The following is a 144179-nucleotide window of genomic DNA, read 5'->3' on the forward strand; positions in this document are numbered from 1 at the left end:
CTAATTTCACAAGTGTCATCCTTTCATATTAAACCAGAGAATCCCATTGTCTTCTATTCCCTCAAAGAATAAAAAAAAATAGATCAATTAATAAATCTGAAATTGATATATCTTTCCCCCCAACATGAGCTTATTACTTTTTGGTCCATCTCAAAACAAACTACATTTCCATACTCCACACGGAAAGTTATTTTGAGTTGGGATAGATACTAAGTGACTCTAGATAACTCTCATCTAATTCTGCTGAATTCATTAGATGTTGTCTAAATGGAGATGAGCCTTTAAATGGAACGGTCTACTTCTCTATATTCAAGGACAAGGAAATTAGTAAGTTATTAATATTGGTACCACTGTGATGTGCTTCAAATGCAAAGGTAAGTTTGTGTACCCATATGAATAATAACATGGTATTTAATTCTGTCCTTTTAAAAGGGTATGAAAACAAGGATGTATAAATGTAGCAGGCAACATCTGACAAAAGACATTTACATGTTTTACATTTCACTTTTATTTATTCTTTGAAACTGCCCATATTGTGGGTTTTTTTTTTTGGGGGGGGGGGGAGAAAAATGGAACTGAGCAGATTCATATTTTTCTACAAAATTATGGTAAAAACTTGCTCAATTTTCTACCTTATTGCTAATAAACCTTACAGGTGCACAGTTTGTAGATTATAACCCCTTAAGGACCAAATGCATATAGCATGCTGCAAGGTATAAGAAATAAGCTAAAAATGAGCATGTAATCTACATCTGGACCACGACAGTACTAAATGCTGGCAAATGTTTATTACAACATTGAAATGAATGAAGAGAGAAATAGTTCAGTCCTGAAAGGGTTAAATATAAACCCTAATATATTACTGTTTTCTAACAAAGCTGCCACTCAATCCCACATTACAGTGCTTGAAAACAAAGTAAAGAGTCTGGCACAGAAAATTACACACATTTGTTCAGTACTCATCAGAAACAGCTGCTTTTGAAAGAAAAAGTAAATACCTCAGTTAATAATTGGATGTTTTGTTTCATGAAAGACCACCTCTCTCCTCCCTGCCCCCAGCTCCTCCTGCTATTATTTGGTTTTAAATGGTTAGCTGGTTTCCTCTGTCAAGACTTACATGTTAGGAATTTTCTATGGGAGAACAGACGATACCAGGTTTATTTTTAAAAAACTAACAAGTTGGTTCTCAGATAGGTCTGTGCAATGAAAGTGAAATAAATAATCACTCATTTAACTAGACAGACTTCAGATGCCAAGGATTAAGAAGTCAGCAGTAGCATGTTAACATAGTATGTTCAGTTTTGAAACTGTTTAGAAAAGATCGTTATGAGCATTGTTCTTGCTTTCTTGATTTATGTGGTAAGTTCAATGTTAACTACTGAAACTATTGAAAAACTTTTTGGAACATGGACTCAAATTTCTACGTATATTTTGGGAAATTGCATAAAAGTATATGAGACATACTGCTGAAAAAATACATACTTGAACACACCATTTATGTTTGTTAAAGGTATTTAACATTCTAGTGACAGAGCCTTTACTATGAAAAGGACCAACTCTCCAGAACACCAACATCAGGAGGAAGCAAAAATTAACATCTATGTTCTATTAATAACTGAAAATATGTTTTTAAAAAGTACTGATATGGAATACATGTTTCACAAGAATAGAAAAATGAGAGCTGGGCTACAAGTCCACGCGATAGTTTTGTGGGTTTTAAAAAAAATAAATGAAGTATTAAAGAAGTCCTGACAAAAGATAGGCTATGACACAATCCCCATACCTTCCCTATCTGTCTCTCCACTCATTCTCCACCCACCCCCACACTCCCGTACACAGGCTGGAAAAGACAGGTGGGGAAAAAAAGACATTTTTGTTCCAAGAAGTTTCTTGGAACTTTTAAAAGTCCAGGAAAATTGTATATAATATGCTAATGAACAAAGCTGCTGGTGGGGAAGCATTTAAAACCCCCCAAATGGGAAGTAAACACAAGGCAAAAGATGAAAAGTTTTGTATCGTCTATGGGGCAAAACAATGCAAAATATTCTAAAGTATTATTTTAAAGGAGAAAAACTGTGGTTTGATATATGGGTATGATGCCGTTTGTTCTTAACATTTATCTGTTGGTACTGGCATCAGAGTCAATCCAATATAATTTCATAATTGAACAAACCTATTAAGTGAAGGAAACTCGTGGACAATTCTAAGTAAAATAGTACTGAAAATACTCACATGCTTCAAACAAAAACATCGTGTACATTGTGTAATGACTGTAGCCATTAAGAGAAAAAAAATTTAAGTAGGGTAAAGACAAGCAAACAGTTTGCAAGTGAATGCCAGTAAACAGTTTAAAACAAAGAAAGATAAGGCCACAATGAGTTCCGCCCTTGGTCACTGAAACAAATAGCCGGTGAGTGAGGCAGTATTTGCTAGTGCGAGGAGCTCGCATTTATAATAAGATTGTAGGAGAAAAGGATACATGTAGTATAAAAAAGCCTATGAATAATTAGACAGGCATATAGTAAGAAAAACACAGTGGTATTGATTTAACAACCAAATGAATTTTTTTCTCTGAAAATGGAAGACAAATCCATGAACATAAAAACAACATTTACAGAGGCACAGCCCAAGTAAAACAGGGAATAAGGAAGACAGAGAGACTAAGAAAAATGTCCTAAAATGGGCTTGCTCTTCCCCTTTTAAAAAAAAATGATGAATAGATACCTACTGAAAGAGCCCAGGGACCCTGATGGTAATGGTTTCTCTGGTCAACACTGCAGGGGAATCATGAGTTTGCACTCTGAAAGTCCTATGGCTCTTGTTTTATGGGACAGTTAAAAGCTCAGCACAACGCAGAGGTAGTTTTTACTCTAAGAAAGGATGACAGCATTGCTAAACAATATTCTGCAACACTGCACATGCAGTTCTAGTACTCATAAACTCAATGGTTCTGCTGTCATCTCTAATGTACAGTCAGAGGATAGGAATGGAGACAATGTAAAAATGGTAAGCTTAGAGTGCAACGCCTACAAAAACCCACTGAATGGAACCAAATCCTCATTGAAGGGAAAGGAAATGAGAACCTTTGGGGATGAATAACATCTGGAGGGAGAATAGAGGATAAAGCTGGAGATGACTGGTCTTTAAGAGAGGGGTAAAGCAGAAGGAGGTGGGAAAATGGGAGAAGAGATAGGTTATAAGAGTACTTTACAACTATCCATTTCTAAGTAATGTATTCCTGCTATTTCGGTTGATCATCTAACAAAAGCATCTTATTATTTTTAGGATTACACCAATGTTTGGCCTATGCTACTATAAAAAAAAAAAAAAGAAAAGATGTAAAGGGAATAAAAACATGCTTTTGTAGAGATTTTTCTCATTATACAGTAAGGGTCACCACCCACCAGTCCTACTGGTAGCAAATACTTTGCATGATACTTTTGTCACCAGCCAAGAAGGCAAAAGACACGCTGCCAAATGAAGCTATTGAGAACATTACACATTCAAAATAAAATGTTTAACTTACACAAAATACAAGTTATGTACAAGATTAGAAGTGAATAAGAACCTGAAAAGATCCTGGAACAGATGGTTGCATTTGTGATTTGAAAGAAAAATACAAAACCCTTCAAAAACCAACATTTTCTGTCACATGAACAATCATTAACATGACGAGGGTCAAATATAAGTTCATGTAAATGTTAGAACTTCTTGAGTTGTCACTATAAATACATTTTTTTCTTTTTTAAAAAAAGGAAAACACAAATAACTATTGACAATGACAGGAAAATAGAGCACTAAGTTAACATATATTGCATGTATTGCAGGCAAGGCAGAGGCATTTTTTTTAAAGCTTTTGCACAGACTTCATATAATCTTAAAAAAAATATGCTGGCCTTTACAAGGTTCTACTTGCTGAAATCAAAACAATTTCAGTTCATAAAAAGTCACAAGACTTCAGTTTAAAAAAGGAACAGTTCCAGCCACAGACCAAAAATATATATATTTTTTTAAACTGGAAGAGTATGGTAATTAGATTATACAAGTATGGTCAGGTATGGAACCTGATTATACTTCAGAGCAAAAGCTCGGAGAAAAAAAAATATAAACTATTTGGTAACAAAAGTGTACTATATGCTGTGATACAAAAAAGGTATGGTGAAAATGTACCTTTTACTAAAGCTTATACAAGTTCCTTGGTCCATAAAAACTATGTGATGTTCATTGTTTTCTAAACTTCGTCCCAGCCACATTTCTATTTCTTGCCCATTAAAAAAACAAAAACAAAAACAAAACAAAAAAACCAAAAAAACCCAGCTGAAAAATAGATTCCCAATAAAGTTTTTATATTGACTTTTTTTTATTGTGGCTTCTGCTTTTCCAAATCAGTACTTGTAAGTAACAGGGCTCAAAGAGGATTGCTCAGAATGGACAGTTTTCCCAAGCAGCCACAAAAGCTTGTTCAGTTTTCTTGTTTGCAGCACTGGAGAGTCACGGTAAGTCCTAGGTCACAACAGTAGTTAGGATACAACTGTTGCTGTAGATGATGTGACGTTGGTTGGATTTGTGCTGACATTTGTGTAACTTCCCTCGCTGTTTGTGTTTGATTCGTTAGTGGCCATTAGGCTTGAATTGGCTCGAAGGATTGCGCCTGCTGCACTGCAGTGTGGCCGTGGCCCTGGTTCCGGTGTGTATGTAAAGGTCAGGCTGGTAGAATAGATTATTCCATCATTACGAACCAAAGTTACTGGGACTTGGACTGGCTGACGAACCCACCTCCAGCCTTCTCGGAATGCAGAAATGTCTGGGACAACACAAAGCATACTCTCTGCACATCTGCAGAAGGGAAAAATGGTAAACATTTTTAGAAACCCTGCAAAATTGACAAAAGCAACCAAATACATTTGATGAAAATACCACTTTTCATTACCAAGAATGGGCCCAATGAAGTGTAAAGAATTAATTGTTATTTGAGGTTTTTATGACCCCATCTTTTGGCTAGAATTTTTTTTAAAAGAAGCTCGGCGCGTGCACTGGCTTCTGGGGCTCCGAAAACGGCACGGTGCTCCACCCACTGGTTGTAGCTGTCGCCATGGCGCTGGCACCTCACAACATCACCATTTGCTGACACCTACACGGGCCTGGCAAAATTATGATTGGAAGCCTAGTGAGGGCAGTCATGTGACTGTCAGATCGGCCAGCCAATTGGCTTGGGGGTGGTCAGCCTGGGGTCTGCTGGGAAGAAGGGATTTTTCCGCCATTCTAGCTTGAAGCTGGAAGGTGACAGGATGCTGCTGTGTTCTCAGCTGATTCCTGGGCGGTTGTGTTGTTCAGGTTGTATAATTTCCTTTCCCTTGATCCTACTGATCCTGTTTGTGGTTTTTTAAAGTTTGTTCTTATTAAATAAATCCTGCTCTGTTTTGAGGGAGGCTGCTGGTCTCCTTCCTTGTCCCAATATTGTGACGAGCTGCTTAGCTAACACTCCCCAATTAAAAATTGGTCCCCACAGAAGCAAAGGAATCAAGAATGATAAAGAGCTACTGCACCTGTACATAGTTTCAGCTTCTACATCCCCAAACCAGACACGTAAATTTGGAGTGAAATTCTGTCCTGTAAGTTCTAACATTGCTACGTCTCCACCACCATTCAACTGTAACACAATCAGAAAACCATTATGGAAAAGGAATATTCTGAAATCACAAACATGAGCATTATATAGATATACCTAACATTTCAGTTCCCCTACCAACCCTACAACAAATTAATAACAAACACCCAAACTGGGTTTAGTAAATGACACAAGTGGTGCACGAAAATGGAAGAGTTTCAGTAATTAAACACTTGCTCACCTGAAGACTTTCTACAACAGGCACAGGTGTTACTGGAGCATGGACAGGTCCCATACCCTCATAGAATGTATATTCTGCCTTATCTGTACTAATGATTGTCCAAGAAGCTCCATCATTTATCATCTCTTTATTTGGTTCTTTGGGGCATGGAGTGGCCTAATGAAAAAAGAATGGTAAGCAGTTGAGCTGATAGAATAAGAATAGGAAAGTCACACGGATAAGATTAGGTGGAATTCAGGAAAAACCCCACAACAACTCTTTCTCTCCCACCCTCCAAGTTTGGCCATTCTTAGGCAGACAATGGTTGACATTGCCCACTGCAGTAGAGCCACCTGCCTCAGCCTCTCCGGTGTCTATGACTATAAGTGTGAACTATCACAGCCTGTCAACTGATACTTTTCAAAGAATATCAATGAATGACACCCTATTTAACAAATAAAAAGATAATACTTTAATATGTCTCTTTGCATTAGCAGCCCAATAAGCACTCATGTTTGGCTAATTTTATTTCACAACAAAGTAGAAGTGAATGGGGTTATTTTGGAATACCAAGGTTAGTGACTAATATCATTAGCAATATTATGATCAGCAAGAATAACAGATACTTTACTTTATATAGCACTTAACAACTCCAAAATAATTTAACACATAGCTCATTTGATCCTTATAATAATATGAGGTAGGCAATATAGATTTCATCCCCACTTTACAGATGAGCAAACTGAGATGGTAATGTTAAGTGACTTGCCCAAAGTTATATTGTAGTAGACCTAGACCCCAGAATGCAAAATTTCTGCATTCTAGTCCATTGTTCTTTTCAGTACAATACATAATCACCCCAATTTCCTCAGTCCCCAGGCTAGGTAGTGTTAAAGGATGGGCACACAGGCAACAACATGTAGAGATTTGTAAGAATCTCTCAACTGATGAAAAGTCTACCATATTAAAAGGATTCAGTATCCTCATGATAGGCTCCAAGGAACTGTAATTTTACAATAGTTCTGGAAATTGCATTAAAAAAAAAATCAAATATGATCAAAGTGGAAAATCATTTGAATTCGACTTAATTATTAGATGCAAATGCATAAAGACTTTTAAAAGAAGCTTATATAACTTCTTATGGCAAGAATTCTATCACAGTTCAAAATTCTAATGATTTTCATGTTTTACATTTTTCCCATAAATAACTCACTTGAAACTGGATTATTCTCTCTTGGGAAAGGCACAAATACATTCTTTCTGTATCCTTAAGATAAAATGCACATTTATGTAGCTGTGACACTGGATCATCTGCATCTAGTAATGCAGTCTGTTTATCAACTTTTCGAATTATCTATTTCAACAAAAACAAAAGAAAACTCATACATACACAGAAAAAAATTACATTTTAAAACTTCTATTATTAGTTAATAGAAAAGAAAGTATATACTGTATACATTGTAAATTCGGTTTATACCCACATTGCTGAAAATATTTTCAAATAATGGTAACTGAGAGCAGAAAAACTGTAACACTTGCTTTTATAGATATTAAGCGCTAATACCTATCACCTCCTCCCTAGAGATCTTATAAAGTAGGGTCTGTCAACTATCTCTTCCTCTACATGACCTTTTGAAAATGACTCAATTGTTCCTTTTAACATTATTTATGACAGATACAGTTTAACTAATAAAATTTAAGTGCAATAGCATGAAACCTTAAGCCATGCTACTTTTAATAAATAAAAAAATTGGTAATTACACCACCATTTTTTTTTCATTAATTCACTAATTGGCAAAGAATAGTTGGTCTATACTTCAGCTTACCATTAAAGCAAATTATTAGAATACAATTTCTTGGGGCAGCTAGGTGGCACAGTGGATAGAGCACTGGCCCTGGAGTCAGGAGTACCTGAGTTCAAATCCGGCCTCAGACACTTAACACTCAACTAGCTATGTGACCCTGGGCAAGTCACTTAACCCCAAATGCCTCACTTGAAAAAAAAAATGAATACAATTTCTTGGGTCTCATTGCCATCTATTTAAGTGAAAACAGAGTAAAATATGTAGTTGGTGAAAAAAAATTTTGTAATTTAAACTTGTAATTTAAAAATAAAAGAAACTTCATCCGACAACCCCATTTATATTCAAATGCCCTCTACACAATTTGAGGAGTCTTAAGATTTCCCCTCAGTTAGACTTTAATCAGTGAATTTTCTCCAGTATTGTAAAATATATATTATTTGCATTTCCAAATTTTTAATCTAGTCACTTAGCAGGAAAATACAGGAAAATACTTGCCACTATGGACAGGCATAATATATAATGTTTCAGGATACTTGGTGGAGTGGGATAACACACGTTGTTTAACTATAGCTTCCAGGTTGTGCTACAAAGCTAAGTTACCTCAGGTTGTTTAGTTTTCAAGCCTTAATGATATAAACTAATATAACATGATCTAGGGATGGAGGAGGAGGAGGAGGAGGTGGTGACATCTTTGTTTCATCAGCCAAATCACAGCTATGACCCAAATTCAGTGAGACACTGAAGAAAGGTAATTTGTAAGTGTTAAGGTCAAAGATAAAGAAAATATAGACAGTATTTGAAGGTACTGGACTTATTTTTAAGCCATCGCCATAGGTATTCCAACTTATAAAAAGTTCCAACTTGTGTTTGGTTAACCATATTTCAGAAGGGCATCAACATTATCCTGGAACTCTGGGAGACCCAAGGATGTGAGGGGTGGTGAAGTCTGAAAAAAGTCACAGGCCCTGTGAAGTCTTAACAGGTGGTTTATTGGGTTGTAAGTTGGTTGCAAGTGTGCTATAAAAGCACTCCAAAAAAGCAATGAATTCCAATCTGGTACCCGTATTCCAAAAATAAAACTCACCACTGGGAAGTGTGCTAACAACTCATACATATTTAGATACTCTAAGATATGAAGCTCTTTAAAGCTAAAATGTTTGGCTAAAAAGCCACATGTTGCTATGTCTTTAGATGTCAGATTACAAAGTGAAGATAATATCCTAGAGTTCAGCAAACATTAGCTAGAATCTTTACTTGATATGGGCAAGTAGTCATGCATATAATGTCTTACAGACAATTCATTAATTCATCCTCTTAAGATCAGGTAATCATGGTACATTGGCAGCATAATTACAGTAAACTGACAGCACTATGATTGCAAAGAGCTCACTCTTCAATACATTCTCTAAGATTACTTTTTCCCCAACATTTAAATACCACAGCCAGTAAAGATTTAGCTGTTAATAAAATAAAAAAATAATAATAATGATAAATTTCAAGATACCTTTCAAATGAGTCAGAGACAATTGTTATTTCAAACATATCTGGCAGACGATAATATTTCAAGAACTGCATCAACTAGTAGTCCAAACTATTAATGTTTCCTTCTCTTATTATTCTTGCTTGCTTAGTTTAGGTTCTGCAGAATCTAATATGTAACCTAACTGTCTGAAATTCCAGATCTCATAGTTATCAGTTATGTCCCTGTGGACAAGTCTGGTAACCTTTTTGGACCTCGGTTTCTTTATTTGTAAAATGATGAGGTTGGAGTAGATTATCTCTAAGATCTTTTCTAATTCTTTCATCTCAAGATTTATGGTGTTTCAGTAGCCACTTTTTATGTCAAAACAACAAAATCTTACTGGAAGAATGATTCAGATAGGGAGAAAAAGAACAGGAAATTATCCAGGTAATTGCTATATTGGTTTTTTTGTTAGTTTGTTTTTTCATTTTGCTATTAGCTCCAGTTTTGCAAAGTTTTATAAAATAATTTATTTATGCTTTTTGTTCATCAGGATACTGTAATGAAATCACAAATAAAAACACCTTGCAAAACCATGAAACATAGTAAAAGAAACAACAACCAAATAAAAAACCAAACCCTGCTTACCTAACCTGTGTCAAGCTGGCTTTTTTTCCCCAGCAGTGTTCTAGGGCAGTGATAAACTAACATAATGTCTGCTGAGGTATCTCAGAGAATGAGAAACAATGGATTGTTTCAGGAAACACAAAACTGTAGTTCAAAAAGACAAAATATATTTTAATTCATAATTACTTTAATGCCCTTTTCATTATTTTTTAAATTGTTACTTTTAAATCACTTAAATTATATATATATATATGTATGTATATATATATATATATATATATATATATATATATATATATATATATATATATATATATATATATATATATATATAGCTGCTGAAAAAGAAAAAAATATGTACAAATGTTTTTTCACCCCTCTGACTTGAAAATCTCTGGAAAGCTTTTTTAAAAACTTTGCCTGAGAAATGTAATTTTTATAAATTAAAGTTTTCATTCCTAATGAATAGACAGGCTCACAAATGACAATTTGCTTTCTCAACTGGAGTTATGATTTATCTAGGACTACTAGTAGTAATAATACCTATTTCAATATTTCAAGGACCTACGATTTCATTCTTCCATGATTACACATGGCAACTACCTATGCCTTTACAGAATAGTACCAATGAAATATATACTGTTGCCCCACTAAATCACTTGGTATCCAGCCTATCCAAATGAATCCTTATATAGGTGATAGACCATCTCCAGATAGGCCTTAAAGTCAAGTTTTTCTAGCCTAGCCTGGTAAGATTTGCCAGACCTTATGTTCCACTTCTGGCTTCAAGGACTCCATAACATGATGAGGCACTGGAATAGCAAGGGGACAAAGAAGTAGGAGCAAGGGGGCAGCTAGGTGGCACAGTGGATAGAGCACTGGCCCTGGAGTCAGGAGGACCTGAGTTCAAATCCGGCCTCAGACACTTGACACTTACTAGCTGTGTGACCCTGGGCAAGTCACTTAGCCCCCATTGCCCCTCAAAAAAAAAAAAAAAAAAAGAAGTAGGAGCAAAATGTTTTAATCTCAATAATCAATAAATTGTTAAGATTTGAAAGTGAAATTAACCTCATGTTCATTTCTTCAATAAGCATTTATTAAATACATGTAACATGCTAGGTTCTGGGAATAGATGCTACTTACAAAAGGTTAAACAGTACTGACTTTGGGAACTGTTAGAGTATTGGGTCTACCATAGTATCCTCTGGACCTAACAGTGTTTTTCCTAAAAACCCTGGCAAATGTTCCCTGAGATGAATTTGTGAGCATTGTTAGTAGTAAAGAATGCCGAGTTAATTTTATTTTAAAACGATATGTTTCCTGGGGGTGGTCTACCAAAATTTGTTTTAAGATCTAAGTAGAATTTCTGTATTTTTGGACACCTGAAATCCCAAAAGAAAATATATGCAGTGAACAGGCTCTAAATAAAGAGCAAAATGAAGTATTCATGGTTAAGCTGGGGATTTATAAATGCAATTTCTAGTGCCCTCTACTGAATATTTTTAGTTATTCACTCACAATAAAATAAAACACATTGGGAAAAAGTTATCTATGAAAAGACACAATGTGTCCACTACAAATGTCCATAAAAATTAGTTCTCTGATTATTTCACTACTGTATTCTTATCAAAGCATGAAACTAAAACATATCCATGTGGCAACACAACTGTAATTCTGTCACTTGTTTGCTGCAGAAATGAGAGTTTATAGATGACTAAAGTAAAAGTGGAATTCTACCAATCGTGGGAGCGCCATGCCTGTAACTGAACACACAAGTTTGACAGTCTGTCCATAATGGATATAGCCATCTCTCACTGTGAATTCTTCTCCTTCTGATTCATCGTCATCCACTGTAGAAAACAAATCAAATCCTGTCATGTTAGAATGCACTGAATGCGCATGAAGATTATGCTCATTAGTTTTTAATATTTTTAAAAAGAAATCACAATGTTCAAATGAAAAATACAGAAAACATGTTTCTACTCACAGAGATGAATATAAAATGCTCCCCACTGTTGTGAACTGGCATGGAAATTCCCTCCTTCTACATGTAAGTATCTGGTGCTGACTGTTTGGGATCGAAGTCGATTAAATAACGCCACCTTTGTTCCTGAAGCTATGCATACTGTGAGTGAAAACATTCTCTATTATTATGTTGTCTTAGCATTCATGTTTTCTATTTAGGTCTTTTTAATAAGTAAAGAGATTTTGCATAAATGTTCAGAAAGTGTCATCATTTTTAGTTTTTATGGTTCACAAAATAGATTTTATGGAAATTTATCAATCCAAACATGATAAATTTATCGATCATTTACAGAACAGGTAAACAAATATGTTAACATCAAAAAAGAAGCTAGATGTAGCAACTGTTATCCTCTAAAATTTCACTTAAAAATTGGAATCAATTCAACAATTACTTGAGTTATATACAAAGCAATTTTTTCTCATTCAATGGAAAATAAGAGTGAGAAAATGAGAATAGGTTCCCTTCTTTCCTCTTCAATGTTAATGTTATGCCTAATTATTAGTAAACTCAATGATCAAACTCAATACTTACAGTCAGCATTTTTCAATGACTGCTTCTTTTTAGAAGGTTTGGAGATAACTTTGATCCGTTTACTGAGGAACACACCAATGTCGTCACTGTTGCCATAGAACATTTTTACAGATAACATGAAATGTTTTCGCTTGTCTGAATCAGATATATACAGTGTTTTGGCTGTGCAATAATTCTGTGGAAAGAAATATTTAATTGCACCAAAACCATAACAATACACTATCAACAATTTAGAATGTCCATGGCTAGGCTGAATAAGGCTTTAAGATTTGTGATATTTCACTGAGTATCTTATAAACATTAGTGTCAAAAAAAGTTATGCTTCAAACTGAAATTGACTCCTAGAAAGTTGGCAAACATTATTCACTATAAGTCTTAAATAATACTGTATCAATTTTTCCTTTCAACTTTAATATTTTAAAGTTATCTTTGCCTTGCTGCCAATACCACTAAATCTTTTTAAATAGCTTTAAAAAATGATTATAGTAGTTCATTCAAAAGACATACATTTAAAATTAAAAGTCTAAGACTGTCTTTTTGCAAAAGAAAAAAGGGAAAAACAAGGGTATCTGAATCTGTTTTCATAAAAATGATTTTAGCAGTAGTCATTCTAAAAATACTATATAAAATGTTATATTGATGTACATTTGCTTTACTTTTTAAAATAACTGAATACCAAATAATAAAAACCCAAAAGTTTGTAGGAAAGGACACTTCACTAATTGTGCCACTAAATTATATAGTAAAAGACTTAAAAAAACACAGAAATATGTAGACTATAACCATTGAAAACAATGGATAGTCATGACTAGTAGGACAATAAACTTGTTTAAATGAGATAATAAATGTCAAATGTTTTGCAAACCTTCAAGTGCCATATAAAGTTTAGCTATCTTATCACCAAAAGAAGGGAGGTTTGATGAACCAGGACCACAACTAGGCACTTATATGCTGATATGCTGGGCCAAAATTAAAAAAAAAAAAATCATCCAATTTACTATATTGCTATTGCAAATAATTGTCTATTAAATTACTAGGAAGCTATCAACTAAAAAGGAGCTATGAATGGGCATAACATCTGGCATTTTTTAAAAAGGCAAAAAAAAAACCCCACTGCCATAGATTTTAATTGGTGCTATTTTAAGACCTCACTGAACTTTCATTTTTACAATTTTAGGTTTGCAACTTTAGGAACTAAGGAGAAACACAAATCATTCGTTACCTTGAACTTTTAAATGGGGAAACAGAAACATAAAAGGGTTATATGATAGTAGAAGGAAATACAGTTATATCTTAATTTTTTCTTGGTAAAATCCTCAAATGTGAAAAAAAGTTTTATGTAACAATGTCATATTTCTTAAATAGGCATATTTCAATTTGGTTTGCTTCCATTTAATAACATATATTTTTTAAATCTAAGATTAAGTTGATGTGATTTTACCCAATTTCTGTTTGTTTTTGGTAACAATAATTTAGGAAGTGGATGGTAAACCTCAAAATTTTTGTTTGTTTTAATTCACTTTTCTAACTAGATGTACTGCCTTAGTAGCAGAACAAAAATATTGCAGGTTTATCTTAAGATTTTCAGTAGCAGAGATATTTAAAAATGGAGGTTTGGTTGCCATCTTTAATTTCTTTTTATGTTTGATGAGGTTTTTATAATTCAAAAGAGCCTTAAAAACTTGGGGAGGATTTGCTCTGCAGACAGCAAATTTAAGATGAAGCTAATAGTAATAATAAAAACAAACAAACAAAAAAAATAGTACTTTGCACTCACATAGCGCCTTTCATCCAAGGAACTCCAAGCGCTCAAAGATGGCATCTGTAAGCTGTTGTGGCAGGAGCCATGGGTCCGCCATACTTTTAAAGTGACAGCATAGTAGGTCAAATTAGCCTAAACTATGGAATTGTTCTGCAACATAAGACGAGGTCTATGAAAATGAAAATTAATGTACTAAAGTGTACATACACTAATGCAGGGAGCAAACACTAAGTGTCTCTAAATTAAGGCAGTTACATTCTAATAGGAATAGCTTAATTTGGGGGGAAGGGGGGGATAGTTGTATACAATCTAAACAGGAAAGGAGGAAGTAGTGAAGTTCAGCATAATATATTAAGAATCAGTTAAGATGTCATGGTAAAACATTGGTTAGCAAACACAAAAGGGGAAAAAAGTACAAGGGATATCTGATCATTAGAACTAGAGGCAACCAAGAGATTTTGTCTTATAAAATCAAACCATCCAAAGATCACTCTCATGGAAGATTTGAAATTTAGTTGTTTCGATCCATAAAGTCAGATCTTAAGAAATATTACTAGAACTACTACTTACTGGTAAGGAAAGGGTCAGTTAAAAGCAATAAAGAACTGGGATATAATGAATATAAACTTCTCAAATTCCCATACAGGAAAAAAAAAAGGAAAAATGTTACTATAACCATAAAAATATATTGTCTTTGTAAAAGCTGTGAACTAAGAGGTATATTTACTTCAGCATGTGATATTGCTAAATGAGCTGAAGGAGCTCTAAAACAAAAATACTGCAGGTGACAATTTCCCTAAAAGAGAAGTGTAAAAAGGTTTAGTTCATTTTCAAAAAGGGCAATATATGACACTGAAGTAAAGAAAAAGTTGCCAAGGAAAAAAGCAGGAGAAATAACTGATGTGAATAAGAATATAAATATAAAAATTCATTTTTTTTCTGGGTAAAGAACTTACTACTAGCAAAAAAGGAATGTAGAAAAGAAAGTACAAAACAGATGAAAATAATGACTAATTACTAAATAATTCCTAGAAAACATGAAAAAACACTGATAATTTAGATATGAAATTCATGAATAAGCTTATTTCTAAAATTATCTATATAAGAAAACAATTAGGAAAAAGAACTTTCACAACACATAAATGTAAGACTGAATAAGGAAAACAAAGTATTGCCCTTAATGGTTACTAATATTAGGAACAAATAAAAATGCAGTTACAAAAGAACTTCTTTTACTGTTGAACAATTTATTATTAGTATCTTGTTTGTCTCATCTTGTTTGATGCAAACAGTCCTTGGACAAGTCACTATACTGCTATTAATCTTTTTACATTAAGTTCTCAAAGTAAGTGCCTTTGTCAAATATTATCCACATAAATAAAGAAATTGTGTAAGTGGTAGTGATTCTAAGGAGGTACTAGAATTAAAGATTTTGCTACATAAAGATGAATTCAATGATGGCCAACCATTTATTTTACATCATGAGACACAACAAAATGCACAATATCACATTCTTTGGAAAAATGCTTTCTCTTCAAAGTGATGTACAAAAAGTCTCATTTGGCTTTCCTGTGAAGTGTAGGTTTCTATAAACCTTGCATCCAGAGAATTATTTTCCAATTGTAACATTTTATCAGTACTAACCCTCCCAAAAGAAATTACATAATGAATTCCTCAGAATAGCCCTCTAAGAATTTTATTGATGCCAGTATTATTACCCACATTTTACAGAATAGCTAAGTCAGGATTAGCAAGGTCATATTTCTAGTGAATGCTGAAGTCAAAATTTGAAACTAGGCCATCTAAGCAATGCTCCTTCCACCTTCCCACAATGTCTTATGTTGAATACCTTTCAATGTAAATTAGAAACATACTTACTAAAGTGTGAATATATATTAAAAATATGGATATGGATAGAGCAATGTTAAATATATTTTCTCCGTCTTTTTTTTCCTGCCAGAATCAAATGTTTGCTTTACTTTTATTTTTTCCTCTAAATAAAACACATTTCCTTTGTTAGCCACACTCTCTTCATTAACCTACTGTTGCCTCATTTATCACCTATGTTGACGGACCAACAGTGGTGAATATGGTTACCCATATAACTGTTGAACAACAAACTGCTTGACCAACACTTTCCAATGCTATATCATCATTTAATCAATCATTAAATAGTGTTATAATGATTTTTATTCAGATTGTAAAGAAGTTATCTGGACAATTATTTCACAAATAACATTTCTTGTGAGTCTGAATTAAGTAGGAGTAAGGTAAAAACCTTGAACAAGACTAACTTTGGCATCTACCCCTCACTTCTCTTCCACTATGAAAGATTCTTAAAGCTTTTGGAGGAAGTTCTGTGGGACTACATGTACCAGTGATTAACTCACACTTAAGTCTGATGGAAGATAGCATAATAAGCCCCCTGGTAAAGCAACCACCAGCTCTGGAAGGTGATGGTCACCAAAAGAAATAATGGGACTAAATATAAACCTAGCCCTTGAGTCCCTGCGAGTGTCATTTGTGTCACTTGGCTATTTCACTGTCTATCTCTAAAGGTGGCATATAAGTCTACCCCTCAAATATATCTTAAGGGGCTACAGGCAAATTAAACAGTGTAAAAAATTAATCTACTACAACATGACTATCCAAAAAGGTATTTATTGTGTTAAATTAGTAAAAACTTTTCAAAGTTAATTAAAATTATGTTTCTCTAAACAAAAGAAATATGGGGCTTAGAAATATATTGGAGACACTAAATTGGTTGGGAAGGCAAAGGAGAGTGTGCACAGTGCCAAGAGAACTCATTGTAGTTGGATTTAACCTGGACTTGAAATTGAAAATATAGAGTCCAAGTCAGGGAGATACACATTTTAGGAGAGAAAACCAAAAGAGTGATAGTAACTTGCAATGTGTTCAGTTTTCATTCCTTTAAGGTTTCTTAATATTTTTTTTTCTTTAGCATCAGTATGATATGTTTAAGTTGCATTTGGTTGCATACAAATAATTTTACTTTAAATGTTCTATTTTAAAAGTGCATATATTCAAACAGTTCACAGAGTAGTTAAAATGAAAAATAAAAGCTTAAATGCCTATACAACTAAAACTTCCATGATATTTAAAGCCAAATGGGAGAAATTAACACTTGAATAGCTAATAAAAATGAGTAAAAAAATCGTTTAAGATTGTTAAAAGTAGAGAAAAGAGTCAGAGTTATTTGCTGAATATAATATAAAAGGAGAAAGAATTAAGTTAGACATTAACACAATGTTTGACAGTAAGGTCAACTAGCTGATGGAATAATTTGCTAAGGCAAAGAAATTTAATTATTACCATAAAAAAAGGTCTAAAGTAAAGCTTTTTGAAAAAAGTTATTGAATACAGCTTCTCTTCACCTATGCCTAGCAATGTTTTGTTCCTTGTATAAAACAAACTAACCAATTTTTTCCTAATATGTTTAGATCAGAAACAAATGAAATTTTCAGAGAATTTAGCCAGATTTTTTTTTCTGCCACTACAAAGAGATTAGCATTCTGTTTCCCATAATTTCTAATGATTGTGCCTCAAAAAAGCAGATGGAAAATGAACAATTAAACATTCTCTATCGACAACCACTCAAGTTGTGGCTCTTTAATTTGTTGATGGCTTTAATTAGAAATCTCAGATTCTTTGACCCAGTGAATCAGTCAGCAAGCTGAGAACCTCAATGTATGTCACAGTAAGCCAACATAGGTACCAACACTTAGCCAGTTGTAGACTAGTTGCTTAATATGTATCTTTCAAATCCTCACTTAATTATTTCATTAATTTCTCTAGGATAGGAATAACTTTGATACCTATAAAAATTATTCACCCCCTTCCATTTAAAAATTAATACTGGTGCCATAATATCCCTCATATGAAAATATGTACAGGTCTTACTGTACCTTTCCTTCCAAGTTCAATTGCTGCATTTCTTGGTCACTATTTCCTATTCCAATAAATGCACATGGCTGAGATTCTTGTTCAGAAGAACCATCACGTTCCATTTGTTCTTTTTTTTTCTTCCATCCACTGCCCATAAGATATACACAAGGAGGGGGACAAAAAAACCTGAAGATAAAAAACAAGAATGAGCTACAGGAAAACATTTACATTTAAAATTGCCAGTAGATAAAGATTCTTACAATTGAAATGCATTAAGATATACTGGGTGAATCCTCACACACTCAAATTCATATACTTTCATATATTCTCCTGCATTTGTTAGAAGTAAAGCACACATTTATGTTAAAATTAGGCATCATTCAGCCTCTTCTTTAGGACAAGAAAACTTCATCTCACACACACACACACACACACACACAGAGTATACTGGTAAAGTTTAGCAAGTATCATTAACTTTACTTATTGGAATATAATACACCAGTTAATATATTTTAGTGCTCACCTAAGAGGGCTTTTTTGCAAGAAGGATTTTATTATAACAGATTACACAAATAAAACTTCTATGGCATGAATTCAGAAGATAGCATTAGAAAAAGACTCTGGTATACATGTATTTTTGAGGCTTATAGATAAGCTTTCACTACATGCCCCTACAGTAACCCATCCCAGTATGGAGGTGATCCTGGGTCTTTGAGAGTTATGCTTGAAGAGAAGCTTAGTTAACAATGGAACACAACAAATGAAGTAGGATAGGGCAGCTAGGTGGCACAGTGGATAGAGCGCTAGCCCTGGATTCAGGAGGACCTGAGTTCAAATCTGGCCTCAGACATTTAACACTTACTAGTTGTGTGACATTGGGCAAGTCACTTAACCCTCATTGCCTCGTAAAAAAAATTTTTTTTAAAAATTAAAAAAAATGAAGTAGGATAGGGATGGGAGTTGGCAAGCATGAGGGCAGAGCCAAATTCACAATGCATGATGCTGGGAAGGTCAGGATTTTTGTTCCGAAGTGTGTACTGTGCTGCACAGTAGAAAAAGGAGGCAAACATAAGGCTGGTTCTACTGTGAGTAGACTCTTTAGAAGAAAGATAGGTCAGGCTCAAGCATTCTGGCACAGATGCTAACAAAAAAGGGGAACATCTAGGCAGGTATGCGCTTATAAAACACAGCGAGTACAGTCTTGAAATAAAAGGGATCTTTGATAGCATTAAGAAGGGAAAAAAAAGTAAACTTGACAGAAGTTCAAAAAAGCTTCCAAAGAGTAACAGCTGCCTTTTGTCTTATTTATTACAAAAAAGAGATGAGATTTTTTTCTTTTAAAAAATCAGTCGGGGCAGCTAGGTGGCACAGTGGATAGAGTGCTGGCCCTGGATTCAGGAGTACCTGAGTTCAAATCCAGCCTCAGATCCTTGACACTTATACTAGCTGTGTGACCCTGGGCAAGTCACTTAATCCCAATTACCTCACGAAAGAAAGAAAGAAAGAAAGAAAGAAAGAAAGAAAGAAAGAAAGAAAGAAAGAAAGAAAGAAAGAAAGAAAGAAAGAAAGAAAGAAAGAAAGAAAGAAGAAAGAAAGAAAGAAAGAAAGGAAAGAAAAGAAAAGAAAAGAAAAGAAAAGAAAAGAAAAGAAAAGAAAAGAAAAGAAAAGAAAAGAAAAGAAAAGAAAAGAAAAGAAAAGAAAAGAAAAGTGGTAGAGGGGGCAGGCTAGGTGGCACAGTGGTCAGAGCACCAGCCCTGGAGTCAGGAGGACATGAGTTTAAATCCAGCCTCAGACAGTTGACACTTACTAGCTGTGTGACCCTAGGCAAGTCATTTAACCCCAATTGCCTCACCCCCCCCCCAAAAAAAGGAAATGAAGAGAGGTCTAGAGGGAAAAGGACAACAAATATATGTAAAGATTTGTTTCTGTAATGAACTATTTATAATGAGCAGAAACAGAGGAACTACCACATTGGATGCTCTGACTTCAGTTCCTAACCTGTTTATCTGAAGAAGTAGAAATGACATTTAAGAAGATAAAATTTAAAAACAGGTTGGACCAGATCAAGTACACAGAGGAATTTCATGACAGAAGTGACAGTCATAAAAGCACTGAAAGACTCTTTTAAAAGATATCTTAGGAAACTGCACATAAAACAATATGAGGGGGTGGGAGGGTAGGGCAGAGTCATGGATCCTATTAATACTCCAATAGAGACTAAGATAACATCAATTACCAGCATATGATTACTATGAAAAACATGTTTATAAAATGTCTAAAAGATTGATCATTGTGCATATCAAGGGTATATACTCCATGAAAATATGGAAAGGAAATAGGCTTTCACAAATGATTCTCCACAATGATCTCAGTTTTAGTTAGATAACCAAGTGAGATATGCAGAAATGCTATACCTATTGCCTGTTAAAAAAACACCACCTAACCATTTGACTTGGTACAGCCTAAAGCATGGGTACTTCCCTCCCCCCACACACCTTGGCAGTATTTTATTTTATTTTCCAATTACATGTAAAAATTGTTTTCAACATTCATTTTTGAGTTTTTTTTGTGTTTTGGTTTTTTTATTTTGTTTTTATTTTTTGCAGGGCAATGAGGGTTATGTGACTTGCCCAGGGTCTGTGTTAAGTGTCTGAGGCCAGGGGCAGCTAGGTGGTACTGTAATGATTGGAATGACGCCATCTGCTGGAGACTTACTGTAGAAAAGTTCCACCCATGAAGCAAAGGTCTTTGAGGGCAAGACCAGGAGTCTTTTCTTTGGCGTCAGGAAGTGACGCGGGCTAGTGGGAGGAGGAAGGAAGAGACTGGCGCTCGCTCTCGCTCTCTTTCCTGAGGACGCTGGCGGAGAAGGGAGCTAAAAATGTGCTCTCCCTTTAATAGATAGAAATCTAGGCCTTTCTCTCTCTCTTTACCAAATTCTTATTCTCCTTAATAAATGCTTAAAAGTCTAACTCTTGCTAAAGCTTATAATTTATTGGCGACCACTCATTAGATATTTTAGACAGTTTAGCTAGAATTTTAAGCCTTAACAGTACAGTGGATAGAGCCCTGGCCCTGGAGTCAGGAGTACCCGAGTTCAAATCTGTCCTCAGATACTTGACACTTACTAGCTGTGTGACCCTGGGCAAGTCGCTTAATCCCAATTGCCTCAAGAAAGAAAGAAAGAAAAGGAAAGAAAGAAAGAAAAAGAAAAAGAAAAAATCTGGGGCCAGATTTGAACTCAGGTGCACTTGAATCCAGGGCTGGTGCTTTATTCACTGTGCCACCTAGCTGCCCCCTTAACATTCAGTTTTATAGGATTTTGAGTTCCAAATTTTTCTTCCTCCCTCCCCAAGACAGCAAGCAATCAGAAATAGGTCATCAGGCAATTTTCAGACAAAGAAACCAAAGCTATCTATAGTCATACGAAAAAAATCTCTAAATTGTAAGAACCGATTTGGGGGCCCCATTTTTGGCTGAAGTTGGAAAGCCTCGGGCGCTTGCCCCAAACAGCTCCCTGCTTCCCCCCAAAGAAAGCCTCGGGCGTCACACCCTGCCCAGTGGGGATGTGCAAGGAGGACCGGAGCTCCAGGCATGGGGGATAGAAAAAGTTAAAGGCGGAAGCAGCAGAGTTCCTGGGCCAAGCTTTCTTTATCCTTATGTCTAAGTTTATTCTTATCAATCAACCCTGTTTTTGTTGTTAAATTGAAAGAGGCTTTTTCTTATCAGTCTGGGAGAAGCAGTTGGGGAGGGGCAAGCCCTCATAGACTGGCAAGGCAGATAGGGAGGCAGATAATAGCCTTCATATAGCTAGCCAGTCAGGAGTTTTCAGATATAGTTTTTCAAAATCATTATTGATCAGACAAATGTAAATTAAAACAACTCTGGGGTATCACCTCACACCTATCAGAGTGGTAAATATAACAAAAAAGGAAAACACTGGATTTTGGAGGAGATGTGGGAAAAGTGGGATACTAATCCATTGTTGGTGGAGTTGTGAACAAATCCAACTATTCTGGAGAATAATTTGGAATTATGCCCAAAGGGCTATAAAACTGGGCATATCCTTTGATCTAGCAATACCACTGCCAGGTTTATATCCCAAAGACATCCCCTAAAAGACAAAAAGGTCTATTTGTACAAAAATATTTATAGCAGCTCTTTTTGTGGGCAGAGACAGCAATATTGCTTGATAAAGAACTGTGAATAACTTAACTATTCTCAACAATACAATGATTAGATAATCCCAAAGGACTATTAATCCCTAACCTAAATTTTGAGATCCACTGTTTTCATTTCAGATTTTTTTGGGTAAGCTTTCCAATATAACTTCTATATAAGAAAGAAAATGTAGTCTACAACAACCCAGTGAGGTAAGTAATGCAAATATTACTACTCCATTGAGGAAACTGTGTTTTGAAAGGATCACAGCTGGAATTCGAATCCAAGTCTATTAACACCAAAATCAATGCGCCTTTTTCACAACTATGTCACACTGTCCCTCAAAATTTTGGTCAAAGATTTGTATGACAAAGTGCTAATACTAGTGATATTCTATATTTAACATATTTACTAAAAGACATCTAGTTTATGAGTTTGCAATACATGGTTTAAAAGACATGGTGAGAAGCAATTTGCCTTTATTTTCCCTTAGTTTCCATTTAGTTGTCAGGCAACTGTTAAAAACCAAGTGTCTTCTTCCACTAGGTGGCAATAAACAAACACAATCTAGATTTAATTTACAGCAGACAATTTTAAAAAGCAATCCTTTTATTTCTAATAAATTTTAAAAAAACACTTACCTAAACAATTGAAATGTATTACAATTCAGAGTCTAAAAATGTTATATAGAGTCAAGAAATCCTCTTTGACCAAATAGCACTACCAAAATTATGCTATTTAGGATCAAAGATTTAAAGCCAGCAAAAACCTTTGGAACTCATTCAATCTAATGACTTTATTTTATAGATAAAGAGCCAAGGCCTTAAATCAAGATGAAACAGGTATTAAAGGCCAGATTTTAAACCCACTACTTCTGAATAATTGCTAATGTTTATATAAATGTTTTAAGTTTTGCAAAGCACCTTATATTATCTAACTACAAATCTAGTATTTTTTGCAAGTAGATACTAAGTGACAAATAAAAATTTGTAATCTTAGGGAGGACTTATGATATATGTCTATGAAATCATGAAAAGCATTCTAGATTGAGGATAATTGTTAAAAACTTAATAACAAAGACTTTAACTATTACCCTTTATCACCACAGTCCTATAAGGTAGGCAGTACCAAGTTCACCTCCATTGAAAAGAGGAAGAAACTAAGACCAGAAAGGTTAAACAACTTGCCCATGATGGAGGGGAGGGGAGGGGAGGGGAGGGGAGGGGAGGGGAGGGGAGGGGAGGGGAGGGGAGGGGAGGGGAGGGGAGGGGAGGGAAGGGAAGGGGAGGGAAGGGGAGGGGAGGGGAGGGGAGGGGAGGGAAGGGAAGGAAGAAAAACTTCTGTCAGAGGTTGGACTGAGCCCAAGCCTTTCTGAAACCAAGTTTAGCACTTTAACTACTAAGGCCACTTAGTGAAGAGCTATGAAACAAAGAAAATAAAAAGATTTTTTAAAAACCCAACAACACTAGTCCTAAAAAAGTTAATTTTGGATCAGATAAATATTGTTACAGAATGTAAGCTCCTTAGGAGTGGGAATTGTTTCATTTATTGTACACAGAGAAGGTGCTTAATAAATTGTTGGTTGATTTGATTATTCTTAATGACAGAGCTGCACTTCTATTATGTAACCTAGACATTTTTAGAGCCATCAGTATGGTGGCAGTATGGGGTATGGTTTAAAGACGTTGGTTTAGCCAGGAAGAGTTGTTAAGTTCTGTCTGACAAATATGGCTGAGTTAGCCTGGATGAATCCTTAGGGCCTCTCAGGGTCCTAAGTAACTCAGACAAAAAAACTACACAAAAGATTGGTTGAGAGTTTCCACACCAGGAATCCCTAGACTGATTAAATCAAAGTTCTGGAACTATAACAAAAATATACTAATGTTAACGTGAAATTCTTAAAAAACCTTTTTGTTGTTGTTGTTGTTGTTAAAACATTTCTATTTGGGGAGGATAAATTGTTATTGATAATTTTTTTCACAATTCTAGAATTTCTCCTACTCTGACTCCATTCTCCAAGAGTCATCCCATATGTTACCTTTAAAGGAAAAAAAAAAAAAGATAAAACCAAGAAAAATGGATTGATACATTTAAAAAGTCTAAAAATATATGCAATATAATACATATGTATAGCTCCCAATTTTGCAAAGCCATAGGGTGGAAGTGGCTTTTCATAGCCTTTCTTTAGAGTCACACGTGTTCTTAGTAATTCTGAAACAATCATTTTCTATTGAGTTATATTATTATTTGTATCGTAGTCGTTTCTGTATATCTTGTTACTTGGCTCTACCTGCTTTATTCTGCGTCAGACTACATAAATATATCCCTGATTTTCTGTATTCATTATATCTATCATTTGTTATAGAACAGTAATATTCCATTACCACTATTTGTTTAACCATTCCCAATCAGTGGGCATCTACTTTGCTTTCAATTCTTTGCTACCACAAAAAGTGTTGCTATTATTTTAAATTTTATGGAGATATTCTTACGGCGATATTTATAAAATGATAGCTTTGGAGAAGGAGTGGAGCAGTAAAATCTCTGGGTCAAAGAATAGGCATATTTTAGCAATTATATCTGCACAATTCTGAACTGCTTTCCAAAAAGGTACTGATTCACAGGTCCACTAACAATCAAATAGTGTGCTTATCTTCTCATAACTCCTCCAACAAGGACTACTGTCATCTTTGCCAATTTGCTGGGTGTGAGACAAAACCTCAGAGATGTTTTGATTTGCATTTCTATTTATTATTAGTAATCTGGCATATTCTTTCATTTGGTTATTAATAATGTATAATTCATTTTAAAGAACTCTATAAACCCTTTTACACTTGTCTATGGGGTTATAGTGTTGGGGATGTTTGTGTGTGTGTATGTGTGTATGTATACACACAAAGACATGGTTGGTTTTTTTGGTAATTTGTTATTTTGAACACAAGGTTATGGAATTCCATTGTTTCTAATTCTCTCTTATCTACCATATTTGATTACTCTACTTTTTTATCAATACCAAATGGATTTGATGGTTCCTGCATATACACATATACATGTATAAATATGTATATATCTATTGGTGAATGGCTTTTGGTATGTGTATGTCTTTTATTTCTATAAGTAACGTTTTGTAATAAAATCGATTAAAGCATTTTGTGTGCTTTGGCGGATTATACATTTTATAGTTATTTGGAATGAGATTTCCTTTTCTATCAATCAATAAACATTTATTAGGTGCCTGCTTTATGTTGGGCACTGTTACAAGCTTTGGAGATAGAAAAACAAAAAAAAGTAATCTCTGCCTTCAAGGAATCTATAATCTAATGGAAGAAGACAAAACACAAAAGGAAGCTGGGGAGTGGAGGGGTACTGGACTGAAGGCATGGTGGAGAAGTCAGTCAGAGCAGTCCTAGGGTAGTGTGTAGCCAGCAGGGAAATGAGATTTCTGAGCTAAGCTCTCTCTATAAATAGAGGTTTGGAGTTCATGGCCCCATCCTCCAGAGAGGCAGAGGGTAATGACGAAGTGGAGTACCAAGGCTGAAGAGATCTTAAAGAATGATGAAGTTATCTCAATAATGAGTTTCCTGGGGCATGGTGAGAAATTTCTATAGCTACCTGTTGTGTTTTGATATTACTATACGGAAATGCTGTTAAGTTTTGTGGGTTTGTTTTGTAGTCTATAAATTTTTTGTAGTCTGAATTTTGCTAAAACTATTAAATGTCTCAATTGGTTACCTTTGCAGATTATGTAGGATTTTTAAATTAAACCATCATGTCAAGAGCAAATAAGGATTTAATTTCTTTTTCTTGTTTATGATGTTTGCTTTTCACTTTAGATATTTTTATACTATTAAAAAAAGGTCACTCTTTACACTTTGTATGTTTTTAACATAAATGAGTATTATACTTTGTCAAAGGCTTTTTTCTGAATCTATAAGAGATGATTATGTAGTTCTGGATGTTTTAGTTTTAATATGATGAATTATGTTGATTGTTCCCCTGATGGTGAACCATCCTTGCATCCATGGTATACATTCAACTTGGTCATAATGAATGATTTATTGAATAACTGTTATAGCCCACCTAACTGGATCAATTCAAAACTGATATTCATTAATGGTACCATTTTATAGTCTTTATTTGCTTTATCTTTCCGTGGTTGAGGTATGAAGATTATACAGAGTTCTCTGCTTTACTCAATTTGATTCAGTTTCCTTTGTCTTACAATACTTATCCAGAGATGTCTGGATTCCATTAGATATCCTGGAGGTCACCCTCCCTTCTATCATTAATATGTTCCTTACTACTGCCTATACTCAAGGATTTTAACTGAATTTTTTCCTCCTGAGATCTTTAGTAGTTTTCTCTAGTGATTTACTTTTACTTTCCCCTTTAATGGTAGATTAACCAAGGATAGGACTTCAATCTATTTTGACCATTATTAACTTTTATTAGCATTAACTTTTTGTCAGGCTCAATCCCTAGTCCAATATGGGGGGGGACACTGAAATGAATACCAGTCCTCTTTCCTTCAGGCTTGGTGGAGCCCTCTACACATGTTGACACACCGCCACAGTTCCCTTTGTTGAACTCCTTGTGGGAGCACTTGCAGCACTCAGCACATACTGCCACCTAGGGGGAGGGCATTTGGTCAGTGGAGGTATGCTGAGAGACACTGCAAGAGAACTGTTAAGTGAAACCCAGAAGACAAGCTTAAGAGTTGATTTGTAAAGCTATGACAAAACATGGGCAGTGGTGTAGTGGGTGCTGAGTAAGCTTGTTAGGGATTAAGTTTTATGTGCTGTTAATTCTTCAAGTTAAGGGGTTAGGGTTCTCAGTTAAGAGGCTGGGAGAAAGAAAAACTGTGGGAGGTTTTAAAAAGAGATGGAAAGCACCTGTGGTAAGTGGGACAGTGCATTGATAAGGGAGGTATAAAGGGATTGCCTTGTCACCATGCGGGCCCATTTGGAAGGAACCTTAGAGACCATATCTCTGAAATACCTTGCTTCTCTTCCAAAAGTTCATGTGGTTCAGTAGTCACACATAACAATTGTTTTAATGTGATTCTTCTAAGTCTGATGACTTGAATTCAAAGGAACTTAAGTGTTCTCTTACTGTGTTCCTAATTTTCCTGGATGTCAACTCCCTATTATTCATTTTTGTTTTACATTTTCTAGTCCAAATATAATCCTCCTTGGCAAATAAAAGTAAAATAAAGAGCTGAACTAATGAAACAACATATTAAAACCCATGGGATGCAGCTAAAGCCATAATCAGAGGAAAAAATTATATCTCTAAATGCTTACATCAATAAAATAGAGAAAGAACAAACCAATGAATTAAAAAATTAAACAATTAAAAAAAACTAAAAGAACAAATAAAAGATCCTCAATTAAACACTAGGTTGGAAATCCTAAAAATAAAGGTGAGATTAGCACAATTGAATGTAAGAAAATCATTGAATTAATAAAACTAGAAATTGGTTTTATGAAAAAAACCAATAAAACAGATAAACTATTGGTTATTATGATCAAAACAAGAGAGAAGAAAACCAAATTACCATTATCGCAAATGAAAAGCGTGAATATATCACTAATGAAGATGAAGTCAAAATAATTATTGGGAGTTATTTTGCCCAATTATATGCCAATAAATTACAATTTAAGTGAAAAAAACTGCTTAAATTAACAGAAGGGTAAATAAATAGATTAACAAAAATGGAAATAGAATATCTAAATAAGCCTATTTTAGAAAAAAGCTGAACAGGCTATAAAAGAGCTTCCTAAGAAAAAAGCATCAGGATCAGATGGATTTACAAATCAATTCTACCAAACATTTAAAAATCAACTAATACCAATAGTAAATAAATTATTTGGAATAGGTAGGAGTCCTACCAAACTCCTTTTATGAAACAAATATGGTACTAATACCTAAGCCAGGAAAAGCAAAAACCAAGAAAGAAAATTATAGGCCAATTTCATTATGGATGTAAAAATCCTAAGTAAAATACTAGCCAGGAAACTACAAAAATATATCACAAAGATTATACATGGGGACCAAGTGGGATTTATTTCAAGAACACAGGGATGGTTTAACATGAGGAAAACTATTAACATAATTGATTATATCAATAACACAATCAACAAAAATCATGATTATATCAATAGATGCAGAAAAAACTTCTGACAAAAAAACAACTCATTTCCATGAAAAACACTATTAGGTATTAATGGACTTTTTCTTAACCTATAACCATTAGCAAGCATTATTTGTAATGGGGATAAAGAAGACTTCCCAATAAGATCAAGAATTAAACAAGGATGACCATTGTCACCAATATTACTTAATGTTTTATTAAAAGTGCAAGAAACAGCAATAAAAGAAAAAAAGAAATTAAAGGAATCAGAATGCTCAATGAACTAATAAAACTCTCTCCTTTTGCACACAATATGATTTTTTCTACTAAGAAAATCTTAGAAATTCAACTAAAATCACAAAAATCATTAGCATTTCTATATATCACCAACAAAACCCTGCAAGAAGATAGTAAAAGAAACACCATTTAAAATGCTGTAGACTATATAAAATACCTGGAAGCATATCTGCCAATACAAACCCAGGAACTACATGAACATAAATATAAAACACCTTTTATGCAAATAGTAAGAGTTAATAATCAAATATTAGTTGCTCATGGCACAGAGCCAATATAATAAAAATGACAATTCTACCTAATCTACTTATTCGATGCCATCCCAATTAAATTACTTATATATTACTTATAAATTACTTAGAGAAAGAGAGAGAGAGCTAGAAAAAAATTAAAATTTATTTGGAAGAACAAAAGGTCAAGAATATCAAGAATTAATTTTAAAAAATGTAAAAGGAGGTTTAGTAGTACCAGATCTTAAACTGTACCATAAGGTACTAATTTCCAAACTAATCTGGGACTGGCAAAGAAACAGAAAGGTGGATCAGTGCAACAGAGTTTGCTACACACTATTTACTACAGTATGTTATATGTAACACACAGTAGTAAATGATTATAGTAACCTTGTGTTTGACAAAGTTAAAGATTTAAGCTTTCAGGATATGAATATACTATTCAGTAAAAATTATTGGAAAACTGGAAAGAAGTTTGGCAGAAATTGGGTATAGACCAATATCTTATACCATTTACCAAAATAAGGTCAAAATAGATGACATAGATATAAAGGGAGATCTTATAAGAAAATAAGAACATGTTCAGGAGAAGAATTTATGAATAAATAAGAGATATCATTGTGAGATGAAAAATGAATTAATCTTGACTACGTTAAATTTAAAAATTTTTGGTAGAGCCAAGATGGTGGAGGAAAGACATTAAACGCACAGAGCTCCTGACACAATTCCCCCCAAACAGCAATAAAACAACCCGTGGAGCAGCAAAACCCACAAAAAGACGGGCTGAGATTATTTTCCAGCCAAAAAGAGCTTAGAGGGGGCCATGCTGGGCTGTTAGCAGAGTTCAACCCCGCAATTGCACTTACACAGCAGCAACTAAGCTTACGGTCCAGTGAGAGGGCTGAATGGCTGGCCAGGGGAGGGGGGAATACAGGAGTGTCTGTGGGACCTAAGGAGGAATTCGGCTATCCCACCCCAGTGGAAAACCAGAAAGAAATCGTGAGTAGCAGGAGGCCCAAGTCGGGGAGGGGCAAAGGCTGTCAGAATAAGCAAGTTTGGACCAGAGAACAGGCCAGGCAAGAGAAAAACCTGCCCTCCCTCAAACCAAAACACTTGGCACCCTCTGAAGCTTGGGACAGTGTAGCTTGGAAGTAGAGCCCCACTGTAAAGTTAAAAGTCAAGTTAAAGACAGCAAGATGAGCAAGCAAAGAAAGTTGAGAACTTTAGAAAGTTTCTTTAACTACAAGTAAGATAGAGGTGCACCCTCAGAAGAGGATAACAGTCTCAGGGTTCCTACATCCAAAGCTTTCAAGAAAAATACGAATTGGTCTCAGGCCATGGAAGCACTCAAAAAGGACTTTGAAGAGAAAGTAGGAGAGATAGAAGGAAGACTTAGAGAGGTGGAGGAAAGAATGGAAAGAGAAATAAGAGGGCAATATGAAATATCTCCTTGAAAAATTTAAAAATTTTGTACAAATAAAACCAATGCAGCCAAAATTAGAAAGAAAGTAGAAAACTGGAGGGAAAATTTTTATAGACAGTTTCTCAGATAAAGGTTTTTCAAGTATATAGAAAAATTTGTCAAATTTACAAAAATGAGTCATTCCCCAATTGATAAATGGTCAAAGGCTATGAACAGTTTTTCAATGAAGAAACCAAAACTATATGCAACCATATGAAAAAAAATGTTCCAAATCATGACTGATTATTAGAGAAATGCAAATTAAAATAACTTTGACATATTATCGCACACCTATCAGATTGCCTAAAATGATAGAAGGGGAAAATGACAAATGTTTGAAGGGAGGTGGAAAAATTGGTATTTGTGGAACTGAGAACTCAGTTAACCATTTTGGAGAGCAATGCGGAATTATGCCCAGAGTTATAAAACTGTGTATGCCCCTTGACCCAGAAATATACTATTAAGTCTGATGTCAAGGTGATCAGGAAAAAAGGAAAAGAACCTGTATGTTCTAAAAACATAAATTTATAGAAGCTTTCTTTGTAGTGGCAAAGAACTGAAAATTGAGGGCATACCCATCAATTGGGTAGGCCACATAATTTGTGGTATGACTGTGATGGAATACTACTGTGCTGTAAGAAATTATGAGCTGGGGGCAGCTAGGTGGCGCAGTGGATAAAGCACCAGCCCTGGATTCAGGAGTACCTGAGTTCAAATCCAGCCTCAGACACTTGACACTTACTAGCTGTGTGACCCTGGGCAAGTCACTTAACCCCCATTGCCCTGCCAAAAACCAACCAAACAAACAAACAAACAAACAAAAAAAGAAATTATGAGCTAGCTGATTTTTAGAAAAACGTGGAAAGATTTGCATGAAATAATCAAAAGTGAAATAAGCAGAACCAAAAGAACATTGCATATAGTAATAGCAATACTTTTAGAAGAATAATTGTGAACAATCAAATTATTCTGAGTATTATAAATACTCAAATAAACTACAAAGGTGCTATGATGGAAAATGCTGTCCACCTCCAGGGAAAGAACTGATAAATTGAAGTATATATAGTATGGCATAACATATATTTATATATATATTTTTAATTTATTTAAGTTTTCAACATTTGTTTAGATAAGATTTCAAATTTCAAATTTTTCTCCCCCCTTGACAGCAGATAATCTGATTATATGTATATATAATAAAAAATAACATTAAACATATTTCTGCATTAGGCATGTTATACAAGAAGAATCAGAGCAAGAAGGAAAAAAAAACCTCAAAAGAAAAACAACAGCACCAAAAACAAAAGAAATAGTATTGTCCAATCACCATCATCACATATGTTTATAAATTTGTATCTAATCATGTCTGCCTTGTTGGTGAGAACCCCTAAGTAAGACTGGGCATGTCACTTAACATTCTTGATCATCATTTTTCTCATCTGTAAAATGAGGGGAATGGTCTAGATGGATCAGGAGGTCCTTTCCAACTCCAAATCTATGATCTCCAAGGTTTACTAACAGCCAGAATACCTGAAAAGTGGTTGTGTCAAATACTCAGCCTGGGAGCCAGTGCCTGCCACCAAACCAGATTAAAATATAAATGAGAAATATTTAACAAAATACATACAAATACAATGGATCAGTGTTACAATTAATATGTTAATATGTAGTTTTCTGAGTCAATATGTCACCCACAGGGATCCATATGTATGGTTAAGTAGTCCTTATTTCTATTTGAGTTTGATACCACTGCTGTAGAGAATCCTCTCAGAATGTGGTAAAGAATGGAATCATTTAGATAAATGAGATAATTATGAGCTGCCCTGGCATTAGCAAGAAGAGCAAGATACATATTATTGAAATAAATGGCAGAAAAAAAAATTATTTTCCACTTAAAGAAACAAAAATTATTATCCTACCTTTTTTCATTTCCATAAGACTTTTGTGCAACTTTTGCATGGAGAATTAGTACGGTTTGATCACCTCGCTCCTTTAGATAGTTTCGCATTGCTTCCCTAGAGATCAAATTTGAAAATGATTAGAGGAAAAAAGTTTCAAAAGGATCTTTCTCTGTTATAGATATTAGTAAAATTAATAATACCAAGAAGCTCAAACACTAAATCACTTTCTAAAAAACAAATAAAATTTCATTAAATGAATATGGAAAATTTGCATATTTAAACAAAAAGTTTTTGGAAAACTATAGAATAGTATGTTGGCTTACTTGATCTATTTTTTATCTGAATACACATAAACAGAAAGATTAGAAAGGCATGCAAAAAACTAGGTAAATTATAATTTCTAAGTACTTATTGTAAGTAGTTCTGATTATGTGCTCACATTTTTTCATTAAGTTCATATCAAAATTATTTTAAAATGCTTTTTAACTTGATACTTATTTATTCTCTAATCTCAAGAATTCACTGTGGCTTAGTTGATTTTTAGTCCAATTCAATATTACAACTCCCAGTTCAAGAATATCTATTATCATATGTATACGGTTAAAGTTACTGCAACTTTTATAAATCAAAGAAAACTGTTTTTGAAACTTCATGCTTCTAGTTATGCCTTCAACCCCACCCCAACACCCCAAACTCCCTGAACTGGGGAGTATCTTTTTCCCTACATATAAACCACATATACTCACAGTATGAAACAGAATTTTTATCAATTAAAAAAAAGGAAGATCCAATGTAGGATTATGAAGTATGGACATAGATCTATGATTTTATCAGTGAGTACTCCATCCTCTGACATAACCCCTGACATATAACTCTCTATATATTTAATCACATTTTTCTATAAATTCACCAAAAAGGTGTTCTACAGATATCTTAAAAGGCAACATATCCAAAACTGAACACACACACACACACCCCACACACACCCCCCCCTCCCCCGTCCCTTAATGTCTTTCCCTTTCCTATTACTCTCAATGCTAGCATCCTCCTGGTAATCCTCTAGGCTTCTTCCCTTTCCTCATCATCTTCAATCTCCTTTCCCCTTTGCCACTGCCACTATCCTGGTGCTGGTCCTCGTTACCTGGTGCCTGGATGTAACATTCCACTTAGTCTTCCTACATAGCAGTTCTTCCCTCACTCAGCTGTCAAATTGATCTTCTTAAAGTATAGGTCTGATCACACCATCTCCCTATTCAATAAACTCCAGGGACTATTTATCACTTGCAGGATCAAATACAAGATCCTTTTGGACTTTTAAAGCCTGTCATAACTTGGCACCCTCCTACCCTGAAATTTCAGTCTCATGTCTGACTTGTGCCGTCTCCCAAGCCCCGGCAATACTCTGTGATATACTGACAATGGCTGTTACTTGAACAAGACATCCATCCCATCTCCGGCCTCTGGGCATTTTCACTGGCTTGTCCACAGGTTTAGATTTCTCTCCCTCCTCCTCACCTCCAGCTAAAATCTCACCTTCTTTGAGAGGTCAGTACTCATCCCTTTTAATTCTTCTCCCTTTTGGGCACCGATGATTTCCCATTGATTACACATATTAGACTATAAATGCCTTGAAGGCGGAGATTGCCTTTTGTTTCTCACTGAATGATTTACCTCAGGCACTAAGAGGCCATCTTTCAGAATCTTAGGAGCTGCAATGTATCTCTAGGGTTGTTGCTGCTTTTCACAACTCAGCCTCTCTCCTTTTCCATTCATTCACTCACACTCACTCACACACACACACACACACACACACACACACACACACACACACACCCTTCCTTTTATAACAATTAATGCACATTAATCATCTGAAGACATATTATAGATGCTTATTTCTACCATGTTTCTTACTACTGCCCTTTAGGTCATTTCAATTTTTCTAAGACTATACAGTTTAATGATTTATGATCACATAGCATGACAAAGAGAATATTGGTTTCAAGACCAGTATTCCTAACTGTGCAATTTCAAATACACGAAAGCATAGTACAATTTCCCAAATGCAATATAGCCAGATTTCTAAATTCTAAGCCCAGTCCAACTCAATCATTTGCAGCACGAGTATGAGGTATTGTGTGCACACACACAAGTTGGAAAAGACCTCATGTCATCTAGTCCAACTTGTAATTGATCCAAAATTCCTCCTCCTACAACATCCCCCAAACACAGGTTATTCAAGTTATCCACCTTAAAGTATGGATTTTAAGATAGAATCTAATGAAGAGGAACCCACTACTTCATCAGGAAGCACATTTCATTTTCTGCCAGCTATCATCATCATAAAGTTTTTACTTATACTAAACTGAATTCCGACTCTCTGTGACTTCGGCTTCTGGGCCAAGCGGAACTTGAATTCAACTTAAAGACCAGTGAAAACACTACACAAAAGGCCCTTCCTCCATGGGAGAGCTCCACATGATATAGAACTAAGATTATGGTAGCAAAAGTGTCAAACAAAGGATGAACTATGGGATTTGTTTATGGAAACAAGCCATAGCAATAAGACAGAGATAATGCTATAAGAAATATAGCATTATAAAGAACTCCCCATAATATACAGACTTTAAAATTTTCTTTAGTTTTCAATCAATTAACTAAAAATATAACACTATCACAGAAAAACTGTTGTCCACAATTTCCTGGAAATAAGTGATTTATGAAAATGTAAAAACAATGTTTAGAGTAGATGTTGCCATACTGAAGATTTAATCCCCAAGTTATATGGAATGTAAAGACGCCAAAATACAGAAACCTGGTGGGAAAAAATAAAATCCTGTTGGAAGAGGATGCAATACCTATCAGCCCCATCATACTGTATTTTAATGGATGCTAGCAGTAAGTTTATAGGCCATCTTATAGCCCAATATGATTATAAAAATTATTTAAAAGCTTATATCTTAATACAATTATAAAAAATTGAAAAGCAGTATTAAAAAGTAGTAATTTTATCCATCTCTTTAATAGTTCACAGAATATTAAATATAAAATAAGATCAAGAGTACCCAGTTTCTGTATGAACTTTATTAAATATAAGATGAAAGGAATGAGATCCCTAATAACAGCTCACAATTATATAGTGCTTTAATGTTTGCAGAGTACTTCACATGGATTATCTCATTTGATTCTCATTTCAGCTTAATGAGTTAGGCGCTACTATCTTCATCTTACAAATGAGAAACTGAAGCTAAGAAATGTTAAGTGACTTGTACAGGGTCATAAAGATAGCATGTTGGAAGAAAGATTCAAACTCTGATATTTTTGATTACAACTCTAACATTAAACATTGATATATCACCTTTAAAATAACTTGATCAAGGCTGTGCATTAGGAAGATTAATCTAGTGGTAAGATGGATGGGAGAGAAGAGAGATTAGAGGTAGGAAGACTTTTTAGGAATAAATTACAATAATGCAGTGCAGATGATGGATATTATGAATCCTTATTGTGCACAGACCTTCATATGCTCCTAAAACAATATTCTGTACTGCTGAAGATTCAATTAATCCAATTATTAATAACTCACTTCTACTCCCAACCCACCCCCCTCCATGGGTAAATACAAGAGAAGTATAAAACAACATTTTTGCCTTCCAGAACACTATAGTCTGAATGGAGAGACAAAATATAAAACCATGACAGTATTTTTTTAAGACAGTTTGTTGAATGTTAAATTAGCAAAAAAAAAAACCCAAAAAACAAAACAAAACAAAAACAGCAAAAATTTTAATGATGTGCAGGCTGACAAGATTCCAATTTTCTTTTTCTTTCTCCTTCATATGAAATATCAAGCTTCTTGGGGGTGTGGGTGGGGGAGGGGAACAAACCAATTTCCTAAAATTTGGGTGTTCCGTTGGTACTACTAGGATAAATTTTAAGTGCTTAGGTCAGCTAAAAAATGCAAAAAATGTGGAAAGTGGGGCTTTGAAATCCAGACTAGACATAGGAAAAAAAATCTTGATTTTTAAAAAATCTAATTTCTCTACACCTATTACAATTACAATTTACCTGGATATCCTCCTAGAGAATGGCTTTGCCATTATTTAGTAGATTTTAAAACAATGGATTTCTATTCTCTGATTAGTAAAGCTTAGCGGTATGATCAGTTTCAACCTTCTGTCCCCTTAAAAAGCTGTAAGAAAGAAAAGGTATGCTACAAGCAACATGAGTATTAAGAAAGTCGATTATCTATTATCATAATCTCTTGGTATGAAGGAAGGCTGCTCAAATACCTATGTGGGCATATATGAGAAGCATTTTTTCTAAATCTAACAGACAGTAATAAAATAGCTCAAATTTTCAGAGAAAAAAAAGCCATTATGTCTAAGAGGAAAAGCATTAAAATAAAATAAATGAAAGTAAGAGTATGGTAACTAGATGTCTCGTTATTCCTTAGAGCTGTCAAGACTCTGGTTTAGCTATTGTGTTACATGGACAAGTTGCTTTTAGAATTGTAACCTAACTTTAAGTCAGGTTGAAATACAGTAGAAATACTTTTCACAGGGGCAGCTAGATGGCGCAGTGGATAAAGCACTGGCCTCGGATTCAGGAGGACCTGAGTTCAAATGCAGTCTCAGACACTTGACACTAGCTGTGTGACCCTGGGCAAGTCACTTAACCCTCATTGCCTGGCAAACAAAAACAAAAACAAAAACAAAACCCTTTAAATAAAAATGTTTATTTAAAAAAAAACTTTTCACAGAAAATCAGATTTATAAGACATATAAGAATAATAAAACCTCTATATTCCAAATTCGCTGACTTTTCCAAGAGAATATATCTTTTTTTTTTTTGGTGGGGCAACAGGGGTTAAGTGACTTGCCCAGGGTCACATAGCTAGTAAGTGTCAAGTATCTGAGACCAGATTTGAACTCGGGTCCTCCTGAATCCAGGGCCGGTGCTTTATCCACTGCACCACCTAGCTGCTCCAACAATATATCTTTAATAGGATTTGGACAGTGACTAAGTTCAATTGTTGAGAGAATGGTAAATGTTGAAGATTTTAGATAGGATTGTGACTAATATATAGTTATGTAATATCCTTTAGAGCTAATGGCATTGGGGACAGCTAGGTGATAGCAGTGGATAAAGCACCGGCCCTGGATTCAAGAGAACCTGAGTTCAAATCTGGCCTCAGACACTTGACACTTACTAGCTGTGTGACCCTGGGCAAGTCACTTAACCCCAACTGCCCTGAAAAAAAAAAAAATAGAGCTAATGGCATCATGTAAGATCACTAGTAGAATTAAGAAAGTTGACTGGGCTCAGTTTAATTCTATTTAATGGACTTATACTTGACATATAACACAATGCTTCATAACTATTTCTCTTTAGTCATTCTAGGTTGACAGGGAATGTACACAACTATTTATTCTCTCTGCTCTCTCACCGAATTACATATTTGTCATTGCCTTCCAAGTCTATGTGCCTTGGAGACCTGTATGTGATATAAATCACATACATATATAAATATCCATTTATACACTGCATACTGATTGTATATACATGGCCTGAACATGAATCCGCATACGTTTATGTAAGGAAAACTACAGAAAACAGTCTTAGTAATTTTCCTTCCCTTTTTATAGACATACTAGACTTCTTGTTCTCTAGGAAAACTCAGCTGAAAAGTCTATAAGCTTCATCAAAATTCCTGAAACCATTCAATCAGGAACTGCTTTATGCTGACCATGCTACTCTGGCAGCATATACACAAGGAGCCATGTGTATGGCTTATAGTCCTGCCCAAGCATTACTGGCAACTCCCTTACATGCCATCCTGTACCAGAAATTTTCAAAGATTTTCTCTACTGATTCAAAGCTTAAAAATGCCTGTTGTGTGAATGCTGCATCTCCAGCAGGTATGCTGTGTTAGCAGGGAAAAATAGGAAGAAAAAAATAATAAGAAAACCAAGAAAACTAAATCAAGATCTTGGGGACATATGAATTTTAGAGAAGCCAAGCAAGATCCAGATGTTCTGCAAAATGGAAGTAACCTCTGACTCACATAAAAACTAATCTTAGACAAATGACAACATATTCAAATTCTTGAGCAGTTTCATCTATGTCTTCATTTTCAAGCTACTGATTTTTTTTTCTAATGAAAATCAAATGGTAAGAAAGGTCCACAAACAAGGCCTAGGAGTACTATCAACCCAACATTACTGAAGTTATTCTACATATAACATGACAGGGAGATGAAATAAATGAGAATACAAATATAGGTGCTAAAAATAGCAGATAGCTGCACAGGTATAAGACAGCCACAATCACAATAAAGTCTTTCAAAAGAGCCATTTTAAAACAAAAATATAAATGATAAACTAGCATAGTGACATTTTAAGGTAGAAGAAAATTTATCATTCCAGCTAAAAACGGGCAAGAAGTCTGGTAGGCAACCAACTTAATTAAGCATTGAGGACACCAAGAAAGGACAAACACAGGCATCAAGGAGCTTGTGTTGAAATTAGAATGGGGGGTGGGGGGGGGGGAGAGGGGAGAACAACAATATGCAAAACAAATTAGGAACACAGATGACAGAGAGAGAGAAGGGAAGGTAGCAGCCCTCCTAAAGGTGGGATTTGAGTGGTGTCTTAAAGGAAGCCTCACAAACCAAGAGGCAGCGAGAGAAGGAGAGAGAGCCTGTGTAAAGGTATTGTGAGACGGGACGTAGGAAGTGTCCTGTTGGAGGTTAACTACAAGTAAGTCAGCATTACTTTCACAGACAGCACTAACATAACAGACTGTGGTGATGTTTAGCTTTTTGTGTTACCAAGAGAGGGGTTATTTATTGTTCTTTATGTAAGTGAGGAGAAAGAAAGTTTTCTTTTGACATTCAAAGATGCTAGGAAGTATTGTTCACATGAAATCAGTGACACTGGGATGCTGAATTCATTGAAGCAAGCAGTTTCACAGGCTTTTTTTCTCAAACCAAACTGTTTGGCTGATGTTGCCAGGTTACCACACCAAGATTTTTTATTGCTAGAATTTGCTGGCATATATTTGAATACATAAAAACGTTATTTTATTGATGAGAGAAATGAGAATAACCTCCTACCAAAGGGTCTAGTGTAAATGCACATAAATCTCAGTTCACAGTCTGTCACATTTTCGTGGACCCACAACTATGGTTCCCAGCTACTTTCAACTTAGGCCCTTGTTTCATTTCTCCCTATCTGGAAGCAGATTCCCAGGCAGTCCTAGTTTTATCTTTAACAGTCAATAAATATAGAGATACTATCCTGAGTCCAATCAAGTTCATCCCAGTCTTGGCTCCCAGAACACTGGTTCCCCAAACACCATGACTTTAGGGTCCTGAGGAGCTACTTTTTAAAAGCTTCCTAAGTCACCTTCCCTCTTCCAAGCTATTTCTAAAAACGCCTGGTTTGACAACTACTTGACAAAACAGTTATGCCTAATTAACATGGCCCATATAAATGTTCGGCAAACATTTGTTAAGCAGCTACTCTGTGCAAGGCATTCTATTAGTTCTGGGGAAACAAAAATTAAAAACAAAATACACTCCTTGCCTTTAAGGAGCTTGTGGTCTGATAGGGAACTCATAGGATGAGTAAAACATATAAATATGATACAGGGTAAGATATGATAATAGTAAAAGGAAAAATAAAGATGAAATAACAAGAAAAATTGAGGAGAGATGACTTTTAGGTGGGAGTTGGCAGGGGGATATGAAGTCTTCATGAAGCAACACCTGAGAGAAGATAAGGATTTCAATGTGTAAAGATCAGAATATATCTGAGGCATGAGGTTATAGTTTACACCAGTGGTTTCCAGAAGGCATGTGTGATTAATACAAATCAAGGTAGGAAGGTAGGTTGTGAGCCACCCTTTTCTGAGACAACTAACCAGGGGGGACATTTTCCAACAAAACCATAGCTACCCTTATTTCTTAAACAAACACAGACTCCACCCTTTCTCTTCATCGTGAGTCCTCCTAATCTCTCCCTTTCTAATTCAGGCATCACAACTCAGGAGAGTTACAATCTGACTCTACAGCGGGCTGGGATCTACTTTCTTTTTGAGTGAATAAAGGGTAAGCAGGCCTGAGTGGATTGGGACCTGCATGGAAGAACAATTTCTCTCTCTCTCCCCAAACCTACCTTCTTTCAAATGCGAGGGGAATGACTCCAGCTACCTGCTGGAGACTTACTGTAGAAGAGCTCCACCCATGAGGTGAAGGTCTCTGAGGGCGTCAGGAAGTGACGTCTGCTTGTGGGAGGAAGAAGGGGGAGCCTGGTGCTCTGACTCTGGCTGAGAGCGGAGCTAGAAATGCGCTCTCCCTTTAATAGATAGATGAATGTAAGCCTCTCTCTCTTCACCAAATTCTTATTCTCCTTAATAAATGCTTAAAAGCCTAACTCTTGCTAAAGCTTATAATTTATTGGCAGCCACTCATTAGATATTTTAGACAGTTTAGCTAGAATTTTAGCCTTTAACACAAACTTTCTAGGGCACTGCCATTCTGGCAACTCACATTCATGACCTTAGTGTCATTCCTAAATCTACTTTCTCTCATTTCACAAATCCAATCAGTTGCCAAATCTCATTATTTATATATACCTCCACATTTCTCTAATCTTTCTCTTTCTCTCTACCTAGCCAACGCCTTTGTTCAAGCCCTTATCACTTCTTACCTGGATTACGCAATAATCAGCTAATCAGTCTCCCGGCTCTAAGTCTCGGTCTCTAATGCATCCTCCACACAGGTGCCAAAGCAGTTTTCCTAAAGTGCAGTTCTGATCATGTCACTCCTACTCAGAGTTCAGTGGGACCTTATTTTAACCTTGGTTACTTATTTAACCTCAAGAAATGTGTTATCTACAGCTTCCATATTAAATTGTCCTGTTACACAGGTCCTTATCTCAACCTTTTTGATCTCTATTTTTGTGTAATATAGATGATGTACAGTAGAACATTTGTGATTTATAAATACTTAAGTATACACTTATGGGGAAAGAGTGCTCATTTTTTTTTAAATTGATGGAGTGTGCTATCAAAAAGGTCTATCTATAGATAATTATTCTACATAAATGCACACATGGAAGGAAATACTGTGTAAGAGCAGAGAACAACAGACAGCAATCCAGTTTAGCTCAAATTGAGAATGCATGAAGGGAAGTATTGTGAGATAATACACTAATGGTAGCCTATAGCTAGGTTCAGAGCCTTCACTGTCAAACTAAGGAGTTGGTCATTTTTTCCTACATGGAATATACCAGACTTTTCAATAGAGCAGTGACATAGTCTGACCTGTTTAAAAGGAAAATTTAATACGGAAGCTGTAGACAGAAAATTTCTTGAGGTTAAATTTCTTGAACCTCACTTTTGTATTTCCATCTTAAATATCACTTTTGTATTTCCATCCTCAATAATTAGAACAATTCTTACAATTCTTGGTATATTCGTGGATGATAATAAATGCTTCTTGATTGAAAGATACTATTATAAGTCAAAGCAAAAAAAGTAATGACAGTCTAAGTTAGGGTGAAAGAAGTATGACTGAAGAGGAAGAGGTGAGATAGAATGAGAGATACTGGGGAGGAATCAACAGGATTTAGTAACTGAATAATGTAGCGGGGAGTGAGAAGGAAGATGACTTTGAGGTTTTGAGCCTGGATGAGTCAGGTGTTCTATTTCTGCTCTGTTTTTAGCAGAAAAAAGGAAGTTGGAAAGAGGGGTAGGTTTTTCTGGGCAAAGATGATGAATTTTACATATGCTAATTTAGGTGTATCAATGAGACAACCAGGTGGAGATATCCAACAGAAATATGGAAATGGAAATAAGGGAAGCTATTGAGGTTAGCTATTTTCATAGAAGTGATAACTGAGGCAACAGGAATAGTAGATCCCAAAGGGGATGGAGGGAGGACAGGGAAAAGGGAGAGGTCAGGGTCTTATGAGGTACTCACACTGAGAGCTTGAGAGAAGATGAACCAGTGAGAGAGATATAGGAGCCAGAACTTAGGGAAGAATGAGAGGAGGGCATTGTCAAATAAGCCAAAGGAAGATCAAGTGAGGGGAGGGGGAGTTGCTATTCAGTTGTTTTTCAGTTGTGTCCAACTCTTTGTGACCTCATTTGGGGTTTTCTTGGCAAAGATACTGGAATGGTTTGCCATTGAGGCAAACAGGGTAAAGTGATTTGCCCAGGGTCACACAGCTAGTTAAGTGTCTGGGACCAGATATGAACTTGTGAAGATAAATCTTCTTGATTCTATACCCAGTGATCTATTCACTACACCACCTAGCTGCCCCACTAGGAGCAGTGAAAAATATCAGATGATGTCAGAAATTAAGGAGGTTGAGGACTGAGAAAAGACCAATAGATTTAGCAATCTGGCAATTAAATGGTCTTTTGTTAACCTTGTAGAAAGCAATTTCATTAGCATGAAAACTGAATGAATGCTGAGGAAGGGGATGCACTAGAAGAGACTCTAATTCTGTCTAGAACTATAGTAATGAAGCTATAAGACAGCAGCTAGAGAGTGCTAAAGGAAAGGCTTAAGAAAAGGAAGATTAATTTTGCTGTGATGTAAAAGCAGTATCTTCCTAGATTGCTTCTCACATACAACAGCGACTGACATCATTTTTTAAAAGTGCTGTTGGTTGGAGCAGCTAGGTGGCACAGTGGATAAAAGCACTGGCCTTGGATTCAGGAGGACTTGAGTTCAAATCCAGCCTCAGACTCTTGACACTAGCTGTGTGACCCTGGAAAAGTCACTTAACCCTCATTGCCCTACTCCCCCTGTCAAAAAGTGCTATTGGTCAAGACCTGAAATTTAAAAAAAATTGTTGTTGATCTTTATGCTCAATCAACTTGTAACCTATAATACATCCCAGCTACTGACAATTAAAAAACCGCTAGGAAACCTGAACAACAGAAATAAGTAGTCTATGAAGGAAGGAGGTGAGACAATAGACACAACAGCATTTAATTAGGATATATTATCAATATAACTAAGAATTGCTGATTAAACAATAGGCCCAGAATTAAAATTTTGAGGAAACTACGCTTGATAATTGGAAATGGCCAATATACACAGGAGCCTCTCTAGCCTATGCACAATGTTCTTCTACCATTACATATTCTTATTACTACCCTGGTTTACCACTTGTTACATTTACACTTTGGCAATCTCTACAATTTCTAATACCAACACTGTAATTGTAAGGCAACAGAGTTTATATATCTAGACCATAGTGAAAATATGAATGGATAATTTACTGACTGTCTTTCTCTTCTACCTCAAACCAGCAGCGGTAATGAAGAATGCTGGATTTAGGATTGGAAGACATGGATTCAAATCTTCTTTCTGTTGTGTAGGGTCTTTATGACCCTGGTCAAATCATTTAACCTTTATGAACCTCAGTTTCCTGATATGTAAAGTGAGGCAGCTGTAATAGATTAGGTGATCTCTAAGGTCTCTTTCAGTTCCAAATCCTAGCAACAAAAGGAGGGGTTGTTAACCTGATGTTTAAGAAATTTAAAAAAATTAATAACTATTTCAATATGATTGGTTTCCTTTGTAATTGTTATGTACATTGTTTTATGCAGCTGAAAAGAGATCCATGTGTTTCCCCAGACTGCCCATGGTGTCTGTGACAAAATAACCAAATAAATAAATTTTAAAGCAAAATTGAGAACACTTGCTGTAACAGCACAAAGACAAGTCAATTGGGCACTGTTGTTTTTATTTTTAATCATAAAAAAAAAATTGTCAACAAGAAGGAAAAAGGATTTGACTAAAGTCAGAATATCATCAGGTCAAAGTTTTCACTCAGTTTAAAACCCAGTAATACAAATTATTTTTTAACAACAACAAAAATTTACATAGCAAATATTTTTAAGCCTCCATTAATATCCTTATTTCATGTAATATTAAATACCGGGGCAGCTAGGTGGCGCAGTGGATAGAGCACCGGCCCTGGAGTCAGGAGTTCAAATTCGGCCTTAGACACTTAACACTTACTAGCTGTGTGACCCTGGGCAAGTCACTTAACCCCAATTGCCTCACTAAAAAAAAAAAAATTAAATACCACAAAACTTCAGTATAACATAAAAAGTAAGGGTCTTTCCTACAGAGAGTTAAAAGAGAATTTGCCTTTAGTACTGTTAATCATAGAATTTTACCTTCTTTATCCAACAGTAATCAGTGGAATCACATTACGTGCAAATCCTGCTGCAATAACTAACATATTTTGGACTAAAGCAGCTGAAGTAGTGGTCAAAGAATTTAACTGTGGTTAACACTCTTTAAGCATTCTTCCTTTTACTGTCAGTAAAGAAGCTACTGCTGCAAACCAAAAAACGAAGCATCCAGAAGCAGAGAAATTAGTGAGCGGGAGAAAAAAATAACAGCCTCTTGCAAAAATAGGAGAAAAGACAAATAAAATAGGGAGTGGAGGAAAAATATCTGGATAAAGATTAAACTCATTCTGGATGAATGCTAATCATATGATTTCTGTGGGGAGCTTTGTGGGGTTTTTTGGTTTTAGCTTTGGGGAAATAAAACACTGAATTTCTGTCTAATGATATACTGTAATGCCAACACTATTGGAATACATTCTACAATATAGTCAATATAACAAAAGGTTAGCTCCCAATTAAACTGCATTACACTCAGTGATTTCATTGAGAACACCGGAGCCTGAATAGCAAAATGAAAAAGGTCCCAAAAGTGGTGGGACACATGATTAGATTACTCTTAAGTTGGTGGATCAAAAGTACAAAGGCCTATGTACTACACAATATAAAATTACAGCTTAAAAGGAAATTTGTTATCTCTAATTTAACTGAAAGAAGGAAAATTTACTCAATAGTCAAAATGGCACAGGTGCTGAAGTCAAAGAATAACCGTTTTGATTTTTGTTTAAGTAAAATACTCTGAGTGTGTCATTAATATGGGAAACATCAAATAGCATGGCATTTGTACAGAGGCAAATAATGGAAAAAACACTGTACTTTGGAGTCCCAAGAACTGATTCTAAGTTGAAGACTGGACATTTACTGGCCCTGTGACTTGAGGGAGGTCACATCATCCTGCTGTGCCATCAGTTTCCTTCTGTTAAGGATATATTTTTATTTAAAGAGTAAATCATGGAATTCTTACCTAGTGAGTCGTTTAGGTTGAGGCCGTTCACCAAATTTCCTACAGGGAAAAAAAAAGTAAAATAATGTAAAACAACTTGGAGAATACATTTCATAGTAAAACCATTATCCCTTTCCCTGTTTTACTATTTACTTCCTATAACATACACTATTTTCAAAGTCTGTTAAAAATATTCTGGAACATAATGAAAAAAACTGCATAGTAATAAGTAAATGCTTAGTAAATTCAGAGTCAAAATGACATACAATTCTAAATACATTTTAACAAAATATCCTTACGTATATTCTTTTCCTAGGCACATAGAATCACAGTTTTAGAGTTAACAAGGAACCTCAGAGGTCATCTAGTCAAAACCATTCATTTTACAGATAAGGAAATTGAAGGAGTATGGCATAATTGAACCCAGGTCCTTTGACTCCAAATTCAAACCACTTTATCGATGTGCCATACTATCATTTTGCATTAATGTTAAGGTAAGTATTCAATAAAGCCCTAAATACAATAAAAACTCCTAATAAAACTCCTGGAGACCAATTTAATTCTGCTATAAGCCCAAGGATTTTATTAATGGAGACAGGGATCTTCAATAACCTAAAGAGTTCAAATAGGTTGGAAGATATGGAGCAAGGACTGCCCTAGACACATTTCAAATTCTTGAATCATTCCATGAACCCATTTAATCAAGATCATTTACCCATAGCATCTAGCCCCAATGTCATACTTCAGGTGAATCTAATATAATTTTGATTTCTAGTTTCTCAATCAGGTACAGAGATGAAAACAAAAACCCAGTCTAAAGTTTATGGGCAATGTATCATCAGTCTAAAAGAAGTTACCCAAAAAAAGTTACAAAAGGATTTTTACACATAAGTAATAATATAAATCTTAGAAATATTGTTATGGGGTTGGGGTTATTATAGACAGAGGGTATAGCATCAGGAAAAGAGCGTTCTTTTCTACAAGTCTTTTCTAAGACGTGGAATCTTCTCCTACTTGATTTTCAAAGTTCAAGTTAATCACTCCCTCCTTCACGGATCCCCCATTGGTTAGTGCTCTGTCCTACTTCAATCTCCATCATGTTTATGTAAGTACATGTTAGCGTCTCCAGGATACCATTTACCTCTAGGAGAATGTAAGGCCCCAGAGGTCAGGGTCTGTTTTGTTTTGTGTCTGGAACACAATTCTTCACACAGGAATTCTGTTCAATTACATTTCAAGAAATCCCGTCTGACTAAAACATAAGGTCAAATGATGGTGAATAGTAGGAAATAATGTTGGAAACGTTAGTTAGGATTTATCGTAAGGCAGTGAGTGGGAAGGCAGCCAAGGTTTTGAATAGGGACCTGATGTTATAAAACTGATAGAGGACTAATGTGAAGTGATAAGCAAAGACAGATGAAGAGCGTGAAGGCAGGACTGGAGAAGAATTTGATAGTTCAGGAATATGGGCCAAAATGATGATGTTTCTAAGGAATATATGAAAAACAATTTATAAAGTATCAATGACAGAATCTGATGAACGACTGGATATGGGGAAAAGAATAAAAGAGAGAGGCAGTTTATGGCCTGTGTGACTGGGATAATTACATGTTTGAGAAGTTTCCTCCACCTGGGCAAGAATATGATCAGGTCAAGTTTCATGGTAAAACTAACATCTGACTAAGTCTGGAAGGATAAGATGTTAAAGGCAGAAGCTGGAAGGGTGGGCCCAAAAGTATTCCAGGTATGGGGAGGAAATCATAAAAACAAAGCTTCAAGAGGATGTAACTGGTCCAGCCTGGCTGAAATAGGTAAGAGTCAAGTTAAGTTAACAAGCATTTATTAAGTACCTATTAGATGTCAGGCACTCTGCTAAGTGCTACAGTTACAAAGAAAGGTAAAAATAACTCCTATTCTCAAAGAGCTAACATTTAATGGGGTAGATAACATGCAGACAATTATGTACCAATAAGATATAGAAGATACATTGGACATAATCTTAGTGGGAAGGCACTGTAATGATTGGAATGACGCCACCTACTGGAGACTTGCTGTGGAGAGCTCCACCATGAGGAAAATGCCTCAGAGGCATTGTGGCTTTTCCTTGGCGTCAGGAAATGACGCTTGCTCATGTGTGCTGTCTATCAAGTCTACCAGCCAATCAACTGGAGGAGCCTCCTATGGTCTGGGAGGAGACAGGAAGGAGGAAAGGGAGCCTGCGCAGAGGGCGCTGGCCCTTTTGGCTTCCGGACTTGATGGTGGTGGCGGCAGAGGACTTCACAGGAGATTTGAGGAAAGATAGGAATGCCAGACTGTTAGAATTCTGTTCTCAATCTTTTTCTTTCTATTTTCCAATAAACCCTTAAAAACCTAAACTCGTTTTATCAGTGATTTTTAGTCAGTTTCCCCCAAACTGGGGGAACACATTAGAATCCACATTTAGAATCTTAAATTACACAGCACTAACATTAAGGAGGACAGGGAAAGGCTTCTTGCAGAAGGTAAGATGGTAGCTGAAACTTAAAAGACACCAGGAGGGAGAGGTGAGAAAAGAGGGAATTCCAAGTATTGAGGACAGCTTGTTTGAGAACAATAAGGAGGCCATTAACATAGAATTGAAGTAGGGAGTACAGTTCAAGAAAAACTAGAAAAATAGAAAGGGGCAGCTAGGTGGTGCAGTAGATAAAGCACTGGCCCTAGATTCAGGAGGACCTGAGTTCAAATCCAGCCTGAGACACTTGACAGTTTCTAGCTGTGTGACCCTAGTCAAGTCACTTAAGCCTCATTCCCACCACCACCACCACCACCACCACCACCACCACCCCCGCCCCAATCACTGACAGATGAGTGAAGGATGGGCTGGCTTAAAGGAAGACAAGGTAAGGAGACCAATCAGAGAGCTACTGCAATAATGCTGGTATAAGGTGACATGAGGACCACACCAAGGTGAAGGCAGTGTCAGAGGAGAAAAGGCACTATATATACTAGGAATCTTGTAGATATAGAATTGATGTAACTTGGCAATAGACTGGACAGGGGTGGGTGCAGGAGAGTCAAAGTGAGGAGTGATGTCTCCTAGGTTGCCAGCAGGGTGGCTGAGAGGATGAATTCAATTTTGGACATGTTGAGTTTAAGATGCCCAATAGGCAGTTATAAATGAGAGACTGGAGGGCAAGAGAGAGGTAAGGGTTGACAAACAGATCTGAGAATCATCTGCATAGAAATGATCATTGAATCCACAGGAGAAGATGAAATCACCAAGCAAAATAGCATAGAGGGAAAAAAGATACAGGACAGAGACTTAGGGAACATCTACAGTTAGGGGTTTTAGCCTCAATGAAAATCCAGCAAAAAGATCCTAAGGAGTAGTTAGTTAGACAGGGAGTAGAAAGACCAGGTACCAACAAGTTAAGGCTGGAAAGATATATAGGTTCAAGATTGTGAAAGGCCTCAAATATGCCCATGAGTTTGGGGTTTTATTTTGTAGGCAATGGTAGGTCACTAAAGATTTCTGAGTAGTGGAATGCCTTGATCAGAGCTATCCATTAGAAAGATTAATGATGAAGTTTTGTGTTAAGTAAAATAGAAAAAGGCAGAGATGAGAGGCTAGAAAATCTATTGAAGTCAGGAAGGCCTAAGAAACAAAGCACTTTCTTCACAATACCTCTGGGCCTAACTTGGGTCCAGGAACCTGCTAGGCTCAAATGGAATAAAAAACTCATAGGTCATTCAACAGTTAACAAAAAGAAGGTAATATAAATTATTATACCAAATTTAAAGATGAGGAAATTGAAACTCAAAGAGGATAAACAGCTTACTCTTAGACAAATGGTCAGAAGTGACAGAATCGAAAAGGCTGGCTCTAGGAATCTTTTCACTAGACCATGACACATCCTGTAACAGTTAAGGAAAGAGATGGAAGAATTATTATGGGTTTGGAATCCACAGGATTTAGGGACACTATTTAAGGGACAGAATCAAAGATGATTTCAAAGTTACAAAATGTAAATGACTGAGGAGATGGTGGCTCAATGACAGTTATAGGCAAGAAGAAAGAACAAGTTTGAGGGGTAAGAAAATGAGCTCGGTTTGGCATTTCAAACAAGTCTGAATCTTGATCAACAGTGAAGATTTAGACTTAAGAGAGGAGACTATGTAGAGAGGAGAAATGAAACCATGGTAGTACATGAGATCACCAAGAGAGATGGGATAAAGAGCACTTTGGGAAATGTCTATATTAAGAGAGTGGGATAAAGAAGAATTATAATGACAGAGAAAGAATGATCATAGGCATAGAATATTCAGGATGATGTGATGTTACAGAAGCCAAGAGAAAAGAGCTTGTGAGAGAGGTTAATGTCAAATGCTACAGACAGGTGAAAGAAGATGAGAATACTATCCTACTTTTTGCTGTTCTCAACCTACGTCTTTGGGTACTTCTCCATCTGATTAATCTTGTTCATGTGCTACTGGAAATAGGTGAAGAAGTTATGTCAAATAGATTGATTTACTCCAGTACATATTTATGGACTATACCAGCTGGGAACCTTGCTGCTATTTTTTTTTTTCTATTCTGATAGAAAGAATATCATTATCATTTTCAAAATATTTCTTTTCTTTTATCATTTCAAACTTATCATTTTCTGTTTCTTTTCTTTTACAGTGGAAGAACTGACCTCTTAATACACTGAGAAGATTGAGATTAACTAATATTTGTTTCCTCAGCTTTCTTCCATTGTACAAAACATCTCCTTATCTTTAGCCCCTCTCTCCTCCTTCCCTCTAGTCATTCTCTTTCCTTCATCCTTGAATTCTATTCCCTTCCATCACTTTACTTCAGCAGTGGTCTGCTCTCTCATGAACTTACCTTCAACTTTTCTCCCAGTTGCATCTCATCTGCTTACAAATATATTCAGCCTTCCCTTCACCCATCTAGCCAATTCAGCTACCAATCTAGTTCTTTTCTCTGCTAAACTTTTTGAAAAAGTCACTTCCTCAACCTCTTGCAAAAAGGGTCTCCATCGCCAACACTAAACTACTTCACAAAAGCCACAGTCACCTGACAATCCTCAGTGCTCATCCCTCTTCATCCTTCTCTAACTGCTGAGACATTGCAGAACAACTCCTTTTACAAGTTAGTCTCTCTTCCCTGGACAAAAGCTTCTACACTTTCTCTCTGGTAATCTCTTCAGTTCCCATGGCTTCAGCTATTATCCCTGAAAAAACTTCAGATTCCCACCTTCAGGGCTGCAATTTCATCTAACCCATACAATTCAAAGGGGGCATTTCTGCCCAGATATGCTAACAACACCTCAAACTCAACACTTCTCAATGGAACAGCTTCTCTTTCTCCCCAAACCTATCCCAACCGTTACTTCTCTTCTACAGGACTACCGTCTATCCTGTCTCCAATGTCCAAAACTTCTGAATCACCTTTGATGCGCTTCCTTCCCTTATCTCTGATATCTAGTTTGTTACCAACTTCTTATTGATGCCACCTCCCAAGTGTCTCCTAAATACCATCCTTGCTCCCTGTTCGGATGGCAACCATCCTAGCGGAGTTTCTTCTTTCCAGTTGACAAGACTATCCCAATAACTTAACAAGTCCCTTGCTCCATCTTTAATCAGTCAACAAGAATTTATTAAACTTTTACAATGTGCCAGGTGCTGTGCTAAGTCCTGGGGATACAAAGAAAAGCAAAAACATAGTCCCCATTTTAATGGGGAAGACAACATGCAAAAAACTATGTATGTAGCAAATAAGTAGAGTAAATGAAAGACAACCTCAGATAGGAGGGGGAAAGAGAAAGATGAGCAGGGAAGTCCTCCTGCAGGTGATACTTGGTTGTTGTTTTTGCGTTTTGTTTTTGGTGAGGCAATTGGGGTTAAGTGACTTGCCATGGGTCACACAGCTATTAAGTGTCTGAACTCAGGTCCTCCTGACTTCAGGGCCAGTGCTCTATCCACCACCTATCTGCCCCCAGAAGGTGATATCTGAACTGAGTCATAAACAGGAAGAGGAGAACATATGGGAGGAAAAATCATGAATTTTGTTTCGAATATATTCAAAGTGAGATGTCTAGGGAACACTTGGTTTGAGATGTTCCAGAAGCAGTTGGTCCAATAAAAATCCAGGGAAAAGGTTAAGGCTACTTAAATAGTCTGGAATCATCAGAATAGAAATGATTGTTGAACCTATTACCTAGCTCCTTTCCTCCAGAGCCCTGGGGGAAATCTGAAGTTGATAAGTTTGACCTGGAAGAAGAGCCAGGAAAGCAGAATAAAAAGCAGTAAGAGCGGGAGGAAGAGAACCAAGGAGCATGGTCACAGAAAACCAGAGGAGAGGAGGAGGGGTGACCAACAGTGTCAAAGGCTATAAAGGCAATTAAAAGATCACTGGTAACTTTGGAAACTTCAGTCTCAGTTTAATGTTGAGTTGAAAACCAAATTGTAGAGGATTTAGAATGTCAGAATAATCTTTTAGTGTATGTGCATAAATCTGATGATGTCATTCCTTTGTTAATGAATCCTAAATGACTACTGGGTACAAGTAAAATTCAAATTCCTTTGGCTGGTGTAGTCAAAGCCCCCTACAACACTGCATCAGTCCTACCTTATGCAAAAACAGTATAGCCAAATTCATCTATTTTTTTGTCCTGTGCCTTTGTTCACACTATACCCAATTGTTGGGATATATTCCCTTCTTATCCCATCAAGATCAACTCAAATGTAGCTTCTTCCAATAAAATATTTTTTAACCCACTTCCCCTGACTCTACCTTACCTGTTAATGACTTTCCACAGGAAGTCAAAGTACTACTCGGTTTTGCAATTTTCAATAGCACTTGTTACCCCTTTCTTTACTAGACTATAAGCTCCATGAAGGCAAGGAACTATGTATTAACTAATAATGCCTAGTATAAAAGCTCTGCACAGCAAGCACTTCATAAGTACTTGTTAGCTGAATAAATTAATTTGTTAAATGAACAAAGGCTGAGAAAAGGCCACTGGATTTGGCAATTTTGATATTCCATCTTAGTCATTAACTATCTGTAGGCAAGTGTTTTTCTTTTCTCTGGCCTCAATTTCTGTATCAATAAAATGAAGGTGTTTGTTAAGATCAGTATTTTTAAAAAACTAATTTGGTTATACTTCAGCCAAATTAACTATGTTTACACTTTGTAGTATAACAGAATGATAGCAAGGAACGGAGAGATTGTTACTATTGTCAAAGGCAGAAAGGCACAAAATACCTACATGGTATATTGTTGAATGCCAGCATAACAAGGCAACAATCATTTCCTAAGAAACCAACTAATTTTCATTTTTTTGAAAATGTAAGGTCTTTGTTTAAAAAAAAATAGCAAAATGAACAAAGGAACAGGAAGATTTTCAGAACTCTGATTACTTATGTATGTACTTAATCAATGCAACATATTTTAAAATTTGTACCTTAAATTGATTTATATGAAGCTTGTCAGAAATATTTTTCATATAATTGAATGGGAACTCTGAGTCATACTATCTAATCTTACAGACATCAAAAAAAAAAATCAATCAACTGACCTTTTATTAAAATATGAATTTATTTAAAGTTTTCTGGTTAGTGTACTAAATGATTCATAAAATGTTATCCCAAATTAAATGTTATCTAGAAAAAGTAACTTATCGACTGTCAGAATTATTGAAGAATTGATAAAACTTTACACATTATTCATGCTCTTTGCTTTTATTTACCTAGGGAAGAGCTGTTACAGCACACATTTTTATCCTTATTTGCAAATCTGCTTTAAAATAACATCATTTCTATTGATAGGTCTGGATTCAACCAACTTTAAACTATACTGTGAAATGTGTTTCAGAAGCAGATATATTTTTAAAATATATGTATATTTTAAAATGCAATAAGAGAGCTTATTAAATGAAGTATTAGTCTTTTTTGTAAAGCCTAACTTAAACAGTCCTTACCAAAAATGTTGCTTAAAACATAACAAAAATAACAACTTGATAGAATAATACAGTTGCGAAATGGTCTTCTCCATACATATATTTAGTCCAAATATTTTAAAATTTAAAACTGTTTTCTTATTTTTAAAAAAGTTAAAATTTTATATTTTAACATAATTTAAAAAATAATTTCCAGCTGGAAATATTCCAATACATTTTCCATCTTTAATAGATGTTAGTTGACCAATAACTCCATTAGTTCATCCAATGAACATCTGGTAAGTGCCTAAAAATTCCCTTCATTTTTCTATAGTCTAGGAGAGAAAAATAAGACATTTAACTATCTCTATAACCTAAAAATAACAATGTGAAGCTATGATTCTATAGAAAGCTATATACTCAGAATACAAATGCCATCATATAATTTTGAACTAGCCTATATATTTCACTATAATTTAGTTCATGTTCCTAAGAAACAAGGACTTCAATTTTATCTTACAGTTAAAGGTACTATAATTTACATTAACTCAATCTCACTATGGCTAAGGAAAGGTGCAATTATTATAGTCTAATTTACAAAATCATGAATAAAGTTATTCAAAAACATGATAGTATTCTAGCTATATTAGTTCTTCTTACCTGTAAATGGCATTGAGATAGTAATATATCCTGCAATCCATAAGGATCTGGAGTAACCTACTAAGTAGCTTTTATATGCAATGGAGAGCACAATGGATTTATGTATTATCCTATACTCAGAATACTATATATTTTAATCCCCTTGAAGAAGCTGTATACACATAGAATAAGTACTTCCTCTTAACTTCTGGTGAAGGTGTAATATTGTTTCCCTCACACTATATGCATTTACTCCTATGTTCACCAACCTGTTAAGGAAGTATAACCACAAATGTATCAAGGTCAAACAAGAATAAAGTTATCAAAACAACACCATCTAAACAGCTTTCTGGCTAAAAATACTCTAGGTGAAAAAAAAAAAGAAGAAATCAAACAAGGGGAAAAAAACCCATTACTAGAAAAAGGTTAAAATGAGTATTAAACATTTAAGCAAAGTAATTTTGATTTAATTGGTAACAAAACTCATCTTTCTACATTGTTTGCTAATACAAAAATGCTAATTAAAAGTTTTGGAATAGGCTGAATTCTTAAGTCATATTTATTAGAAATTAAAATCTTGCTCAACCTTTGGGGGAGAAGAAAAGCATATTAAAAATTGTGAGTTCAAACTGTTGTTTTTTTTTTAAATGAAACATCAAATTGGAGACTATCTAGTCATTTGTAGGCATGTTTATAAAGTGAAAGGGTTGGCTGTGGTTTTTTTTCTTAAGTTTATGAAACTTTGTTTTTGTTTTCTTTTTAAAACTAAGTAATTTTCTTCTAAATTTAAAGAGATCTACTACCAAGATGGATAAAATAGACTTTGCCAGACAGTAAAGAAGTCTTATATATCTTATAGATGTGCATTTGCTATGTAGTATAATTTTTCTTAGTAAATTAATTCTAATTCTGTAAACATATTTCTTCCCTAGCTACCTATTACTATATTATGAGAAAAAAATGTTCAATAAAGAATGAAGAAGTGATTTAACTGCTTTTTGGACAATTTGCTCCATCAACCATAACATACTTAAAACCTGGATACAAATTCAGTAACTGTGACATTTCGTGAAACAGACACATTCCTGGAAAACTATGTGCAAATTATTTTTTTAACTGAATCATTTAAAATTATATCACCACATAAAACTATAAAAATGCTCTATAAATATAAAGGAATGTTACACTCTCTTGACCCTTAAGATAAGTCTGTGAGGTTGCCACATCAAGGATGATTATCATGTCCTTTTTACAGACATGGAAAGTCATGGTTGTCATAGTTACATAATTTGCTAAAAGTCACAAAACTGCTAAGTGGCAGTTCGAACCCGGGTCTTTTGACTCTGAATCTTATTGCCTATCATTTTAAATGCACCAAAGTATTAAAGTAATACCATGGAGAACTTAATAAAGTGAATCAATAATCATTTTAAATGGAAGCCTTTTAGTGGCTTTTTTCTGTACCCATGAATTTCGCTGTTAACATATGGAAATTTGAAACTTAATTCTTTCACTGCCTACATATTTCCATCTGGATGTTTGTAAAAAGGCATGGACACATATCTTTTCCCCAACTGTCAGTTCCTTGGTAACACCATTGGTCAGACTCAATTTTTAACTTTAGGTTGTCCTTGGGCCCAATGTTAGCTTGCCCACTAAATTTTATCACTGCTCTCTTACTGTCAAGTCTGCTGTTCTTTCCATGTCCTTACTGTCAAAACTCATCTAAAACTTAGTCAGCTACATTTATCTGGCTTATCCATCTCCTGCCTTCTCAATACATGAGTATAACCAAAAATGTAAGAAGGGCCCTCTACTCTTTAAAATCATTTAATAGTTTATCTCACTCCATAGTTATCTAAACTTTCTAATCCTAGCCTCTCACATTCCCACCCTCCTCACCACATATACACAAAAGAACCTGAAGCTAATGAAGAATTTCTTAATTATCAACTAACTTATGGGAGGGGGGAAAAATGTTGGCCAAGCATCAAAGTCATTTAAGAAGCAAAACCAGTTTTGATAGATGATGCTCCTTCTTAATTGTAAAGGCTAAAAACATTAAAAGAACTACCAGACCACAAACTACCACTAAAATCACCTCAACTCACTATGGGAACTAGGGCTTAGGATGAGATTCAGTACCTTGGGCAATTTTATTAGTCACTTTCTTTCTTTCTTTTTTTTTTTTTTTTTTAGTGAGGCAATTGGGGTTAAGTGACTTGCCCAGGGTTTCACAGCTAGTAAGTGTTAAGTGTCTGAGGCCGGATTCGAACTCAGGTACTCCTGACTCCAGGGCCGGTGCTTTATCCACTGTGCTACCTAGCCGCCCCAAGTCACTTTCAATCCATAGTCAATATTAATATGAAAGTTGAATCAAGTGACAAGAATTTACTAAAGAGGAAGCACTGTGGTACAGTGGGAAAAGCTTTGGATTGGGAATCAGTAAACCTAGACTCTAAGTATCAGTGTTGCCATTAATTCACTGTAAGATTTGGGGGGTGGGAGTGGGAGTAAATCTCATCACCATTTAGACTTCAGTTTCCTCACCTGTAAACTTGGTGGTGGGAGTTTCAACCCCCAGATTTTACACATTAAAAAACTGAAGCCCAAGAAGTTAAGTGCTTTGGGCAAGGTAACACAGTTAAATGTCAGTCAAAAGCAGGATTTGAACCTAAGTCCTCTGACTCCAAATGCAATGTTCTTGTCACTTCACTACGCTGATCTCAAGATTCCTTTCTGTTCTAAAATTATATGGCCTTGTTAAGTCCTGAAATATTCCAACCTATTAGCACTAAGGTGATGCTTAAGACTACACAATTTTGCTGGTTGGGACCCGAGTGGAAAACAGTAACAGCAATCATGAATGAGTTTCTAAATACTGAATGCAAACTGGAGACAGTAAAAATCTCAAATCTGCAGCACAACTGGAAACTTTTGCAAAACAACAAAAGACAAACTAAATTAAAGTAAAGCAACCAGAAACAGGTGGTACTTCATCACCAAGACTGAAGTAGGCCAGAAAAGCTTAAGCAATAAAATTAAAAAAAAAAAAAAAGGCCTGCAATTTATAAGTTGTGGTTGCTATTATGAACCAAATAGCACTATTTTCCTCTCCCTGTACAGAGGTTGTTTGATGATCTTTTTGCTACCTCAAGGCAGTTGTATGAGAACGAAGAATCAGCTGCAGATAATGATCAATTTGTGGTAAAAGAAGCAAAAAATAATCCTTGTGTGACTTTGGAATATCTTATGCTTTGTGGAGCTAAGTATTAAAATATCCATTGCCTTCCATGCACTGTTTGATAATCTATTATTTTTTTCCATTTGTTTTTATATTTGGAAGAGGCAAACAGAACAAATGGATGAGTTGAGCCTAGCACAGAACAGAAAGAGATGAGGCTGGACTACCTTCAGGAAATTGTTGTTATTCTTCAGTTGTTTTAGGGGTTTTCTTGGCAGAGATACTGGAGTGATTTACCATTTCCTTCTCCAGCTCATTTGACAGATGAAGAAACTGAGGCAAATAGGGTCAAGTGACTTGCACAGAGTCACAAGGCGAGCAAGCATCTGAGGTCAAATTTGAACTCATGATGATGACTCCTGACTCCAGGGTCAGCACTGTAATGATTGGAATGATGCCACCTGCTGGAGACTGTAGGAAAGCTCAGCCATGAGGAGAAGGCTCCTGAAGACAAGACATGTGGCTTTTCTTTGGTGTCAGGAAGTCGTTTGCTTGTGGGAGGAGGAGGGGTCGAGGCTGGCGCTCTCTTTCACCAGGACTCTCATGGAGAGCGGAGCAGGAGAACTGTAGCTCCCGGAGATAGATAGATTTCTCTTCACCAAATTCTTATTCTCCTTAACAAATGCTTAAAAGTCTAACTCTCGCTAAAGCTTATGGTTTATTGGCGACCACTCATTAGATATTTTAGACAGACGAGCTAGAATTTTAGCCCCTTACAGCACTCTATCCTCTGTACCACCTAGATACCTCAGGAAATTGTAAAGCTCCTTTATTGGCCAGGCTTCCTCCAGAAACAAAGTTTAATCTTGATAATGCCAATATTCTACTAGTTTTGCTGTATGGCAGCAAAAATTAGAATACAACATTCTCCACAGACTTAAAAATGAGTATCACACAGAAGCCAATCAAAAGAGGCACGATAGGTGTTGGGTAGGTACAACCCACAGCCAAGAAGAGGAAGAGAAAATGTCATGGGGGAAGCACAAAGAGAAGGAAGATGGGTCAGTCACATCACTAGGGCCAAAGATGAAAAATGGAAAGCAGGAGCCTTCCACTTTTGCAGTTAAGAGCAAGCAAGTAAAGTCTCCAGAGACATTGTGGGGAAAGTTTATATGTCCATTTAAATATTATTTACCTCAGCACATACCTATTGAGTTATGAATAATGTATGGCCCAGCATACTGGATGCGGCAGACCAGTGCTAATGGGCTCTGTGCAACTGAAAAGACTAGATAGCTATCTAGACCTTCAAAGAGAATAAAAGAATCACAAAATCGGAGAATTGAGGCATTGGGGGCCATTTATCCCAATCCACAGTCCAAAGGAATCCCCAGCAAGACATATTATAAAACAAGTGGCCATCTAGCCTCTGCTTGAAAACTTCCAAGGAAAAGGCGCCCACCACCTCTACAGGCAGCTCGTTTCACTTGTGGACAGCTCTAATTGTTAGAAAAGTTTTTCCTGAAATCAAAACTAAATTTGTCTCTGCAACTTCTGTCCACTGTTGCGCGTTCTACCCTCTGGGGCTCTAATGAATCCTTCTACCACAGGTCAGCTCTTCAAATACTTGAAACAGAGCGATTGTCTTCTAACTTCTTCCACGTTAAACATGCCTAATTCTTAAATAAATCCTCCCATTTCAGGAATTCAAGACCCTTCATCATCCAAATTACTATTCCCATGAAACTTGCCAACTGATCGATGCTGTTTTTAAACCTTGGTGCCCAGAACACGTTATTTTAGAGGAAGTCTAAAGAGCAGAGAGTACAATGGGACGATCACAACTCTCTTCCTGGAACCAAATGTTTCCTGATGCAACTCAAGACTGCATTAGATTTTTTGGCTATCAAATGATACTACTAACATTCAGTTTTCAGTTCATTAACACTTCGCCCCGGCCCCCCACCCCCATACTGCTGGCTGTCCATGTTTTCTCCATATTATATTTGTGGAATTGATTTTTCTGTACCCGACTGCAAGACTTTTATTTATCCCTACTGAATTTTATCCTATTATATTCGGTCCAAAACCACAATCTGTGAAGATCCTTTTGAATCTCCATTTTGTCAAGCACTATATCAGCTATCAATCTCAGTTTGATCAATCTCATCTCTGATGAGCACATATTCTCTGCCTTTATCCAAGTTATTGATAAAATCAGTAAACAACTTAGAGACAACTCAAGCCTTTGTAGTACTCTATTAGACTTCCATCCACATGGACACTGAACCATTATCAATTACTTTTTTAAGTTTTACCATGTGAGTTCAGAATTAATCTGACCGTAATCATGTAATTCATATTTTATGTCTCCCACAATAGTATGAAGTACTCAAAAGCTTTGCTAAAATCTAGATAAAAGGCCAAACATGGTGACATATACATTATCCTAATTACCAGAGAAACTGGTGCTGATGGATGGGAATTGCTTGAGCTTGGGAGTTCTGCGATGCAGTAGGGCTAAAGCCGATTTGGTGTCCATACTAAATTTATTACCAATATAATAAGCCTCTGGGAGTGGGGCTGCCCAAGGAGGACAAACTATCCCATGTCAGAAAAAAATGGGAGATCAACTTAGTTCTTCATTCTGAGATCATGCCTGTGAGCAGTCACTGTACATCCAACTGGACAAGAGAGGGAGACCCAGTCTCAAAAAAACCCCAAACAAACAAAAAAAGAAAAACACAACCCGAAACAAAACCAAAATCATAGATAAAACATACCTATAACTATCCCTTCTTCTACTCATTTAGCAATCCTAACGAAATAGGAAATTGTGTCACTCTGGAAGGACCTGTTCTGGATGAAGAGATGCTGGCTCTTTGAAATCATCATTTCCCTTTCTAGCTGTTGACCAACCACCTCTTTAATGACCCATTTTAGACTTTTCCTAGGAAATTAAGTTAAGCTCACTGACTTGTAGCTTACAGACTCTGTTCTAATCCATTTATTGAAAATTGAAACATTTGCCCTTCTTCAGTCCTATGGCACAGTTCCCGTTTTCAATGACCTTTCAAATATCACTGAAGATAAGAGTAGCTCAGCCATCACATCTGCTGTTTTTTTTTCAGGACTTGAGAACAGTTCTTTTGGATTAAGGGATGTTTTCATAAAGCTTGGATAAGTGCACTTATTTATTTTGTAGATCACTTTCTGGGTTTTTCCTCCGGTCAATTCCAATGTACCATAATAATAATAATAATAATAATAGGGGCAGCTAAGTGGCGCGGTAAATAGAGCACCGGCCCTGGATTCAAGAGTACCTGAGTTCAAATCCAGCCTCAGACACTTAACACTTACTAGCTATGTGACCCTGGGCAAGTCACTTAACCCCAATTGCCTCACCAAATAGATAGATTAGATAGATAGATAGATAGATAGATAGATAGATAGATAGATAGATAGATAGATAGATAGATAGATGAATAAATGCAATAATAATAATAACAATTCCAATGTAAAACTCACTCCTTTATAGAAAACAGTCAGTCAAGAAGCATTTATTAAGCACTTATATATCCAGCACTGTGCTAAGTTCTGGTGATACAAAGAAAGGCAAAAGCAATCCCTGCCCTCAAGAAGCTTACATTCTAATAATGGAAACACACACACATATACATACGTATATATATGTATATTTATATATGTGATAAGGTTCTGAATTAGTTATGGGTGTACAAGTGAAGAGATGGGGACAACATGAGAGATGTTTAGAAGATAGAAATACCAAGATGTGGCAACAGTATTCTACTCACTACCTTACCTCTGCTATGATCTTGAGCTATGACATAAAATTCACATATGAACCTTTTCTCTTTCTATATTCTCTTTCTTTCCTTACAAAGTGAAGAAACAAAGACATTTAAGAAGGAAAATTGTAAAACAAACCTTCCCTTGCTATTCAATTATTCTAGAACTTAGCATTGTTTTACAGAACAGACAAAAGGTATAAAGGTAAAATGCACCATCGACATAAATGGAACATTTTTTTTCTTCCACGTTTCAGAACACTATATTGCAATGTTTCCATTAATCTTTTAATGAAGTTAATACTCTATCTTGTACGTGAAACATTCTAAGTTCCAAGAAGGGGAAAAGAGGATAAGCCAGTACCACAGTATATGATAGTGAGAAAATGGGGAATGGGTTGACTCCTCTACTATCCACAGGTGACCTTTAGCCTGGGAATACACTCACAGGTGATTACTGTGTACTCAGATTGAGAGATTTCCTTCAGGAAAAGTGGATATTCAGCTTGAGAATAGAAGCAGATAGTTAAATGCTAATGTCCACAAATGGGGGTTAATTCAAATAGAAAAGAACTTCTCACAGGAAGTTTTAGGAGAAACAACTTCCCAAGAGAAAAATCGATGCCATTCGGGATAGGAAGAGATAAAAATAGGCCTGCAAGCCTGCATCCTGGTTCACTCCACTAGGGATGAACCATTCTCGGGAGAATGATAATATATGAGCCTTTGACACATCACCAACAATGAGTTCCAGAAGTTATTGGGAGTGATATTTCTCACAATGATGATCATCAGTAACAAGCTAGGTGTGCTAGGCCAAAGGGCCATCCATAAATCAGTCCAATACGCAGACCAATACGTAATGTGCAATTACTTTACATACAGAATGGGCTATAGAAGATAGGAAGCCTACTGTCTCTGTCCCTGGTCTTTTCCTTCAGGCTCTGTCTCAAACCCTCCTAAAAATCCCCTGAATAGGAAATTATTATATACATTAAACAAACAAACAAAAAAGAAATGTCTAAAAACAATAAATTACACTTAACTAAATTTTCTCCAAAGGTATCAATAAATATATTCCCAAAGTATGGATTAAGTTCTATTATGACAAAATATTTATGGGACTACCCAGAACAAACCTCTTAAAAATTATTTAATAAGGACTGCCCAATAATGGAATGGATTCCCTTTTGAAACAATAAGGGGCTTTTTACTGTAACATTATATAAAAAGATTTTTCCATTGGGTAAGAAAACTTGAATTTGATAACCTTTGCAAAACCTTGAAATGATAGGATTCTCAAATTATATCTTAAATATTTCCATGTACTTTTAAATGGTATCTTAAAACTGTAAAATGTTAAAAATCTATTTAAGCCTAATAGAATATAACTGACCTTATCACAATACATCTTTTAGAGATTATGTTCAATTTATTTCTAGGGTTCCCTCTTCTATCCCATTTCTGTTATTTGTAGACAATACTCCATCCTTCTTATTTTCTGCTATGCCTCATTTTCACTTTTTTTTTTTTTTTTGGTGATGCAGTTGGGGTTAAGTGACTTGCCCAGGGTCACACAGCTAGTAAGTGTCAAGTGTCTGAGGCCAGATCTGAACTCAGGTCTTCCTGAATCCAAGGCCAGTGCTTTATCCATTTTTCATTTAAGTGCTGTTTTACAATTCATTTTTTAAAAAGTTCTATGGATGTGTTTTGATGTTACAAATATTTACATACTTCCTCCACTTTGTGAGGTTTCTTGTATGCAACATTCTCTTTATTCATTTTTTTTAAATGAAGAAATCTATTCTCTCCTCAACATTCACATCACTGAAAAAAGGGGAGAAATTTGTTCTAACATATATACATAATCAAGCAAAACAAATTCCCTCGTTTGGTGTATACAAATGTGTGTGTGTGTGTGTGTGTGTTAGAGAGAGACTGATTGATTTTGCATTGTAAATCTATCACCTCTCTGTAAAAGGGTAGATAGTATATTTCATCACAAAGCCTTTGGAATTATGGATGATGGATGTATTTATTAATGTGCCTCACTTTCAGATATATCAAATTCAATGAAGGAAGCAATTTTAAAGCAGTTTTGTGTGATGAGAATTATTCTGGATACTGAGTTATGAAACTTTTCTTACCATTATCATTCCAGACTCTTAACAACAGGGTCATCTTATCTCTGGTTCTATATTTTCCACTATGCCAGGTGCTGGATGACCTTGGAAAATCCATATGTCCCTTTGCTGGGCTGGATGCAGCCAGCCCTGAGAGGTTCAACCCTTTCCCAGATTAGGTAGCTTCCCAATGTGCAAATTCTTCTGGATGAAATAAATTTATTATAAAGGCCTGTCTCTTACAATAGATATACATCTCTACTCCATCATGGGAAGTGTTATGGTCCTATTTTCCTTGCCCTTATTATGGGAAAACCTCTCTTTCTAATTACTCCATCCCAGTGTATCTCCTTGCTTTATTTTTATCCTATTCTCCCATAGCTCCTAGTATTTAAAATAAATAATAATCTAGTGTATGTTTTATCATTACCTTCATTTCCGAGTATGTCCCTCCCACCTTACCCCCCCCCCAAAAAAAAAAAGAGGAGAAAAAAGAATTTAGCAAAATTAATCAACTTCTCAATCAAGTCCAAAAGTATAAATAATGCTCCACATGCATAGTACAACAAAGCCCCCTGGCAAAAGAGCAGAGTGTATTCTCAACCTCTTCTTGGTCAATATAATTATTCAGCACTCAGTTTCAATTTCTGTTCTTGCTGCTACAAATATTCTGGGGTATATCATTCCTTTCTTTTAACTTTGACCTCCTTAGAAGTTATGGATATTTTAAATTACTTTCTTAGCCTAGTTCCAAACTGGTTTATGGAACGGTTGAAACAATTGTATGTATGTCAGTCTTTCTGCAGTCCGGACTATACCCATCTTTCATCATCTTTTGTTAATTTTTCTTGTTGTAAGGTAACACACTCCAGAGTTCTTTTCATTTACATTTCTCCTATTAGTGATTTGGAGTAATTTTTCAATCTTTTGCTATTCCTTTGAGAACCCTTTGTTTATATCTTCTGATGAGCAAGAAGTGGCTTTTGGTGTACATATGCGTTTATATTATGCACACACATAATGCCATCAGACCCTTATTATATATATTTGATACAAATATTTCCCCAGCTGCTTCCCTTATGCTAGCTGCACTGTTTTTAGTGTTCAAAAGCTTTTCAATTTCATGTAACCTAATTTGTGTTTTGTGATCATCTGTTTTTCTTAAGAATTCCTTTCCCTGAAAAAGGTATCTTATATTTATTCTTTATTTTTTTAATGTTCTGTCCTTTAATAATCAGGCCACTTATGAATTTTGATATATGGCATATTTTTTTGGTATATGGTATAAAATGTTGGTCTAAACTAATAGGGCATTCTTTCACCCAAGTAAGTTGTATTCTTCAGTTGGAATGACGCCACCTAAAGCTCCGCCAAGAGAAGGCGTCTGAAGGCAAGCCATGCGGCTTTTCCTTGGCGTCAGGAAGTGACGTTTGCTCGTGGGTACTATCTATCAAAGCTACCAGCCAATTAGCTTGGAGCTATGTGTGCGTGCCTGTGGACAGGACATTCCCAGTTTCACAGGAGGCTTGTGGGAGGAAGAAGGAAACTTTGGGTCTTTTTTTGGTTCCTGACCTCGCCATGGCAGGTCGGATGATGAGGTCTCTTAGAAATAGTTAGATTTTTGCCTTTCTCTCTGATCCTAATGCTCTTTAATAAATACTTAAACACTTAAATACTCTTGCTAAAACTTATAATTTATTGGCAACCACTCATTAGGTATTTTAGACAGACTAGCTAGAATTTTGGCCCCTTATAGTTAATACAACACTAGGTTGTTAAACTTAATTCATTCTTGTCTATTCCATTTATCTAATTTTCTATTATTTTAAACCAGTACAAAACCATCTTTTGCATTTTATTTTATTTTTCCCACCTTTTGTATTTTATAACATAACTTGTGATAACCACAATTTACTGAGAAGTGACTGATTCCCACCTACTTCCCATTCCCAGGCCACTGAATTGCCTGGGGCTAACCAGTCTTTGTCAATTCCAAACTCTTGATTCCCTACCTTACTCCCAGGACTTTAGGTTATTATGTAGTTTCTATTTAGAGTTAAGTAACTTTTATACTTAACTCTAAGGCAGTCTTGCTTTTGTTCTGTTACTCCACATAAATCCTGTCCTCAATTTCCATCTTTGAGTATCGCTAGCATTCTTGCCTTGCGATACTCCCAGCTGTAACTTCTCTGCCCCTATATTGATTGTTTCATTAAGTTTCAAGTTAACACTTGAAATCTGAAAGTGCTATTCCCACATCATTCTTACTTTTTTTTTTTTGGCGGGGCAATGGGGGTTAAGTGACTTGCCCGGGGGTCACACAGCTAGTATGTGTCAAGTGTCAAGTGTCTGAGGCTGGATTTGAACTCAGGTACTCCAGAATCCAGTCCTTTTGGTAGTTTGGTATAACAAAATCATAAATAAATCCAAGAAGTACTATAATTTTTTTTTATAGTGGTACGAACTAGCCACTATGCTTCGTAATTTTATCTATAGAGGTCTTGAGGGTGCCTTAGTAGAAGACTGACTCCCAGATATTGTATGCCTTTTGCAGTTATCCTGAGTGAGACTTCTCTTTCCCTTTTATTGCCTCTTGGGTTTTGTTACTGCTCTATAGAATTGCTAATGATTTTTATAGGTTCAGCAAGGAAACTAATACCTTTTTACAGTTCACCTATGAGTTTGGTCAGAGTAATCTCAACATCCTTTTCTCTCCTTTCTATTTTCACATTATACTATTTTGAACTCCCCCTCCCCACCCCCCATCTTAATCCATGGGCTATTCACCTTTTCCACCTTCCCTTCTCCAAATTCTTTAAATTCCCCTAAAATCTTTAGTCCATTAGATCCTTTCTGATCCTTTGTTCTCTTTTTATCCTTCATTTTTGTCTCTTTTAAAATGATAGCCTATAAACATTCTAGACTTTTCTTGATAATTACTTATTTATTTTTCTTATGTTTCTGTTCAAAGGGGTTGTCTGTAAGTTGAATATCCTGCTCATCTCCTCTTTATTGTTGCTGCAAAAATTTCAAAAATGCCTCTCCTGTTCAAGGTTTATCTTTCTTTTTCATTAATCTCAGGCTTACCTTCACAGGATCTATTATTTTGAGTTGCAGTTTGAGCTCCTTTGCTTTATGGAATATACAATTCTATTCCTTCTCCATTTTCTCATAACTCAAAAGTACTCTTAGTTTATCTGAATCGTTCATATTTGGCCTTGCTCTTAGCTGTGTACAAAATTATGTTACTGAAATTGCAAAGTTTAACATCTACATCCCTTAAGAGTTTCAGAAAGGAATTTTTCTTTTTTTGTGTGTGGTGGTGATATGTGAATCCGATCAAACAATCATTGACTGAATTCAAAAGTTTGGAAGAGTTCAGACTGTCTACACAGTTTTCTTATGTTATTTCCTTCAGTTTGATATTCAAATTTTTTAGAAAACTATGACATTCTTCTAAGAAACCTATCATGCTTAAATTATACTGCCTTTAAGGTCAATTTTTTAGCTTTTATAGAATTCATGTGTTCTCAACTTTTTACTTCAGTCAAATTTTCATCTACTTCAGTATTATTATGTATCTGTCATTTTCTCTTTTTGAACTTCTACTTCTTTGGAGAAATTCTCTATTGTCTTTTCAGTTCTTTACTCCTGTTTAAAATTCTGTAGAGAACTCTAACTTCCAATTCAATGTTGTCACTAACATCTTCTTTTAATTGTTTTCTTTCAAACCATTCTAGACTTTTAGGCGATCATGATCATTTCATGGGTGGGGAGGGTTCTGCAAATTCTCATTTTGTGTAATACTCATTCAATGTATCCTGCCCCCCCCCATCTTTATGAATCTCTCAGTTATTTTATTTGCTTGAACTTTCTCCCTTGGACTTTTTGTCCTTCATCCTTTTGTATTTGCAGTCACTTGCCTCAGGTTTCCCTATTTTTTGGCTCCTCATCCCTCCACGACTTTCCCATGTTGGACTTTCCCATATTGGAAGGCTGGCTTTGGTTCCTGCCCAAAATGAAAGGGGGAAAGGGGGGGGGAGGAGTAAAGGGCAGCATTGGCCCCATCTGGCTTCCAGCCCTCTTGCCTTGAGGTACAAAAGCTCTTTTCTCTTCTAGCCATCTTCATATTTTACTGGGCAGAATCACTGCAGGGGTGGGATGGGGTGGTTGGGGACAACACTCTGGGGAAAGCAGTTGAGGTTGAGTCACTAATATGGAGGAACAAGAGGGAGGGGAGTAGACAGCAATCCAAGGGAGGAGGGGGGGAATGCTGTGCTAAATGAAGTTATTGCACTAGGCTTTTACCTTGTGCGGTGTTTCTCTTTTTATATTGTGCATTCAAGCTTTAGTTACTCGATATCTGGCACATAATTCCTTTTCTTGAGAAAATCTTGAAAACAACTATGGTACTACTTTATCTATCATATGCACTTTATTTGATTTAGTTTACAACACAAATGTTGTTAAATGGAACAAAATTTTAATTCTAAAAATGATACAATAAAGTAGTTTTCTAACTACAACTATACCAGGTGGTGAATTTAGTTTTTATTACTTTTTTTTTGCACAATTATTTTATTATTAATTTACTGTCATCAGTGAATTCATGTGATCAATCTTCTCTTCTACACTGACTTGCCAGGAGACATTAATTACAATGATTACTATGTCGAGTAAAACCAAGAGTTAAGGAAAAGACCAAAATCATTTCTAGTTTAGAGGGTCTATTTTTGTCTCTCTTTTATCCATACATAAAGAGTATATAGAGGCAGGAAGGCCTAGATTTGAAACCTGCCTGACAAAGTTAATCTGGGTGACCCTGGACAAGTCACTTTCCTACACTGGGCCTCATGTTCCTCATCTGTGAAATGAGTGGTTGGTTTTTTCAAATGCGCAGAAGAGAAAAAAAGGAAGTTCAAAAGGAAGCAAATAGGAGCAGGACATTTCTGAAAGTAATGTGTAGAGTTTATCATACACCATCTTCTTTTTGTGTTCTTCATATTTGGAAATGCTTTTTGTTGTTTTTAAGTTCAGAAAAAACATCTAATCACCAGGTTCTGCCCAATTTGAGAATCCTGAGGAGACGGCATTAGCAGAGAGTTAATCTAAATATGATCCTTCAGGTTCAGATAAGAAAGAGTCCTTCAAATAAAAGACCCCAAAACCTAAACTAGTCCTCCAGCAGTGACCTGGAGCTTTTCTGGGTATCTCAGAGGTCACAATATCTCAAATAATCTCACAGGTCCTCCAATACTGTAAATCTGAAACTAGGTCAATATTGGCCTGTGGGGGTGACAGCAAAGTGAACCATGAGAATTACCATTTGTTTCACTTAAATCTTCTCATCTGATTTCTCGAAACTCATGGACTTACCAATCCTTCAAAACAGGTACATCACACAGAAGATACCAGTAGTGACAGACTCAACAAATAAGCAAAAATTTTTTCTATTCTACCAGTTATATACTACCCTGTCCAGGGTCTCTCATAGCTACTCAAACAAGAAAGCACTTCCCTAATAATTCCTATTAGCCAAATACTGCTTTAAACTGATTTCATAATAAAGAACTTTTTCATATGGGATAGAATTTTTGGGTGAAATGAAAAATAGTACCAAGAACTACTTGAAGGCCACAGGTCCATGACCTTTACCTTCAATTTAGCACCTATATGGAGGTTTTAACTAAAAACAAAGGCAACAAGTTGTTTTTTCTGGTGTTTTTTAAAAATCATACACACCAGAACTTCTACATAGAAATAAATGGGTACGGTCAACACCTTCAAACATTTTCGATGTGGAGCAACATCAGCATTTAGCACCACACGAGACATGGGACAAGTGACATGTGGTAATAATAGGTGAAAAGAATCAAGCAAATCAAATGAAATGATTGGGACTCAAAAGATCAATTTAGAAGGACTGATTTATAGGATGGTTTAAGTATCAGGAGACTGGCAGCCTATCCCTAGGTTTACGTAAGAGGCCCAACAACCAGAGCTCAAGTATAAATAGTAAGAGTCAAGAACTGACCCAAGAAACAAAGTATTACCATTATAGGATTAAAGAACACAATGATATCTAACACTCCTTTTCTTGGCTAATAGGGGCTCTGAGATGACAGAAGTTACCAAACTGTTAAATTGTACACGTTCAATTCCTCTTTTGAAATTGCTTTTAGAGACTGAAGCATTTTCTCTTTAATATCATCAGTGGTGGCAAATATTAATTTGTGTGTGTTATGTGTGTGTACACACATGCACACACAAAAAGCGGGATATTTAATTGAAAAAAATCTATCATCCTGTAGAGTAACATCACTCCTCCAATCACTTTCTGTTCTCGAGCTATAGGATCAGAACTGTAAATGACCATGAACCTACCCAGAAGAGAACTTACTGAAAAACAATTCAACATAATTGCGTGTGCAGAAGAACAACATTTAATGGTGACAGAGACAGCTTCAAAGAAAACAAATACTTTAAAATGACAGCAAGAGATTTCAATATCTATCAGATAACAAGCTGAAGGAGAAGAGAGGCATAACATACCAAAAGGGAAAAAAGAATTATTATAAGATGGTCAAAGGCTGTCAAGAAAGATTCAGGAGTTTGAATGGTAGCATAGTATCTAGGGGAAAGACAAAGAGAGGGAAAAAAAGTCAGTGCTAAAAAAATGAAAGCTTTACCAACTTCCTCCTCTCCAAATCTAAAAATGACGCGTCCGTTCCCTCTCTCAAAGCCTCTGCCAACAACAGCACGTTACTTGTTCCCATCAAAGGGTTGTCATAAGCAGCCATCAGCATGACAGTTAACTCACAGCTGGTCCTGCTTTATCTGCCCCACTTCTAGAGTAGTGATGCCCACGGCCCCTCTACTTGAGGCTGAAACCACCATGTTTATTTGACTCCATTTCTTAAAAGCGCCTGTTTTCGGAGAGAACTTCAAGGATGCTTTTCAGGATGAAAGGAAGATGGAGTTAAGGCATCTTATGACCCACCCGTCCATGGCGACTCACTACTCCTCAAACTGCGCTTCGTTTTCCATCTCCGTGCCTTTGCGGTGGCTGTGCCCCACAGCAGGAATGCTCTCTCTACCTCTTAGTTTTTCCTGGCTTCCTTCAAAGTTCAGCTCAAACCTCATCTTCTGTAGAAGACTCTTCTGGATATTGTCCCAACTGCTCGTGCTTTCCCCTTGAAGACTACTTTCCATCTACTCTGTATCTATCTCCATTAGAATTTAAGCATTAAGGTTTTTTCCCTTACCACAATGCCTTGTATATAATAAGCACTTAATAAATGAATAGTGGCTGACTGACTATTATGTTAGTGCAGACCAAACCTACAAATTCCATTATTTCAGGCACGATTAACCAATTCTTCATGTATTTTAACATACTCCTACTGTTTTAATGAGACAAGGGAAGAAGTAGAAGCTTAGATGTTGAAATCTAAAACATAAGCAATCGTATGTTAATTTTACTCCATTTCTGAAACCTTAGGGCTGTGATCAATGTTCTACAAACTATTCAGCATAAAAAAATTTCATCATCATAAAATATTTCACTTTTTTAAGTGCTGTGGACCCTTTTGATAATATTCCAAGAAAAAAAATACTTAAAATAGAACACTATTACCATTAATGTTTATATGTGACACTAACTTAATTCTTTTCACTACCACAAATTGCCCAACTTTATACTTGCCTACTGAATTAATCATAATTCATTCAATCTATTAATCTTTAACTGATCAATTAATCAAAATTCATTAATCTGTTACTCATGAATGCATCAAAATATTTCTTATATGGAATGAGTCAATGAAAAGATTAAGATAAAGTAGGTGATAGGGGGCAGCTAGGTGGCACAGTGGATAGAGGACCAGCCCTGGAGTCAAGAGTACCTGAGTTCAAATCCGGCCTCAGACACTTAACACTTATTAGCTGTGTGACCCTGGGCAAGTCATTTAACCCCAATTGCCTCACTTAAAAAAAAAAAAGATAAATTAGGTGAATTTTCCTTTTATGTTTTTGCTATTAAAAATAGTAACCACTCACATATATTTACATGGTATGCCCGTGTAAGCCCTTTCTTCACAATAACCCTGTGAGGAAAGGAAGTGCAAGTATTATTATCTACAATTGACAGATAAGGAAACTAAAGCCCTGAAAATAAGTTCAATGAGTATGATGTGGGATTTGAACTCTCATCTTCCGAACAGACAACATAATGGTTTCATATGACCAAAATACTGCTTCCTATTATAAAATGAGGATGTAATTATTAACTTGAGAACATCAAATCTAAAGATTTTCATAACCATCATTATGGCAATACTGACAAATCTGTAAAGAGGGCTAGAAGGTGGTCGTATTACCTGACACACCCAGTCTCTGGCATAGCTTAGTCACTAACACTCAGAAAGTGCTACTGATGCCTTAGCTCATATAGTGATGTTTCGAAATATTCTCCTAAAACTATGTCTAACTGGGTGATAAAGAAGACCTGAGGTATGGCATGGAGGAATATACCAAAAGCAATAGTATGGTATAGCAACATAAAAAGAGTAGCAATTCTTGGTCAATGCTCAGCTCTTTATGGTAAAAAAAAAAATTATTTGGAAGGCATTAACTTTCAAAAGAATCAAATATGAAATAATATGAGGAATTTCTCACAAGCAATGCTGCTTCCTTCTACCACCAAAGAGAATACTAAGTGGAACAGAAATATAATTGAAGGAGTTTAATTTATCATTAATATTTCATTTGGATTTTTGTAGAAAGAGACTGAGAAAGAATCACAAGGCTCGAGATTAGAAGTATATTAATTGGGGCAGCTAGGTGGTACAGTGGATAAAGCACAGGCCCTGGATTCAGGAGGACCTGAGTTCAAATCTGGACTCAGACACTTAATAATTACTAGCTGTGTGACCCTAGGCAAGTCACTTAACCCCAATTGCTTCACCAAAAAAAAAAAATTTTATCTCTAATGACCCTTCTAGTTCTAAATGTTTGTTACAATGATCCTATATGGGCATGCAGGGCCTCATAGCTTCTGTGTTAAAACAAGAAATAGAAATGCTTGTCAAAGATCTATGAAAATCCAAGACACATTTTAAGTATGATAAATTAATGGGAAACATGAAAAAATACCCATTCAACTTTACCCAACCCTCACAAAACAGTAACTTCTTTGAGGTTACAAAAGAAGTCCTGCAAAAACCAATTCTGATTTTTTTGATAGTATCAATTACTTCATAATTATTCATATAATAAGAATACTGACATAATTTTACAAGGTATCGTTAAATATTACCAGCCTATAAAACAGTCACTTAACTCCTAAGTAGATTAGAGCCTTCCTAGCCTGCCCCTCCCCCCCAAAGCGAGTGTTAGAAAGGTAAACTTCAGTCTTTTTTGAGTTCAGAATATGTCCATGGCCCTAGTGGAAAAGATTCTAAAATTACCTGAAAAATCTAATCCTTTTAACAAAGAAATTATTTGACTTAGTTTTTTTGTCCAAGTAAATTTTAAAATCTATCCAAGGAGAATGTATTCGTTCTTTGCAATAAAGAATATCTAAAGCATTCACCAGAACAGAATCAAAATTTATTTTCACTACTTGCATAGGGATACAAGAGGAAACAAATACATACCAATGTTAGAAATAATTCAATAGAAATTAAAAGTCAAAGTATGAAATTTAAAAGTCAGAAGGAAAAAAGATGGCTATAATTTTATAGACCATAATTATTTGAAGAAGATGATGCCATGCTGGTTTCCTAAAGTATCAGAATACTACATAGCCCTTGAAAACCTTTGCATATTAAGCAGGAAGAAAAGTAGTACATGTTTAGGAGATATCTTTTCAGAAAAAGAAAAAAAAAAGGACTCTTAATCATTTTTTTTCTTAAAAAATGAATTGGGGGGGGGGGGAAGCTAGGTGGCGCAGTGGATAGAGCACGGGCCCTGGAGTCAGGAAAACCTGAGTTCAAATGCGGCCTCAGACACTTAACACTTACTAGTTGTGTGACCCTGGGCAAGTCACTTAACCCCAACTGCCTCACCAAAATTAAAAAAACAAACAAACAAACAAACAAACAAAAAATTAATAGGGTGGGGGCATGATCATCAAAAAGGAAAGGATATAACAAGCACATATGTTAATGACCAACGATTATCAAGTGGGCTGATTTTCAAAGAAGGAAACATTCTAGAACCTATAATACTATCACTACAAAGAGAATGTCTTGGGTATAGTAACAGCTCCAAATACATGTTTAATTACTGCAATAACAAAACAATTTTGTACTAAGGTAGCTTCACCAATAAATCTGTGGTATAACGAGATTCTGGGATAATTTAGTAAATCAAATTGAACTACTTTCCTGCCTCTACCATATCTTATTCTTTATTACTAAAAGATAAGAAATTTTGCACCCAGCATAACTTTTATAAATACAGCATTTTTCCAGAGTTGTTTCATATCTACTACCTCTAAGAAAGCTTTTGACATACACTACCAAATCAGGGGTTTTCCATGGTTTCAAAGAGTCAAAATGGTTTTGATTACATCATTCAAGTAAAACTACAGGGACATAAAAGCCTGAACATTTTCAGTGGTTATGGGTACCAAGTATCTAGAATTACCATTATTGTTAACCACAAACAGTAAGACTAAGTACTACAAACATATGAATTATTATTAAGACATACATTTGTGAATAAACAATAAACATACTAAAAATAATGAATCGCCCATTTTCCTGAGTAAAAACTATATACAGAACAAGTATACACTATGGTTCTGGCCTCCAGGAGCAGTCAAATTTATATATGACCCAAATAACAGCATTGAAACAAAGAAACTAATCAACACTCCAAACCAAAAAGTTAGTTACAACCTAAAATGAGTAGTGCTCAGAATTGTTTGGTGAAAAAAAAATTATTGCCCATTAACTGTTTTAAAAATTAGATAAAATAATAGTTGAATAATTTCTATAGCTATTTTTAATTCAGTCCTTGAATTTCTATAGCATGGCATGCAAGTTATACATTTTAAACAAAATGCTAATGCTAGACTCAAAACTGTAGCTACAATTCCACATAATAAAACCCCTTAGAATACTCAGTAATTATTGCTAACAAAGCCTGGGGCTTACTCTGTCAATGACCTAAGAACAATGGGTCACTGCGATGTTTCCAAGCCATACCTTTTAATCCACGCCATGGTACTTCAAGAACATGTTAAGGTGAGCCAGGGCTCGGCACACTTCGATGCACCTCAAAACACCTCAGCCAGTGTATCATTCTCCTTTCCTTTGGAGATCATAATGGCTCCGAAGAACTATAATGCTTCCATTTCAATGTCAGTCTCATACAAAATTGCAATAACTTTAAAAAAACAAAAACAAAAAAAATGACTTTAAGTGTTAGTATGTTAAAACTCTAGAGAACTGTGTGACCAAGAAAAACAAATAAACTGCTGCTAATATAGGAAACACCATCATTTTAAACAAATACTATTGTGTGTAATGGAGTGATCTGAGTGGTGGTAACTTTTAAGGTCTGGCTTTAGAACCCTGGAAAGTGGCTTTCATCTCAATTGTTACTTGTTTCCCATCAATGAAAGTAGACAGAACTCACTCAGGTCAAAGTGATAGGAGTCTGAATGATTATTTGGCCCAAAGCTGTATGGCGCTCCTGTGGGCAAGCATTCTCTCAGGGACTTGAAGGGCTTTTTATAAGAGGAAAAGATACACATTTCCTCCGAATGCAAAAATCATGAATTATTTAAATTTGTACACTTTCTAAGAAACTGAAAAAAAGTTCATTTGGTAATGATAAATAAGAGATGGAAAAATCTATATTACGGTTTCCTCAAATGTGCTTTCTTTTGATTTTTTCATGATGTGGACTAGAAGAATGGTTTTCCCCCCTCATTAAAAACCATGCTTCATTGGGGGGCAGGGGTTAATAAAGTATTTCACTCATAATTACTATTTTTTAATCTACATATCTATTTTTATGGGGTTTTTTAAAAAGCAACTTGGAATTTGGTCTACAAAGTAGGGAGACAAAACTGAGCTAATACAGAAATGTTTAATATGATTGTATATATATAACCTATATCAGATTGCTTGCTGTCTTGGGGGGGGAGGAGAAAAATTTGAAACTAGAAATCTTATAAAAACAAATGTTGAAAACTATCTCTACATGTAACCAGAAAATAGTAAAATACTTTTATGAAAAAAAATAAAAACAGGTTGCTTTTTGAGAAAAAAAACCTACGCTAATAGCTACTCAAATACATATATATATATATATATATGCAATTTTTATCATAAAGGAAATAATTCTACTTTAGGAAGAGCTCTGATTAACCAAGTTAATTTTTCTGAAACTGAAGTTTAAATATGGATTTTTAAGGACCAGAAAAAGAGACTAGGTACTTGATAAAGTATTTCTATTTATAAATGATAAGGAATGACAAAAATCACAGGATAAAAAATTTACTTCATAGAGATTACGTAACAGTGTTCTGTGATTGCTATTAAACCACTAAAAGAAAATCCCAAACAAAATATTAAAAACAAATTGAAATATTACACAAGGCTGCCACCATCAGGCACTATAAACTAACTGGTATTCTGAATTGTTTTTAAAAATCAACTTTTACAATATAAATTTTAGCTTAAAAACAACACCACAAAACCCACTGCTTTACAGACTGTCTCTGAAACCACTCTATATACCCAAATTATAAGTATCGACTTTATTTTTTTTTAAATGGAGACATGTTCCTATAAAAACAATTCTAGTGTCAAGCAAACCTTTTAGAATTATGTATTTAGAGGAGATCTAAAATATTCATTATTCATTTAGCAGTCATTTGTTAAATACTTATTACAAAGTACAGGCAGGGTAGTGGGGAGGATATAAAGATAATTAATCCTCCTCCTATCCTTCCCCGTCCCCCCAAGTAGCAGAAAAAGCACACACACTCAAAGTATGCATTAATACAAAATATACAAAACTATAATGCTAAATAAAATGTAACCTTAAGCATAAAATGTTCTGCAAGATTTCAAGGAAGAAATGTTCATTTCCAGTTTTTGGTAAGGGCTAGGGAGGTAGGTGGAGAAATACTTAAAAAGGAGACTGGAGCACTTGAGTTGAACCTTGCAGGATGGGGAGGAGTTCATAGAGTACTTTTTTTTAAAAGCAGCACAAGAATGTCTCAAATGTACTTTCGTGAGTTAAAACTAGTCTCATTCATGTATATCTCAGCCCAGGTAACACTGTCACAAGTAGCTATGGACAAAGAGACGTAGGGAATGTAATAAGTATAGTGTGTTTTTTTTTAAAACGTCTGAAAAACTCAAAGAGAAAATGGTTGGGAAATTCCAAATTTCCCGTTATTGACAGCTACCCATTCATTACATTCCTAATTTTATTAAATGTAAACTGCAAAACTGAGCCACTAGGCAGTAGCAGGTATATTCATATTCAAATATATAGATTTACCATCAGCTACAGATCTGAACATATTTAAAATGAAGGGAATTTAAATCCCTTTCTTTCTGTTATGGACCTCTTTCAGTGATATTAGAGTTTTTCTTAAAATAATGTTGTTTTTTAAAAATTTATAATTGAAAGAAATGCTAAATCTGTTTGTTGTTGTTCAGTAATTTTTCAGTTGTGTCCGAGTCTTCATGACTGCATTTGTGGTGTTAACCTGAAAATTAATGAAACAATCAATACAGGAGAAATAAGGGGCTACAACTCAGTGGGGACTGAGGACAGGGTTTATATGGGGTAACAGAACAGAGGGAGCTATAAGACTGCCCTTGGGAAAAGTAAGTTTCTCACAGACAGAAACTACTTAATGTAAATGAATCTTTTTACATAATAACCGAAAGTCCAGGAAGTAAACTTGGGAATCTTTGGGAGGGGATAGTTTGTTTGGGGGAGATCCATAAATCAATCCAGAGTCTGGAATTGACAAAGATTGGTTAGCCCCAGGCAATTCACTGGCCTGGGAATGGAGAGTAGGTAGGGGATCAGTCAGTTCTCAGGGGTTTTCTTTAGCAAAGATACTGGAGTGGTCTTTTTCTTCTCCATCTCTTTTTACAGATAGGAAACTGAGGCAAACAAGATTCAGTGACTGGTTCAGGGTCACATAGCTAGAGTACTTGTCTGAGGCTGGATTTGAACTCAGGAAGATGAGTCGGCCTGATTCCAAGTCCAACCCTCCATTTACTGTGCCATCCAGGTGCCCAATTCTAATAGGTCAGTGAATATAAAGATGTAATTTTAAGTTTACAATCCTTTTGAAATCTATTGTTAACCTAGAAATTAAGGAAACAATCAATACAGGAGAAATAAGGTCTTTAATTGGGGCAGAGGAACTATATAGCTCGTGGTATCGCAAAGCTCGGAAGCTAGGAATACCCAAAGATGGGAACTGAGGACAGGGTTTTTATGAGGTAACAGAAGAGAGGGAGCTAAGAAACTGTCCTAGGGAAAAGTAAGTTTCTCACAGACAGAAACTATTTAATGTAAATGAATCTTTTTACATAATAACCTAAAGTCCAGGAAGTAAGCTTGGGAATCTTTGGGAGGGGTGTTTGGGGGAGATCCATAAGCAATCAAGAGTCTGGAAATGACAAAGATTGGTCAGCCCCAGGCAATTCATTTGTCTGGGAAAAGGGGACTGGGTGGGGAATCAGTTCGCAGTAAATTTTGTAGTTCTCACTATCCAAGGATGGCGGTTTGGTTAAGAACCCCTGGTCATAAACCAATTTCCACAGTAGATAAAAACAAATTTTTTAAATCACCTTTTCAGGGGGGCAGCTAGGTGGCGCAGCGGATAAAGCAACAGCCCTGGATTCAGGAGGACCTGAGTTCAAATGTGATCTCAGACAATTGACGCTTACTAGCTGTGTGACCCTGGGCAAGTCACTTTACCCTCATCGCCCCGCCAAAATAAAATAAAATAAAAAAGGGTGAAAAACACCTTTTCAAAGAAAATCTACTATAAAATAGCATATTATCTAACACACTTCTTTAAGGCTCAAGACCAAAGACATAAAATGGGTAATTGTGTAAGGCTTTTTCAAAGTATAAAAAATATAAAATAGCACCGTTCTCAATTGACTTAAAGTTAAGGGAATTGGTGTCTAAATAATTTGGATATTAGTGGCCATGAAAAGTCTCAATACTCAACCAATGTCCAAATTACAGTGACAAACAGCATGTCTAATATTAAAAAAAAAATTTCTAAGGCAATTTTACAACTCTAAATCCTATGAATTAAAAAGTCTAACTGACAACTCAAATTTTTGCCTCTTAGAAAACAGTAGCGAGGGCGGCTAGGTGGCGCAGTGGATAAAGCACCGGCCCTGAATTCAAGAGGACCTGAGTTCAAATCTGGCCTCAGACACTTGACACTTGACACTTACTAGCTGTGTGGCCCTGGGCAAGTCACTTAACCCTCACTGCCCCGCAAAAACAAAACAAAACAAAAAAAAAAGGTAGCTCCCTTCAGAGTTAAATATAGATGCTACTTATTAAAGTTTTCCTGATCCTCCAAGCTCCAGTACCTCCCAGTTTACTTTAGATATATTTTACAATTATCTGTGAATATTTTCCAAAATGTTTTCTTCTTGTATTTGTGAGACCCCAGCAAAAAGCAGCAAATACCGGCAGGGGTTAGAAGACATAAATTAAAAGGTAAAAAAGGAAAACTAAACAAAGGGAGGGCTTGAATAGCTCAACGGCAAATAAGAAGGTCAGCAAGGCAAAGGACTTCCCCAGAAGGCATAGCTACCTACCTTAGTTCCTAACCACTCACACCATTCACCCAGGTAAACTTCTCAAAGGAGCAAAGGAGAAGAAATTCAATTGAACTGAAATTTACAACAACAAAGGTGGGTCACTCCAACTCCAGCAAAAAGTAGAAGTTCTCACCAGAGCAAATAATAATCCAATGAAAAACTACAGGAAATAACTGCTTCCACATCAGAACTGAAAAAGGAATGCAACCAGAAACCTGAGGGCAACAGGAAAAGGGATGATCAATCAGCAAAGCAGGCACAAGCTAAGGTAGCCTTCCAGCTGGATCAGAGAAGGGTCAGGGACATGTGTAGCCTGCAAGGCTATGTATCCAAGTACATCAAGAATGGAGGGTTCCCGGGGCAGCTAGATGGCACAGTGGATAGAGCACTGGCCCTGGAGTCAGGAGTACCTGGGTTCAAATCTGGCCTCAGACACTTTAACACTTACTAGCTGTGTGACCCTGGGCAAGTCACTTAACCCCAATTGCCTCACTAAAAAAAAAAAAAAAAAAAAAAGAATGGAGGGTTCCCAATTGAGAAATGGTCAAAGGATATGAACAGGCAGTTTTCTGATGAAGAAACCAAAGCTATCTATTGCCATATGAAAAAATGCTCTAAATCTCTAATGATTAGAGAGATGCAAATTAAAACAACTCTGAGGTGCCACCTGACACCTATCAGATTGGCTAAAATGACAAAAAAGGAAGATAATAAATGTTGGAGAGGCTGTGGGAAAATTGGAACACTAATCCATTGTTGGTGGAGCTGTGAACTGATCCAACCATTCTGGAGAGCAATTTGGAATTATGCCCAAAGGGCGATAAAGCTGTGCATACCACCCTTTGACCTAGCAATACCACTTTTGGGTCTTTTTCCCAAAGAAATCATGGAAAGGGGAAAGGGACCCACATGTACAAAAATATTTATAGCTGCTCTTTACGTGGTGGCAAGGAATTGGAAGTTGAGGGGATGCCCATCAATTGGGGAATGGCTGGACAAGTTGTGGTATATGAATACAATGGAATACTATTGTGCTGTAAGAAATGATGAGCAGGAGGAATTCAGAGAAACCTGGAGGGTCTTGTATGGGCTGATGATGAGTGAGATGAGCAGAACCAGAAGAACATTGTACACAGTATCATCAACATTGAGTGTTGACCTACTGTGATGGACTATATTCTTCTCACCAATGCAATGGTACAGAAGAGTTCCAGGGAACTCATGATGGAAGAGGATCTCCAAATCCAAGGAAAAAAAAAAAAAGAACTGTGGAGTATAGATGCTGAATGAACCATACTATTTCTTTTGTTTTTGATGCTGTTGTTTTTTTCTATTTTGAGGTTTTTCATCATTGCTCTGATTTTTTCTCTTATAACATGACTAATGCAGAAATAGGATTAATGTTATTATGTGTGTATATATATAACACCTATCAGATCACCTGCTGTCTAGGGGAGGGGGGGAGGGAGGGGAGGGGAGAAAAATCTGAAATTGTAAAGCTTGTATAAACAAAAGTTGAGAACTATCTTTACATGTAACGGAAAAAAATAAAATACTTTATTAAAAAAAAAAAAAAGAATGGAGGGTTCCTCAGAGAAAGCCCCATTGTGGACACCTTGGAAGTGGTAGACAGCAAAGTTACCAGTCACAGTCAAACCCTCAACAGTCATTAGGCCTCTGAGATCCCTAACATGATCTTCTGAGATGGCAGAGAGAGACCTGAAGATGCAGTGTGCTGAATCTCAAAAATCTAATCTATAAAGGGTATGGGGGGGTGGAGTGGGGGTAACCTAGGGAGGTGGAGAACAGCACAGGAAACCAGGGCAAGTATAACAGGAAGTGAAGCTTTGGCACAAAGCCCCAATTCATGAACTAAAGCTAGAGATGAGTAAATCAAAGGAAACAATGACCAATATAAAAAAAGTACTGCAATGTTAGAGTCCAAAAGAAGTAACTCTCTAACAATTGCAAGCAGCAGCTCAAAGGAAAAAAATGTACTTTCCATAAGAATGATCTGAATACCTGACTAAATGAAGTAGGGGCTTAAAAACAAAAAACAAAAAACAAAATAAAAGCTCTTGAGGAAAAAACTGGGAGAATAAATAGTTTGGAAAAGAAAGCTGTAAATCTCACTCAAGAATTGAACTTTTTCAAGGTAGGACAGACCGGCAGGGAAAAGTATTGCAAGAAAATCAAACAATTTTTAAAATACAAGAAAAGATGTTTTATATAAAAAACCTTGACTTCGAAAACAGGTCAAGCAGAGATAATTTAATAATCATCACAGTTGGGGCAGCTAGATGGCGTAGTGGATAGAACACCAGTCCTGGAGTCAGGAGTACCTGAGTTCAAATCACTAGCTGTGTGACCCTGGGTAAGTCACTTAAACCCAATTGCCTCACTAAAAAAAAAAAAAATCACCACAGTCCCTGAAAACTATCTTTTTTTTTTCTTTCTTTCTTTTTTTTTTTGGCAGGGCACTGAGGATTAAGTGACTTGCCCAGGGTCACACAGCTAGTTAAGTGTCAAGTGTCTGAGGCCGGATTTGAACTCAGGTCCTCCTGAATCCAAGGCCAGTGCTTTATCCACTGCGCCACCTAGCTGCCCCCAAACTATCATTTTTTTAAAAAGTCTTGACACAATATCTCAAGAAATTATAAGTGTAAACTACCCAGATTTATTAGAAAAAACGGGCAATAAAAAAACAGAATAAACATTTATGTAGTGTCTATTATGTACCAGACATTGTGGTAAGTACTTTACAATATTATCTCATTTGATCCTCATAACAATCCTGTGCACTAGCTGCTGTTATCTTCCCCCATTTTACAGTTGAGGAAACTTAGGAAAAGAGAGGTGAAAGGTCACACAGTATCTGAGGCCAAATTTGAACTGAACTCTTCCTAACTCCAGACCAAGTGCTCAATCCACGGGGCCACCTAGCTACCTTGGGCAAAACAAAGATAGAATCCAGCAATCACCTTCTGAAAGATAACCATAAGAAAAAAGTACCAGGTAAATCAAAGCCAAAACCCTCAGCTCCCATACCAAAAGCATCAAAAAACGAAGGGTTCAATCATAGAGGAACAGCCAGGATTCACACGGGAACAAGCAGTTTCTACTAAAAATGAGTATTGTATTTTAGAATACAATTCCAAAAGGCAAAATCACATAGACTTATAACCCCAAATACTTTTTGCCTTGGGTAAGTATAATCGGAAAGGTTTTTAATGGCTAAAAAGTGTAAGAAATAAGCTTAGTGGAAAGAACGGTTGACCCGAGTTCTAGCCTGAGATCTTCCAATGATTAGCTGTATTATCTCGAGCACATCTCTTCTTTGAAATGATTTCATGGTCTATAAAATTAGGGGGTTAGATGAGAAGATTTCCAATTCTGTGATTAAAACCTGACTGTCAGAAAATTCAGCTAACATTTGAATTGATAGGACTACACTCAAGGTTTGTTAGACATATTAAAATTTATGAAGAACAGGCTTTGGAAAAGATCATTTGATAGGTAGAATGGGTGATGTGCCAGCTTCAGAAAAAAATGTTACCTGAAGGGGCAGCTAGGTGGCGCAGTGGATAGAGCACTGGCCCTGGATTCAGGAGGACCTGAGTTCAAACCCAACCTCAAACACTTGACACTTACTAGCTGTGTTGTGTGACCCTGGGCAAGTCACTTAACCCTCCTTGCCCAACCAAATAAAAATGTGACCTGAGCATGATTTTAAAAAGAGAATGGAATAAACAGATGATTTTAGAATAGTCCCTTCCAACTTTTTAAGAATCTATGAATTTAAGAGAGGATATGGGTGACCAAGCAAGGCCTCTTAGACCTTGATAATTTAGACATAGACTGTGGATACTTAACTAAAAGCACTCTTCTTCTCAACTACTTGGAAATAGTTAACTATGACTAAAAGTTACCCTTCCATTATTAAGAATAAGGAACTCCACAAGTTCTTAAAATGTCAACTGAGTTGTCAACCAAGCTGTCAATTAAAATACAGACTATTTTTTAAAAACTAAAGTCAACAGGAAGAGACATCTTAATAGTGATAGGAATTATAAAATATTCTGACTCTTATTTGTACATAAAAATTGTAATTCCCAATCCAACCAAATACTAAAAAAAATTGCTGAGTACCAACTGCTTAAGAGGCTAAACATAGAAATGGTAGTTCTGAACCAGTAATAATAAAAACTAGCAATTAAAAAAGGACACTTTCTATATCACTTTTGGGAGAGGAAAGGTTTGGTTTTCCTTTTTTAAGGGAGCTCCACTTGGTGGAGCTCTATTCTTTTAAATGTTTCCCAATTTTTAGTTTCATTACTATAAAACAAGTTAATATGGGGCCAAAAACTGACAATGAAGCACTCAATGCAGTAATGACTTCAGGACTCAAAACAAGGAGCCACAAATTTCAGCGTTATTATAGGGCCTCATGGTAGATGTAAACACAATTATGAAAAACAGGTTGTTACTCCACCCAAATTCAACAAGGCAAACTTCAAGAGTATCTTTTTATCTTTAAGCACTGTCTACTTAAGTGTATGGTAATAGAAAAAGCCTGGGTTCTTCTTTAGCTGTGGGTCATGAGTCCTAACACTTCTGACCCTCAGTTTTCTTCATCTGTAAAATGGGTAATACTCTAATCACAGGCATGGTCTAACCTAGAATGGTTGAGAATAGGGGTTTAAGGCCAGGAAGGGATGATACAAGTTGACAAAATGAAATAGTTAAATTCATCTATACAAATGCCTAGAATTCCATTAAAGGAAGCTAACTTAGAAGTTATCTAGCCCAACCTGTCCCCAAGCAGCAATCCCTTCTATGACATCCCCAAAAGGTGGCAGGCAATCCAGCCTAAATCTGATAGGGAAACATTCTATTTTTGTCCTCTGAGGGAACAATTTTTCCTAATATACATCCCAAATCTTAACTTAAATATTAAACCTAAAGATGTATATTGATTCCTATAACTTGGCTATAAAAAGGCAGTTGAATAAATGTGATTTCTTCCTTTTTAATTACCTTTCTTTTAAAAAAAATTGTGCATGATACATACATACATACAAAGATGGATTTCTTCATGGCTATGATTGCATTTGGGGGTAAACTCTAAAGACTTCGAAGTTACTGGGATCAGTAGTGGTTACAGACAAAGGCTGAGTGACAAACATGCATATTCACCCTAATCACATATATTCTGAGATGACTGATCAAAGTTAGACAGCCTGTGTGAGTAGGGAACTTATATTCTCTGAATGTAAGCTATGTGGATTATATAGGGGTTAAAACTAGAGCCTTGGGGCAGCTAGGTGGCTCAGTGGATAGAGGAGTCAGGAGGACTTGAGTTCAAATCTGGCCTCAGACCCTTAACACTTACTAGCTGTGTGACCCTAGGCAAGTCACTTAACCCCAATTGCCTCACCAAAAAAAAACCAACCTAGAGTCTTAACCTTATGCCTCTATCTAAATGAAATAAACTTTCATCTCCTGTACTTCAATTTTAACTAATCACTTTATAAAGAACCAAAAAAAAATACTAAAAATTAAGGAAAGTTTATGGCTTTAAAATTGAGCTTTTACCTAAAGATTAAAGAATGAACTCTTAAGGTTAAAAATATTTAAATCAAAAAAATCTTCATATGGGTCAAGTTAATTTCTCATTTTGTAATAAGTTTTCTCCATGGAAATTACCTGTTTTCTATTTTTCAGATTGCTCTCCCTTCAAAAAATTAACTGAAAATTATAAATCTGCAGGAAAAATAAACAATTGTGACTACATATAAACAGGCCAAAATCATTTTTTCGAAGTTAAAAACAAGATAGCATGTTGAATAATGTAATACTGTTGGTGATAACAATAAAAACAAAAAATAATGAAGATAATGATAATAGTATTTACACAGGATGGATGTTTGTTCTCCTCTAAGCTGCACTCCTGACTCCTTGGTTTTTCTCACTCCATCCTTGGACTTCTTACATTGGAAAAAACTTCTGCCCTGTGGCCTCATCCTCTGATTGGCTAGTTCCTTCCAGAACCTCCATTTAGCTAGCCATTTCTTTATTTCTCTCCAGGTTACACTTGACTCCCTGGACTTTCTCTATCAGGCTACCAAGTCAAATACCTTCACTTCTTCCCCTCTCCCCCCACCCCCACTTTTCAGCTTCCTTTTGCTTGTGGTTTTGTCCCCCTTAGAATGTAACATCCTTGAAGACAGGTACTATCTTTGTTTTCTGCCTGAATTTGTACTAGTAGTTCTTAATACAGTGAGTGGCACATTGTAAGTACTTAAATAAATACTTGTTGACCTGATTTGGCATGAAAATTTGTAAAGCACTTTACATATGTGACCTCACTTGATCCTCACAAAAACTCTATGAGGTAGGTACTATTATTCACATTTTACAAATGATGAAATTGAGGCTGATAGTGGTTAAGTGACTTGCTAAGTCTAACTCAGCTAGCAAGGGTCTGAGGCAGAATCTGAATTCAGACTTTCTAAGTCCAATACTCTTATCCACTGTACCACACTATGGGAGATATGTACGCTGCAGCTTCTCTAGCATCCATGTAATTCCAAGTTGAAAACAGTGTGCCCTAAACCAGCAAAAACTCTTTCACAAACTAATTTATACAGCAAAACAGGTAGCATAAAGACACAAATGTTCAAGAATGTACATCTGGAAGCATTGAGAGCAATATTCTCACAGTATGAAATTTGGAGAATAAATGTGGTACATTCTTACAAAGAGGACTGCAACTTGCAATTACTAAATTATACTGATGTTTCAGTTTATTTTCTATCCAAAACCAAATTATAGTAAAATTTTTGTCTACATTATCTAGAAAAAAAACATTCATTCCCTCATAAGTGAAACTCATTTAAGTACTAATTTTTTATGTTTGTATTTTCACAGAATTGTGAAAACTTTGTATGAAAACTATTTTTAAAATTTATCACAATAGGGGGCAGCTAGGTGGTGCAGTGGATAAAGCGCAGGCCCTCGATTCAGGAAGACCTGAGTTCAAATATGGCCTCAGACACCTGACTCTTACTAGCTGTGTGACCCTGGGCAAGCCACTTAACCCTCATTGCCCCACAAAACAAACAAAAAAAACTGATGAAGAGAGAAGTGGGAAAAACCTGGAAAATAATTTATACAATAACACTGTAAAGAAAGACTTTGAAAGACTTAAGAATTCTGATCAATGCAATGACTAACCACTTTTTGCAGAGGACCTATAATGAAGCAAGATATCTACTACCTTGCAACAGAGAGGTAATAGACTCAAAGTGCAGAATGAAATATGCATGTTTGGACTTCGCAAATATATGAATTTGTTTTGTTTGACTATGCTTACTTTTTACAGGATTTTTTGTTTTGTCTTGTTTTCCAAAGGGGGCAAGATTTGGAAAGGAGGGAAGAAAGAAGCTAGTAATCATGTTGTTAAAAACTAAAAAGAGGTAACAAGCAGTTAAATATTTTGTAGAAAAAAAACAGAAAATAGTTCAGAAGGAAACAGGCAGGGCAGTTTTCAATGTTAACACTGCATTTATTTTCTACTTTTAAAAAATCCATATATAATAAAGACTTACAGTTCCACATAAAATATCTCTTTTCTATTCTATTTTACATATACAAACAGTCTTTTGGAAGTGTCTGCTAAAGTTCAGAATGATTTTTCTATAAAGAAGAGAAGGGAACGTCTAGGTAATGAGGAGGCTATAGGAATGGAGAGAACAGTGGTCAATAAAGAAAATAGAAGTGGTTAAAAAAAATGGGGAAAAGAGGAAAAGTTCAAGGGAGGAATGAGAGAATGAGGAAGGAAAAGGAATTAAAAGCAAATCATATGTTAAGAATACTACAAAAAAGCAGAACAAAATGGGAGATACTATTTATTAAATAATCTGTTAATACTGAATAAAAATAGTAAAGGGAATGTTTAAAAAAAAACGGTGAACTCTTGGGATCAAGGCACATTTAAAGTCATGATTTAGTACCAACTAAAATGATAGTTCCTTTTTTTTTTTTTTTTGGTGAGGCAGTTGGGGTTAAGTGACTTGCCCAGAGTCACATAGCTAGTAAGTGTTAAGTGTCTGAGGCCGCATTTGAACTCAGGTCCTCCTGACTCCAGGGCCGGTGCTCTATCCACTGCACCACCTAGATGCCCCAAAATGAGAGCTTTTAAAGAGGATCACTTAATCTTATTCCAATTTGCAATTACCCTAAGGTTCTAACATCAGGTTTAGGAAGTAACTTCCATGTGCATGCTATCATTACTCACTGTGCTGAGACAGTCTGCAGAATAAGTAAAAGATACAAGGAATGTACTCCTGAAGCAAGGTATATGATTATCTGGCCAATTTTTCTCTTCTGTATTAATTCAAAATGAGAAGATCTTGAATGTCTGTCTGTGTGTATGCATTTTTTTAAATGGTGCCAATCACTTAAATGTTTTTTATGCCCTAATAATTAATAAAAAGCAAACAGTATTTTGTTCTAACTTTAAAAATTAGCCTCAAACATTTCAAAAATAACTTCACGGGGCAGCTAGATAGCACAGTGGTAAAGCACCGGCCCTGGATTCAGGAGTACCTGAGTTCAAATCCGGCCTCAGACACTTGACACTTACTAGCTGTGTGACCCTGGGCAAGTCACTTAACCCTCATTGCCCTACAAAAAACAAAAACAAAACAAACAAAAAAAAATAACTTCACAAAGTTAACTTAAGGCTGTAAAAAACACTGTGATAAAGTAGCTGATGCAACTATATGTACACATGCAATATAAACTATTAACTAACTTTCCAAGCAAAAGGCTCAATTTATTTTAAATAAAATTAAGTCCTAAAAATATACTCCTAACATTTAACCATCTTTGGGGGGGAGGGGGGTCGAGGGGGTCGAGGACACATTCCAGCATCACAAAAATGCTATCAAAAGTACTCAGCCTGTAAACTAACATCGCACCCTGGGAATACTCAATATCCTGAAATATTTGTACTTCAAAAAGACTCGGGGCAGCTAGATGGCACAGTGGTTAAAGTGCTGGCCCTGGATTCAGGAGTACCTGAGTTCAAATCCAGCCTCAGACACTTAACACTTACTAGCTGTGTGACCCTGGGCAAGTCACTTAACCCCCATTGACCCGCAAAAAAAAAAAAAAAAAGACTCATAAGATAATATGGTCTAGAGTGTAAGGTCTCTTATAGATAAATAGTAAGTACCCTGTCCTCAAAACCCTGAAGTATTGTCCATTTCTCACTCTACTCCGGGGCTAGAATTAAACTTAAAAGACATTTTAAACTAAGTCACTTTCATGTGTGCTTCTTCTAAGCACACCAGGTGCTTATATAAGAAAACACTGTCATCTTGAATACTTCATGTTTGCATACACCATAGACAGTGACCTACATGGGGGCTAAGGATTCTCTTAAGTAAGAATGGATCCCAAGGTTCTATCCAAAGCCTTCTTCTCCTCTTTTTATACTCACTCACCTGGTGATGATTCCCAGATCCCAAAAGCCAACCCCAGTCTTTTCTTGAGCTTGCAGGAGTATGTAGCCAATTGACTACTGGACACTGTGAAACAGATGTCCCATAGGCATCTCAAACCATGCCCAACACAGAATTCATCTCTCTCCCAAAACCAACACCCATCTCAAGTTACCTATTTATGTCAAAGCACTACCATTCTTCCAAGTCTCCAAAGGCAACCAATACCTTTGGTGTCATCCTTATTCTCCCTCACACATCTAAAAGCAAGTTCCTAATCTCACCATTTCTATATCCATAACATCTTCCATTTATGTTCCTTTTTCTCGATTCATATTATCACCACTCTCTAATCAATACATTCCAGTCCTTCCCTATTACCTTGGGGATCAAATATAAATTCTGTTTGACATGTAAAGCCAAGTCCTTTACAACCTGGCCCCAACCTAAGTTTTTAGTCTTATTACATTTACATATTATTCCCTTTCATAAGCACTTCAGTCTAGCCAAACTAACCTCTTTACTCTTCCTAATATGCAGCAAGCCATTTCTCATCTCCATGCTTTTGTACTGGAATTTGTACCTTATGCCTTCCTCATCATTCATTACCCTCCCACAATCTTGGGGCTTCTAGGTGGCATAGTAGATAAAGCACTGGCCCTAAAGTTAGGAGGACCTGAGTTCAAATCTCACCTCAAACACTTACTAGCTGTATGACCCTAAGCAAGTCACTTAACCCCAATTGCCTTAAACATCCAGAGTCATCTTTAGTCGTCTTGATGTATATCTTGCCACTGGATCCAGATGGCTCTGGAGAAGAGTGAGGCTGGTGACTTTGCACAGCCCTCCCTCACTTAAATCACTTCGAGTCATGACATCCTCTGATGTCATGGTCCTCTTTGAGAAGAACAAACAGTAATAACTCACAACCTCAGAATCTCTCCTTTCCTTTAAGACTAACCTCAAGCCTCATTTTGTACATTAACCCTTACTGATCCCCTAGTTGCCAGTGCTCTTCCCTCAAAATACTTGGCATTTGTTTTGTACATACTTAATTGTGTGTCTGTTTGTCTGTCTCCTCCAATACAAGGTAAGCTCTTTGAAAGCCAGAATTGTTTTACTTTTATCTTTGTATCTCTAGCCTAACACAGAATAGATGTTTAACAAATGCTTATTATTATAATGCTTCCTCCTCCTCCTTTCTTCCTCTCTCCTCCTCTCCTTAAATCCCTCCTCCCTGTTTCTTTCCCCCTTTCTTCTCTTCCCTCCCCCCACTGTCACCCCGATATGCCCACCAAATTTCTTTCTTCTAGTACACTGATAGAAAAGGTGACAGTAATGGAAGTGTAGACCTTAGCCTCTCCTTTCATTTCATTTTCCTATAAAGCCCCAGAATTGAAAATATTTTACACTGATACTTTCTGAATGATTTCAAATTATCCAGGAAAATGGAATGCATGGAAGGTGGTATAAAAAGTACTGTGCAATAAGAGTTTGTTAACTGAACAGAACTAATGTCATGCCTTGGATATGCAGTGAATGTTACCTTTGAAAAAAAATACAAACTACAAAAACCTTCAATAATAAGATACAGTAATATACCTTTTGACAAGGTTTTCCTAGTAGATCCTGAATTACTACTAAATTCTTAGTAAGTACCACAATATTAAAAAAATATATTTTTCTAGCCTCCCATGGACACACACACACACACACACACACACACACACATCTCCCCCGCATATAAATTCAATGCCAACATAAATCTTACTGGTCCCGAACAAGAGATGAGCCATGAAGCTGCACTAGTTTTAAGTTTCAAAGCTCTTGGCTTACCTCAGTGCTGTATTGCACCATCCTCGTGAATGTACTCACATATAAGCATCTTGGGTTGCTATTGGCTCTATAACTTCAATTCATTCCCAAATTATCCTTAGTAGCCACTGACGCCTATTTCGTTTTCAGCTGTCTAGAAAATTGTGGTCATTTTTTTCTGTAGGTTAAATTCCTTGCAACTTTCATATTCAACAAATCCAGACCAGAAACATAAAACAGTTCTATAAATTGTTACTGACAGAAATTTTATATATTTGAGATGTCATAATGATTCAAAAACAAGTTCACATCTTATATTAATAAAATGAAATTTTGTGATGGGAAATAATTTGATCCCATACTTGATGTTTATATGCAAATTGTAGATTAACTACTTTATAGATTGTATATATTAAATTTTAAAGTCATGGTAAGGTTCCTTCAGCCACCAACTCAAGTGACAACAAGTATTTCCATGCACCTAATTTTAATACTAGGTTGAGTCAAATAATGGGCAAGGTAAATCACACTAGCTCTCCCTCTACCTCCATCATCATAATGATTTTAAAAGCCAAATACAAATGATTTAGGACAATCCAAGATTATCTGTCATACTGTCTCTGTCCTTCAACACGAAAATCAAAAATTCACTAGTTATTTAGTAGATATTTAATATGTTCTTATAATGCAAATGTTTCTTCTGGTTATTTTTGTTTTTTGGAAGGGGGAGGATGCTGAGTTGAAGAAATATTTATTTACACTTCAAAGTATTATTTGAGTAAGCTACAAAACCTTAGTTTTTTCATCATTAGTTTTGAACTAAAAGACAACTGTGGGACAATCGAAAGATCACCAGATTTACAATGAGAGCCAGTGCTCCTCTACCACTGACCACCTATGTGAGCTGGGACAAGTTACAACCTCTCTGGCCCTCACTTTCCTCATCTGTAAAGTAAGAGAAGGGGAGAGAAAAGAATGAGCATTTATTAAAAATCCACTATATGTCAGGCACCATGCTAAGTGCTTTGCAAATATCTTCTCATTTGGTCCCCACAACAACCCTGGGAGGTATATGCAATTATTATCCCCATTTTACAGTTGGGAAAACTGAGTCAGATAAGCTAAGTGACTTGCCTAGAGTCACACAGCTACTAAATATCTGAAGGTTGCATTTGAACTCAGGACTCTAAGGCCAGCGTTTTATCCACTGCACAATCTGGCTGCCTATAAAGTGACTGGACTACCTTCCAACTGTAAATCTCAGCAATAATTGTTGCTATATAAATATGAAAATCTGAAAAATGTTAAAAATGAAGAGCAAGGCTGAAAGAAGCAATGTTGCACCTGCCATCTGTACCCAGTCACATCCTTTTCCATGCTGACAGAAACTTCACAGAGCCCCTTCCAAATACTACATTGAGAGAAGGTTCTTCAATCTAGCTCCTAACCTGCAGTGGGAAGAGCAGTTGATAACTGAGCTAACTGAAGGCAGATAGTAGAGTCGTGGGTCAATGGGACAGACCCCTTAGTATATTTGAGTGAGAAATAGACTTCAGTGATTCTAAGAGAAACAGTACCAACTGCCCAAAGGTGGTACAGGGAAGAGTAAAATTCCCTACTGCATATAAGGTACACATTCAAATTTTTGGAAATTGTAAATACCCCAAATTAAGCCACTTTAAGTCCTAGTTTCCTATGCCACAACCAGGAATGCCTTTCAAAAAGGTAACAAATCTGTGTGATTATAGAAAATCATCTAACAGGGTCATGAAATCTTATTAGATGCTGTTAGGGCCCTATGCTGGCAATGCCATCTGTTTGAAGCAAATAGCATTCCAACTTCCTAAGTGTCGTGGAGCTATCAGGAACAACTGTGAAACCCCAGGAGAAGAGGAAAGTTTAACTGGCTCCAAACTTTAATTTCCTGGCCAATTCATGTGAACATTAAAGTTAATTTTTCATAAAAGATCTCTACTTCTCTTCCTCCCCCAGATATTTTAGATAATTATTCTATTGGTACTATATACCTACTGTGGTTTTTAAAAATGATTATGAATTCAAAGCACTTCTCACAGGGAGTCTTTATAATATGTATTTTTAAATTATCATAGACAGCTACACCAGGCATAAATTATGATAGTCAATGAAACAACAGATATTCCTAGGAGAGGTAATATGGTAGGTGGAAATCAAGAGACCTATGCTCAAATCACAGCTTCACTACTTAACAAGTAGTGAAGTAACACCACCTATCATTTCAGGATCCCAAGTCACAATCTCTTTGAGCCTAAGTATTCTCATCTATGAAATGGGCATGAAAAAATTTAAACTGCCTACCCTACAGAGTTGTTGTAGGGCTATGGTATATAATTATCAAGAGTTTGATAAATAGTTTCCACTTTCTGTCAAACAGGTAAGGCTAAATCTAATGAGAACAAAATATCTAGAATCAACCTATACATTTTGCTCCACTTTCATTCCTCTATCAAAAAGTGTTTCTAAAAATAAATTTAATGTTGGAAGATTACTAAACATTCTTCCTTTGTAAACACTAACCCATAATCCTCATGCTTCAAGTTTTTTGCCAAGTTCTCTTAATCAGGTTCTATTACTGTTACTATAGCCTGTTTTTCTAGATACTTTCCACAATCCTTTTTACCATGTAAAAATATAACATGAAAAACCCCACTTCTCAAATCACTATTAGTTAATTATACATTTTGGGGCAGAAAATCTCTCCTTTATTGCTTTTAGTACCTTAAAGTACAAGAATCAAAGCTCTCTTCATAAATTTGCTAGGAAATCTAATGCTTTGCCGAATTCTCAGTGCAAAACCATTTGCGTACATATTTGATACATCTTAAGACTTAATGAAGGGCAGCTAGGTGGCGCAATGAATAGAGCACTGGCCCTGGAGTCAGGAGGACCTGAATTCAAATCCGGCCTCAGACACTTAACATTTACTAGCTGTGTGACCCTGGGCAAGTCACTTAACCTCAAATGCCCCACCAAAAAAAAAAAAAAAAGACAATGCAGGGAGCAGCTAGGTGGCACAGTGGATAAAACACCGGCCCTGGATTCAGGAGGACCTGAGTTCAAATCTGGCCCCAGATACTTGACACTTACTACCTGTGTGACTCTGGCAAGTCACTTAACCCCAACTGCCTCACCAAAAAAAAAAAAAAAGACTTAATGCATTAGTAGTATAAGGATACTATTTCATTACCAGAGTATTTAAACTACTTAAAGCAACCAGCATGTGACCTAGACTATGGAAATTAGTACAGAAACCTAACGTAGAACTGTGCAAAGTAAGCACTCAAAAATTTGTTAAATACAACAGAAAACTCATGTCCATGAACCCTTTAGAAGAGTTATTTTTATATACACACACCTTCCCACCCAGCAAGAAGGTGAAGGTGAAGGAAAAAACCTCGATCTTGGAGACAATGGTTTAAAAAATCCCAAAAGGTAGGAAATATCCATATATTAGTGAGCACTGAAAGAAGAAATAACACGCCTAAGATTTCAGAGTAAAGCTCAGTCAGCGGCATGCCAACTGCCCATTTGGCGCTCAGAAGAAACACACAAAGAGAATATATTCTAAAGCTTGGCTTCCAAAGACTCTTCATTGCCTTTTAAATATTGACAAGTTGTTAAGCTACTCATAGAGCTACTATCCAAGTTATAATATAAAGATAGAGACTAGACCTGGGATTTTCTTGGTATAGGGAACTCCCTCTACCAAGGTACCTCTGTCACGACTTAAGAGTCTGGAGAATTACCTACCACTGGAATCCAGTTTCCTGGATAGATAAACATGGAAAATTGATGACAGAAGAAATGAATGAAAAAGTATTTATTAAGGATTTACTATGTGCTGTAAGGTAGGTGGAAAGGTGATGGTTCTTCTAGTGCTATGGAAGGGAAGATGGCAGGGCCCAGTGGTCCTCAGGTACAGTAGCAGGGTAGTTGGCAAAATCTTACGATCTTCCATCTTACCAAAGAACAACTGGTGACTCCCTGATCACCGAAGCAGTGTGTGTAGCCATGTCTGCCCAAAAGTGAGGTGCCTAGAGAGGCCCAGACCCATATCCACTGGGAAAGGGAAGTCCCAATGATCTCTGAGGAGAAAGCAGGCTGGGGCTCGGAAGGGAGGAGCTCCAGCTCAGTCTAACTGGTTCTGTCCATGCTTGAGAACCATGACATTACATAACAAAATTTGGGGCTTGAAGGGAAATGTAAGGCAGGAAAGTTAAAGGTAAATGATGTATAAAAATCTCAAAAGTAATAAATATTTTAATAACTTTATAATATCTGGCTTTTTGACATCACTTTTACATCTACTAAGCCATTTTTATCCTCACAAAAATCCTTTAGGATAGAGCAAATACATCTTTTACAAGTAAAGAATTTAGTACATAAAGCAGCTAAGTGACTTCTCAAAGGTCATCCAGAAGTTTAGCGGTAGGCAAGACTAGAAACTATTCCCTTTGGAGCAGCTAGGTGGCGCAGTGGATAAAACACCAGACCTGGATTCAGGAGGACCTGAGTTCAAAACCTACCTCAGACACATGACACTTAGTAGCTGTGTGACCTTGGGCAAGTCACTTAACCTTCACTGCTGAAGCCCCAAGGAAGGAAGGGAGGGAGGGAGGGAGGGAAACTGTTCCTTTACTCTTGACCTAGGTTTTTACCACTAGACCAGAATTGCTTAAAAATCCATCAGCATTTAGAACTGGAAGAGATCTTAGAGATACAGACCAACTCTCTCATTTTAGAAATGAAGAAATCATGGAATTTAAGTAATTTTTCCTAGATCATGAACTTTAGTGACAAAACCCAATTTCAAATTCAGGTGTTCTGACTCCAAATCTAGTGTTCTTTCATACTTTCTTCCCAAATGGTGTTCCAGGGACAGCTAGGTGGTGCAGTGGATAGAGCACCGGCCCTGGAGTCAGGAGTACCTGAGTTCAAATCTGGCCTCAGACACTTAACACTTACTAGCTGTGTGACCCTGGGCAAGTCACTTAACCCCAATTGCCTCAATAAAAGAAAAAAAAAAAAGGCAAATGGTGTTCCAAAGAAGCCTGGTTTTTCCACACAATGGGACTTAGATTTTCCAGAAGAAAGCTTCAATATGAGTGATATTTTCCCTTCTAAAACATTAAACAAGAAATTATGTATATAACAAAAAAATTACATGTGGCTATTTTGTAGGAAGGTAGATATGAAAACAAAACTAACTTCTGCTTCTTTGTTCCAAAATTTCCCTGATTATCTTTTTCTCAATTTAAGAAGCATTTATTAAACCCCAACCATGTATAAGGAACACTTCAGAGATTTAAAATATACTGACAGAATCCATATATGCAGCTTCGGAAATATTCCACTTGCAAGTATCTTTGAGATACTTTCTCTTTTTGATGTCTCAGAATTAAAGTAATTTAGTATTCTTATACTAAACCGAATTTATATAGAGACCTAATCAAATCCATATAGAACGTTCCCTAGAGGAGCATTTGTAAGTTCCATCAACATATTTCAGACTCCAAAAACTGTTCTATGACCAAATTAATTTAGTGTGAGAGTGGCAGGGGAGAGAAGGGGGTCTATACTGGAGATATTACGGAGGTAGATTTAACAGGCCTTGGCAACACATTGGATATGGAAAGGGGAAGGTGTAAGAAAGTATGAAAGGTCTTAAAGGGTGATACTGAGATTGTAAGCCTGGGTGACTGGGAAAAAGATGATATTGAGGACTATAAGAAAAAGATCATGAGTCGAATTTTGAACTTATTGAATTTATGATGTATTATGAGTCTATACAGTTCAAGATATACAATAGCTACTAATCCAATTTTACTTCGAAATGCAGAGACAAACTCAGAAAAAAACCACATTGTGATGAAGGGAGTTAAGAGTTGTCAAGAGGGATCTGAATTTCAGTCCTAATTCTGACACTTGTGTGGCCTTGAGCAAGTCCTTTAACTTCTCAGAGTTAAATTTCTTATCTGTGAAATGAGGTCATTCATATTTACAATACCTGTAGCTCACAAAGCTGTTGTTATAAAAATGCTATGCAAACAGGAATTTTGCAATAGAGGAAATTACAATCACAAACCATATTTTTATAAAAACATTTCAGTTTTAAATATATTCATTTTTGGAAAGTGAGTTTCTTTAAAATTAAATTTTAAAGTATAATATGAAATCAAACTTGGTCTTTTCTACTAAATATTTGTTGCTTAATCTTTAGTAGAATTTTTATAATTAGGATTTTTTTTAATTTGGTTGTTATTGTTTGTCCTTCATTCTTTTTTGAAAAACAGCATATAAAACATAAACAGAATATGATACTAAGATAATAAACCCTTACTTCTAAGAGACAGTACAAAGTACACTTCTTTTACATAATTATAGAAACAAATGAAAACTGGGAATAGTTCCCAATGTTAAGGAATCAAATATAAAATCATTCCTAAAAAACTAGACTACCAGATACGTTCAAACAAATCTTACTGTATTTTAATTTATCCAATTTATGGTACAACTATCATCTATGAACTCTAAGATACAACCTACAAAAGAATTAAATTGAGTGAACCATCACTTTATTTTGCTTTAAAAAAGAACTATTACTCTGGATAAACAAAAAATTCAATCACCAATAAATACAAAATATGCCCTTTTTAAAAAACTGTTTCTTAAAAGTCTATTCTTGGGGCAGCTAGGTGGTACAGTTGATAGAGCACCGGCCCTGGAGTCAGGAGTACTTGAGTTCAAATCCGGCCTCAGACACTTAACACTTACTAGCTGTGAAACCCTGGGCAAGTCACTTAACCCTAATTGCCTCACTAAAAAAAAAAAAAAAGGTCTATTCTTACTAGTGTGTTCATACATATTCACATACAGTAAAAGCAACCAGCTACAATTCACATTTATAAAATGGCACTAAGATTTTTGGGACACCCTGTATTGGAAAAAGATCACCTGTTTTCTCACTCTACTGGCTTTTCTCTGGGCATTCAACCAGACAAGCAATGAAGGAACCAAAGGAGATAGCAGGTTGAAGACAAAAAAGCCTAGATACAAGGAAGAACAAGAATAAAAATGGGCGCTGAAGTCAAAGGTAAAGGTATTCAGCCAGTTTTGGAGGGACAACTCAAACCTGGATGAAGGTAGATATCGGTAAGTGTGGTACAGCTGCCCCAGTGCTTATCAGGGATAACTGAAAAAAACATAGTGAAATTCTATGAAATGTCATGGAATCATAGTGCTAGGGTAAAAAAAGTTACAGTCAGACTACTTTTGTTGATATTACATTTGTAGAGCACTAGACCTGAGGTCAGAAGACCTGAGTTTAAAACCATGGCAGTTACATTTAGCTGTGTTGATAAGGCAAGTCACTGTGGGCCTCATCTGTAAAAAATGGAAGTGAATGGACTAGAATCTCCAGGATTCTAATCTTAGTTAGGTCTTTGACCTGGGGGGCTGGGGGCAGGGGGTATACATGTGTGTGTGCGTGTATGTATACACACTGCTAAGTGATACAGTGGATAGAGTGCCAGGCCTGAGGTCAAGAAGAGTCATCTTCCTGAGTTCAAATCTTTCCTCAGATACTTCCTAGATGTGTGACCCTGGGCAAGTCACTTAATCCTGTCTGCTTCAGTTCCTCATCTATAAAATGAGCTGGAAAAGGAAATGGCAAACCACTCTAGTATCTTTGCCAAGAAAAGCCCAAGTGAGGGCTCGAAGAGACAGGCACAATTGAAATGACTGACAAAATATACATATACACACATACATATACAACATAATTGGTTTCTTTTGTAATCCTATGCTTTTTATTTTATGCATTTAAAAAAACACACCAAAAACCACTCTGAGAAAGGGTCGGTGGGGCTTCACCAGACTGCCAAAAGAATCATAACAAACAAGGTAAAGCAGCCATGGGCTAAGTTTCCTTTCAGCTCTAAATTTATGATGCTCTATCCCAGGTAGTTAAGCATCCCTTACTACTACTTTTTTTTTTTTTTGGCGAGGCAATTGGGGTTAAGTGACTTGCCCAGGGTCACACAGCTAGTTGTGTGTTAAGTGTCTGAGGCTGGATTTGAACTCAGGTCCTCCTGACTCCAGGGCCAGTGCTCTATCCACTGAGCCACCTAGCTGCCCCCCCTTACTTCTTTTTAATCCTGCCAGAAAAGGAAGAGTCAGTATCTACCCTTTAGTGGAATATGCTTCCATCTAGATTACCAAGCATCAGAAAGGACTCCCTCATCTTTACGATATTGGTCCAAGTGTAGGATACGCCAAAACATAGGCCACATCATGTACAGGAAACTCCCAGTCAGCAATTTCCCATTACCAAAGTATGTTCTCTGTAAAAAAAAATCTTAAGTGAATGACCTGGAGCCCTGGGAGTCTAAGTGACTTTCCCAGGGCCACGTAGCCAAGTCTATGTTTGTGGCAATGGAATCTGAGTCCAAGTCACCTGAATGAGAGACTGCCTGTCTATTCAATATACCACACCAGCATATGTGTGTGTGTGTATCCGTGTGTATGCACGTATAAAATACGCCCATGCTCAGGTGTCATGCAAGTCAGATTTGAAAAAGGAAAGAGAAGGTGCACCTTACATCTGAACCAATCCATCTCGTTATATACAAGGGATCTTTTCATAGTCTACTCTGGAGGTGACTAGAGAACTGTTAACTATCCTATTAATAAACTTTCATATTCTTGGCAAACCAACAATGATTTTTTCCTTCAAACATAACTCCAGGACAAATCATCATAGCTCCATTATACTTTTCCTATTTTCTATCTTACTGCCTTTCTACTCTACTAGAGTACTCCATGTTCCTTTAACAAACTGAGTCCAAAAAAAGTAATAATTTTCTGGTAGAGGTATAACCAGAGTTGAGTTATAAACACACTCTATCCTCATGCAAGACACCAGTTTACTGATAATCTCGATAAAACTGATATACGTATGTGTGTATTATATAGGTTATATATAATAGGTGTATAGCACCTCATGGAGGAATACTCAAGTAGTTCTAGGTTAAATGCCAACAGGTGGGTGACTTTTCCTTTTATATGTACTCCTGATTTATTCCATAGGGAAAGAAGTTAAGCCATCAAAGACCTAATATATTACTCCCATTCATAAGCCTGAGACTACTCTAGCTACCACCCATTTTTAGCCAAGAGAATAAGTAGGGGGTTTTACTTGGCTCTATTTTTCATTTCATGCAAAATCAGCTTCCCTCACATGTGAACTTCTGAAAGTCAGGTTTAATGAACCAAATAAAAGTGAAATTGTTATTTACACAGTAGAGTCCCTAGTAGGTGTGCAGTTTTCCAATATGGGGAAAATATTATTAAATATTATTAAAATCACCAAATTAATTAGTTATAAATTAATTATTAAAATATTATTAAGGCATTACAAAATAAACATCAGCTAACGGGCTCAAGATTCTCAAACAAATTAAGGTAGGCTGAAAAAAAGGTTTTTAACTCAAAAATTACCTACAGCACTGGCACTACATTTTTTTTTTTTTTTGCAGGGCAATGGGGGTTAAGTGACTTGCCCAGGGTCACACAGCTAGTATGTGTCAAGTGTCTTAGGCTGGATTTGAACTCAGGTACTCCTGAATCCAGGGCCGGTGCTTTATCCACTGCGCCACCTAGCTGCCCCCCACTACATTTTTTAAGCTATAGGTACTCAATGCTAGGATGTGTAATCATTTATCAGATAAATGTAGTAGATCATAACTCTTGATAATCAAACTATTACAAACCAGCTAAAATTTTTCCTGGCTAATAAAACCTTATAAAAGTTATTTTAAAAATCTATTTCCATGGCTGCTTATCATTAAATTAATATCACCTTCCTCAAAAAAGTCTCAATCTTAAACTGCCAATGAAGTAGAAGAAAATTTGCATATTCATTCTAATCTCTATCTTTCCTGACATCTCTATCTTTTCTAACATCTAGTCTGATAGCTCATCATGGGACCCTTACTATTAAGGGAAAGGCAAGCTCTAGCAGGCTCTCACCACATCAACTATGAGGTTGGGCACTGAGGGAATGAAATCTATACCAAACCAATGAAATCTTTTGAGGTGCTGAGGAATTCTACCTTATACTCAACAGAGCATTGTTAGAGCAAAGACTCAGCCCCTTAAATATATGAAAAGGCATTGTTGCCTATCTTAACACTTTTATCCCCAACACCAATTCTACATCACCAAGTATCTGCTGGATGTCTCCACTTAGGTGACTCATGGACATCTCAAACTCAATAAGTCCAAAATGAAACTAATCATCTTTCCCCCATTAACATCTCCACACAGATTTTCCTAATTCTGGTGAGGGTACTATACCACCATAAATTCACCTAGATTCACAATGCCAGACTCATTTCTGACTCTTCCCTATACTTCACCCCCTACGTTCAATCAGTTTCCAAGTCCTGTCCAGCCTACATTTACAACTCTCAAAACTGTCCCCTTTCCATTCACAAAGCCACCACCCTAGTTCAGGCTCTCATTATTTCTCCCTTAGACTTTTGCAACAGTTTACCTAATCAATCTTGTTGTTTCCAATCTTTCTCCTCAGCTCCATCTTCACACAAGTGACAAAATAATTTTTTTAAAGTTCAGATTTGACCCTACTCACAATGTTCAGTTTAGCATTTAAGCCAATGTACGATATGTTCCAACCTACCTTTCCAGGCATATTTCACATTACTCCCCTTCCACCTTTGCTGAATGGCTGGGTTCCTATGCCCCTTCCCTCTCACAACATCCTGCCCCATTCCATCTCCCACTGCTGAGTATGCCATTCCACAAGCCCGGAATGAACTCACTCAACTTTTGTCTTTAATGAATTCTTCATTATCTTCTTCAATTACTGGCTCTTTAATCAACCTTCAGTTTCTTGGTACTTTCCCTAAAATTACTTCACATTTACTTATATGTGTCCATACAAAATCCCCCAGCAGAATGTAGGATTCTTAAAATCAAAAGCTTGTTAATTTTTCTTTGTATCTCCAATAGCTTGCACAGAATAGATGTTTATTAAATGTTTAACTGAATATAAAGATCACTTTGTAATTTGCAATACTATTACACTGTATTACTGTGTCAAGAAATCCTAACACCATATTAGACTGAAAAATTGACAAATCAACTTTGTCATATAGACATTATCAAATCAACCTACAGCAAGATTTACATTAAAAATGACCACAATTAAAAATAAAGGGTGCCAGTGTGGTATAGTGGGAAAAGTATTAGGCTTGAAGTTATAGGGCCTGGGTTCAAATCCCAAATTTGCTTACCTGTGTGAAAATTATTTATCTTCCTCTGTTTCACTTCCCCAACCCAATATCCAATCTGTTATACTTTGATGGCAACTCTTGTACTTCTCCAATGGCTCTGCCACTACCCTAATGCAAGCCTTTTCACCTCATGCCTGGATTACTGCAATCAATAGCTTTCCTATTGATCCCACTGTTTCAAGTCTCTTTCCCACTTCCCATCTCCTCACCTAACAAAGTGATCCTCTTAAAGAGTAGGTTTAACCATGTCTCTCACACACACACACACACACACACACACACACACACACACACACACACACACACACACACACACACACTCTTCTTATTCAATAAACTCCAGTAGCTCCCTGTCACCTCCAGGATCAAACATAAGAAAATCTGGTTTGGCTTTTTTTTTTTTTTGGTGTGAGGCAATTGGGGTTAAGTGACTTGCCCAGGGTCACACAGCTAGTAAGTGTTAAGTGTCTGAGGCCAGATTTGAACTCAGGTCCTCCTGAATCCAGGGTCGGTGCTCTATCCACTGTGCCACCTAGCTGCCCCTGGTTCGCCTTTAAAAGCACTTCCTAACCTGGCCCCTTCCTACCTTTCCAATCTCCTTACCTATCATTCCTTTCCACACACTTTACAATCTAGTGCCATTGGTCTCTTTCCTGTTCCTCCCACAAGACCCTCCAACTCCCAACTCCACTTCATTTCTCTCCTACATTTATTCTCACTGGCTGATCTCCCTCCTTATCTCCACCACCTCCTGGCTTCCCTGACTCCTTTCTTTTTGTTGTTCAGTGGTTTCAATCATGTCCAGAATTTTTGTGAGCCCATTTGGGATTTCCATGGTAAAGAAACTGGGGTGGTTTGCCATTTCCTTCTACAGCCCATTTTACAGATGAGGAAATGGAGGCAAACAGGGTGAAGTGACTTGCCCAAGGTAACAAAGCTATTGTCCCATACTATACTTGAACTCAGGTCTTCCTGACTGCAGGCCCACTGCTCTATCCATCTGGCTTCTCAATCTAGCTAAAAGCCCACCTTCTGTAAGAAGCTCTTCCCAGTTTCTTTTAATAATAGTAACCTACCCTCTAACATAACCTCCAAATGATCTGGATTGTACATAGTTGTCTTTACCATTAGACGGTTAGTTCCCTGAAGTCTGTTCTTTGCTCTTCTTTATATCCCAAGTACTCAGGACACACAGTACTTGGCACATAGAAGATGCTGAATAAATGCTTATTGAGAATTTCCCTGGGCCCCAGTTTCCCGACTGAAAACCTAAAGGTCAACTCTGTCCGATTAAGGGTTTGGATTAAACAGTGTCAAGTTATAACTCACCCTAAGAACAACATAATAAGAAGGCTTCAATTTGTACACATTCATTTCATTTTTATCTCATCACCTGAAAAGAATGGACAGGTATTTAAATGCTTACTATAGGCCAGGCAGAGGCAAAGGGGAGCATTTACTACTGACAACCACTCAGATACCAGTCAGCCAAAGAAAACAAATTTAATAGATTTGCTAATAATCCAAGAAAGACCATTAGAACTTTACCATAATACTGTTCTCAAGAGTTTGAAACACTTGTAGGTAAAACCACCTCTGATAATGTACTTTTGGTACCTCAGTAACTAAATCTCCTTTCATGAAAACCAATATAACTTTATAAGGAACTCCACTCCATGTGAATTACATTCTATCAAAGTTCCAGTGTATCCTATAGCCAGGCACTTGTTCTCATTTTCTTTAAATCTGAAATTATCTCCATGCTTACTGTTAAGAATATTCTTTATAACAAGTAAGTCAAGAGTTACTATGTATAGGCAATTAATTTATTGAATGTGCAATCTTATAGCAGTTTACGTTCTCAAGATAATCTTATGGTAGAAAGTATATCTTTAAAGATAATTTCATAACTCACAATATATCTTTGTTTTATTTCATACTCTGTGGTAGTTTTTCATTCTCTGTCCCAATCCTAAATAATACCAACACATTAATTTCTTTGCCCTCAGTTTTGCAGCAAATCTTAAGCATCTGCTTTGTATATTAAAGTTTAAAAAAAAGCCCATTTAAACTTATTCATTCTCATTACCATTAAGACTTCTATGAAGCTTAAGAGTATAATCTCTGACATTCCTTAGAAAATTTAACCATATTCCACATTCAGCTATATAATGATTCAAACACGTTTCGACTGAGAAGACAACATGTAAACAGTAATACACAACAATCATCCTTTTACAGATAGGTGGTAAGTATTATAATTCCCATTTTTTATCACATAGTTGAGAAACTAACCCAGAGGGGGTAAAGTAACTTGGACACAATCACAAAGTCAGATGCCAAGAACAACTTTTAGTCAGTCCATGGGAAAATGCTGCCCCTAGTTGAGAGAATATGAAATTCAGTACTAAGAATGGCAAAGCACTCAAACCAAAAAACTTTAAAAAGTTATCTGACCCTTATAAAGGGAAAATAGTAATTCAAACATTTATTAAGCACTGTTATGTACAATGCACTGTTCCAAAGTGATATGTAAGCAAAGACTTTCAAACAAGCTGCTAGAGGAATGGTTGAATTCAACACAAGTACTTTCCTGTACAGACGCCTTTTATTTCATTTTTGTAAAAAACAAAGCAAAACACTATTTTCACTAAATACAGTGATAGCAATATGTTGTTTAGAGGGAAATGATAGCTAAGAATCTAATTATTTAAAATTGAGTACCTATTCTAAACCTTCTTTAAGTTATACTGTGACCGTCTTAAAACTGTACTTGGTAATGTATGTATTACTTATAATTCTGCATAAAATAGCATACTCTACTTGAAGCCTTAATTTTTAAATATATCATTTCTTATATGTATGTCTTAATAATTAAGTTTTCCAATCAAAATTGCTTTCTACGTTCTAATACATTTTCCATTTACTGCTGACTTGTTCTTAAAGAGGAAACAAGGTTTTGCACCAAGATATTGTACACACGTGAAACATAAAAACTTAATTATTGATGTAATTCACCTCATTATGCAGCTTAGACATTACCGAAAATATCCTAAATGTAAATGTATTATCACTAATATAAGTATTTTACCTCTTGATTTTAGGTAGGGAAAAAAAAAAGTGTGAGCTAATCTCTCACTGATTAATTTAACACAAGGTGAGATCTACACTTTCACTGAGCTGCTCAGTTCATTAACGGAACTCCAACTACTTTAAATTCTTTTAAAATTCCATGACATGTATTACACTGATGAAAAAATAATTTCTCCATTAATTAAAAATGTTACTGCAATCATCACAAATAACTAATTTTAAATAAACAATGTCAATGTTACATCGGTAAGTATAGTACATTCTTGATCTCTTAGCGTTATCAGACTGATTTATTTATATGCAATTTCTACAAATTAGAAAAAGGAACTCTCCATTATGAAATATATAATCTATCTTTTAAAAACAGTTCATTAATCCTAGATACAGCAAAGCAATCATCAAATCCAGTTCAATGCTCTCATCTTGGCATTTATGTCAATCTACAAATATCTTTTATGCTACAACTAGTAAAACGCATTCCATCAGTTTTAGCCAACCTTTTAAGAAATATCATTAACAATACAACTTTGAAACAATCTAAATCCCCAATATCATAACTGGTTAACTGGGGGGAGGGGGAATCTTGCTGTTTAAAGTAATTTTGCAATAATTACACACTGCCACTTAATTACCCTATATATCTTATTAAGAACCTGAAATTAGTATACAGAGTATAGTCTTTTAAGTACTTGCCCCTCTCACTAGAGTCAAAACCGCAGGGGTTTTGGTTTTGACATTGCCTGGCAGCAAACGTACACGATTTTAAATTAAAGTTAAAGAAAGAAAAAAATTGCACAAACCTATTAGGTCAATTCCCCTTCAGTTGTTTCCCCTTTCCCCTTAAAATATACATCTGGTATTTAGAGTAATGGTAAAAATGTCACCCTGAAACTCCCAACGTTTACATCAAGGACCTCTCCAATCCCACTAACACAAAGACTGAATATCCAATGGCGAAGATGTGAAGCTACTCGGCCACCAACCACCAATAGAAAAATATCTTGCTCCTTTCTCCAGTCCTCCCACAACGCCCACCCACACCTCAGGTAACCTGGGGTGGGGGGGAATGCAAACAGCTGCCCATGTCCCGCTGGCAGAAACCCAAAGAGGAAAGCAGGGACAATAATCGTCCAGAGACCAGGCTTCTAAGCGCCCCCCCCCCCCGCCTCCCCGCTACTATTTCCAAGCAAAACAACAAGCTAGCCCGAGGAGACAGAATGGATGGGAGACAATGTAATCCCGGGAGAAGGGGGTGCCGAGGGAAGGAGAGGGTACGAGGGAGGAAACTCTAATGTGTCTATGGCATCCTCCAGAGACCGACAGCCACCACATCAAACCGTGGGGGTCTCCACCTTAGAAGCCCTAGATGAAGCCCCTGGGGCTGAAACGGACGAGAGCAAGCTCCCGGGACAGTGGTGGGTAAATCAAACGGAGGAGGAGAAAAGGGGAGGAGGGAGCCACAGACGGAGAGTAAATCACCGGAGAGGGAGACAAAGCCCCGGGGGTAGGGAAGTCACCGGGAGATCGGGACAAATGCAAAGCTCGGCAGGGAGGGAGGAGAAGGGAGATGCAGGGGGCGGGGGGGCGGAGGGCTCCAGACAAAGATCGGGTGCCCAGGCAGGGGGCACGGCGGAAGGCTGGGAGCGGGCAGTACAAAGGGGCCCGGGAGGCGTGAAGAAGGGGCGTCGGGGGAGGCAGGGACGCGGGGCGCCGGGGTCAGACAAAGCGCTCGAGGCGGCGAGACAAAGAACCGGGATGGGGAGAGATGGAGGAAACCGGGGTTAGACAAAGCGCCCGGGACCCGGAGCGCAAGAGCCACGGCGGCCGCCCGCGGCCGAGCCGGGAGACAAAGCTGCGCGGGGACGGCTTCCCAGCCTCCCGCGAAGGGGACGCCCCCGCGCCCCACGCGCGCCCGGACATTCACACCCCCCACGCCCCGGCCCTGGAGTCCGCCAGAGGGCTACAGCTCGGGCCAAGGGGGTGCCGAGGGGGTCCGGCAGCCCCGGCCAGGGGCAGGTGTGGGTCGGCCGGCGCCCACGTTCGCGCTCGCTCCCACGCACACGCGCGCGCGCGCACATACACATACACACAAACACACGAGAGCTGGAGCAACAGTCCCGGGGAAGAGCGCAGCCCCGCGCGCACGCACACACACACACACACACGGACAGGGACACGGACACGCACCAAGGGCGCCGCTCCGCACGGAGGACGCCGCCCCGGCTCCGAGCCCCGGCCCCCGCAGTCCCTCGGCAAGTCGGGAGCGGCCGGTAACTTTACCTCTCCCCCACCCCCTAGCTCTGAGTCCCCAGACTTACCCTGTCACAACAGGCGCCATCTTCCACAAACTCTCGCCAAAACTCTAACCCTCGCGAGATCCCCGCGGCGGCCGCCGCCGCCTCCCCTCCCTCTCCTCGCTCGCCTCTCCACCCCCTCTCTCGGTGGCTCTTCCCCCCTTCTCGTTCCATCGGCCGAGGAGAGCGAGTCCCCCCCACACACCCCCGCCTCCCAGCGGAGCGCCGCCCTCGTAGTAGGAGATCCCGAGACTCACGCTGGAAACCCACCCCGGCTGCTACGGAGCATGCGCACGCGGGGCCGCCGCCGAGCTCCCTCTGTGCAGCCACCGTGGGGAAAGCCAGCTCGGGTGTTCCGGGGGTGGCGTTTGTTGATGTTTTTGAAATTCCCAGAGAGATAAGCGCGGAGACTGGGAAGACCTTAGGGGATTAAAACTGGCCGGGGAATGGCAGGGCAGGGCTTCAGGGTCAGGAGGAGGGGCCTTAGAGAGAGGTAGGGAAGGACCTGGGGAAAGTCAACAGCAGATGGGAATTTTCCGTGTGGGCTTCGTCTGCATCCTGGCATCCTTCCCTTTCGGTAACCCGGGATTCCCGGGTCTGCGCCGTGCGAGGGACCGAGCCACTGGACAGCCCTTCTTGTCACAACGGCCGTTCTGCTAGCTTACCCAAGTTCATCCCCATTCATTGAGCGGCCGCCGTTGCCCGTGGTTTTCAGCACGTTGAGTAAGGTTTCTAGGTTCCCTTCTAAAGGAACTTTACATTTTTGCTTTTAAAAAAATATGGCTTAGCTTTTCCTTCTTTTCTTCCGGCTGTCCCCCGAAGAAATCCCCAACTTTTCCCCTTAGGGCATCAAACTTTTTTTTTTCTCTTCGTTAATGAAATTCTAGTCAATGCTCCAGGGGAGGAAACTCCCCATTTTCGCGCCCTGCTGTTTCCATGGGAAATTGCAAAGTTTGCAAAGAGAGCTGACCCCTGCTTGTGTTTCCTTATGACCCAGTTGTAGAAAGCCAGTGCTGCGTGTGTGTAGGATGTTATCCCCAAGTGACTACGTAGAAGGAACTAGCGTGTCAGCTCCTCAAATACATGAGCTGTCCAGGGCCTCCAGTTCTCCACTAGTTACCACAAGTGTCTTTCTGTCCAGATTCCTTTTTATAATCTTAATTCCATATCTATCATCTACCTACCTATCTTTTAAATGTCATTATACAGGATATACAAAAAGTCTTAGTGTGGTTTTAAACACTAATAGCTTAAAACCGCACTAAAACTTTATGAAAACTATTTAGACTTTAATAATAGCTTTAAAGTGCTCTGAGATTTGGGGGATACCCTGTATGGCGACAGTAATAGGTTGGTATAGGGAAATGATAACCAAGAAATATGATCGCTTAAAACTGGGATGTGAAACCTGTACGCAGAAAGCAGCCTGCATGAGCCCATTTGCAACTTTGCCTGCAGGAACTTAATAACGCAAAGCCTAGAGCACGTTGCACTGCTTTCCGCGTGTGTCCCATTCAAACCCGGAAAACTGTACTTCTCCCACTAAAACCTCAAGAAGGCTCAGGAAAGCCAACCGAGCATGTGCGGGCGGCCCTTTGCGCATGCTCGTCCGCTAAAGACGGCTTACTAAATGCCGGCGGCCTTGTCTCGCACATCACCTTTTCGGCCACCCCTCCACCCCCTTCCCCCTCTCCTCCCCCCGCCCCGGCCCCTTCAGACACAACACGGCCGTGGGAACTTTCCCAAGCCTCGCGAGAGCTACCCTCGAGCCGCTGCAGCCACCGCCGCCGATCTCGCGAGGCTGAGCCGGGACGGGTCTCCGGTCCTCCCTACCCGCTAGCTTTTCCGGGCGCTGTTAGAGGCGCTCGGGTTCTGAATGGAGCGCTAGCCCGCGGGACTTTTGAGGGGCTGTGGAGGTCTGCAGGTAGATAGTGGCTGAACGGGATAGAAAGGGAGAGAGGGGAAAGCAGGCGCGAGCCCACTCCCACGTACCCCTCCTCCCCCATTCCCCTCCCTTCCCCCTCCACAGACCTTGACCTCCATCTGCCCGAAGTGGGAAGACCCGGGGAGCCGTGGGAGAACCCTCCCGGAAGGGACAAAGCCGCCCTTCTGGGCACGGGGTAAAAAGGAGGAGGTCCCCGACGAGTCGGGCTGGAGCGCCAGCCGCCTCGGCCGAGGTGTCGGGTCTGGGGGCCTCCCTGGCACTTTGCTCTGGGTGCCAGACGAGGCCCCCGCCGCTGGGTTACAGCTTTGAGTCATTCCGCCTGAGTCATCGGCTCCGGTGACCGCTCATTTAACTCACTGTGACTGACACGAGTTCAGCCCCGGCGTTACTTTCTTCGAGTGACTTACCCCTCTCCCCCACCCCCACCCCCCCCCCGCCCATGTCACCCACAAAGGCAGAAGTGAAGACAAAGGATGCTCCTGTCATCTGTCCCCCACCATGGCTTAAAGCAGGGCTTCTTAGCCTTCAGAGGGTCACGAACCCCCTTGTCTGGTGGAGGCTGTGGAGCTCCTCATCTTTTGTTCCAATTCATAAAATAACCCAAGATGGCACAAGAAACCCATGAAATGAGTCTGTCTTTATATAGATCTATAAATCCGGCGCTTAATGTTTATCAAATTGGATATAAAAAGGTTAGGGACTCTTCCCCCCACCCCCTTAAGAACTCCTCCTTTAAAGTACCCTAGATGCTTCTCTCTACTGTCTTTTCCCTGGCTGAATTTTTCTCCCTTCTCCTTACTTATTCTCTTAAACTTCCTTACAAACCACTTTCAATCTCTGCTTCCACCACCTCCAAACACACTGTAGACCTTGCTCTGGAGGTTTTGATTTTAGCACTTACAATTGTGAAACTTCAGCCTGAAATCCCCTCTGATATGATTGGTGACTACTCTCAGAAAGACCTCCAGACGTTCTGGCAGTCTTCTCCCTAGCCTAACCCAAATCCTTACTGCCAAGGTGGTTTCTAACCTACCTTGCCCTAGGAGGTACCCCTCCCCTTCCCATTTCTGGAGGGATGAACCATGATCAGATCAGCTCTACCATAGTTGCTTCATGGGGTATGTCAGTCTATTCCCATATGGCCCCACTTATCCCTGAACTTATAGGACCAAAGTTCCTTTCCCTGAACACCACAGACCTGTGTGTGTTAACATATAGTAAGCCATTAATGCTTGTTAATTGATTATTGCCTCCCCTCCTAAAATGTAAGCGTTTTGAGGGTTGGAACTAACTTCTCTTTTACATTTTTATCCCCATACCATCAATAAGCTCTTTTTTTTTCGTTGTTGGGCAATGGGGGTTAAGTGACTTGCTCAGGGTCACACAGCTAGTGAGTGTCAAGTGTCTGAGCTCGGATTTGAACTCAGGTCCTCCTGAATCCAGGGTGTGTGCTTTATCCACTGCGCCACCTAGCTGCCCCAGTCAACTCTTAATAAATACTTTTCAGTCAGTCTATTTTAACTCTGCCTCAAGTATGAATTCTCATTTTGGTTTTGCTTTCCTTTTTTTTCTCCCAAGTTGTTAAAAATCATACCATTTTTTGGTTTTATTTTCAGTCATTCACAACTGGCTATCATTCCTTGCTTTTTCTAGTTATAATTTGGCCATTGAAGTTTCTTTTCTAACTTCATCAAATGTCTTCCGAACATTTGGCAATAATCATTAACATTTCCATAGTGCCTTAAGGTTCACCAAGTGCATCCCTCAAAACAACTCTAAAGTACACAATATAAGTGTTATTAACTTCATTTTACTGATGGGGTTGGGAAACTAGGTTAAGTAACTTGTTCAGTCATATAACCAACCTAGTTTCACAGCCAGAATTCAAATACAAGTCCCCTAATTCCAAGCTCATGGCTGGCTACTTTGCTTCTTAGGAGCTAAGTTAACCTGTCCAATTTTTGCTTTCATTGTGGGCAGGAAGCATTCTAATCAAGTTGTAAAGTATAATTTATTGGGTAGTCAATAGATTTTTATTTCTTTTTTTAAAGTTTTAGTTCTGTTGGATATACTTTTCATTGAAATACACACAGTCAGGTGACCCTGAGCAAGTCACTTAACCCTCATTGCCCCCCCCAAAATACATACAGTGAGAAGTAAAAGTACGTGTATATATCAAAACAATGTTTAATTAAAGTAGAAGAATATTAACATCTTATTCTTCCCTGTTTCTACCACCTGAGCTCAGCCTTCTTATCTAACAGCTCCCTAAAAATGTTTCTCTACTTATACAGCTGTTACTCTCTCATCCTACACAGCATTGCTACTAGATCTTTTTGGTGTACAAACATGATTATATCAATCTATTGCTTAAATGCCTTCAATGGCTTTCTATTACCTGCTGAATAAAGATCGGACTTCTTAGGCTGATATTAAAAGCCCCATTCAATACAACTTCAGCTTATGTCACTTTCTTGTCACATACAACAAACTCCAACCAAACTGGATCATGAACTGACAATGGAAGAGTTGGAAGAGACCTGGGAGGATATCTAGTTTAACCCAAACCTAGACAAGAATCATCCTGTATATTTACCAAGTGTTACCCAGTTGTGCTTGAAGACCTGTATTGGGAAAGAATCCACAACCGTGTGAGGCAATACATTCCATTTGTGGGTAAATGTTACGAAGTTTTTCCTTGGTGGAAACCTAAAATTACTTCTTTGAAACTTCTGCTCATTACTCCTAGTTCTGACCTCTGTGGCCAAGCACAGCAAGTCTGATATTTCAAAGTGGTATTTCCCTTACCCACCCCCTTCCCCCACCAAGTTTTTTCTTCTCTAGTATTCATTGGGAAGGGGAAGTAAGATAGTAGCCATCCAGCTATCTTTAAGTATTTGAAGAGCTGTCACATGGTAGAAGAATTAGACTTGCTCTGCTTAGCCCCAGAGGTCAAAACTATATATTCCATAGACTCATGTCCAAAACAACTCATTATCCTCCCCTCCCCCTAACCCCTCACCTCCTTTGAACTTCCCCATTACTGTTGAGGGTACCACAGCCCATGTTGTAGTGGTTCACACTCACTCAGAATACGAATTTCTACCTTTGCAATAGTTCTCCTCTCTCCACTCACACAACTACCACCTTCTTGTCACCCTCACACCCCGGACCATTGCTGTAGCCTTTGCTTGGTCTCTCCCCACACCAGGCTATCCTTGACTCAATTGCCAAAATGTTCTTCGTAAAGTACAAGTCTGAGCATGTCAGTCTTGAACTCCAGAGCCTCTATTGCCTCTAGGATCAAATATCAAATCCTCCACTTGGCTTTTAAAGTGCTTCATAATCTAATATTCCTTTCTAATCATCTAGTATTCCCTTCCTAGCTTTCTGGTCGTCTTATGCTTTCTTCCCCTCCACACATTCTACAATCCATCTTTCTTGTTCTTCTTTACACGGGACATTCTCTTGCCTGACTCCCTGCTTTTTCATGAGCTGTTGCTCTTATCTATGCCTGGGATGCTGTCTAACTTCAACTCTACTGCCTGTCTTCCAGCTTCCTTCAAAACTCATCTGAACAGCAACCTTGTGCCAGAGGCCTTTCCCTGGTACCCCACATTCCTAGTGCCTTCCCTCTGAGATTACCTCCAATTTATCCTGTATTTATCTTTTATGTACATAATTATTTGCATATTGTCTCCTCCATCAGGATGTGAGCTCCTTGAGGACAGGCCTTCCTTTTGTATCTCTACTATCAATCAGCATGCCTTGTACATAGTGCTTAATAAATGCCTATTGACCCAATGACTAAATGCTTTCAAATGAAAAAATTCAGTCCTTGTGTTCCATTGTACTATTTGCCTGTATAGGAAGTATTCACCTAAGAATGATGGTCATATCAACCTATGTTGTAAATGTGAAAAAAAATAAAGGGAACAGCTTTTTTCTGCATAAGCTTTCTTGTTTTTTTTTCCCCCCTTAATACACCACCAATTTTACATTATAGTATTAGAAAAGACTAGAAATAATGTAGGACAACCCATTAGATGAGTAAGTAGCAGAGGGAGGAGTGATTAAATGAAGAGGTAGCCAGAAGTAGGGGACCAGGTTATACTTGCTGCTACTGGGAGGGTCAGAAGAGCTACCTACAGGGTGAGACTTAGCCTTCAATGAACTAAAAGATCTGTTCTTGTGACTAGGGTCAGATTATTTTACTGTGTTAACCCTTTATGCTATTTCTTATATTTGTAACATCAATTATTCATTTAACCAATATTAATTTTAAAAATCTTTAGAGGATTAAAAAAAAGTGATCTAAATTCCTTAAACTATCCATCCATCAAGGATCTGGAACTTTTTTAGGTGTTGAACTCACAGTTTTGATTATATATAATGAAAAGGAGCACGAACCCATTAGTTCAGAGACTAAAAGAAATATGAAGCAACCCCATATGGAATTAAGCAGTAGGTCTCAGCAAATCAGTAAACAAAAAATAAAAATATATTCTGCCCTCTCCTTTTAAAATTTTTATTTGATTCCCCCCCCAAAAAAAGATTGTCTGAGTAATGGGAGTTTATTAAGATTCAACATTAAGCAGTTCTTCTGTACCTACTATGTGGCAAGCACTGTGTTAGGCACGGATGCTGAATTTGTTTAGCTTTAAGATTTGTGGGACAATAAAAGGAAGGAGTTGTGGAAAGGTTATGGTCCTCAGAATAAATACAGTTAGTGTCAATGACCATTTGGTGCAGAAAGTATTTACAATTGTAGCAAATTTTCCATTACTTTGGATAATTTAGCAAATTAGAAGAAAATACTACCCTATCCTGATTCAATACAGTTCAACAAATATTCATTAAGTACTTACTCAGTGTAGACTACTGTGCTAAGAACTGGGAGAGGTGCAAAATTTAGACATGGTCATTTTATAGCATGACCAAAATAACAAACCAAGGCCAAACAATATAATCATTTCAGTAAATGGTAAAAAAAAAAACAAAAACACCCCCAAGATTACAACAAACTATCTGAATCATAAAACTGAAGCCATAGAATACTATACAATGTATAAAGTACATAATAATTTCCTTAAACTTAGATTTTTTTGTAGTACATTTTATAGTCCAGTATCTAACATTTTAGTTAATATTGATTTTTTTTTAATTAAATTAAATTTTTTTTAGTGAGGCAATTGGGGTTAAGTGACTTGCCCAGGGTCACACAGCTAGTAAGTGTTAAGTGTCTGAGGCCAGATTTGAACTCAGGTACTCCTGACTCCAGGGCCGGTGCTCTATCCACTGAGCCACCTAGCTGCCCCCCTAATATTGATTTTTAATTCAAAGTTAAAGCTTTCTGTATCATTCATCTTTGTACCCTCGGAACCTAATGCCCTGAACACAGCAAAAACAAAATATTTGTTGAAATTATTTGAATAAAATTTAAGAATTAGGTTGACCTGTGTTACCATTAATCTTGGGCATTAATAACTTTTATCAGTTTGTTTTCAAAGAAAACTTAGCAGTTAGATTTCACTCTCTGTACTGTTTTATGTTAATAAACATCTGTATATAGATATGACCTTTTTGCACAACTCCTCTATATAAAATAAAGACTAAGAGGACTAAGTTTGAACTAGTCTCTTATGGTATTCACCTAAAATAAGTAATTTAAAACTGCTCTCTTAAATGTACCTCTTTGCTAAAGGCCATTATACACTTGGAGATGAGTTTAATATCTCAAAGCTTTAAATGCTGATTATTTCATGTTATCTTTAACATAATGCAGTATTTATTTTTGCCATGGGAAAGATATTTGGGCCTTGATGCTATTTTTCTATCTTTATATTTGTCTGTAACTATGATTTCAACAGCTAGAGAATTCCCTGGTGTGTAAACTCTCTCCACCATGTATACCGATGCAGTGTAGAGCTACACTTCATCTCTAATTTATAGTAAAGGAGTTGACTATCACTGAGAAGTAAAGTGACTTGTCTGTGGACACACAGCTATTATTTCTCAGATGCAGGACTTAAACTCATGCACTCCTCACTCAAAGATCAGTACTTTTATCTATACTATAATTTTACTCTTAATTATTAAGACTGACTAAAGGACATATCATATGAAGGACTGATGGTATTACTGAATGTACTGTCTGTCAGTACAATTACCCTAGGAAAAAAAAAAAGGAAGATTTTACCTTTCTACTAATTTCAAAATGTAAATCACTTAATAGTCACTGAGTGTGTGGAAGGCACTGTGTTAGGCATCACAATTACTGTTTTTAATTATCATCTTCTACTATATGCAGTATGTACAATTTTAGGCAGTTATGTGTCTGTCCATGATTAACACTCTGTACAAAACTAACCAAATCATTTTTAGGTGTTATTTATGAATGTCTCACCAACAGAAAGAAATTTCTCAAGCTCTTCGTAATCATAAACCTGGAATCTGAGTCCTTTGGCAAGATTTGTGGATTTATGCATGCTTCATCATTTTTTATTCAAGCTTTCCAAAAACTTTGGCTCAAATACTTCCCTCAGAATTGCTGTTGACTTCAGTGAAAGTTATAAACTATCATCAGAAGAAAGAACTTGGCTTCTCTTTTCCCCAGTTCTCAAGAGTTTCAGAATTATTCTTATGAAATGTAAACCTGATTTTCATCATACAGTTTTACCTAAAGCACATGATATTTTCCTTTAGCAGCAAGTAGTAAACATTTATTTTTAACTAGCTTAGTTACATTTATACTTTCATAGTACTTTCCAAGTTTCTAAAATAGACAGTATAGATGCTCAGAAAAAGGAAAATACTTTTTGAAAAGAAAATAAAGTTTCCTGTAAGATGACTTCTGAAATACAGAATATAGTACATTGCTTTGGACAATATATTTGTTACTGATAAGTTGCAAATAAAAGTAATACATAAATTAAATAATTTTAAGTTATAGGAAATCTCATTATTTTAAAGAATCTCATGGACATGATTTCTAAAATGAACAAGTCTCCTAAAAAGCAAATACCACACAATTTAATCAGTTTTATAAATTCAGATTTTAGCATCAAAATAATTTTGGAACTTTTAGAGCAGTTAATAAAAATTAAAAACAAATGGATCATCATAAGCATAGCTTCTTTTTTTTTTCTTTTTTTTTTTTTTTTGGTGAGGCAATTGGGGTTAAGTGACTTGCCCAGGGTCACACAGCTAGTAAGTGTCAAGTGTCTGAGGCCGGATTTGAACTCAGGTCCTCCTGAATCCAGGGCCGGTGCTTTATCCACTGCGCCACCTAGCCGCCCCTATAAGCATAGCTTCTTTTTTTTTTTTTTTTTTTTGAGATATTTTATTTTTTCCGTTACATGTAAAGATAGTTCTCAACTTTTGTTTATACATGCTTTACAATTTCAGATTTTTCTCCCTCCCTCCCTCCCCTCCCTCCCCCCTCCCCTAGACAGCAGGTAATCTGATATAGGTTATATCTATATATATCTATACATATACATATAGATATATATATACACACACATATATATACACATAATAACATTAATCCTATTTCTGCATTAATCCTGTTACAAGAGAAAGAATCAGAGCAGTGATGCAAAACCTCAAAATAGAAAAAAAAAACAACAGCACCCAAAACAAAAGAAATAATATGGTTCAATCAGCATCTATACTCCACAGTTCTTTCTTTCTTTTTTTTTCTTGGATTTGGAGATCCTCTTCTATCATGAGTTCCCTGGAACTCTTCTGTACCATTGCATTGGTGAGAAGAATATAGTCCATCACAGTAGGTCAACACTCAATGTTGATGATACTGTGTACAATGTTCTTCTGGTTCTGCTCATCTCACTCATCATCAGCTCACGTAAGACCCTCCAGGTTTCTCTGAACTCTTCCTGCTCATCATTTCTTACAGCACAATAGTATTCCATTGTATTCATATACCACAACTTGTCCAGCCATTCCCCAATTGATGGGCACCCCCTCAACTTCCAATTCCTTGCTACCACGTAAAGAGCAGCTATAAATATTTTTGTACATGTGGGTCCCTTTCCCCCTTCCATGATTTTTTTGGGCAAAAGACCTAAAAGTGGGATTGCTGGGTCAAAGGGTATAAGCATAGCTTCTTAAATTACATCCTTTAAAAAAAAAAGATTGTAAAATTAAAAAAAAACCCTACTACTTCAAAGTATTTGATTCAACATAAAATTTACCTTAAAATCCTTATGTAAAAATGGAGGGGATAGGTTATGTCATATAGCATTACTTCTTCAGTTTATTTTCCTCCATTAACTTCACTACAAGTGTCAGATTAGATTTCTGATAAGGGATTATAGTAATTAAAACTAAAACAATTCTGTAATATACTTTTCAGACATGTCATCAGACACTTCATAATGATTAGTCATTTTCTCCAAGCTATAATTTTAAAATTACATTACCTTAAAATATCCATAGATAGAATCAAATAAAAAGTAGTTAGTTGAGGGGAGAAAATCAAATATCTTATTATATTCTTTTCATGTTTACACTAAACAAGTGTCAGTGGAAGGCATGACAAATCTTTAGTTAGTAGCTCTAATTTAAGGTTTTATGTACCAGTAATAACCCTTCTTTCCTGAAAATCACCATGGATTAAGAATATCCATTTCAACCTTTGCCTGTAAGGAGGTGGTGATATTGAAACAGACAGATTCATACTGGTGTTTATCTAGCGAAGACAATGGATGGGTCTTGGAACATACCTCTGTGCCACCTAGGTGGTTAGTAAGGTTAGAGAGCAGAGTAGTGAAAGAAAAAGTGATGCTTTTGGAGAAACTAGATTTAGAAATGAGGGAAGATCTATCTTTAAGACAGAAAGAAGGATGGTCTTCCTCCTCTAGCTTTGTCCTGCTGGGACCAAAAACTCTTCCAAGTTCTAGTGATAGCTCCTTTAGAATTAGGTATGTTTGTGTATTCTTAACTAGATTATTCGTGTGAATGCCTCTCAAAGTGGTGAAATTCTATTTCGTTGTTTTCATTTTTGAGAAAGTGCCATTCCAAACATCCCTCAAGCTAACACTTGATAATTGTCTACAGACAGTGGCCAATTCTAGTTTTTAAGTGAGAAGTCTCCCTAGTAATTGGCATCATCTCACAAATACTTTCTTTTTCAGAGCTTGAAGTTATGAAGTTACAGAATAAACTAGAACTTAAAACATCTATAATAACCATGGTGCCTCTGTTGAATTCAGAATCCTGGTCTAGACAAACTGTCAGTTTCATTCAGTGTGATGTTTCTTATAATATAAAGAATTCAGCACCATCTTCCTTCTTTCAATTCCATTTAAAGTTTGTGTATCAGTCATGGATTTGATGCCTCTGTCTCATACATATCACAAACTGGTAATCAAACATTTCAAAGTCCCATAGGTATTTCAACCCAATATGTAAAAAATTGAATTCAACTTACCACCCTACCACCCCTAAACCTACCCTTTTCCCAAAATTCCCTATTTATGTCAAAGAGGACCACCATCCCCTCAAGCATCAAGGGTCACAACCTCAGTGTTACCTTCCATTCTCCACTCTCACTCACCCGGCATATCTAATCAGTTGACAAATCTTATTTCTACCTGCCTAACACCTCTACCATTTATCTCCTTTTCCCCACCCACACAGTTCTAAGTGGTAAAGCCCACAGTGATAAGGGTCTAAAGTAGGCCCTTATCATCCCTCCCAGGACTATGTCAATAACTTTCTGATTCATCTCCAGCTTCCAAATCATCCTCCCTCCAAACTCTCCCACCCCCACCCCAAGCTGCCAGAATGTTCTTCCTAAAACTCAGATCTGAGCATGTCACCTCTCCCTACACAATAAACTTCAATAGTTCCCTATTACTCCTAGGATCAAATAGAAACTCTTCTGTTAGCCATTTAAAGCTTTTCACAACTTGGTTCCTTCCTTTCTTTTCCAGTCGTCTTACATATTACTCCTCTCCACATATTCCACCCATATTAGTCTACTTGCTGTTCCTCATTCCATCTCTTACCTCCATGCCTTTATACTGACTCCTCCCCATATCTGGATTTTTCTCCATTCACCTCTTAGAATTTCTGGTTTCCTTCAAAACTCAGCTCAAGGGGCATCTAGGTGGCGCAGTGTATAGAGCACCGGCCCTGGATTCAGGAGGACCTGAGTTCAAATCCAGCCTCAGACACTTAACACTTACTAGCTGTGTGACCCCAGGCAAGTCACCTAACCCCAATTGCCTCACCAAAAAAATAAATAAATAAAATTTAAAACTCAGCTCAAGCACCATCTTCTTCTAGAGGTCTTTTCCAATTCACCCACCTGCTAATATAAGCTCTTGAACAAGAGCTGTTTTTCATTTTTCTTTATACTCTTAGTGTCTCTGGCTCATAGTGGGCACTTAATAAATCCTTGTGGATTGACTTGTTTCCATTTATGTTTTTCTTATTCATTCTAGAATCTCTTTCCATTCTGTTATGCTATTCACTCAACTTAAAGTCAGCCCATATATGGTATGTCAAACAACTTGCTGAAATTCACTTTTCCCTACATTTGCTAAAATCAAAATTTCTGGCAATAAACCCGAGGCTGACTACCTTGTAATCTAAAATTTATATTTTAAGTAAATTACTAAAGAGCATGTAAATGGATAAGAAGCAGTGACCTGAAATTTTGACCAGATCTTCCCTGTGGCAAAGCTTAAGCAGGCCAAATGGTAATAGGGAAAAAAAAAGTTGTAATAGGAAGTGGGGGTGGAATTCTATTAGTCATTAATAAAACATTTGAGTGAGGGCTTTGTGTTTTACATGTGGCCCTTTGGAAGTGGGTAGTATTTTCCCAATTGGATTCTGCATAAGTCAGATTCACCACATAGTTTCTTAATGTTTCACTTCAATTTGTCTATTACATCACAAAAATAGTTTAGATATAAATTAGCCTATGACAGTCCATATGCAGAAATAATCATCTATTACTAATGACAGGAAAGATTAAATTCATTTTAGAGCAATTCATTTCATGAAAAGCAACTTAATTGTAGAGATATGTTATGAAGACAATATAAATCCTGTTTGAGAAATATAGGCATAATAGTTTATGAACACAAAATCTCACTTCTCTGTTTCTCATCAATGAAATGATTCATTTCCTTTATGAATCAAAGTACAAAAAAATTCTCTAAATGCTAAATTAGTTAATAAGTTTTTCTAAGAATAAATGGGATTTTATTTTAAAAAATGAAAATTCAAGGAGGTAAGGCAATCAACCTAGAGTCTGTAATTTGTGGGGGGGAATAAAATACTAGACACCAAGATTGGCTGCTTAGATGGAAAATAGTTGTTAATGTTTAAATGGTTATGAAATTTAAGGCAAATCCTTTTAATGAAGAAAATTTTCAAAATTGTTATTTAAAAATATTTGTAGCAGTTCTTTTTGCCATGGCTAAGAATTGGAAATCAAAAGAATGCCTATCAATTGGGGAATGGCTAAACAAGCTGTGGTATATGATGGAATATTATTGTGCTGTAAGAAAAGATAAGCAGAATGACTTCGGAAAGGCCTGAGAAGATTTGTATGAACTGATGTATTATAAAGTGAGCAAAACCAAGAGAACACTGTGCATAAAGACAGCAATATTGTTTGATGAAGTACTGTGAATGACTTAACTATTCTCAACAATACAATGATCCAATACAATCCCAAAGGACTATTGATGAAACATATTCTCCACCTCCAAAGAAAGAGCTGATATTGATGGAACAGACTGAAGCTTGCTATTTTTCACTTTCTTTCATTTTTTTCTTTTATTTAGGTTTTCTTGTACAAAATTATTACTAGGGTAATGTTTTATATAATCATACATGTATAACCCATATTTTATTGCTTACCTCCTGGGGTGGGGGAGAGAGAGGGAAGGAAGGATAAAAATTGGAACTCAAAACTATAAATAAAAATGTTTATTACTTAAAAAAACTGTTGTTTATTTTTGCTACATTCACAAATTTAATGGAGATTATAAAATTGACAAGAATAAAAAACTAAGAGCTATGATGTAAGAGGCTCATTAAACAACTCAAAAGATTAATATAATTGTAAAGTCCTTTTTATTAATCTATGACAAGTTCCTTCTGTCTTGGACTTTCATTCTCCCCAATTTTTTTGTCTTTGCCTAGAATAGAGTATTCTAACTCACTAATTCTCCAAGGCATTTTTTCCCTTCACTTGGGGGAGTGAGGATCAAAGGTGTAACATAGGTGGGAGGAGTTGGTTAGAATACCCTGAGCATCTGATGTTCCCTCCTACCTACCAAATAGTTGAAATCACAATTGAAAGAGACAGGTAATAGAGAGGGGGTGTTAATGTGTCTATGTTCCGTTATCCCTTTATGCAGTGTAAAGTTGTTCTTCCTAATGGAATTACGGGGTAAGCTTCTGTTTGACTGACTAAAGATCACCCACATCCTTAGTAGCCTGTAAAAAACAAGCTTGCTTTCCTTCTCAACACATTTGAGGCAGACAGCAGTGTCAAAGAGTATAAGGTCTGGCAGTCTAGAAGAGATCCAGCTATGGGGAAAAAAACAACCCAAACAGCCTTGAAAGATATGTCAAACAACTTGCTGAAATTCACTTTTCCCTATATTTGCTAGAATCAGATTTTCCTTCAGTGGTGGACAAGATTAGGGACAAGAATTCTTTCTCCTTCCTTCCTGTTTCCCTTCCCAATTTCAGCAGTTCTAGACCATTAAGAGACACTTTATCCATCAGGGAATAATCAATGGAAGCAGCTCCAAATAGTATATCCCCTGGCAACAGAGAAAAGAGTCAGCTATGGATTCAAGAGAAAATGGGGGGGGGGCAGCTAGGTGGCAGCTAGGTGGCACAGTGGATAAAGCACCAGCCCTGGATTCAGGAGTTCCTGAGTTCAAATCTGGCCTCAGACACTTGACACTTACTAGCTGTGTGACCCTGGGCAAGTCACAACCCCCATTACCCCGCAAAAAAAAAAATAATAATAATAATAAATAAAATTTTAAAAAAATAGAGAAAATGGGAAGAAGTGGGAAAATGAGACCTAGGTTTGTGGGGATAATATTTTGTGGCTACTGTTATTACTATGTACTATCTCAGTAAATGCCTTTGCTTTGAGCTAATTATAGCTATTGGCTATTAAAGGTAAATGTACCAGTGGGAGCTGGTAAGCTATAATCTTGTAAGTACAGGCCCACAGAGCACCTGAGGTAGTAGCCACTTGACGGAGCAAACCTATGAATGGGAGAGTGAGTTGTGGTATGGGTAGCTCAGAGTGGCTTTCACAGACATGTATTTGGGATTTCCTATGAATTTGCAGGGACCTACTGGAGAGATTATCCATTCAAAATCTCCACCTGCACTATATTTTTCTCACCAATGCAATGGCACAGAAGAGTTCCAGGGAACTTGTGATGGAAGAGGATCTCCAAATCCAAGAAAAAAAAAAAAAAGAACTGCGGAGTATAGATGCTGAATGAACCATACTATTTCTTTTGTTTTTGATGCTGTTGTTTTTTTCTATTTTGAGGTTTTTCATCATTGCTCTGATTTTTTTCTCTTATAACATGACAAATGCAGAAATATGTTTAATGTTATTATGTGTACACACATATATATATATATATAACCTATATCAGATTACCTGCTATCTAGGGGAGGGGGGAGGGAGGGAGAAAAATCTGAAATTGTAAAGCTTGTATAAACAAAAGTTGAGAACTATCTTTACATGTAACGGGAAAAAAAAATAAAATACTTTATTAATTAAAAAAAATCTCCACCTGCAATATCTTTTGCTAGAATCCTCTAGACAAAAAAATTAGTATTTTTTTCTTTTTAATACTATGCTTAGAAAGTTTGGTTTGTGGTGTTTCCTTTACAAATCAGACCTTTTTTTTTTAAATATAACTTTTTTGGGGTTGAATCCTTATATAATGATGCCCATTATATTTCTTTTTTTTCTTTTAAGTGAGGCAATTGGGGTTAAGCAACTTGCCCAGGGTCACACAGCTAGTAAGTGTTAAGTTTCTGAGGCTGGATTTGAACTCAGGTACTCCTGTCTCCAGGGCCGGTACTCTATCCACTGCGCCACCTAGCTGCCCCTGCCCATTATATTTCTGTGTTCATTATCATTGTAAGTATGCAAGTGCATATGAGGTATAGAAGAGAAGAGAATAAACATTGTGTTACTACTGTGTGCCAGGCACTATGCTAAGCACCTTTTACAAATATTCTCTTATCTGATCCTTGCAACAACCCTGAGAGGTAGGTGCTGTTATATCCCCATTTTATAGTTGAGGAAACAAGCCAACAGAGGCTAAGTGATTTGCCCAGGATCATACAGCAAGTGTTTGAGGCTGGGTTTGAACTCAGGTCTTCCTAACTCTATCCACCAAACTATCAGCTGTCTCTACAAAGTATGGATGTTGCACACCTAGAATACTGGTCCCTAGTAATGTACCTAGACCACACTGTTATTGGCAGTGCATAAAGTAAGATTTCCTGATATCCTCAAAACCTGGAGTAGGGCTTACATCTCTTTTGGAGAGCATTATTCCCCATCAGTGCTTTTCTGAATTTGATTTCTTTTTAAGCTGGCTTGCTTGTTTTAGGGCATTTGCAATGGACTGGGCTTTGAAGGGATCCCTGGAGAAAGTCTGGGAGCCATTTGTGTTTTGGGGACTCAGAGGAATTTTCACCCAGGATAGCTTAATTTCTCATTTGGAGATGAGACATTCATTTGCAGTCTACCCTGGATTCCCTATCTATGTTGAAAGCTTGAGGTCATTCCCTCCAGGGGACAAGGAGGAGCTTACTTTTCTTTCTTCCTTTTTTCTTTTCTTTATTGTCTTTGAGTTGGCACTTTCCTGAGATTCTTTAATACAAGACAGTGGGGGAAGGTGCTTGAAAGGACATTATATAAGCTTCCCCAAATCATTAACAAGCCATCCAGAATTAGAAATATATGCAAAGCATCACAGTTGATTTGCTAGGGAGAAAAAAAAATCTTCCCCTAAGGGAAGAGTTTATTCTACACAGACACCCCACAAAAAAGAGACTAGTAAATTATTATTTTAGGAGTACCAACCCACAGAATATTTTGAACCTAAGATGTGGCCACTCTTTGGGAGATCTGACCCTTGAGCAAGATGGGACAGAACCCAGAAAGAGTGCCAAAATAGTGTTTACTATTGATTGTTTACTTCAAGGGACTAAACATTATGATCTCTTTGTGGTTGGCTGTTTTTGTTGGAGGCTAATTCTTAATTTCCTCTAATTGCTTATTACTTCTACTTCAAGTTCAATTTACAAATGTATGTTTTAAGTCCTATTCAGAATGATACTTTGCAATTCATCAGTTCCATTGCTTATTGGTTTTCTTAGGAGAATTTGAGTTTTCCATTTTCAGGGACTTAATTTGGGTCTTTGAGGTTTTTCTTTTCTTTTCCTTATCCCACCCCCCACCCCAAGCCCTCTCTTGGTGAAGAACAAGCCTATTTACTGAATTAAAATTTTGATTTCATGGAGATTTTCTAAAAATTCTAGTTATACTTATTAGTAATCAAGGAGAGATTGTTTTCCCACTTGCCCCTCTCTGCTCTAAAAGACTGACTGGCTGTTTGCTTTGGACTCATATAGCTAATGTAAAGCACAGCAATGCAGATGTCTTGTGTAAATCCTGCATATTGTTTTGTAAAACTGAAACCCATCATGCTCTTTTGGAAAAACCTCTCCTTTCAACACAGTGATGAGTTTCACTTATACAAGCTCCAAACTTGAGAGGTTTTTGGATTTTTGCCATATTCATCTCTGGATGGTCATCTGAGTTGGTGAGGGCTGAGGAAAGAGAGGTAGAGTTGGTCCCAGCTTGTGTCTGTGTTTAAATGAAATTTGAAAATCTAAAAATAATGGATGGAAGCCCATATTGTGGGTTAAATTTGATTTTACATTTTCCAAAGGGGTCATATTTAGAGTAGAATAATGACAATCAACAAACAGAATGCCAGAGAATATGTTATTATTAGTAAATGTTTTCAAAATAGCCTCTTTCAGTCAGTGGTTCAGCTAAATTAAAATGTTAAGCTGTTTATGTCCTTTGGTAGTGATACTAATGGACTTTTAAAATTAGAAGAAAAGAACTGAAATTCGAAGTTCTTAGGAAGAACTATAACAACTCTTTTGTTAAGTGTGAGTAATTAAATTTTTGTGCATAAGGCGGCAGTCAAACGAAAGTTTTGTCCTGTTGTATTTTCTATTAAAAAACTGAAAGACAAATATAATTTTTATGCAAATTCAGTCTGCTTGCAAAGGGTAACTCCTTCAGGATTTTTTTCCCCCTTTTACTTTCCAAGTGATAGATTTAGCAAGCTGGAGTATCTGGCTTTGGTTAGCTATGTTCAGTCTTTCTATTCTTTTAACCCTCAATATTTATAAAAGATAACAGATGCTGAACTTACTAAACAACAAGTATAAGTAAATGCTAACATCATTTATCTGCATTCTTATTCATTATAAACTGATAAATTTATCCTCAAGATGTTTCAGTTTACATTTTGGCTATAAATCACACATACTACTAGTGCTTTCTATGATATAACCTTTCTGGAATTCTATAAACACAGGATATGCAATATGGGTTAACCACTTGTCTAGGAAAGAAAAGAAGCAGACAGTTGCCCACAGAACACATCTTACATTTATGTTTATGTGTATGCCAGGAAAGTGATCACTTTAAGTCTATGCCTGAATAATAACAGGATTTTAAAAGTACCACTGCTATTTTAAATAGCTCTTACTTGGTAACAATACATAAAATGAATTATAGCATCTGTAATAAGTCCTTCTATTGTTGGGGACATGCTTGGCCTTAATGATTTCTCCAATGTGTGAGGTAGACAGCAATTTGGGACTGTTCACATTCCACATTTCAAAAACTATACTCGAATTAAAGAAAAATGTATTTATGTTTAAGTACCACAATAAAGCATAAATTCATGTAAATTATAATGATCTATTTCTATTTGTTAAACAAAAGAAAATAAATTATAACATGATGATTTATATCCTGCCTTCCCCTCCCACTTTTTTGGCAAGGTCTTCATAGAACTTTATGGATATTATCTTGACTCTCCTTACCACAGGAGGAGACAGACAAGGTAAGGGTGGTAATGTATTTTTATTATGAAGCTGTAGAGTACTCTGGGAGAAGAGCTTACAGTAGTTCTGTAACAGTTGTCACTATTTAGAGGTCACATTATCCAACCCAATACTAGCTATATAGACCTGAAAAGGCTATGTTGCCGGTGGCTGCAAAACTTAAGAAAAATTGTATGCCTCAGTTTCCTCATCTGTAAAATGGGAATAGAAATAACATCTACCTCATGTAATTGTTATTAGGATCAAATTAAATATATGTCAAGTGTTTTGTAAGCCTTAAAGTGCCATGTAAATGTTAATCATTATTAATTACTTGTACTAAGGGAGAGTAAAGGTGGCTTTTTTCTTTCATTAAACATTCTACATTGTTTGGGTTATTATTTTAGTTGTTATAATTCTTTGAAAGATGTATCTTTCATCTGATTCATAATATCACAGAAGTTGAAAGGAACTTTTCTGCATTGGGATAGCTCCTGTTATTAAGAAATTTTTCCTTACATTGAGATAGCTTACATTCTCCAAAACTGTTAATCAAAACAGAAGCCTATGGGGCAGCTAGGTGGCACAGTGGATAAAGCACTGGCCCTGGATTCAGGAGAACCTGAGTTCAAATATGACCTCAGACACTTGACACTTACTAGCTGTGTGACCCTGGGCAAGTCACTTAACCCCAATAGCCTCACCAAAAAAAAAAAAAAAAGAAAAGAAAAGAAAGAAAACATAAGCCTGATCTCTCATAAATATTTCTATGATCTCCCTTCAAATAGCAGAAATCTGTTATCATGCTCCCCTTCCCTCCCCCAAAGTCTTCTCTTCTCCAGGCTTAAAACCCCTATTTCCTTCAACCAATCCTCATATGCCATGATCCCAAGTTCCTTTACTACCCTTGTTAGTCTTCCTTGGATACTTTCCAGTTTATTAGTCCCTTCTAAATGTAACACATTAAGCCATATGTATTCTGATTAGGGCAGAATATAGTGAGACTAACATCCCAGAAGTGGACACTATATCTCTCTTTACTGTAATATAAAATAACACTGGCTATTTTGGCTGTCATATCACACTGGTGAATCCATATGACTTGCATCCCACTAAAACCTATCCTTGTCATGCCTCCCTCAACTCGTCTTGATTTTTGCAATCTATTGTAGTAGTTTACTTTTATGTTTTTATATTTAATTCAGCCCAGTGTTCCATTATTGAGACCTTTTTGGACCTTGACCATCATCCAGCATTAGCAATGCTTCTCAGCTTTGTATCACCTACAAATTTGATACATGTACCATATATACTGCCCTCTAAGTCATTAATAAAAATGTTAACTAGCACAGAACCGAGGGATCCCTGGGACAGTCCCTTAGTGATCATCCTACAAATGGACATCAACCCATTGATGACTAACTGCTCTTTGCTTACAATCATTCAACCAGGCTCGAAGCCACTCAACTACACTGTTTCCGTTCAACACACATTTCTCCATTACATCTACAAGGATAACAGGAGAAATTTTGTCAAATAATGTACTGAAATCTAGGAAGCACATTATATATATTTTTTCTTTTTTATGATTTTTTTTTAGCACATTATATTTGATGGCCTTTAGGAGTTGAAATTTAAGTGGCAGAGCTGGGATTGAAATCCAGGTTTCCTGAGTTTCGAGTCCTGTGCTATTTTAAATATACGGCACTCACCCTTGGTTATACAACTAATCAGTATTTATATGGCTATAGATATTTGACGTGTTCAGTTTAAAGCATCAGAATCTGGAAATGCAGACAGAAGGGGGTTCCCCTTGTCATATTGTTTCCCCTCAGGAAACAATAAATTCCCCATTAATAAAAGGGATCACTTCTGTCTCTCTGAAAGGATCCAGTTCTCTGATTATTCTGATTTTGGCATTATAGGCATCACTTCTAGAATTTCCCTGTTCTAGTGAGCATTTAAATGAGGTCTACTGTTGATGGAGGTTTCATTGTCAAAATGGAAATCTTTAGATTTCCTGAAGAACTGTTCTTCATATGAGCATTGCTAAGAAAATTTTGATTTTATATTGTATATGCATATACATTACATATATGTATACAAATATTAATGGATTGAACAATAACAGAGGTAACCCAAAATAGCTCCCTCTTCCCCCCCACCCCACCCCGCATTCCAAGTCATTGTTATTTGGCTTTGGAATGGATGTTTTCCTGGTAAATTCAGCATCTTGATTATCACAAGATCACAGTTCAGAGTTGAAAGGAGCCTCAGGACCATCTAACTCAACATGTACCTAAACAAGAAACCTCTTTATGACATGCCTGACAAATAGTTAATCCAGTTTTTGATCAAGGCCAATATCCTAACGTTAGAGCCTTAATAACTGATAGCAAAAGGTAACAGAGAGGCATGTAGCAGATAGAAGAGTGTTTGGGTTTTAAAATATGCCACAAAATATGAAATCCTCAAAGAGGCAGCATGATGTGAGGATAGAGTACTGGGCTTGGATCAGCAACATTTAGGTTCAAGTTATGCTTCTTTTTTTTTTTTTTGCGGGGCCATGGGGGTTAAGTGACTTGCCCAGAGTCACACAGCTAGTAAGTGTCAAGTGTCTGAGGCTGGATTTGAACTCAGGTACTCCTGAATCCAGGGCCGGTGCTTTATCCACTGTGCCACCTAGCTGCCCCCCCCCCCCCAAGTTCTGCTTCTAACGCCAGCTGTCTTTCCCTGGACAAGTCACATAACTTCAAACTTCCTGGTCACTAGCTCTAAACCATGTCAACACACTACTCCTCCATCCCCCACCCTTTTCAACTTTCCTTTACTGGTTGTCTTTCCCTCAATTAAAATGAAACCTCCTTACGAACAGAGACTGTCTTGGCTTGATTTTGTATCTCCAGAACCTAGCAAAATGCCTAGCATATAGTAAGGGCTTAACAAATGCTCTATTTATCTATCTTTGTGCCTCATTCAACTCTCTAAGACATGTCTACTAACAACCTAACAACCAGGAATACCCCGCAGGGGAAAAACGTAAGCCTCACTCCAGCCATCTCTTCCACAGCCACCACAGGCACCTTGCTGCCCATACCAGAGCAGGCCCAAGATGAGTCTTCACTGTTGTGATTAGTAACTGCTTCTCTTGATCACTATTTCCCCAAGGCCCTAGCCATGCTTCACTTCACTCCCTTCTCTCTAATCAGCTCCTTCTCTCCACCCCCAACTCCATGTAGTTCTGGAACCATGACCAAATCTTCTTGGCCATTTCCTGAATGTTCCCTCTATAGCCCCACCTTTCTGTAACTTGTCTTTTTCTGTCTTTCCCCATTCGAATGAAAGCTCCTCGAAGACAGGGATTTCCTCTGCTTTTGTATTTATATTCCAGGAACTTGGTACCTGGCCCATAGTGAAATTTTCATTCATTCATATAGCTAGTTCAGTCAACAAGCATTTATTAGCTACTTGCTTACAATATACTAAGTACTGTACAAAGTTCCAGGGTAAAAAGAAAAACAAAAAAATATAATCCCCGCCCTCAAGGAACTCAATATTTGAATGGGGAGAGACCACATGTACCTGAAGCATTTCAATCCTAAAAAATTTAATAGTATCCAAGTGCTCCAATCTGTACTAATCTCTCTTTTCTCTGTAAACCTGTTGTTCTTATATGAAGGGCCACAAAGTTTAGTGCTTAATTTTCCTTCACAAGTTTCATGTACCTTAGCTTCTTCACAGCGGATACCGATAAATTTTTGATGTACTTATATGCATCTATCCCTCCAATCCCCATGCTTAGCTCACTGTAGGCTATAGGTAGTAATTTAATTTAAAAAAAAACATGCTGATTAATTAATGGAATAACCAATCATGTATTCTTAGGCAATTCCTTCCAAATGGATTTCTCCCCTCAATAATTAACTGCTAGTAGAGGAAGGATGACAGATAGAATGCCAGGTTGAGAGTAAGGAGTAAAAAAACCCAGCTCTTACACTTAGAAGTGTGACTCCAGAGAAATCACTTAAAATTCCATGTCCCTCAGGCAATTCTTTAGGATTTATCCAAATTACTGGTGACTTGCTTCTGAGTCATGCTGCCAAAATTGCAGATACTTCACCTGTTCTCATAATCCCATTTTAAGATATAAGCCTATGAAGAGTAAAGCAAGAAGAACCAGGAAAATAGCATGCAACTTCTACAGCAGTGTAAAGGGGAAACAACAACAAAAGAAACCATGAACACTGTATAATTATAATAACTCAGCTAAGCTCCAAAGAAGAATTAAGAAAGTTAACCTTCCTCTTTTCTTTATAGAGTTAGGGGACCATGAATATAGAATATTATGGATACTGTAAGACAGGGTTGATGTATTGGTTGGTTTTGCTTTTTTTCTGCCCTTTAAAAAATCACTGTTACAAAGGATGACTCACTAGGTAGGGATGGGAGAAGAACATATTCAGAAATGAAGGTAATGTAAAAACAAAAGATGTCAGGAAAAGGATCAAAATGTTTTTAAAGAAAAAGTATAACCCTTAACTTTAAGTACATTTTAATATACAAAATTCTATACCCTACAATGAAATGCAATATAGGAATATCAGACAAACTTCCCCTAACTCTCCAACATAGAATCTCGATATACCAGCCGCATGAACAATAGCTAAAAAGTTTTCACAGGATACAGTATAAATAAAGTAATAAGTATGTAATAAAATTAATCTTATGTTATGGACCGTTGAAGGTTGGACATGTTTTCTTACACAGGCAGAAAGCCAACTAAGTATCTTAGGGCATGAAGCCTACAGATAGAGCTGGTATTTTTAATGTAGTTAGCATGACATAGTAGATGGACCTAGATTTGGAATCAGCAAGACCTGGACTCTAGTTCTACCTCTGACACATACTCGCTGACACATACTAGACCATGGTCAAGCCACTGAAGCTCTTCATGTAAAAGCCAACCACCTAAGACTAAATCTTCAGAGGAGTTCCCTACAATGAAGAAATCATAGGTTTAGACCCCAAAACAGTAACTACAACAGAAACCAATGTACACCTCTTTCATTAAAAGAATTTCTATCTGGTCTCATTATGTACCGTATTCTAAGAACTGTATCCTATTGGTTTTGCCAAGATAAATTGGCTTGAAACATACCCCCAGAAGATAAACACATTAATCCATTACCTGGTTATAAAAGAAATGCAAAAGTATCTCCCAGGGACAGGCTTATAAATTTGAAACACAAAAACCAAAACGAAACCCCCAAACCAAAAAACCTGAATTGATATAAAAAAAAACCCTATTACTTTATTTAAATAAAAGTTCTCCTCTTACTTTGTTGTGGCCAGTTGTGTCTGACTCTTCATGACCCCATTTGAGGTCTTCATGACCCTGTTTAGCCAGGATACTGGAGTGGTTTGCCATTTTCTTCTCCAGCTCATTTTACAGATGAGGAAACTGAAACAAACAGGATCAAGTGACTTGCCCAGGGTCACACAGCCAGTCAGTGTCTAAGGGCAGATTTGAACTAAGGTCTTCCTGACTCCAGGCCTGACTTTTATCCACTGAGCCACCTAGCTGCCCTGTCTCCTCCCAATAGGTACACAAATAATAAAATAAACAAATATAACAAAAATAATATTCCTTTCTAAATAAACATAAAGGTTTATGTGCTTTGGACAAATAGATATCTCTATATAAGATTTTTCTGATTAAATATTATCTATGGTCAGTTTTAAGCTAAAATATCTATTATAGCTATTATAAAGTTTAAGCAGTAATAAGCTATGAATTTTGAACTATAATAACTATTATAGCTATTATAAGCTTTACAGCATAAAAATATAAGCTATAAGCTTTAAGCTATAACAATCATGACGTACAATTGTAATAACTTAAAACTGCACTGACTTTTGGGATGTCCTTTATAGGTATTATTTAGTCAGAAAAGTCGATGTCTATTTGTCCAAAGCATGTAAACCTTTATGCTTATTTAGAAAGGAATATTGATTTTGCTTGATTTACTTATTTTATTATTTGTGTATCTAGTGGGAAGGGAACTCTTTTTCAATGAAGTAATATTCCTTTTTTTTTTTTTTGTATTTGAATTTATAAGACTGTCCCTAGAAGATATCTTGGAATTTATTTTATTAACAGGTAAGCATATTAATGTGTTTGTATTCTGAGGGGTATATTTTAAGCTAACTCCTCCTGGCAAGTCCAATAAGATACAGTTTTTAGAATAAGCTACAGAATGGGGCCCGTACAGAGGTTCTTTTAATGAAATAGGTGAATAGTGATTTCTGTTGTTGTAGTTGTTGTTTGGGGGTCTAAACCTCTGGTTTCTTCATTGTAGGGAACTCCTCCTCTGAAGTTTTAGTTTTAGGTGGTTGGCTTTTACATGAAGAGGTTATGTGGCTTAACTGTGGTCTAAATGTGTCAGAGGTAGAATTAGAATCTAGGTGTTGCTGATTCCAAACCTAGCTGCAATTACTCGGACACGCTGCCTACATTAAAATTTCCAGTTCTACCTCTAGACATGCATGTCATGAGGAACCAGCTTGGCTTTCTGCCTCTGCAAGATGTCCAACCTTTAACATTCCATAGCAGAGAGTTAATTTGGCCTCTTTCCTATCTAGCTCCCAAAGTTTATTACTTTATAAAAAGAATAGCTGAACTAGATTTTCCTCATCTATAAAACAAGGGGATGAGATGAGATATCTTCTGAGGTCTCTTACAGTTCTAAATATATGATCTTATCATTCCATGATTTAATCAAGAATTGAATGAGGTCCAACACCTTCTCCACTTCCTTCCCTCTCTTTTTCCTTTCTTCCTTCCCTCCCTTTCTCCCTTCTTCCCTTCCCCCTTCTTCCCTTCTTTCTTTCCTTTTTTCCTTCCTCTGTTTCTTCTTCCCTCTTTCCTTTCCTTTCCTTCCTCCTTCCTTTTCTCCCTCTCTTCCTTTCTCCCTTCCTTCCTTTCTTCTTTCCTTCCTCCCTCTCTCTGTCTCACTCTATCTTTCCCTTTGTTGCTCTCTGTTTCTTTGTCTCTGTCTCTTTCATATTCTTTCACTCCACTTCTTCTCTGGAAATAATTGGTGCAGTATTATTGGAGTTTCACGGTAGAGAAATCTTGAATTAACAATCTAGAAGGAGTTCCGAAATGACAGTTAGGGGTTTTACCAGCTTGGGCTGTGTATACAGCTGTTGGTGCAAAGGGGAGGGAAATATTAGGCCTGGCTGACTGTTCAAAACAAAAAGATATGGCACATGTTGTTAGTTCCAGATCACCAGAGCCCCTGCACCACCATCTGCTGGGGGTCAGAGCAGTTGTCCAGGTCGGCGTCAGTTATGCACAAACTCAATGCCTTCCCTGGGGCTGCACCCTGCCGTACATATTTGAAGGAACAAAAAAGCTAACCTGTTTCCTGGACAAAGGCAGCACAATAGTCTATCATATCTCAAACAAAAGAACACAACCATCTTTGAAATGGAATGCAAAAGATGAACTAGAGAGCTCAACTTGGTAAAGTCAGGTATTAACTCAAAGAATTATTGTCAGTCAGTTGAAAAACACAGAGGTAGATATAACACAGGACCACTGATGAAACGGACTGAAATCTTTTCCCAAAGTGCATACCTAAAAAACACCCTAAGTAAAATTATCAACAAGACTGTCAAATATACTGTATCTTATTCTATTGATTGGCCTGTGAAGTTAATCATTGCGTGATCTTGTTTTCCGGCATCCCTGTGCTAACCTTTCCCATCTTGCTTCAATGTCTTGCTCATTTAGGATTTCATTCTCAGATATTTAAATGAACAAATTTTAAAAACACTCAAAACCTCATATAAAAGACAATGTTTGTTGTAGATGTCATCCCAGTTTTACCTAAATGCTTCCCTCAAAAAATCTACCATGATTATCATTAAGAGATATCAACAAATTTTTAAGATTCTTAAGTATGTGAATCAAAATGAATTTTAAGACTTGTTTTCATTCTAAGATTCAGTTTCTCAGTTAGTTGTAGGCAATTGTAAATGGCAATAGAAATAGGCTTATTTTGTATATTGTGTTCATTATTTAACTGAGCTGTAGAAGAACCAAAAAAGTATAGTTTGTAGCCTTGGTGAAGAGAATAGTATTCTCGGAAATGAAAAGGACAGATTGCAACATAGAACAGAAAAAAAAAGAAACGCTAGGGAGACCTCAGGTAGAAGCAACAAGGAAGCAGAAAGAGAAATTACGATACGCATTCACTTAACCAAATCACACTGAGTGGGGGCAGCTAGATGGCGCAGTGGATAGAGCACCGGCCCTGGAGTCAGGAGTACCTGAGTTCAAATCCGGCCTCAGACACTTAACGCTTACTAGCTGTGTGACCCTGGGCAAGTCACTTAACCCCAATTGCCTCACTAAAAAAAAAAAAAAATCACACTGAGTATCTACTAGTTGTGCAGCCCTATGCAAATAAGCCCTGTGGAAAATGCAAAATATGAATAAGACTAAGTCCCCTGACCTTAAGGAGTTTAGTCTGGAAGGGGAAAGAAGACACAAACATAAATAACAATGGTAAAAGGCAATGCGTAATGAAGTGCCATAAGTGAGATTATAAGCAAAGTACTGATTGAACAGCGTAGAGGGAGATCTTATAGGCTAGAGACATGAAGAAGGGCTTTATGGATGAGGGGACATTTGAGATGGGGCTTGGAATCATAGCAAGGCCCTTAGACACCATCTAGTGAAATTCTCCCATATTGGATAGATGAGTAAATTGAGGTCCAGAGAAGTTAAGGAACCTACCCAGGTCCATATGGGTTGCAGATCTTAGATTAGAATTTAGGTCCTGGGACTCCGAGTTCAGTGCTCTTTGGATAGACAAGGTTTTGACAGGAGGAAATTCTAGGCAGTGGTAAAGGCATGAAGAATCTCATCTCTTCTATATACTACTTGTGTGAGTAAGGAAGATCATTTAACAGGGATGTGACCGTTAATAAGAAACTTTGCAGCGTTGGTCCTCCATGCTTAGAATGCTCCCCCTTCTCGCCTCCCCCTCTTGGAATCTCTTGTTTTCTTCAAAATTTAGCTCAAGCTGAGGCTCTTCATCAGAGGCCTTTCCTAGTTGTCTCTCTCCCTTCCCCTACCGGGGTCCCTCTCCCTCAACTGCTAAGGCCTTTGCCTCTAACTTTGTCTTATATCTATTTTATATCAATCACGTGCAGACTTATATTGGAACTTCTTGTCTCCCTCATTTGAATGTAGGCTTCTTGAGGGCAGGGCCTGTTTTACTTTGGTTTCTGTATCCCCAATGCCTGGCACATAGTTAGCATTTCATAAATGCTTGTTGGTTAATTCATCATAGGAGTGGCAGAGGGATTGGAAAAGAAGGGAAGGATTTTTAGAGAAATGGCAACATTGCCACAGGAATCACATATCTAAAATGGATTTTTAGATTCAATTCTTACTTACAATGTTAAAATAAAAAATTACTCAGAGTAGAGCCAGAGATATTGAAAATATGGTCGTGCTACAGATTTTGCAGCAAAACAACAGTAACAATACCAACAACCAAAATGGGATTGCTGTCACCTCAAAAAATTGGATCTGTTTTTTGGACAAGCCCTAGTTCAGAGAGCTTTGAGCTTCCTGAGAATCACCCCTGGCAGGTTGCACTCTCCATCTGAAAAGTCCAAGATGAAAATTAAAAACATATGATGAAGATTAAGGAAATAGAAAATCAGTGGAGCGCAGGAGGAGAAAGAGGGAGAAATATTGAAGTGATATAGACCTGAAAACTAAGACAATGAAACCTGAGCAAGAAAGAGGCAGAAATTTTTTTGTTTGTTTTGTTTTTTGCAGGGCAATGAGGGTTAAGTGACTTGCCCAGGGTCACACAGCTAGTAAGTGTCAAGTGTCTGAGGCTGGATTTGAACTCAGGTCCTCCTGAATCCAGGGCCGATGCTTTATCACTGCGCCACCTAGCTGCCCCTCCTTTTTTTAAAAGTAATAACTTAAAGGGATGTTGAGAAAACAAGCATAAAGCTGACCTGGATATTTAATAAATCAGTTAAAAGAAGCAGGATGGAAATCATGGGGAGAAATAATAACTTTGAAAACACAAATACCAAGGGCTAAATGCTTCCTGTGGGCAAGAGAGCTTGTTGCCAGCTCTTCTTGTATGTAGGAAAAATTTAGGCCTATGGGGACAAACAGAAACTCTGCTTCCTGCTGGGAGTCTCTGTGTCTTCCCAACCCCGGGAGAACAGGCCTAGTTATCTCTACTGCTGGGATAGGATACTTGCTCTTTTGTTCCCTTTACAACTGATCCCTACAGCTCTAACTTTCTCTACACCTTGTCCTTGCTTGGCAATGCCTCAGCAGAAATTCAAGAGACACTTAATTCAAGTATGCAATTTGTAAAGGCAGCAGGTGGCCAGATGGGACATAACTATGCTCCTTGGAGTTAGCTAATCAACAAACATTTATCATGTACCTACTACATGCCAGACACTGTGCCAGATTCTGGGGTTACAAAGAAAGCAAAAATAGAGCTCTCTACCCTCGTGCCCTCAGGACATTCATATTCGATTGGGGGAGACAGCATGAAAACAACATGTACAAACAAGATGTAGACCATGTAAACTGTGGGTAATTTTAGAGGGAAGGAACTAGCAAGGCAATAGCAGAAAAGGAAAAGGATGACTAGGAAATGCCTCATGCAGAAGATAGAATTATTATTTTTTTTTTAAATAACAGATATTTTTATTTAAAGTTTTGAGTTGCAAATTTTATCCCTTCTTCCCTCTCTCCCTTGTCCCCTCCCTCAGGTGGTAAGTAATCAGATCTAGGTTATGCATGTGCAATTATGTAAAACATTACCATATTAGTCATTTTGTATAAGAAAACTTGAATAAAAGGGGAAAAAAAAGAAAGTGACAAATAGCATGCTTCAGTCTGTGTTCAGTCAATATCAATTAGAAGATAAGGGGCAGCTAGATGGCACAGTGGATAGAACACTGGCCCTGGATTCAGGAGGACCTGAGTTCAAATCTGGCCTCAGACACTTGACACTTACTAGCTGTGTGACCTTGGGCAAGTCACTTAACCCCCATTGCCCCGCAAAAAAAAAAAAAAAAAAAAAAAAAGAAGATAAAATTCTTGAAGGAGGCCTGGGAGATAGATGGAGGCAGAGATAAAGAGAGTAGGCATTCCAGGCATGGGGATAGCCAGTGAAAAGACATGGAGTCCAGAGATGGGAGTATCATGGACTATACCCACAATACATAGCTTGAGCTCTCAAATTAGTCAATTCTGATAGAGACAGAATTCATAAAATCCACCTTACATTTTCTTTTTTTTTTTTTTTAAGTGAGGCAATTGGGGTTAAGTGACTTGCCCAGGGTCACACAGCTAGTAAGTGTCAAGTGTCTGAGGCCAGATTTAAACTTAGGTACTCCTGACTCCAGGACCGGTGCTCTATTCACTGCGCCACCTACCTGCCCCTTCTCCGCCTTACATTTTCAAAGGCCATAATAGGTATAAGACACTGCGTTAGGCCCTGGGAATACAGGGACAGATAATTAGTCTTTGCCTTCAAATTTGCTGTTCCCCAGATACAACGCGCCTTCTCTTGACTTGCTGCCTGGAATGCCCTCCTTTCTGGCTTCCGCCTCTTGAATTCCCCAAGTCTCTCCAAGCTCAAGTCACATGCTGCTTCCCTTAGAGGCCTTTCCTGATTTTCCCATTTGTTAGCACCTTCTCCTTGAAAACACTCTGGTCTTTTTTTGTATTTATTCTTAATTTACTCAGCTGTGAACATGGTCACCAATCCAGGTTAAATGTACGCTTCTTGAAGGCAAGAACTATCTCACTTATCCTTAGTGTGTAGCAATGTATCTGGCACATAGTAGGTGTTTAACAAATAAATGTTTATTAAAGCAGCTGGTAGCACAGTAGATAAAGCTTTGGCCCTGGAGTCACAAAGTCCTGAGTTCTAATGTGACTTCAGACAATTACTAGTACTGTGACCTTGGGCAAGTCACTTGACCTGTTTGCCTCAGTTTCTTCAACTCTAAAATGAATATAATAATATCACCTGCCTCCCAAGATTGTTGTGAGGATCAAATGAGACAATATTTGTAAAAGTCTTTGGTACAGTGTCAGGCACATAGTAAGTACTATATAAATGCTTATTTCCCTCCTCCATTATTTGAGTGATTAAATTCTACTGGAAATGAACATTGTGAACTTACAGCCAAGGAACTGGCCCTTTGTTGGGCTCCCCAAATTATCCATTAATTATGTACATATAGCCTTTTGAAAGTAGATAGAAAAAAGCCCATTTCAAACTCTAGTTTCACAGTATCCAGAGTTGGAAGGACCTTTAGAGAGCATTTAGTCAAACTCCTTCATGTTACATATAAGGAAATTGAGGCTAAGAGAGGGAAAGTGGTTTGTCCAAGGTCACATAGGTAATAAAAAGACTTTCTACCACCCTGTGCTTGCTCCTGTTTTCATATTCAAGTCTCAGTCTGCCCCAACCTCAAAATAGAATATTTAAATGGCTCACAGTCAATATAGTATGCCATCTAGGAAAAGAAATCACTTCAGATCGAAGGTTATGGATTGAGGAGAAAGTCATTGTATTATATTGCCACCCTGAGGGAAACAGAAAATGGTTTCTTTACTGCTAGACAACCTCCCTCTGAAGAAAAAGGGGGTCTAAATCTTGCTCAACATTTAGTAATGGAGTAATGTAGAGGATCTTCAGTATGTTCTTATTTAACTCTGACATCCTGATGCAACCAAACGTCATCTCTCCTGTCACTTGACCTGGCCATTCTCCTGGTAAATGATTTTAAGTATTTCACCTTCCAATTTTGACTAAGGAGCACATGACAATTTGAAAAGTGTAAAAAGAGACAGTGTATATGGCATGCTAAGAGAAAAATGAATAAACATATTTGTCCAGATGAACCCACTAGATTAGCAGTGGCCCAATTGGCTGAAACAATTTAGATTGTTATTTGGACTGATTTGTGTTGTTGCATCATTTCAGGGAAGCCCTTTCGTCCTGACATCCCTTCTTGCATTCCTCTTTTGCATGTTTCTCCCGCTTAACTAAGCAAGAGTACTCTGCATCCCTAACTCATAAAAGAATCCTTCTTTGCAGCCTTGGCCTCTTGTCTTTTCATTTCAGTCTATCATTTTTAAGTTCTTAGCATGGTATTTTAAACTGGATACTTTCATGCTAGATATTTTTATCTTAAAATAAAGTCAAAGGATATTTTTTGGTATTTAATTGTTTCTCTGAGTTAGGAAATAGTGCGATAATTTAGTAGGTAGAGTACAGAGCTACATATCAAAATGCCTGTGTTATTTTCTTAGCTGTCACTGATCTCACTTGCTGTTTGACCTTGGACAAATAAAAAGTCCTTAGGCATTTAAAGCTCTCCACAACCTGGTGCCTTCCTACCATTGCAATGCTTTTACATTCTCAAATACTTTTACATTCTCTTCCCCTTCACATTCTTTATGATCCAACCAAACAGACCTACTTGCTGTTCCTTATACATGATACTCCTTTCCCAGTTTCCATGTCTTTGTAAAGACTGGTCCCTATACCTGGAATAGTCTCCCTTTTAACTTACAATCTCTAGCTTTAATTCTTAGCTTGTCACCTCTTCCAGGAGGCCTTTTCTAGTCCCCCCCAGCCGCTGGTGCCACCCCCTCCAAAGTTACCTACCATTTATTCTGTATTCACCTCATATGTTCTGCCCCTACTGTATATAGTACCTGATTTTTTTTTTTTCCAGGAAGGTAAATCTTTGATTTTTATCCTAGTCTTAAGAGTTCTAGTTATGCCCAGCCAGGGATAGTAGTTACTAAATACAGTCAGGGCCAAATTGGCCTGATGCATGGTTGGAATAGGATACTACCTTCACCCTGTGACTTCAGGAACTCCAGAATTATTCCCTTACATGAATAAAATATATACCTCCTCTATTTGTTTACTGATGCCCCAAATTCTGCTTATGGGAAAAAAAGTGGCCGAGAGGAAATTCAATTATTATTAAAGATGAGGCTTAAAATGAAATTGCCCCTTGGAAAACGAAATATATTGACTTAAACTGACTTCCACTAAAGTATAATTATAGCCCTTCCTCTAGAGCAATTTTTAATAGGTTAGGTGTGGGAGAAACACACAGTTTCTGGAATGGAGGAAAGAGGCAGAGGAGGAATATCACAAAAGACCGAAAAGTTTCAAAAACCAAAGATCTAAAGATGCTAAACACAAACTTGACCTGCAGCGTAATTCTGCAAAGGGCAGTACCCTGAATCTGGCTGCTGATGATAAGAGATGATAGGTCTTTAAATAGTTACATTTTCAGTTCTTGCTCTCTTCTGAGGAGAGGGAGGGTATGTATAACTAATTATCAAGCAATGATGTGGATGAAGTTTTAAAATGGGATCAATTTATTTGATTGTTCCTCCTCCATTCTCCTAAATTTCAAAATTACTCTGGAAATTTGTGGTTCTCTTTGGTTCTTGGACTCCTGACAGGCTATCAAAAACTGGAAAGGACTTTATACTTAATGGCTGCCAGGCCCAGCTTGAGGGGCCTGCCTGCTTTGAATCAGCTCACAGTCATGGAGGTCATCAGGTGTGTGTGTTTTAATGGGAAGCTTGGAAAAAGTCACTTGTAGTTTGTAAAGTGGGAACTACTGTGCTGCACATACAATTAAAACCTGAACTTGTGTGGATGGTGAGGTAACATTTTCTTCAATGTCAATTCAGGAAGTTTTACTCAAGTAAAAAGTGGGGGACTGGGGGACTGGGGGGGGTAAGTTCAAAAGTTGCCAAATCCGGAAATCTGAAGAACTACAGGAGCTTACAAAGATCCTGAAGCAACAAGAAGAGGGGAAGTTGGGGGGCGGAAGGGTGGAGGAAGACAGAGACAGAGACAGAGACAGAGAGAGATCCCGAAACACTGACATTTGACTTGAATTCAACAAAAACAAGTAATTCTGTTTCTAAATATAGTCTCTTCATTGAATGCTTCTTTTATCATGTTTGCCTGGAGAAATTCTAAGTACTATTTCCATGACTCTTCACTTCAAGAAATCGAGAATGTTATTTCCACCAGTCTTAGGAACAAGAAATCAAAACTTTAAATGTGATCTTCAGAGAAAGAAAAAGCTAAGACACAAACTAGGATTCCAGTGGTTGTCATGTAAACATTCACCTCAGTGTGGAAACTCTTGCTCTTACTACTTGCATCAAGTTCCCTTTTTACACCACAGATCTACCCACAGGTTTCTGGGTTATATATGGTTTTCAACAATGAATAGTTTATGCAGATAAAATAAGACTCCCCCCCCCCACACACACACAGACACATACAAAATGCCTCTATTACCATTAAGTCTGCAACATCAAAAATAATCAGCATATCATAAGGTCACAACCAAGGGACACTTTTTCAGTAGGTGTTCAGGAACAAAGGAGTGAATCAGTACGAAAAAGATGAAACAAAAATAGATTCATTACTAAAATCTGTAGTGAGTTTTTTTTTTAAAGGTCAACTTTTAAAATGTTCTTTTGCTTGTGTCTCAGTTTCTTCTGGGACTAGGAGTCAAAGTTCTGAAAAATAAGGAAAAATGTTTGTAGTGCTATTGACCCGTGAGCCTCCCACCCAATTCCTAAACTTAGTCATGAGAGAAATTGCTGTGAGGTCCAGGGTAAATGGTAAATGTTGTTCCTTAGCAAATGCAAAGCTGGGAACTGAATAGGGTCTTGTCACCAGTATCAGACAAGACAGGAAGCAGGAGGTATGCAATTCTTTTACTAATAATGCAGAGTGGTGGTAACAATGACATTGCACAAGGATAAGTAGTCTTCATGACTCAATTATACTTCCTCTGCATCCAAGAAGATTGGGCTTGTCAAATAGTTTAGCTGCTTAGTTTTACAAATGGAATCAGTGCCTAATATCCTGTATATGTCTGGTTTGTATGTAATTGTTTGCATGTTGTCTCCCCTGTTAGACTGTAAGCTCCTTGAGAGTAGGGGTTATTTTTTTGTTTTTCTGTCTTTATATCTCTTGTGCTTAGCACGGTACCTGGTATGTCATGGGCTTAATAAATTCTTGCTAATTTGAATTGACTCGATCTTTTTATTAAACTACCAGCTTAGAAGCAAATGATGGATGGAGCAGAGAGGTTTCTAACTCTTGTGGATTTTTTGAAGTTGATTAGATTGCCTTCTCACTAGAACAGGGCAATATGGAAGAATTCTATCACAATGGGGCCCCGGATATACTTATGAGATATAGAAAAATGGATATATCTAGGACTTTGCAATCCCAAATTGCAAAAATAGTTTAAGTCAAATAGAACAAAGTTCAACACTAGAATATGGCACTCTCTCTAAATAATAAAAGTGATGAGTTATCTTCTCCCAATATGTGATTCTCCTTGTTGGTAAAATTGTCTCCTTTGTAAAGAATGTGAACTCTTTCAATGAATAATTGTTTTGGGCAGGTAGGTGGCACAGTGGATAGAGCACTGGCCCTGAAGCTGGGAGGACCTGAGTTCAAATGTGACCTTAGACACAGTTGATCCTGCTCTGATTTGAAGACCATCTCCCAACTTACTAGCAGCCTCCAAACATTCTAGAACAGTAGCTTTATACATCTTAATCCATTATTTTTCTACTCTTTTCCCTCCCCTTCTTTTTATTCCTCTTCTGTTCCCCCCCCCCTTTTCCTTCTCCTCCTTACCTATCCTGTCTCTCTCTCTAGATCAGTATTGGAAGTAGATAGTGATAATGGGCATTAGATGAGGAGCTGAGTCACAGAAAGGTTAAGTAAAGGTGCAATTCATTGGATTCTTGATATAGTAGAAAGAATATTGAACTGGGAATCAGAAGATCATAGTATTTGGCCTTGGAAAGGTCATTGGAGACGAATCCCTACATTTTACAGTTGGAGAAACTGAGGCTCAGAGAGGTTAAATGACCTGCCCATAGCCAAACATCTAGTAAGTATTAAAAATGGGATTTGAATCCAGTCTTCTGACTTCATGTCCTTTACTTTATGCACTTTGCTGTACTCCTTCTCCCTATTCCTTCCTTTAAAAATTCTGTGATTTTGATTATTTTAACTCTTTGGGGCTCAAATATTTATCTCCCCTGAATAAGGGGTTGGGAGTAGATATTTACTAAGATCCTTTCTAGGGGCAGCTAGGTGGCACAGTGGATAAAGCACCAGCCCTGAATTCAGGAGGACCTGAGTTCAAGTCCGGCCTCAGACACTTGACACTTACTAGCTGTGTGACCTTGGGCAAGTCACTTAACCCTCATTGCCCAACCAAAAAAAAAAAACCCCAAAACCAAGATTTTGTCTTGACTGTAAAGTATCTGCACTTAAGTACTTATATTTTCAGAATTCAGGATTTACTTTACTGGAATAAACCCCATTCCCCCCCAAAATTAAATATACAAAGAATAATATTTTTCCTATAAAATATGAAAAAATATGAAAAACTGGTCTTTCAGGACTTGATAGGATCTATGGTTTCATTGCCATAAGCATTCCCTCCATCAGGGTATATCTGAACCTGTGGAAAATATGGTTGTTCCCCCCCCAAAAGTTGAAAATGCTAATATCCACAAATGGGGGCCCAGGCTCCTCCCAGTCTAAGAAGGGGCTGCCTCCCCTCCCCCTCCCCAGAAACCAAATCACATGATGAGGAAGACCCAAGGCTGGTTATATGGGGGAAGAGTTTAGAGGGCTGTCTCTGTGTCACCTCCCCCCCATTGGCTATACTGCATTCTGATTGGCTAGTTTTTGGTGCCAGCGTCTTGGTGCACAAATTGTAATTGGGGAAGAAGGGAGGGGCCAGCCGTGTTAAAGGATGAAAGGGTTCAGGGGCCCACATTTAGCCACGATTCCATTAAAGAATGGGCCCATTCTTTCAAGAATGTAGATAAAGACCTTTGATACTTCTCCAACCCTGAGTCCCAGAAATTTTTAAATGGAGTTTCTCACAGAACCCATACACTATACCCCATCCTGTGTCATTCTTTTCCATATTGTCCCATAGAACCCTTATAGAGGATCTCCACAATGTAGTGAAGGCCTTCCTTTAACTCTTTTTACATTTCAAGGTTGCTAGTGCAA

The 144179-nt window shown here is 37.0% G+C and overlaps 1 protein-coding gene across 6 annotated transcripts; it reads right to left on the minus strand.

The window, feature by feature from the left end:
- Positions 1 to 490: 490 nt before the first annotated feature.
- On the minus strand, positions 491 to 107200 carry RBPJ (recombination signal binding protein for immunoglobulin kappa J region). 6 transcript variants are annotated; one of them, XM_043971084.1, is made up of 12 exons: positions 107132 to 107200; positions 74184 to 74364; positions 45312 to 45350; positions 32147 to 32242; positions 17968 to 18133; positions 12280 to 12454; positions 11710 to 11847; positions 11460 to 11572; positions 7042 to 7182; positions 5850 to 6005; positions 5547 to 5650; positions 491 to 4836 (listed from the first exon to the last, which is right to left on the minus strand). In XM_043971084.1, the coding sequence occupies exons 2-12, from the start codon at positions 74198 to 74200 to the stop codon at positions 4521 to 4523; spliced, it is 1461 nt and encodes a 486-aa protein (XP_043827019.1). In that variant the 5' UTR covers positions 74201 to 74364; positions 107132 to 107200; the 3' UTR covers positions 491 to 4520. The 6 variants fall into 6 exon arrangements, with proteins under 6 accessions (XP_043827019.1, XP_043827018.1, XP_043827017.1 ...); XM_043971083.1 differs by lacking the exon at positions 107132 to 107200 and adding an exon at positions 106899 to 106965; XM_043971082.1 differs by lacking the exons at positions 74184 to 74364; positions 107132 to 107200 and adding an exon at positions 106899 to 106956.
- Positions 107201 to 144179: the final 36979 nt, after the last annotated feature.

The sequence above is a fragment of the Dromiciops gliroides genome, chromosome 6, assembly GCF_019393635.1.
Source record: "Dromiciops gliroides isolate mDroGli1 chromosome 6, mDroGli1.pri, whole genome shotgun sequence".
Lineage (NCBI taxonomy): Eukaryota > Metazoa > Chordata > Mammalia > Microbiotheria > Microbiotheriidae > Dromiciops > Dromiciops gliroides.

Excerpts from the sequence above, each read along its gene's own strand:
- RBPJ (XM_043971082.1), bottom strand. The coding sequence starts at position 106,918 with ATGGCGCCTGTTGTGACAGG. Across the intron at positions 45,351-106,898 it reads ATGGCGCCTGTTGTGACAGG|GAAATTTGGTGAACGGCCTC; the intron begins GTAAGTCTGGGG and ends TTTTCCCTGTAG. Across the intron at positions 4,837-5,546 it reads GAAGCTGAAACTATGTACAG|ATGTGCAGAGAGTATGCTTT; the intron begins GTGCAGTAGCTC and ends TCCCTTCTGCAG.